Source organism: Parasteatoda tepidariorum, chromosome 6, assembly GCF_982258835.1.
Source record: "Parasteatoda tepidariorum strain Cologne lab strain chromosome 6, Ptep-v5.0, whole genome shotgun sequence".
Taxonomy (NCBI): domain Eukaryota; kingdom Metazoa; phylum Arthropoda; class Arachnida; order Araneae; family Theridiidae; genus Parasteatoda; species Parasteatoda tepidariorum.
The window spans coordinates 113,670,946-113,783,422 of NC_141760.1; the positions used below are offsets into that span (position 1 = coordinate 113,670,946).

Consider the following 112,477-nt stretch of genomic DNA (forward strand, 5'->3'; position numbering starts at 1 on the left):
AAAAAAAAATTAAAAATTAATCCGTGACCTGGACCGAACCCCTGACCACCGCGTCTACAAACTTCTTTACCCATAGCGCTAACAACCACACCACGACTCACACGATGCTTCCACGAATATATAGCTTAAAGAACTTCTTTCCGGTTAATTAACAAAATCTATTTTGGCCCATTATGTGCTCTCTAATTAACGTATAAAAATTTTCCTTGGTATGATGTTTTGGTATATAAAACTCTATTTTCTGGCAGAGTTTGAAAATTATAAGTTAATATTAAAGGGAGCTACGGAGTGAGTGGTGTGCGTAGCTCCGGAGACGAAATTTATCCCTTTTTCAGCTATTAATCCCACATTCCCAAAGACAAATAATTATTTCTCTCTATATAACTCTTTATTCACGTTGAAATATCGAAAAATGAAATATAAAAAAAGCTAAATGAAATGAAAAGAAAAAAAAATTAAAAAGTAAACCGTGACCCTGACCGAACCCCTGACCACCGCATCTGCAAACTTCTTTACCCATAGCGCTAACAACCACAACAAGACTCACACGATGCTTCCACGAATATATAGCTTAAAGAACTTCCTTCCGGTTAATTAACAAAATCTATTTTGGCCCATTATGAGCTCTCTAATTGGTGTATAAAAATTTTCCTTGGTATGATGTTTTGGTATATAAAACTCTATATTCTGGCAGAGTTTGAAAATTATAAGTTAATATTAAAGGGAGTTACGGAGTGAGTGGTGTGCGTAGCTCCGGAGACGAAATTTATCCCTTTTTCAGCTATTAATCCCACTTTCCCAAAGAAAAATAATTATTTTTATCTATATAACACTTTATTCACGCTGAAATATCGAAAAATAATTTTTAAAAAATAAAATAAGGTAAATAGAAAAAAAAATTAAAAATTAATCCGTGACCTGGTCCGAACCCCTGACCACCACGTCTACAAACTTCTTTACCCATAGCGCTGACAACCACACCACGACTCACACGATGCTTCCACGAATATATAGCTTAAAGAACTTCCTTCCTGTTAATTAACAAAATCTATTTTGGCCCATTATGTGCTCTCTAATTAACGTATGAAAATTTTCCTTGGTATGATGTTTTGGTATATAAAACTCTATTTTCTGGCAGAGTTTGAAAATTATAAGTTAATATTAAAGGGAGCTACGGAGTGAGTGGTGTGCGTAGCTCCGGAGACGAAATTTATCCCTTTTTCAGCTATTAATCCCACATTCCCAAAGAAAAATAATTATTTCTCTCTATATAACACTTTATTCTCGTTGAAATATCGAAAAATAAATTTTAAAAAATAAAATAAGGTAAATAGAAAAAAAAATTAAAAATTAATCCGTGACCTGGACCGAACCCCTGACCACCACGTCTACAAACTTCTTTACTCATAGCGCTAACAACCACACCACGACTCACACGATGCTTCCACGAATATATAGCTTAAAGAACTTCCTTCCGGTTAATTAACAAAATCTATTTTGGCCCATTATGTGCTCTCTAATTAGTGTATAAAACTTTTCCTTGGTATGATGTTTTGGTATACAAAACTCTATTTTCTTGCAGAGTTTGAAAATTATAAGTGAATATTAAAGGGAGTTACGGAGTGAGTGGTGTCCGTAGCTCCGGAGATGAAATTTATCCCTTTTTCAGCTATTAATCCCATTTTCCCAAAGAAAAATAATTATTTTTCTCTATATAACACTTTATTCACGTTGAAATATCGAAAAATAAATTTTGAAAAATAAAATAAGGTAAATAGAAAAAAAAATTAAAAATTAATCCGTGACCTGGACCGAACCCCTGACCACCGCGTCTACAAACTTCTTTACCCATAGCGCTAACAACCACACCACGACTCACACGATGCTTCCACGAATATATAGCTTAAAGAACTTCCTTCCGGTTAATTTACAAAATCTATTTTGGCCATTATGTGCTCTCTAATTAACGTATAAAAATTTTCCTTGGTATGATGTTTTGGTATATAAAACTCTATTTTCTGGCAGAGTTGGAAAATTATAAGTTAATATTAAAGGGAGCTACGGAGTGAGTGGTGTGCGTAGCTCCGGAGACGAAATTTATCCCTTTTTCAGCTATTAATCCCACATTCCCAAAGAAAAATAATTATTTCTCTCTATATAACACTTTATTCACGTTGAAATATCGAAAAATGAAATATAAAAAAAGTTAAATGAAATGAAAAGAAAAAAAAATTAAAAAGTAAACCGTGACCCTGACCGAACCCCTGACCACCGCATCTGCAAACTTCTTTACCCATAGCGCTAACAACCACACCAAGACTCACACGATGCTTCCACGAATATATAGCTTAAAGAACTTCCTTCCGGTTAATTAACAAAATCTATTTTGGCCCATTATGAGCTCTCTAATTGGTGTATAAAAATTTTCCTTGGTATGATGTTTTGGTATATAAAACTCTATTTTCTGGCAGAGTTTGAAAATTATAAGTTAATATTAAAGGGAGTTACGCAGTGAGTGGTGTGCGTAGCTCCGGAGACGAAATTTATCCCTTTTTCAGCTATTAATCCCACATTCCCAAAGAAAAATAATTATTTCTCTCTATATAACACTTTATTCACGTTGAAATATCGAAAAATGAAATATAAAAAAAGTTAAATGAAATGAAAAGAAAAAAAAATTAAAAAGTAAACCGTGACCCTGACCGAACCCCTGACCATCGCATCTACAAACTTCTTTACCCATAGCGCTAACAACCACACCACGACTCACACGATGCTTCCACGAATATATAGCTTAAAGAACTTCCTTCCGGTTAATTAACAAAATCTATTTTGGCCCATTATGTGCTCTCTAATTAACGTATAAAAATTTTCCTTGGTATGATGTTTTGGTATATAAAACTCTATTTTCTGGCAGAGTTTGAAAATTATAAGTTAATATTAAAGGGAGCTACGGAGTGAGTGGAGTGCGTAGCTCCGGAGACGAAATTTATCCCTTTTTCAGCTATTAATCCCACATTCCCAAAGAAAAATAATTATTTCTCTCTATATAACACTTTATTCACGTTGAAATATCGAAAAATGAAATATAAAAAAAGTTAAATGAAATGAAAAGAAAAAAAAATTAAAAAGTAAACCGTGACCCTGACCGAACCCCTGACCATCGCATCTACAAACTTCTTTACCCATAGCGCTAACAACCACACCAAGACTCACACGATGCTTCCACGAATATATAGCTTAAAGAACTTCCTTCCGGTTAATTAACAAAATCTATTTTGGCCCATTATGTGCTCTCTAATTAGTGTATAAAAATTCCCTTTGGTAGGATTGCTTGGTATATAAATCTCTTATTTCCCGCAGAGTTTGAAAATTATAAGTTGCGAAATGTGTTCCGTGTTTGAAATCAAGTGTCTTTCTTGGTGAAAGAACGCATAATGGAATAAAAAATAAAATAAAATAAAATGACGTCAGAAAGTTTCAAATTTCAAGTCCGTCTAACTCCCTTTAATATTAAGCTATAATTTTCAAACTCGGACGGACAGTTGGCCTCTATGAGCCAAACCACACTGCAAAGGAAAATTTTTATAGACCTTTAAGGGGGGCTGCAAACGCCCCTTAAGTCTTTTCCTTAGCTCACCGGGAGAAGGTACTTGAAGCTATGTAGTAGCCCGATCTTCGTATAAACGTGGTTCAACGGCTAAAACTGCGTGCTAGTGACTTACGCCTTAAGCGATGGGGTGCAGGTTCGAACCCCATCTGAGGATAATTTTTTATATTTTGTTTTTCTTACATTATATTATTTATTTATTGTGTTTTTCGATATATTAAAAAATCCTATACAAAAAAATTATTTTTTTTATTCGGGAAATTTCAAATAATGCTTAGAAACTCGAAATTTCCTGGAAAATTAGTTTATTTTTATTATATATTTTTTTAACTCCTTTTACAATATTTTCACTATAGTTTAGCATGCGAAATGTGTTCTGTGTTTAAAATCAAGTATCTTTCTTAGTGAAAGATCGCATAATGGAATAAAAAATAAAGAGCAAGGAACTAACGCTTCACCGTTATAAATTTTGAACATTTTATGCCAGTGATATGAACGAAAAAGAACTAGAGCTATAATTAGAACATTTCAAGCATGATTTGGCCTAGTAGAATAAGTTAGATAAATTTGGAATAGATGCATAAAATAGTAAAAAACAACATTCTCGGAGACACGTTTCCATACATTGACGTTTGTCATATTTTTTTCAATATATTGCCTTAACGCTAGTTTCTTGTACAAAATGAATAAATAATGAAAATGTGACCAAGCTTACGCTTTATCGTTCTCATTTATCTGCTATATAACTAAAGTTTTTCTGGAGAGTATGCATAGCGCTATCGAAAGACGGAGCTCCAAAACTAGCACAGCAGTACGTTGTAGTTCTGGGAGGTAATGTCCCAATAGTTTCGTCAAGAGAGCAGTCCAAAGTTTAGAACAATTAATGTTAATATTTTACTTTTTGTGTACTTCACGATATCTCGAAAACTTATAGAAAGAATTTCAAACATTTTTGCTCTTATCTATAAAATTCGTTTATCCAAAAGAAAATTCTATGCAAAATATAACTTATAGTAAATGGTTATTATTTTATTTAATAAAAGTCGAAAAATTGAACTGCAAGGTAGAAATTTTTTTCAAAATTTAACTTTTCACTAATTGACTGATTTCACTGAAATTTTGCTATTTAAAATTGCATTCTTTAAAATGATGTAAAAAATTATCCACTATACAATTTTAAGACTTATATTAAAAAAAACAAAACAATGATCATTTACTAAAAGGTATATTTTGAGTGGAATTAAATTTAAAAAAACGAATTTTACAATTGTGAACAAAAATCTTTCAATTCGTTTAAAAAGTACTGAACAAAAAAACAAAAAAAATTAACATGAAGGGATCCAAATTTTGGAATTCTCTTCTGTCCAAACTATTGGAACCGTACTTCCAGAGTTCCGGCTGCCCCCAATATCTTGGGGGTCAGACATATGCATCACTAAAAAAAAAAATAGTTGGTTTACTCAGAGAAAGTGCATTTTTGTGTCTGATTTCGTAAAATATTGTTACTGTAAGACTGTCTTTTTTGTGTTAAAATGGCATTTATATTCTATTCCTTTACTATTTGATTAATCAAAAGCGGCCAAATACTGTCTTTGGAGATTCTTGACCTCATTTCATTCGTTTCTTTTTGCCTACTATGGCAGGTATCACAACTTTTTTTTAATTATAATTAATTTAAGACAGAAATTAAGATTTGTATACCATTGAATTTGTAATTTTTGTTGAGAAGAATATAATTACATGTAGAGAATTGGCATTTTATGTTTAAATTTCATATTGGTTCAAAATCAAAGTCACTGATCCTAACCAATTTCAAGCATTGATTTGAAATAAATACTGTACTAAAATTTGGATATATGTCCAATTTTATTGTGTTTTAATCGATTTTATTAACACACTGTGTTTTTAATCGAATTTATTAACACAGAAACTGTTCGTGTTGAACAGTTTCTGTGTTAATAAATTAATGCAATTAATTCAAATATGGTGTTTATGTTTTTTAAAGTGTTGACCAAGCTGTAATTGGTCTTGTACCAGGAAGGTTCTGGGTTCGAATCCCGCTTAGTGCATAGGTGTAATCTATCTGTCCTTTTAAGGGTGACATTGATCCATCTTAATGGGACCCACAAAACAGAAATAAACAATAGTGCCTGTCACGTGCCATAGGTTGCCAAAAGTGGTGGGCATTGAAATATTTTTGAAAAATATTAATCTTTGGAATGTCTTGCACATCATTCATACAAAGTCATCTTAAAGACTAACAGTTAAAATTGAGTCAGCTACTTTTTAAAAAAAATCTTTCTTGCGTTTCAAATTTTATAAATTAGAATGTCTTTAAAGATTAACAGAATATTGTATTTTAAGTTTATACGATTGTATAATATTTTTATGCTCAATTGACTGAATTAAATGATAAATTTTATATTATGCCTTTTGAGGTAACAATATGTCTTTTTAAATCTGTTCTGGCTCTTTCTTTTAGTATCTTGCTTTTTTTTTGATGTGTCACGTCGATGCATTCTTTTATATATATAACGTCGTTGCCGAGAGGAAGGATAAAAACAGGTCTTAGGCTGGGAAAGAGGGCGCAATATTTAATTTTTAGAGAGAGAAAAATCATCAAAGTGACACAAAATCCTTGCGTTCTTCGATAAAAGTTAGTTTCCCAAAACTGTGGCTTTTCTTCAAGTGCTAGCTTCTATTGTTCAATACTTATCAGTGTTTCAATCAAATGACTTCTACTAACGTACTATTGGACATATTTTCTAAATTTAAGAAGTTTTTAATTAAATACAGTAGCATTAAATTCTAAATTGAAATTTATTTAAACTGAAACAGTTGCAGTGAAATAGTAGTAAGCTTGTATATAAAGTGAACTAAGTACCTTGGATAGATATTCTATAAAATAGCAGCTTTCCCTTAAAATATATCTTCAAGAAATGATAAAAAAATGAGATACATTTTCTTTTGATAATTTTTATTTTTACCTTTTTATTTATTTCTTAGTTGTAAGTAAGAGTACAGCATATATGTAAAAAGTACAAAATAGGACACAAAAAAAATATAATAATAATGGATCAGAAAATTTGAAGTATGTCTTTTTTTTTTTCGTTCTTATACAATAGACAAAGAGTATTGGTAGCCAGCTTGACTCTATGATGCTGCAATCACATAAGGTTTATGACAGCTACTAGTGACAACATCCTGAGAAAAGGAGCAGCTAAAAGTCTTGTCTGCTTATTCAGCTGTAAAATAGAAGCATTTTTCTTGTTAAAAAAATTGAAACAATGTTACCTTAAAGTTCTGCAGTGGGTCAGAATCTAATCTAAGACATAAATTATATTAATATCTGACAACTATGCCAAATAAGAAAGAGCTTAATTATTTTTTATGAATTTAAAAAATTTACAATTATATCTAATACATATAACAAAATTAATGACTAAATTTTGACTTGTTATGGCACAGAGATATTCTTCAAAGCGAATGAAAATCTGCATAAATCATAGTAGAAACATGAAGTCCTGGTAAACATATCTCACAGAAAAGCTTTAAGCAGACAATGCTGTGAGATTATTCTCCGGGACAAATGTAAATCATCAGTAGAACAAACGGCAATGTGAATACTAATAAAATTTTTTTATTAAAAACAAAATATATTAAATATTTAAAGAATAATTCCTTATATAATCCAGGCAAAAGCTAGAAGAGAACAAGTTGCTTCAAATTAGTATTGCACTCAAGATACCTTGTGAAAATTTCAATCAATGGCTAAGTATATAACTAAAAGCACAGCTTTTTAAATTGTAAATCTAAAAAGGATTGAATACATTACTTCGAATCAACTTGAGTAACAGAGTGAAAGAGGGACATTTAACACAGAAGTATACATTTTAAGAGAACATTTTTAATTAGCAGAAGAGTGTTATAAGCATGCACACATACAATTACATATATAAGAAAAATACCCATAAATTATTAAACTTCCGACACCTTTAGAGAAATTTCACTACTCGTTATTAAAAAGCATAATAAACATTATTACAAAGCAGTAATGTTAAATATTTTCTTCTCGGCAAAAGACAGACGCAGAACAAGTTGCTTCAATTAGATAACAAGATATCTTGAATTGCAATCAAGATATCTTGTTAAGATTTCAACTGATGGTTGAGTATATAGTTAAAAACACAACTTTTCAAATTGTAAATCTGACCAAAGATTGCATGTATTAGTTTGAATCAACTTGAATTACAGAGTGAAAGAGGATCATTTAACACGGAAGTATACATTTTAAGAGAACATTTTTAATAACCAGGAAAGTGTTATAAGCATACACACATACATTTATATATATATAAAATAAAAAATGCCCACGATTTATTAAACCTGGCTCATCCAACATCCGGGAATACTTGCAACACCTTCAGAGTAGTTTCACTACACTTTTGGGTGGAAGCGCTACTCCAACTCATACTTTGGAATTTGGTGCATTCGTCACTTAAAAAATCAAAACATAAAAAAGGAGTTGAAAAGGGTGTTAATATCTGAAGGCATGTTGACGCAGTTAACAGAACATTGGAGCACACATCCCCAATTAGGCAATCGCTCTCGTGCTTTGCTAGTCGACCAAAAAGCTTTTATTAACAATAAAAAATTGGCCCACTTCCTCCATGCATGTTTAACTTGTCATGAGGTTGAACTAATTCTCTCAACTCAATCTTCCAGCATTCAGGTGTTCACTCAAGTATTATAGTTATAAAGAGTTTTGCAAAAATGAATTTTTGAATCACATAGTTACAGTCTAGTAAAAGAAGTAAAAACTAAAGGAAGATATTTCTCATTGTTACAATTTTAAGTTATGTCTAAGTGTTGATAGGTTACTGGGTTACAAAGTTACATTGAGAGTTAAATTGTTAAAATTAAATAAATTATTGTTACGAGAGGTTTGCTGCTCGGTTTCTTATTTTCAATTCTTTTGCAGGTCTTCAATTTAGTCAGGTTATTTATGTCTGAAAGAGAGGGGTAGTGTCTGATTAATCTTATTTAATATTTCTATTGCAGAATCCATCAGAGTTTAGATATAAATAACAGCATTTACAGAACAAGACAATAACAGGATATTACATCACAACATTTAATAGTTAGTCACAGCACAGATTTTTTAAAATTTATTTTCTTTGCATATGACATAAATGAGCTTACTGCCTACTGTAGAACTTAGTTGCAGAACTGTGGTGAACAATAATTTCGTACAAAATAAGAGGTAAACAGCAGAGCAACAATTTTGTGCTTTTGTATAAACAACTGAAGTTTATTTAAAAATGATAAAAGATTTCGCTTTTGTAAGAAATAATAAGTCTGTGTATAGTTCATTTTGTAATTATACATCTTTAACCTTAGCTGATAATTGTCTTTGCCAGGTTCTGTGAATGTGCCATTTACATAGCAAATGTGAAACCTTTTCAAAAATCGTATTGAATGGATCAGCTGTAAATTTATTATTAGTCATTATACAATTACAATTTAGGTTTGGAATTTTAGATTTAAGAGAAAGAAATACTTAATGGTTTCTGCATCTAAACTGCTAGTAATAAAATGTGCAACTGGATAACTATGTCCAAACTCTGTAACTGAATTTTATCTAAAAATATGATAAATATTTGTGTTATAAATTAAGCTAAAGAGACTTTACTACATCATCAAGTAAAACTTAAATAGAACATTAAACAAGAAAACCATATTTCTTTTAGACTGCTCTTATATCTCACAACTTGCAAACTTAATTCTTTGTTTTGATCTTTTAGAACAGACACATTTACAGACTGATGGCAGAAATAACTAAATTTTTAAAAAATTAACATAAGCAACTAACTTAACTTTCTGATACAAGAACAATGTTAACCTTAAAGGAGAAAAAATAAATCTTCAAAAAATAACTAAAGCATTACACCAATATTAACAAAAATATGGTTCAATAACACAAGCCTGCGAAATTGAAGTTTTTGAAAAATACAAGAGAATTTATTGTTGATTTATATGTTATTTGATGTGCTGATTTCGAAAATGATCTTCATTTTTCCTAATCACATTAGGATTTTTTGTAAAATCAATATTAATGTTTTTACTAAAATCCTATTTGGAAAGGAATTTTCTCAAACAATTTTTCAAGTACTATCCGGTAACTGCTCTCTTCATTCATTTTGATCTATGTAAAATTTAATCTTGTGAAAGAAAATTGATTTTTGAGCTATCAGCTAATTTTTTATAGGTCAAAATGAATAAAAAATACTGTTACCAGACCGCACAAGTCACCTCTGGTCGAGAGAAAAACAATAAGTTCCTTGCGTTTAAACTTTTTATATCAGTTTCTGGAAGAAAATCACCAACATAAAATTTTAATTAATTTTTTTTAATTAAGATAGCTTACGTAAAATTGACGATTGACCAAAAATAGCAAATATTGTGTATGTGTACATGAAAGTTTGAAACAAATACAAAACAAGCAAAAAACTTATTGGTAATTTAAAGGTAACGTAAAAAAGAGAAAAGTTTCTATTTAAGGATATACTCGTTTTCCTCTGAAACTTATTTTTGATGATCTTCTTTTATGCTAAATCTCAGATCTATCTCGAGCTATCATTCAACAGTAGTCGGCGAGCATGTTCTTGTCCCATCTTCCTTGATATTTACGCTCCATATATCTGATATCTTGATGGAACCTTTCTTCTTCTTCTTCGCTGACTGCTCCTAAATTATCAGGTAAAAAGTTCAGATGTGAGCAAAGGAAATGCATTTTTACACTCATGAAGCTACCCAAAGTTTTAAATTTGTCCAGCATTTTCATTACAATTTCCTAATAATCAGGATCCTTGTAATTACCCAGAAATTTACTGACGACATCTTTGGAAGCAACCCAAGTTTCTTTTTCCGTTGCTGCCGTGTCTCAAATTCTTTATCCTTCATGAGATTGCGGATATCTGGACCAACAAAGATTCCTTCGTTCAACTTGGCTTGGGATAAACCTGAAAACTTTTCGAACGGGTATTTGAAACAATCGCCATCTTTTGGAACAGCCTTGACGAACTGCTTCATTACACCTAATTTTATATGTAGCGGAAGTAACAATACTTTTTTCGAATCAACTTAGCTGTTTCGAATAACGTTCTTGGTGCCTGGGTCAAGATTTTGTCTTTTCAGTCATTCTTTTTTTTACCCAATGTTGAGTCTTGTTACGGCTGTCCCATTCACAAATGAAACATGGGAACTTTGTAAATCCACCTTGTTGACCAAGAAGCATGGAGATAACTTTCAAATCACAGGAGATGGTCCAACTGTGATCGATGTATTTTAGTTTGTCCAGGACGAATGCCAGGTTTTCATAGCATTCTTTTAAATATGCTGAGTGTCCAACCGGTACAGATGCATACTGGCTCCCATGATGAAGAACAGCTTTGAGGCTTCTTTTAGATGAATCTATAAACAGCCTCCACTCATCTTTTTCGTAGATGACATTAAATTTGCTCATCAATCCAGGAACATCAGAACAATATACAAAGTTCTCCTCTTCATCAAAGTACTTAATAAATTCCTTTTCACGATTCCTGTACCAATAAAATGATGTTCCTTTGGCCAATAAGTTTTTTTTTCTTTCTGTCTGGAGCCTAACAATTCATCTGCCTCTTTCAAAAGGCCAAGATCTCTGCTCAGATAATTAAGTTCAACCTGAGAGAAGGGCTGAGGTGAACCGGCTACAGGTGGCTTATATTCAATATCGGAGTCTTGAACTTCTGGATGTTCCAAGTCTGAAGAGATGATTGGCAATTCAGTTGGAGGCGCAGGCTCACCAGGTCCATAAGGAAAGAGGCATATAGCCGATTTAATACTATCAGGATAAGATATTAGCCTTTGATTTTTCTGGTTATACCCACGAACATGGCAGGAACAAAAATAACAATCATCAAAGTGGTTTTTGGGCTCCCTCCATGTCACATGAATTCCAAATGAAACTCTGCATACAAACTTTATAGAGAGCCCACGATTTGTCCTGGTCTCCTAATTTCATGCCAAAATATGCCCATTAGTTGTCTTACATTGTCTGTAATGCTCCTCAAGCAATTTTTAACAACACTATACTCGCCGCATACATAACAAAAGCCACCTGGGAAAGTTTTACAATGTCTCGAACTCGAAGTCATGTTTCACGAATCACACAGAAAAAAAGCAGATGTTAAAGTCACTCCCTATTACGTTTGCTAGTGTTTCTGAGAGGTCAGCGAACCTAGATAAAAATTCTCGCGACGCTATTGGTAGAGAGAGATTGTGACAGATAAAAATATGCAAGATAAGTTAATTACGAATTTGTAATTAAGAAATGCGATATTATATATTACAAATTTAAATCCCTTCCGAAAGAAAATTCTGTCTACGGCTTGATATATAATATTTTAAAATATATGAACGAATGATGAAAGCACAAAATTATTGACGAAAGATCCGATACTTCTTATCTTGCTGTTGAAAATTTCTTAAATTATATATTTTTTGCAATAAAACACAAATTTCAAGTGAGAAAAAATACAAACAGCATGCTTCTTTAAGACAAGGTGTGGGGTTTTGTAGGGTTGCTTTGCTTTTGATTCTCTAGAATCTCGCCAAAAAACATTTACACTGGTGTCTGTATACTGATCAGTGTGGCTTTTGACCAGAGAATAAGAGGTCTTCATAGGGAACCCCCCCAAACCTTAAGCTTTCGCTATCCATATCGAGCAGAGAAGAAATTTATAACTTATGTGTTGCGATAGCATAAAATGTGTCATTCGGAAAATATTTAATATAAAAATAAGCAACTTCATTTACCAATTAAAGAGCAAAATAGTTTTTTTTAAACTAGAATTATTTCATTTTAAAAAGTTTTATTTTAAATTCAATTTTTTAATAGCAAATTAGACTAAAATAAACATTAAAATTTTCTCCCTTTCAATTTTGCTTTATAGTTAAATTTATCATATAATTTAATTCAAGACTTACATAGCACTCTAATTAAAGCGGAAAATAGTACAAGAGTCATAGCATAGTTTAAAAAAAGTTATCAATTTTTTCTGCTACTAAATCAATTTAATATTCAAATCAAAAGACATATAAAAAATTATTCCTTTCCCAGTAACTATTGAATAATAAAAGAAACATAACTTGCAGTGGCAACACAAAATAATAAACACACATTTAATCATTTTCAATGCTGATTTGGAAAAAATGTTTCCTATGCAGAGTTCTTGCAACAAATTTTTTGGGGGAGTTAAGAACTATAAGTATGTGTAAAATGTTATAAATCTCTGGAGTTAGTGGAAGAACCCTGTTTGAAATATAAAAAGAACGTTAAGAGTACCGAAATTTCGACTTTTATCGAGTTCAAATATTAGTATAGTTTCCAATTTATAGTTCAAGATGCAAATCTCAATATTTCAGAAAAGGCATAATTGTTTAGATGAAATAAAATTATTTTGTAATTAGGACTTATTAGGGGAGATCTTTAAATCATGAACAAGTGAAAAATAAAGCGGTATTTCTTGCTGCCTATAAATAACAATTTTCATACTACAAAAGAAAATCATTTTCATACCTCCCTTTTAATTAGTAGAACTCTTTTAAAATTAGTCAAGTAGAATTCTGATAATAATAATTAATGCTAATAATAAATTTTTCAAAAACACGCCTTAGTAGATAAATTACACATCATGCACATATTTCACTAATAAACTGATTTTTAGATTGTGACATGATTTATACCTTAACTGCAGCAAATGATTTGCCTACAGTTCATCAGCCTCCACAGTCCAACTTTTGGAATGATTCTAAATGTGCATCTTACACTCACAAATAATAGTTTTTCGTCATAGATTATTTGTAAGCATCCTTTTGTTCTTCTACTGGGAGGCTCCGTTACCTGTTCGTTTTGCTCATCAGCCCCAGTAGTTGCTTGTCATTCATGATTGTAGATTAAAAGAGGAGAAGTGTTTAGGTCCCCCTTTCTTTTATAAAATTACTATTGTATTGCCATTAGTTGTATTTTGAAGATTACTTAGTTTAGCAAATAAAAACAAGGAAAAAATCGGTTCTCGCAGAGAGTTATTACACAATAAAGATGCAGTTTCTGCCCGTGCACAATTTTTTCTTCTTCTCATAACCAGAAGCAGTGGACATAAACCGTTCTTTCCCCTTGTTCTTAAAAGTTGATTACAAATCATTTTGTTTGTAAAATATATAACTATTATAATTTTTGCGTAAGCATATTTTATTTTAAGAATCCTAACAAAAATTAGATGATAGCCGATTTGAAAATAATCAAATGTACTTGATAAATAATTAAATTAAGAACAAAATGTGCGAGACAATAGCAATTAAAACAAGAAATAATTTTTCTTGTTAATAATATATAATGATGATCTTATATGATATACCCGATCATACTCGAAACTGTTTTTATCTCTCTTTTTTCCAAATATTTTTTAAAACGTCTATATAAATGTTAAGATTTATATTTGGCAATATTTATTAATTTTTTCTTCTTTTTTTGTAAATTTTTGTGTTAAGGGAAGTTTGAAGTTATGAAAATTGCGTTAAAGATAAATTTTTCTACATTCCAATGGATGAATTTTCAATGGAAAAATATTTATTATATAGGGAAAAAATCTTTAAGTGAAAAAAATAAATAAAAAAAACTCTGTATTAAACTTGGTCCTTTCAGCATGCCAAATTTCAACTTAGTTGCATTCCTGCAGCTTGCAGAGTAACTTTGGTCTATTTTCCCATCAAGTTTAGAAGTTACAGTTATTCTCAAATTAACTATCGAATGTTAATTTTTTTCTTCCATTGTAATCCCTATATAGTTTTCTATACACCTTAATAATTTAAAGTTCTAAGTGAACAGAAATGCAAAATGAATAGCAAACGTTAAACTCCCAAAACAATCCTTTTCAAGTTTCTGATATAGAAAAAAATTTATTAAAAATTTTTTTGATAAAGAGAAAAAGCAAGTATCAAGTTCGGTGAGCACAGCAGCCTTTTTTTTCTTTCTTTTTCCAAGTTCATATGAAATTTTCAGGATTGGTCAGAGAGCAACTTAATCGATTAGATCAACTTCAACACTATAGTCTCAAGTAAAAATCTGTAAGAGTCAAAATAAAAAAATCAGGTTAACATAAGCATTAATAAAAAAGCAACACACAAAGATCAAATCAGGCTATAATTTTTGATCTTCTTATACTTGTAGTTGATTGTTTCCCAAGATGAATTTCTTTCGCTTTCTTTTCATCAGGGAGTGATTTTAATATTTTTACATGAAATTACCTTAAAGTGTTTTTATATTCCTGTATGGTTAATTTATACATAATTACTGTCCTTTGTCTTAGCATTATTTCTTATGTAGATATGAATACTGAAGAAGGAAAAGAATTTAGTGACTTCCTAGGAAACATATTTAGGTTAACTCTTAAACAATTACTGTAAAACAAATAACATTGTTATTGATGAGAATGTTTGCAAGCTTTAATGATGCATTTTTATTGGAGTTTTCATTGACAAGTCTGGTAAATCATAGATTGTTCAAAAAACTTGATTGAAAATATTATTTTAAATTATTTATATAAAAACAGATACAAATTTTACCCACTGCCTCCTCGTTACCCAGACAGGTCAACGATAAAATTATAAAAATTTAAATATTTTTAGGAATGAATGCTCTAAAATTAGTAATTTGTAGTTTAAACACTTTTGTATGTGGTAAGAACTAGAACTCTTTTTCTGCACATCTAAAAATGTTAATTTTTTTATGTATCAATATGAATTAATCAGTATGTATTATTATAATGTAATGTCAAAATGAGAATCATAAGAATCAATGCAATTTTAGGAATAAAATTTTTTTTTATGTATATTAGTGTGTCCATCATGATATTTAAATACTGATTACTAGAAGAAGTACATACGTTTGTTTTAGAATAAGAATTTGAAATTTTTTTTAATAGGGATGAGCTGTTGATGGGGTGCAGCTCTAGATCCCCTTTCTGTAGGGTAAAAAGGAAAATTAATGATGTCCGGCTATGCGTTTTTCATACCTCCTTGTTGGTGGTAGTTCTTGAGAAGCCTTGGGCTTTATCGGCACTTTGTTTCATATTCTTATAATTTACTTTGCATGAAACTCCCCATTTCATTTTTTACTTCTTTGCTAATGATGCTGATCATTATTATTATTTAACATTTTAATGAAATTACTTTTTTTTAAATCGCTTGAGATTAGATATCCATTAAACTACTTATTTTCCTTAAAAAAAGTAAATAGATGAAAAAATAAAAACTCTAACAACACAAAATTCTCATATTTTGTAGTTTACTCATAAAACAGTTTTAACGTAAGTAATACAGAGTAAAAATCTTTTACAGCTCAAAATGCAATTAAAAAAAATATCAAACAAAAGTGTGTCTACCGGAAATGGAAAATTACAGAACTAAATAAAAAAAATAAGTACATTAATAAACTCTAAATTTAAAAAAAATAAATTTAGATTTACTATTAAGATCTTATTTTTGATAAGTAAGACAACTTTACTTGATGAGGAGGACTTCAAAATGGAAAGAGCTTCACTTTCATGCTTTAAGTAAACCATTTATAGGTATGTACTGTTCAAATTAGTACCTTTCTAGCTTATTATTTTTTGCGGTTAATAAAAGGACATAACGATCGAGGCCACACAACATCATTTTCCGCTCTTTTCTTTATCTTCCAGCTCTTTATTTAAACAGTCTAAAGTTTGTAAATTATTTAAATCATGGCGAACAACTATTTGAGTCCTTCACAACTATTGAGATAATAGTACGTTTAGTACGCTATGATACAAATTAATCAAGTTTCTTCAAATGCTTCAAATATAAACAGATATATTATATAAAGCTACAATACTTGTATATTTTGAAAATAAAATGTTATGCGTTCTGTGAAAAGTGAAAAATATTGCAGCTTAAGGAAGTATATTATAAAGAAAAAAAAATCAATGATGAATGAATGATAAGCAATTACGGGAGTTGGTGAGCGGAGTAAGTAAAGGGTAAAGCCTGCTAGTTTTTATTTTTTATTTTTGTATAAGTGGAATTATTTTTTAACAAAAAATAGACAGGTAATTTTTAACTATGCATTTAATAAAATATTTAAAGTTTCAAATGATAAAGAATAAATAACTTTTTTTACAAGTTATAGTTATTCGAATAATAACAAAATAAAAACTGATGTTACTTCAAAAATATTCTATGCATGTTTTAAAACTGTGTGAAAACTAATAATGGATTTCTAAAATCAATGTTGTTGCTTAAACGTAAATAAAATAAAGTTTTAAAGTTAAAGTTACGATTTTTATGTTAAAGAATTTAAAAATCGTGAATTTTAACGCCATAGAAAGTATAAATCTGCATAGCTAAATAGAATATTATCTGTAAGAAAGTTAAAAGAACATCATTATCCTTATGAAGATAGTTAAAAGAAGTAAGTATTTAGTGGAAAAGTAAAGTAACTTCAAATTCTTGTTTAAAGTATCCAAGGCAATGAATTTGTTGCAGTTGGCTATTTAGGATTTTAAATCTTTGTAATAATTAGCTTTCAACCAAAAATATAATTATTATTTAGTGATGTAAGTGAATGATATAAAATAACAGTCTTCATGCATTCATTCATAAAAAAACATAATATTTTTTTTTTATCGAGGGAAGTAATTTATAAAGACTTTTGGACGAATATATATATATTTTTTTATTAATTTATAATTTTGTAATACTAATATTATATTTTGCACAGCCAGTTTGCTAATGTAAATAAATTTGCCCAATTAAAGATACTTAATTATTTATAAAAAATATTTCATAAAAAGAGAACGTGTTTTTTATATACTAAAACTGTTGAAAAGCTGATGAAAAACAAAAAAATGGTTTATTTACTTAAATGTGTTTAATTATAGCAGCTTTACTGTTCATTATAAAGAAACGATATTCAATTTACTGCTCCGCGAATCAAAACATATATGTTAGCATTATTTCCCAGTTTATATGTATAAAAAATTTGCTTATGAAAAGTATTGAAATGAATTTTGATTTCAATAATTTTTTAATTTTGTAAGCTTGCTTATCACTAATAGTTAATAAAAGGTTTCAGTGCATATTAGTTTTTTATTATGAGGACCAGAAATAGTTTTTAATAATTCAAAATAGATATTGATTACTATTTGAAATCACCAGATAAGTATGCTTGAAGTCCTTGAAGTAAAAAGAATGTGGGAAAGACATGGGAAAGAAACACATTTTGTCCCCTACCCCCAATTCTAAGAAACATTCTTTTCAAGTACGGAAAATCAGCCCAGTAGGTGGTCCTTGATTGTACAGATTCTTTTGGCGAGAAAGTTTTTAAAAAAAGGAGATAAATACTCCTTTCTTTAAAACTTTCTCGCCAAATGAATCTTTGCTTAGTCTCTAGTCCCCAAAGGGGTCTACTTTCTTCTTTGCAAAAATAGAGAACTAAACACTTTAAAAGAGCAAGTAAGTAAAATGTTTTTTCTCTTCAGCTCATGCATTTATTTTATTAATTACATACTTTTTATAATTAGTTTTATTCGTTTTAATTGTATTTGTTAAGTTTTTAGAAATTATTTTTTATAACAATAATTTTTTAGGTGGCTTTTTTATTTCATGCTCTCCTGTACGCTGCTAGTTCAGTTTTAAAATGAATTAGAAGATTTTTTTCATAAATAAAAGTTCAATTAACTCTATCTAATAAAAGAAGAATTTATAATTTCTTAGTCATTAATAACAAATGTTTCTTTCACTTTTCAGAAGCATTGCTTAATTTAATAATTTGCTTAATTTCGGTAGCCATTTTTTTTCTTTGAAGGACTGTAAAAAAATATTATTTGAATAATCTAAACCGCGGGTGTCAATTATTGTTGTTATTTACTTTTGATTAGATATGAGAAGTAATTTTAAATAATTTTTAATCCACCAAAAAATAAACAAATAAAACAAATATTTATAAACAATTTATTTGTTTTGATACTCAATATAATATATTTTGTTTACTAAATAAATGAATAACAAAATGACATATTAAATAGAAGGACCTTATTTCTAATTTTTATTTTGTTGTTTTTATCTTTTTTTTTTGCATTTAATGAATTGCTGTAAAGGTATAAGAACATTTCAAATCTTTATATTAAGTTTAATTTTACAATTAAATTTGTTATAAAATTAATTTACTTCAAAATTAAGGTTCAATTTTTTTGAATTGAAATTAGAATATTATTTCATGGTTACTATTTTAATTGACCATTTTGAGTTTTTATCTGTTTTTATATAGTTGTTAATTCTAAAATATACCTGTTCAGCCTTCCCCTTTAAAAATTTTGTTTTTAAGAAACTTATATTTGACATATTTTCAACAATAAAGTAACTTTAATTAATTGTTTAATTAAAATTAAATTTGTGATGATAACTGTGTAGATGGAATATATAATCCAGAAATTGTTGGAAACTTTCCTCAAAAATTCAGGAAATTTTATTTCTAAAATTGAGTGGGAGTCCTGAATAACAAAAGCTTTATTTAGAATTTATCTACTTATTTTAATTCTGATTGGCTCCCATGTCTTATTTTTTTCATACATATCTTATTCTTTTTCTAAATTAGAATCAAAAAAATTGTAAGAGAAAATTTTTCACTTTAAAAACAACTTCATTATTTTAGAAAAATACTTAACTTATTATTATTTTGTAATTTTATTATAATATTATTAAATATTTAGTAGTTCACATATTTTATCCAACTTCAAAAAACGATGCATAATAAGTTAAAATTTCAAGTCTAATTATTCACTTTAGATTTAGACCTGTCCTCTAAATTTTCCCCTACAATTCATGACTAAATTTTATAGTCTTTTCCAATGATAATTATTTTTAATCAAAATCATCAGTAGTTTATGCTAAAATACAATATGCATTGAGCTTAAAAAAAAGGTGGTTGTTAAACATTCAATTTATTGTCAGTTACTAAAAATAAAAATATTTGCCATAATTTTAATACATGATCTTTCTCCTTCATTTAAATCAAAATTAATTTCATTTAAGTAAAAAAATTGTTTTTAACAAAAATTATAAAATATAAGAAACAGTTTCGATTTTGTTGATTTTTAATTGTTTTTAAGACGATCATATTCTAATTAATTCCTTTTCTTTTAAGGAAAGACAGGATGAAAGATCCAAGAAATGCCAATCCAGTAGTCAACAGAAAAGAAGGTAAGAACATATAGTGAAACATTATTTTGTCTCAGTGACATGAATTTTATCCCATATTTTGTGAAATAGGGTTACCCGGGGTAATTCACGATCACTGTGCATCTGGGGAAAACAATGATTACCTAAGTTTCATTTAAAAAAATATAAATATATTTTTTTACTTTGAGACATGGACAAGAATGCTTGTACACTTTCCTAAAGTATAACTACATTTACTTAATAATAGTTTTTTGTTTAATCTAACAAAATAAGTATCTTTTAAACTGCTTTCTGTATTTTCCATTTCAAAGATGGGTTTCAAAATGTGCACATTTCTGCAAAGATCCTCCTCCTTCTCTTAATAATAAATATTTTGAGTTACTTTCTTTTTCTTTGATATAAAAATAGTGTAAGCTTTTGTTTAATTGTTTCACATCTACTGTAAACATTATAATTGATTATAGGAAACTAGCAAACCTTGCCCTTTACAGATGGGGTAATTATTGATCAAATGCGGTAATTCCTGATCATTGTCACTTCTTCTTATAAATAGTATAAAAAATTGCTAATAAATAGCTAATTGACTTTTCTTAAATAACAGTTCATATTTATTAAGTGGGCAACTATAAAATATATTTTAACTGTAATCACAAAATTTGTTTTTAACTGTATACAAGACAAATGAGTTCAGATTTTCACCATTTCTGATTTGTCTTAACTTGCTTCTATCTTATATTTTATGTGTGTGCATTGATAGAATAATTTTTAAGTTTATAAATTAGCCTAATATAAATAAGAAAATAATATAATTAGCCTAAATATAATATAAATATGACATATATAATATAATTAGCATAAAAAGGATACTATGCTTCTAGAAAGCAAAATTAGTGAATTTCTTTTAATGATTGAAAATAAAATTTTCAGTCTGTGAGCTGTTGACAAACCTTACTTAACTTTATACTTAAGATACAGAGGTGAACGTTAATTGTAGTAAACCCAAAAATTGGGTCGGCTGTACAATGACGGTTATATAAATATGTATATACTCTTCATTTTAATTATTTAATTAGGGGCGTGAACAACTCGCTCTCTAGCCGTGAGCCAATCACTACACACCTAACATGTCACGATAATTTTTAGAAGAACAAAACAATTAATTTGGTCTAATTTTCAGTAATACACATTTTAATAGCAAGCGTGAAAAGAGAAAATTTCCTCTGATCCTAACTATGCTTAAAAGGAGTCTTATAAATCTACATAGAAAAACAGTTACCATTACTACAGCTTCGGCTACACTAGTCAAAACATCAGGCCCCGTGAATGGTAAAGTATCTTTTGTTCAGTCAGGGCAAACAGTTGGTCTTTTAAAGCATTTGTCAGGTCCGACATTTTTCAGCAACTGAATAAAAGAAGCACCCCTAAAAAGAACAAAATTAAAAATGTGCAGATAAAAAGCTAAATATTTAGTAAGCCTAGAAGATAAAAATAAATAACTAATAAAGTATGCAATTAAAATTATAATTGTTTTTACGATATTAAATTGAAGACATGTCAAATAATATTCTAAGTGAAATTTATTGAGTTAGGGAATTTAAGTACTTGGGTTCAGTTGTCACTGAAAGCAATTATATTATGCCAGAGATTAAGCAAAGACTAAATGCTAGAAATCGCAGTTATTTTGCACTTAAGAGATTGCTAACATCAAAAGTAATAACGAGGCTTCAGGTTTATAAAACTATAATCAGACCAACCTTTATCTATGGATCAGAGACATGGACTCCAACCCAGAAACAAGAAAAAATGCTGATTACCGGGGAAAGAAACATTCTTAGAACTATTTTTGGACCGGTCAAAGAGGGTGATCTGTGGAGAAGGCGATACAATTATGAAATTGCAAGACCATTTAAAGAAAAAGGTATAATAAATTACGTAAAAGCAAAGAGAAGTCAATGGCTAGGACACCTTGAAAGAATGGAGGAAAACAGAGGCATTAAAAAAATATTCAAGGGGCAGTGCCAGAGGAAAAGAGGAAGACCGGCCAAGAGATGGTTATGAGGTAGAAAAAGACCTTAAGACTCTAAAAGTCCAAAACTGGAAATGAAGAGCTAAAGACAGGCGACTTTGGAGGAAAATTGTTAGTGAGACCATGGTCAAACATGGACTGTAATGCCAGGGAGTTAGTTAGAAATTTACTGCAAAAGATCTTTTACTTATTTACTTTTTCTCCTTTTATTATTTTAATTGATTTCTTTCGAAAAATCAATAAATGTAGGAATATCAGTGGATAAATATACTAAGATATAGTCCGAGTGCTTCTGGAGTGGAAAAAAGCTCTAATTAAATTCAGAAAAAACTATTTTTTTCTCATAAATTTTTTTTTTGTTTTTAAAGGAAAAAACTAGGACACTTACGAAGATGATTGTTTAATCAAATGTGCTTTCTTTACAAATATGTTCTCTAGTGAAAAAAAAATTAAAGCTTTTGGTTTGAAATAAAGGTGATGCACTTTTTTTTCCCACTTTAAATTAATACTTCTTTTTTTAAAAAAAACTTTTCTTTTACACAGATAAGTTGTTTTTTTTACATACATTTAAAATAAATATATATTTTTTTAAAATTTAAAATATCAAAAGAGATTACACTTAACAAATTTAATATATTAGGAGGCTTTGCTTTATTTGTGGACGAAATATATAACAACTAAAATTGGGAATAGTACTTATAACTATCTATTAAGTTTTCTTTTTCTTTTTAAAAATTTTACGATAAATATTGAGATTTATAACTTATTAAATGGTAAGATTATGTTAGTCCAAGTATTTTTGGAGTGAAAAAGTTATAATTGAATTCAGAAAAAAACTTTCTTTTAAATATATCAGGGGTCTGTCTAGGTTTTTCTGAAAGGTACCTATTTTGTGAAAATTTAGACATAATTTGTGAAAAATTAAAAATTATATTACAAAATCAATACAAAAACATGGTAAAAATATAGATTTATCGTTTCTTAAAGGATACAAAAATAAAATTTTAAGAAAAAGTATTTTGTGAAACTACCGTTTTTCCTAAAGTTGAATTTGTGAAACTACCGTTTCACCTAAAATTGAATTTGTGAAGGTACCGCTAAACGGTAGTAAATTCGGCCTGGACAGACCCCTGTATATATATATATATATATATATATATATATATATATATATATATATATATATATATATATATATATATATATATTCTCAATTTTTCGAATGATAAAAATAACTGAGACACTTACGAGGTTGATTGTTTAATTAAAGATGACATAAAATGTGCTTTCTTTACAAATATGCTCTCCAGAAAAACAACGAAAGCTTTGGGTTTGAAATAAAGCTTTCTTCCCCTGTTAAATTAATACTTCTTTGAAAAAAACTTTTCCTTTAAAAAAAAAACTTTTCATTTACTAAAAATAAGTTTATTTTATTTTACATACATTTAAAATAAACTTTTTTTATATTTAAAATACCTAGAGAGATTACACTTAACAAATTTAATATACTGGGAATCTCCGCTTTCCAACCCTCATAATTGATTTTTATTTCTTAAACATCAATATTTTCCACAAAAACACAGAATATTTCGCTAACATGTAAATAAATGAGAAGTAATTTTACTTGTCCTATAACTAAAATAGGAAACTCTGTATTGAATTTTATTTTTAAAAAATGTCACTATAAATGTTAAGATTTATAATGGGCAACACACAATCTCTTTTTTTCTTTTGCTACTTCAGATTGATTTGACTCTTGCAAGAATTTTTAAATAAATTTTTTTTACAATAATGGATAAGTAGTCGATATTTAAAGAAAAATAAGCTGAAAAAAAACGGACTTAAGTTTGCAATAGCTTTTGAACAAATGCGAATTTTCAAAAAGGCTGAGAATAAATCAAAGTATAAAATGGTACAACTAGCTAATTAAATTTTACCTCTGTAGTTACGTTTTACAGATAGTAGATTAACGAACATGTGTTTTTCTTCTTCTTATTTTTTACTACAAGTTTAACAGTTAATAATTCTTAAACTAACAATCGAATCATATATACCTAATTCTTTAGAACATTTTGCGTACTATTCTTCACAACTTCGTAATTTTAAGTTTCTAAGTCTTATAGATGTTAGGCAACACAGTATAATTTAAGGTAAATCAACAACAAAAACATGGGGAGAAGTAGAGAAAGAATTTGCAAAAAAGGCACTTAAAATTGCAATGCCTTTTAATCAAATTGGAATTTTAGAAAAAAAAAAACTCTGTGTTAAGTTCATATACAAATGTGGCCCTTTTAGCATGCCAAATTTCAACTCAGTAGTTGAATTCTTAAGGACTGTAGAGGGGCCTGTATGGTATTTTTTACAACAAGTTTAACAGATAATAATTCTTGAACAAATAATAGAATGTTAATTTTTTTATAGCATGCCTTAGTAATTTAAGTTTCTAAGTGTTATAGTTTTTGGGCAGCAAAGCAAAATGCAACATTAAATTAAAAACACAAAATAGCGGCGTTGGAGTAGGTGGTAGCTCTTACGATAATTTTTTTTTGTACGTAGAGATGATTACCTGAATATTGATCAAACATATTTCAATGAGACACCTAAACTAAATTCTATTTGCACTTACGTAAGTGGCAGCTGTGTATCTCCTGGTTGGGCAAGCGTTGACCCCCAATTTTTTTTTACTCGGCATGGACCCTTTGCAGGTTGTCATCGAATCCTGGGGGTCGATATAGACCACTTTGGGAATCACTGGTTTAAATTATTAAATATTGTTCAAACTATTGCTAAGAATTTTAAGACATACAATTAAAAGAAAAATGTTTTCAATACCAATTTATCATTATGGATTTTAAGCTTAGTTACGTTTATATTCAACATATTTTAAAAATCTACAGAAAACTAATAAAGACCGATTAAGGATTGCCACTCAAATCTGAACAAAAAATTCCCTGTTACATATTATAAACAATATATTAAGAGGGAATACACAATCACTATGCTCATGTATGATCTATATTAGGATAACTATACAGATTTTAATTGCAGGAAAAACTCAGAAATAAGGAACAGTTCAACAAACTACTTAAAAAAAAAATGCTACAGTAAATGAAATAGCGTAGCGGAATAACGGTTGCTAATCGGTCACAGGGTGATAAAATATAACACTAAAAAATTGTCAGTCAGTAGACACCAAATTGCTCTTCTCTTCTACAATGCACCCCATGTGCGTTTTGTTATAATATTTTAAAATAAACATGGGATTATTTTTTGTATTTTGTAAAATTCCAAAAATTACTTTATTTCATACTTAATTTTTTTTTAAAGTTTTTAAAAATGAATTTTGTAATGTTGTTCATATTTTGAGAATGCTTAAACAGGGTTCCCACTAAATTTCAGAAAAAAAATTCCCTAGTAAATTCAAATGAAAATTGAGCCCTACGTTCATCAGAAAACTTTGATTCTTTTATTTATAATGTGAAATATTAGATTTTCTGTGTAAAAGATTATTATTAAAGGAACAAAGGGAACATTTCAGTTTGACTAAAATTTTAAACTTTTACAAAAAATAATTGTAATAGATGTTAGAATTATTTAACTTGAATCTCAATAACTGATTACTGTTACTGACAATTTTAATACTGGTTATTTTCTAGGCATTATATAGGAATATTCCAGGTCTTTGTAAAAAAAATTGCCTGATAATTCCAGGTTTTCCCTGGTCTCCTTGACCCATTTGAACACAGTTTAAAAGAAATGCCTTACTTTCTCATAAGTTTTTCCAATCATATTAAATTTTTAATTTTTAAAAATGCATTACTGTTAAAGATGTTACAGTTGGCCATTAGATGGTATCAGAAATTTCTGAATTTTAGTACATCCAACATGAAGAAGAGAGTAAGTAACAGAGGTGATTGTGACATGAAGTAAAAGACCCTGAAAATTTTCTGTGCACAAAAGTGACATCTAGATATTAATTTATATGCCATACATGTTTCATATTTAACATAATAATCTTTTAACTGACATTAATAATTAAATGAAATACTAATGGAAAATATCACACCTTTATAGTAACTAATTCAAGAAAAAAAATTACTTCTCAGTGGAATTGCGATATTGGAATTTAAAAATGTTCAATATGAATCAAGCTATTGGATTTTAAAACTGTGGAAATACTACTTGCAATATTGAATTTTTATATTGTGCAAATACGAACCATGATGCATGTAATTTTTAGATTTTGTTAACATGAATCGCACTGCGTAGTTTTCAAATCACCTTTAAATACAAAAATAGATGTTTGATATGGGTCAATATGAGCCATGATATTGGGTTTCAAAAACTCATGAATATGAATCTTGACATTGGACTTAAAAAACTTGTGAATACGAATCGTGACATTAAATTTTTAACTCATGTGAATACGAATTGCAATATTAGGTTCTGAAATCACGTGAAATAAGATTGTGATGCATGATTTTTAAATTGTGAAAATACGAATAACATAACTTTTAAATTAGATTGAGGGGGAGGAACCCTCTCATATTAATTTGAAGACAACTATGACAAAAATCAAACAACATTTATTACTAACTGAAATGTAACAAGATAAAAACAGAAACGTAAAATTAAGTATGAGTGCGCACAGAGCAAAGTTCGAAGCTTCTTAAATACTGAAGAAGGGTACAAGGTTGCCGATCCAGCGTATGTCATCCAGTTGATTCCCTTGGTGACTACGACTGCACAATTGCAGTCATTGGCAGAAAGCCAATGACTAGTTTGCTTTAGCTAGAATTTTAAATTGATAAAATTTAAAAAAAAAATAATAAAAATTCTTAAATCACAGAAGAGTTTAAAAGATAATTCCCTCTAGAAATGATGTTTTTTCTTTCATTTTTGAAAGAACACCATAATTTTTAAAGAACATGATAAAATAATTTTATATTCTAATAAAATATTCCTGAGTGGTGATTTTGTTAGAAATTCAGATATTTGGAACAGGATGAAATTGGGTAGAGGGGACTGCATTTTAAAAATTAGATTTTTTGGAAGTGGTGCAAGTGGCAAAACATGGTTTTGGAGCAGCGAAACAAAGATTTGGAGCATATTTAATAAAAGGAATTAAAATAATAACTTAATAACAAGAGTTTTTAATTTTGTTCATTAATAACATATCTTAATTTTTATCACTTTTTTGAAGGTCCCTGCATAAACAAATTAAGTTTCTTTTTGGTATCTTCCAATGCTGTTAAATATTCTGTTATCCGCGACTTAGCCTCAGATAAGAGGATCTGTCCACTTTCTATAATCGACATGTCTTTATTAACTCATCTTTAATATTTTTTTCAGCTGTGGCTAAGAGATCTTGAGAAGCCTTCAATTTTTTTAGCAAATCAATTTCAGCAGCTTTTAATCTGCTTTCCTCAGTTTCAGTGTTTTCACATTCTATTCGCTTTCTTTTTTCTCAACCTCTAATCAAGCAGAATAATTTTTCAATTCTGCACTGGTTCCTTTAATCATATCTTTGTCAACTTTAAAGTTATTTAAATTCCCAGCTGATATGTGAAAACTTGTCTCAAACTATTAACACTATGGAAATTTAAACTTGCCCTATTGTCAAGTAGCTTTTTATTCACACATATGAACAAAACTAAAACCTCTTTCAACATCGTCATTCCCATGTGGTATGCACAAAAGAGCTTTAAAAAGCTTTGTTATAAGAGGATATTTGATATTTTCCAAATTATCTTTCTTCACAAAATATTCCAAGTACACACAAAAACACATCAAATCACAAGTCACAAAATAGTTCCAAAACACATCAATTGGTGCATATTCATTTGAGTCAGAAGAATAACCTTCTGGTTCTCCACGTAACAGTAACAAAGATGCCTAATCTGGATTTATAATGAATGGAGTTACTGTTGCTAGATATCTTATTGACTTAATAGAAGTGTCTTCCATTCTCATTACAGGATGCAACACTTTAAGATGGTACAGTAACCTATTTTTAAGAGGCAATGCCTTTAATAACTTTTCTACACATGCCATAGACCTGGCACCTAAATACATTGAATTTTTTCCTGAAGAAGATAAGGATGTCATCTTATTTGTGATATCTAGTCCAACATGTATTAAATTTGAATTTTGGCAAATTTCTGCGTTTTCTACATCCAAAGATTTTAGTCCTTCCCATTCAAACTAAGAAAAGCAAAACTCTTTAAAAAAACGCCCTAACAATTCTTAAACAAGAGACACCATTTCATCATACAGCAAGTGAATCAATGGTGTCTCAGCTTGGAAAAAAACGAAACAGACATACGTCACAGCCCGTTCAAAGGGTGGTATACGTCCATTTATTAATCCACCGATCATAATTCTGATTTGAACCAGAGATCAATCTAACTCCAATTCAGTTCCTTCAGAAGTTTGATTTGTTAAGGAAACATGGGGGATTTTGTGACCCGACAGAAATAACATGCACTAGTCACCATTTACTAAACGGGGAGGACCAAACTCACGACGACTTAAACATAATCCCAGCGCTCTACCAGCCACGCTATCCTGGATTTTGAAGAACTCTTTCGTTTTAGGATGTTACAAGATTACTAAATAAGATTTTAATGACGAAGAAAATTATTATTTTTTTTTATGTTCTCCACTTGCGGCAATGCGAAAAACAGATATACAGTGATAAAGGTTTCTTTTGAGATTAAAAACTATTTTTTTATTAGAATTAAATCCTAAATTATTGTTTTTGACGGCAATTTTATTTAGGCGCATTTTTTAGATGTTTTTTATAGATTTTTTCTATCATCGCTTTTTTCTAAAAATTTCAGCTTTTAAGTATTGCTATAAGGATGAAGAACTATTTTTTCTTTTTATCTTTTTCTATGATTTTTTTTAATCGAGTTTAATATGTTTTTCATTTTTGAATAATGAAACTCAGAACAATTTTATTTTACACTAGATCAGTATTTCAGGGGAACTGAATTTCGTTATCAAAGATTCATTTCCAAATCAAGTTAAATTCAAATCAAATTTTAATTTATGGTTAATAATATATTAAAATTAATTTAATGAAATATTTCACTATGTTAATCCCAATAATATTAGTTTTGTTTAGCATCTAATATATTTTACGATTCTAAATTATTACAAATTTCATCTTTCATTACTACTGGTTTAAAAGATTACCCTAAATACTATAAAATAAAAACGTAATTTATACTATGCTTTAATTTTAAATGAAATTACTTAATAGGTACAGAAATTTTTTCCTACATTTTAGAAATGAATCGTGCAGTGTACATGAGATTTTGATAGATGCTTTACATAAATAATGTGGATGACTATTTTAATAGTATTGAAAAAGAGGCCCCTAAATTTCACACGTCATTTGAATTATAGTTTACTCTTGGTCTTATATTGGTTTTAGTCAGAACTTTCATTATATTTTAATTTACTCTATAATTTATATTCTATGGTTTACTGAGAGGGGCATTTTCTTTAACATTTAATTTTTTGGTTAGCAAAATTTCCACATTACGCTTTCCACTTTTAACTTTAAACTTTACTTTACTAGCTGTTTTCTTTACTTTACATTTAGCTTTACATTACAGCTGTTTTCTTTAGTTAGAATTTTCGTCTGTGACAGAATTTTTCTGTAACAATGAGAAAGATTAAAAAAATAATTGTCTGTTAACAAATTTGCCATGTTAAAACAATTAGAAATGAAATTATCTGGTCCTTTTAGCTCAGCTAAAATTTTACATTTCAGAATGTTTAAACTTTAATACAAACAATATTGTTACCGTATTAAATTTTCATGTTTAAATTATTGCAAAACAATGAATAAATCATTTTTATTTAAATTCCTTAAATATAGACTGATGTGTATGTTTTTATATATCATTTATATTAATTTGTAAATGATTAAAAAATAAACAATAATATCGTCTATTCAAAAGGGTGTTTATGGTGAACGAAGAGCAAAGCTGGAAAGTTGGTTCAATTTTATTACGGAAGTTTAAAAAAAATTCTAAAATTTTCTGTTGGCTTCATATAACCTTTTGCGATGTATTAAAATTACAAGCACTGAATTTTAAATACATTTTCGTATCAAAATATGCCTGAATGTTTACTCTAACTAAAAAGTATACTTGAAAATTTATATTTTCAGTTAGTATTCTGGGAGACTAGAATGTCTTAGCAGCTGCTTTTTCCTTAAACCTATTGAGTTGCTGACTGATATCAATGGATACAAAAATATGCCACTTAAGACATTTAAAAGTCACATTTTGCTAACTTTTTTTATTTTTATTAAATTATTTTTTCAAAAAAAAAATTCCTATTAGATATAATCTAAGGCTGTAAAAATTTATTTAAACAATAAAAAAAAATAAATATGTGACAACATTTAGTGACTTTTAAAGAACGATAAGTAAAAATATTTATGAGGAAGGGCAACATATATTACAACATCGAAATATGTGAATTATAATAGAATTCTCCTTTTACATGATTTTTTCAACCATGAATTGATGGATTCTGAATTCCCAGAGTATTTTTTTACATAGACATAATTTATATTAAACAATTTTTAAAATAAGCACTTGTTCATTTAACACTTTTCGCCAATTTTTTGGTAGACTTGCCACATAGCGAGTAGTTATTTTCTAATAAAAAGAGTTCTATTTGGAGTAAAAGAGTTCTATTTTTGGAAATAAAAGAGTTCTATTTTAAAAATTGAAATATGTTATAAAAGGTTAAAATGAAACAGAAAAAAATAGCATTAATGAAACAATTGTAACAATTTGTCGACAAACATTGCTGTTAGTGATTGTAAAAAAAATGAGTGATTAGTAGGTTTGCTGAGAAAAAATAATTCACAAATTTCTGTGAATGGTAGTAAAAAAGCTTCCAGAAAAAGAATGCAATATAAAATCTATTATTATCAAATTATAACCAACTAATTTTTGGAGAATTTTATGAAGTTAAAAAAACAAAAACATTTTGAATCATTTCATCAAAATGGAAAACAATTACCACCAAAGAAGCATCGGAGCAAACTTGAGCCTTAAATGGATTCAGCCCATGGACAGAATTTAAAAACAGAAGCAAATATCCTGTTATTATATAGCTTATGCATTTTATCTATTATAAATTTTTATATCGTGAAATAACTGAAATATAAATGTTTTTATTATATCATTTTATTTTTCAAATGGTGTGACAAGAGGGAATTAAACAAATATTGATTTGAATTTTGCTTATACCTGTTAAGCAAAATTAGGAAAAAAATACACATTCTTCTATGGAAGCCAGAAAGCGAAGTAAATAATTAATTGATTGGCTAGCATCATTTTATTAACTGAGTACATATAATGTACAGATAATTTTCAATTGATGACATTTTTAAAAATGCATGCATTAGCCAAAGATTTGAAGGTAAATAGGCAGCTCTACCGTTAATCTACTCAGGACATAAAGTGTATAGAAAATTAGGAGGCATCATATTACGTCTAGCTTATACTGGTATATAAATTTGATGTTTTTTTCTACTGAACCTAGGAAGAGAAACACTGATGTTTGATAGTTTTAATTTTAAAAAAAGTAAGATTTTTTTTCAAATTCAACTTACCCCTTGTTGAACAGCAGCCTGGACTTTAGCATCTTTCCCTGATGTATCTACAGATGATTTTGAAGTTGATTCAGAAGAATTAGACAATTCTTGAACTGTAACCTAAAATAAATAAAATTGAACAGTAAAAATATTAGCAAATTTAAAAAATCTACAAAAATCCCCATACTTTGTGGAATAAGGAAAAAAATAACCAGCAACATACTCAAAAACATTTGTTTAAGCATATATGTATAGCATTTATTGATTTGCGTTCATGAAAATATTTTAGCTTTAAACTATAAATTCATGCTTTTTTTAGAGAAAAAACATTTTAACATACATAGTCTAATAAATATAAAGTCTGGTTCTGGAAATTTTTAATATCATTAATGTCGAAAGCATTGCTCACAGATACAGCAGATAAATTTCTTAGTATTTTTGCATTTTTCTTGAAATATAGGGAAACAAATGTTATAATTCAATCATCACAGACTTAAATATAAGTGGAAGAGCTAAATTTTCGTTTGAGTTTAACAAATGTGCTCAGCAAGGTGAATCCCTATTATTTATGCTTTTCAATATCACCTTACTTTTGTGAATCACATCATTCGACAACTAGGCAATATATTCACAAAGTCAACAAAAGTCTGTGCCCATGCACACAATATAGGAATTAATGCAAGAAAAAAAAGTAGATTAATAGAACAAATAAAAGAAATTACAGGAAAAGCAAATGAAATAGGTCAAACCAAAATAAAGATCATGATAAAGACAAAGACAGAAGAGCAAACACAAATACAAGGTCTAAAAATTGATAAAATTTTTTAGGGTATCCTTTACTTATCGCGGTCACGAAATGAACAATAAATGTGAAATTCCACGGACACAAAATGGAAATATTTGCAAATAATGATTACTAAAACGGAAATTAATTTTGAGAATATGTATAATATGTAAAACCCTAATAAGACCAATAGTAACATATGGGTCTGAAACCTAGGAAAACAATATGAAAACAATATGAAAATATAGTAGGAAATTTTGAACATAGTATAATTAGAAGAATTTTTGAAGCATTAGTTAAAGTAACGCATGGAGAAAGACATGCAACCACAAAATGGAAAAATTAAAAAGGAAAAACATCATATGATTTATCAAAGCTGGAAGATTATAGTGGATAAGACATGCCTTAGAAAATCATTAAAGGAAAGGAGGAAGATCAAAGTTAAGATTGCTGGATCAGGTTGAGGAAGAACCAGAAAAAAATATTAAACTGGAGAAACATGGAACTTTATTGTAGAGAAAGCTCACAGGACTTTTGAGTTGGAAAAGAAGAAGTATAATTCTGATAATCTGACATGACCCTAAGAGTTTCAACCAATCATATAAGAGGAAATCACTTGAGATCTTAATGTTTTTTTAAAATCCATATAACATTTCTTAATTAGTAATAGTACTCATCATATGATGTATACATCACATGAATGTAAATTATATTTCCTTCTGAATTCAACAAAAATGCATTATCACATAATTTAATTGTGATTCATAAAGTATGATTAGGATAAGTACAAAAGCAAACCATGATGATCAACTGTAAATATCTATGCAGCGTAACAAAAGTAACAACTTTATTAAATCATTCACATAGATTTGAAATTTTTTTTTTAAAAAAGCACTGTCGTTGTTCATTTACGTCACACTAGAGCTGCACAATGGGCTATCGGCGACGGTCTGGGAAGCATCCCTGAGGATGATCCGAAGACATGCCATCACAATTTTGATCCTCTGCAGAGGGGATTGCACCCTCGCTTCGGTAGCCTGACGACCTGCACGCGAAGTTGAGCACTTTACGGTAGCACAGTTTAACGAGGACCAATACCGCACACCCTCGGTCCCTACGCAGACTGATCCAAGTGGTCACCCACCCGCACACTGATTGCAGCCAGTGATGCTTGACTTCGGTGATCTGATGGGAACCGTGTCTTAACGATCAGTCAACTGCGGGACTAAAAAGAACTGTCAGATTTGTTATTTTATATACATCTTTGAATTACCATGCTCTATTTTTTTACATGATATAAACTGTCATACAAACATGATATAAACTGTCATTTTATGATTGCAATAATGTATTCACTTGTAATAACTTAATTCAGAGTATAAATTATAGTCTTTTAGAAAGTTTATCTAAAAGGCAAGTAAGATAATCCATGGATTTTGATTTTCCAATATATCTGCAGTCTTTTGTGGATGTTAAATAATCAGAATTTGAACTATTATTTAGCTATTAGACAAGAAATTCGTAAAAATATTCGTCAATATCAACACAATAAATGAGTAAGAGACATTTAAATTTAAAAGACAATAATTGAATAACCTCTCACTTTTACAACATCTAATTCTCCTGAGAAATTTTGAGCTGTTGTTCGCAGATTAGATTGTTGATCTTTGAGCTCTTTCACATTGCTTTCTAGAGCTGTCATTTTACTTTCAAACTTAGCAACACTCTAAGAATAAAATTAAATGATTATTTACAGTACTTTTCTAAAAACAGAAATTACTGTATTTTTCACATAAATGATAGTACGTTTTTTTAAAAAATAAACAAATACATCAATTAAAAATTTTATTCAATAAGTTCCAGTATTACCTTTCTTAAAATAGATTGAAAAATACTTTAAACTAGGGGTGCGCTATCTCTTGATCTGCAGACCAAGACAATATCAAAAATAAAAATTTTTTTTTTAGAAAAAAACATCCCAGAATTTTGAATTGCACATTTAATTTTTTTCTCTTTTTTTAATGAAAAGGAAACTAAAAAACTATCAGTTTTGCATTTTTTGAATTTTAATTTATAATTTTATGTCCAATGTTTAAAATAATTTAATTTTATTGAGTTAACTGATAAAAAAAAATTTAGTATCTAGTATATTGATGTTTTTGTATGAAAAATACTATAATTGCTAATATCTGTCTAAATACTTGGACAAGCAAATTGGTCAACCTGCTGTCCAAGTGGCCCTTCTCTTAAAAAGATTGTGCATCCCTACTTTAAACACTTTTAGGTTTTTTAGGTATTTTAGGTGTGAAACTATCTTCCGTAGTCTTACCACCAAACATTTTTTACAGTTTCCCGTACGAATGATTTTGCTTTCAAAAAAAGATGTCTATAAATTCTAATATAAGGTATAGTGTTTTCTAAACTAATTTTTAGGATCTCCGTCAAACACTTCGGAGGTAAATTAATGAGGTCGGAAAATCATTGATAGAAATAGAAATGTTACTTAGTGATTTAGTTTCATCACACTAGTAATGATCTTTGTGCTTCAATTATAACAATTCTAATTTCAAGTTGCAGAATTAAAATTTTTAGATCATTCTAAATGAATAAAAATATCATTTCATCAGATACTGTACATTAAATGGTTATTTTCAAAGAGAGATGACCCATCTTGAGTACTCATGGTACAATAAAACTATGAAGAAGCAACACCAACAGAAATCACGCTGGAACCCAATAGTTTTTAAAAATTGAGTTATCATAAGCAGCAGAAATGAGTTGTATTTTTGAGAATAGATAAGCTTATTTAATTTTGTATAATTATTATTATTTCAAATGATAATATTCCTCTGCATACTATTTGTTTTTGTAAGTTTATTCCAAAGTAAAATACTTAGAGGGAAAATTCAGGAATGTTACAATATATTTTAACAGTAGAATGAAATGAAATTGTTTTAGTACATTAACAGGCACAATTTTTTTTCATATTAACTCAAAAAGTACATGACATATACATTCAAACTATACCAATTAGTAAAATAATTTTTCATAGAATTAATATAATTATTTTTTTTTGTTGGTGAGTCAAAATTTTAGTAGCGGTAACACCCAAACTTTGATATCATAATTTTTACATTTCTTGTTGTTTCTTAAAAAGTATATATTATACAAAACAATAGCCCAAAGCGATTTCTTTCTATTTAATTTATTTTACAAGATATTAACAATTAAATTTTAAAGCTCTTTTTAATTAAAAAATAAATATCTAAGGATAGAATGAATGGATTTTAAAAAAATGTACCTCATTTTACGCGGAAATAATTGAAGTTTTTGATAAAATAATTATAATACAACAAATGCTTAAAAAATGTAATTTTTATTGCAAAATTAAGTTGTAAAATGAAAAACAAAAATGTTGTTAATGTCGTACAAAGTTCAAACAAAACCCATTTTAAAGTAAATTTTATTCTGAACAAAATGGCTTTTCAAAAAAAAATGGATCGCAATTCCATAAAAAGTTATAGATTTTTTCGCGAAGCGCTGCACCGCGGCTCGCTCTGTTGTCAGCGTTGTTTATACTCGAATTGTAACGAGCGTTTGTTAAGGTAATTCGAAATGCTGATCTACGTGATAATAATTATCAAATAAGGTAAGTTTCAATTGTTATTTAACTTAGGATAATAATAAATATTGTTCAATTATAAATATTGTTTTTTTAAACATAAAATTACATTTCTAAAAAATACATTAATTCTAAGAATTTGATTTGTATATTTAGCACGAAATTTAATTATAAACTTACAGATAAAATCAAGAAATGGTGAACTATTGCTGCAACCCGCTGAACAAATTAAATCATCGAAGGATCTAGAAAAATGTTAAGCTCGTGACAAAAAATTGGAGTTCGGTATTTTCAAATTTAATAAATCAATTCATATGTGATTCTTGTCGTCGGACAATTTTTCAGAAAAATATACCCGTAATAGTTATTAATGAATAAAGTAATTCTATTCGTAAATTTGTAAATAATTTAAAATATTAATTTCAAATTAGATAATTCTAATAATTAAAATGTTTTGTTAATTTTAGAAAATAACGAAAATGTGGTATTGAATTGTTCTGATGAAGAGTGTGATTTTGACGAAAGATCCAAGCGTTTGTTTTAAGAATATTGAAAATTTCGAAACTCTCAAATGTAAAATATATTCTTCTAGTTCCAAGTTTGAACTCAAAAAATTATGTAAATAAATTATAAATAACTAATTATTCATAATATTATTCACCTAAAATTGTAAATTATGTATTTATTATTTAATATAATGCTTGCTATTTTGTGAAACTTTAGTTGAGGTTTTTAAATTCCCTCCAAATTAACTGATACAGCGCAATTGAGCGATCAGCGGAGTGGAGTGGCAGAGCGTGCCGCAGTGCAGCGCTTCGCGAAAAAAGCTGTAACTTTTTATGGAATTGCGATCCATTTTTTTTTGAAAAGCCATGTTGTTCAGAATAAAATTTACTTTAAAATGGGTTTTGTTTGAACTTTGTACGACATTAACAACATTTTTGTTTTTCATTTTACAACTTAATTTTGCAATAAAAATTACATTTTTTAAGCATTTGTTGTATTATAATTATTTTATCAAAAACTTCAATTATTTCCGCGTAAAATGATATAAAGTTTTTAAAAATCCATTCATTCTGTCCTTAGATATTTATTTTTTAATTAAAAAGAGCTTTAAAATTTAATTGTTAATATCTTGTAAAATAAATTAAATAAAAAAAAATCGTTTTGGGCTATATTGTTTTGTATAATATATACTTTTTAAAAAACAACGAAAAATGTAAAAATTACGATATCAAATTTTGGGTGTTACCGCTACTAAAATTCTGACTCTGGTACGAAAAGAAAGACCTAAATGGACATAAAATAGAAATACTTGACTCAGAGACTTAGCTATTGGTCACAGAAGTATATTTTTTATCAATAGAACTATTTAATAAGGCATTAAAACTGAATTCTCAATGTATTTATTTCAAATATCAATTAATTCATCAAACATTGTGAGAAGATTTTAAATTAATTTAAGAAGAGAGTATTGAAAACAGTATAAAATGGTTTTGAACTGTTTTCTGTAAATGAGGTTCGCTTCATTGTGTATAAGTAATACTTATTTAAATCAAGCCTGTACAAAAATTCTATTTCATATCAATTTTAGTGAATTTTCTAAAAAATACAAAAACTGGGACCAGGAGAAGCTGGCAATAAGCACTTACATTCATCGAAGTAAAAAGTATGCATATAAATCTTAATCTAAAAGTCATTTCTTTAAACCATTATGCATAATTACTTAAACTATTAACACTCAACATACTGCAGCACAGGCCATATTATCACACTGGTAACCTGTTCAGAGATAAAAGAATTATTTTCGCCATCAGTGGATATTTGATCGCCCAAAAGTTTTTTTTTAAAAATTTCTTCGACAAATACGGAGAAATTTGGGAATATAGGAGTAAACAGAAGATAGTCGTAAAATACAGGAGTCTTCTTTACAGGTAAACATATAAATAATGACCTTAAAACATATTCCTCCAAAATATAAAGGGCTCCCACCTAAAACCAGAAAAAAAATTTCCCTGACTTGTCCAGACATTTCAAGTAAATTTCAATGAAATCCAGACCATGTTTTATCTATAATAGGGGGTGCACAACCAGAGGAATCTGAACGAAATAAAAAATATTAATTCCAATTTTTTTTTCCTTTAAAAAAATTTGGAAATTTTACATTTATATATTCAAGTTAAAACATCTTTCGATGTTTTAACACATTATTACGAATAGTGAGTAAAGATTCGCTAATTTAGATTACGATTTTTGACGTGGTTTATTTGCGCCAGTATTATAGCATGTCAAGTTATTTTTCAATTGTTGTTTTGGCAATTATTGGTACAATTGCTACAAGGTTTTTAAAGTCCCGATATATTTCATATGCTATAGCGACGTCTTAATTTCGAATCCCACATTTAAGTACATCACTTTTTGACACGCTTTATTTACGTCGATTTTATTTTAAATATGAAAGGATTTTGATAGATTTGTTTGGTAGTTTTTACTCTGTGATTTAAGAAAATTCTTATATTTTTAATACTAGTCAGAGAGCAGGCAAGTTTTGAATCGCGCATTAAAATAATTACTTTTTACGTGCGCTATTTGCATCGATTTGAACATTAATATAAGAGGTTTTTCGAAAGTGTTTTTTTCTTCTTTTGTGATTTAGAATATCCTGATATTTAAACACAATATTTGCAAATCGCGCAATTCGTTTGCGTTTATTTATTTATTATTTTTTTTTGTAATTTGAAAAGTATTTATGTATCTTATCAAAATCGACACCTTCCTGAAGAGAATTTAAAAAAAAACGAGATGAGTAAATTTACATAAAACACGGTCCCATTTGCAAAAAAATAATTCAAAACATGTGCATATTTTTTTAGCTCCATGAACACGTGGAAGTTTAACAGCACACACTTAAACTATTCTTTTTGCTGTCATAGGCGTTTTAAAAATAATACGTTATGATTCTTCTTGCAATTTAAAAGTCACACATCATAATTCGCATTTACGCAATCTTAAAATCGCATTTCGTTTTAACAATAACGAGATTTGAAAAATCATCCATCGCGATTCGTATCCACGAGATTTAAAATCGCGATTCATGTTCAGTCGTTTAAAAAAATCATACATCGTGAGTCTTCTCGCAATTTAAAAACATCACTATTCGCGCTATTTGAAAACCATGCATAGCGATTTTTATTTGAGCAATTTAAAAATAAATAACACATCGCTATTTGTATTCACGAGATTTAAAAATCAGGAAAGGAAGAACACCGTTTGTGATAGATTCCAAAACTGATGAAGTTATTTACCCTAAGTTTAATACTGCCAACACCAGCTTCTGTCAAAAGGCAGTTTTCCAGCATGAATTTGGCCTGTTAAAAATTACAGAGCAGTTTTCAAACAAAATCATTAAAATTTTTTATTTAATAACTCGAAAAAGCTATCATATGATCAAGTAGATAAAATTATCACAATATTTAAAAACTTTGCAAATTACAGGATAACCATTTCAGATCATTTATGATCATATGCTGGGAAATGATTTCTATATCATTAAATTTTAACTTTAAAAATTTAATCAAAATAAGTTTCAAAAAGTAATGTAAATTTTAATTGATTTTAAATATATATGTGTAAATAGTAAGTGTCATTTTAAAAAAGTATTGGTCATAAGGAATTGAAAGCAAGTATCTTAATAGTTTTTTTTTAATAAGTAAAATAATTCCTTCAAAATAAATGTTTTTTCTTCTTCTTTTTCTTCCCTCTCTCAGCCCCTGCCTCTTATGATTAATTTAAAATAAATGTTTTAAAGTAAAAGTATATTCCCTACTAAATGCTAATTCTTTTTAGCTGAAGGGGTTTCGTGTCAATTTTAATCATTTTTAACCTTTATCTTTCTTTAAATCAAAGTATTTAAATTGCATTTTTTTTAATGACAAAATACTTATTTTTTTAAATTTAATTCTGTGGACAAATTTTTTAATGTTAAAATTTATGTTTAAATGGACTTAAAATTATGTTAAAATGGAAATGGACGTATTATGTAATATGATAAAAATAAAAATGATTTTTCCAAAATTTTTAATTATTTTAATTTATCTAAAAAACAATTTCTGATAAATTGATTCTGATTCTGTTTCCCCCCCCCCCTAAGTAATCAGTTTTGCAGTTTCTCATTTTAAACATTTAAAATTATTCAATTTTATGCAAAGATATTCAATTTTATGCAAAGACAAGGTAAACTGACAAAAAGAATTTAGTCTTGAGAACAATGATGTTTATATAACAATTACTACCAACAATTGCTGCCAACATGTCTGTCTAAATATTTTGGCCTGCGGCCTTTTATTGGTAAATCTGCTGAGCATGTGGCCCTTCACTCAAAAAAGGTTGTGCACCCCTAATCTATACCATGTAATTTGTCATTAGAAAACAGAGTTTTTAATTTGTAAGGCTTATTGCGTTATAAGATTTTTAGAAGGTAAAAAAAAATCTTTAAATGAGCCAGTTTCCCTAAAATAAGAAATTTTTACAACAAATAATTGTAATAGACATTGGAATTATTGAACTTGAATCTCAATCACTGATTACTGTAACTGATAATTCTAAAATTGGTTATTTTTCTAGAATGATACAAGAATTCTCCAGCTTTTTGCCAGAAATTGCAATCTTTCCTGACTATTCCCTGCTTTTTAAAGTTAAAATAAAATTCCCTGGGAATTCCGGGTTTTCCCAGACCCGAGGGAATCTTGATATCATAAATCTGTTTTTAGTAGCGAAGCAGAATACGGATAATGATATGCAGAATTATTCAATATTAATACAAATATTGAAACATTTATTATTTACCATTTCGGAGACCAGTGAAGCATTTGAACAAGGCTTCACTCAATTCTCTCTCTATTAAAAAATCGGAAAGGCTACTGTTTTGGGCATACAATTTAACATTACATTTTGTTTTGTTGTGCAAAAACTAAACAATTTAGAAACTTGAAATTATACAGGTGAACTTATAGGAAAAAATACTATGTGGGCCGCTCTACAGACAGCAGGAATACAACTTCAGAGTTGAAACTAGGAATGTTGAAAAGGCCTCGCTTGTTTATGCACAGCGTTTTTTTTCTTCTTCTTTTTTTTTTAAATTCCAATTTGTTGAAAGTTATTGCACTTTTAAGGGCTTTTTTATCTTCTTTTTTTTTGCTTTAGGTTACATTTTGCTCTGCTGCACAAAACTCTATAATCTACTGTAACAATGTCACTGCCACGGGGGTATTATTTATAAATTTTATCTTAGTTTTTGTTGGTAAGTGTATAAAATTCTTTAAAAGAAAAGATCGATTAATTAAAATAAAATCTAATTTTCCTGATTTAAAAAAAAAAAAAAATTCAGGAAACTCATCCTTATATCTGATATCCTGAGTAGAGACTGATGTCTAGAAGGGATATACAGAACAAAGTTCACATTAGGTTGGAGAGACAAAATTATAAACTATAGGGGAGAGTGGGGTCAATTGTAACAGGGTACGATTGTAACAGAGCAAAAATTTCGAGTGTCCGGTTCTAGATTTGGTTCCTAGGTGGCGCACAAGGTGTATTTAATAAATCTACATGCACACTCCTGCTGGCAACCATTTTTATGTACTTTTGAAAAAGTTACACAACAAAAGATATTTTCACGCGATGTAAGTGCTTTTTTTGGCATTAGAATATTATATTGTAACAAAGTAATTTTGTTTAAACAAAGAAAAATTATTATCCGAATATGTAAGTGGACACCTTAATTAACATTTAAAAAAAATTAGTTTTGTTAATAAACTAGCATTGCTTTTAACAAATGAAGCTGAAATGGCGTCTTGGGGACAATTGTAACAATAAGTAAAGGGACAATTGTAACAGCTGAAAATAAATAAACTTACGTTTACAAATCATTACTTAACTCTTTAAGAACCACCAATAGTTTCCTGTGTCATTTATATTATGTTGCATGTGCATTATTTTATTTGTCACCTTTCACAGCATAAATTAAAATTTTTAACCCCTTAAAGTTACAAGTTTAACCCTTTAGGTCTCTGCTCATTATTATTTTTACTCCTAATATATAACTACTATTTTGATCAATAAAAATACGTATATATCACAACTATGATAATATGTATAATTAACTATGTTTTAGTTGAATTTATGAACTGTTACAATTGACCCCGTAAGAGGGGATAATTGTAACAAGTGCACGACTGTCAAAAATTGTTAATAACTAATATAATAACATTTAAAATAATGTATTTACTTTTTTTTCTAGTAGAGGATAGTCTACTTTACTCGTCTGTCAATTAATACTAATAATATATTGGAAGTAAAAAATGTTACAATTGATCCCACTCTCCCCTATCATGATCGGAAATTAAAACGCTGTATCTATATTAGTAATATAAGTTTATAACAATATTGCTAATATATAGATTCTTTGCACAGATTTGGATAAGTGAGTATTAAAAAAATAAAAATCTGTGACTTCGGGAAAACAATGCAAAAAATTTTAAAATTATTTTCTTATTGTCTGTATGAATATTGAATTTATGTGACAAGTTATGTTTTGAATTATGAGGAAACCAGAGACGAAACTTATTCATTTTGCTCGGCAATGCTTTGAAATTGAATTAATACAAGTATCACGATATTTGATTTCTCGAACGTGTGAATACTAATAGGAACATTCACTTTTTAAATCGCACAAAAAACTAGATCATTTTTTTCACAAATTAATAAAAGGGAAAAGTGCCAAAAAATCATTCTCTTATTATATTTATATGCCACAATATATGAAGAAATAGTTCCCTAAATATTCAAAAAGTCACTATTTTTGAAGAAAAAAAAAGTCTTTAGACACTTTTTTTGCTTAAAAGAGCCGCCATAGTCACCTAGGAACAAAATAGGTGGCAAGTATAGTTTGTCTATGGTAATAACTCCCCCATACAAAGTCTGAGACCATCTGCTGCTATGGAAACAAGAATAGCACATCTGGAACAAGATAGCTTCTTTTCTCTCTAGGGCTAACACAATAGACTGGAGAAAAAGATTCCCCTTCTCCCGCCTACCAGAGCCAAAAACTTGTCTAAACAGTGACCCCCCACCCCTACTTGGGATAGTAATACCACTGTCACCGACACTGGACTAGACGAATTTTCAAGATCAGATAAAAAGATAATACCAAGTTTATCAGATTATATTATTTTTCTTTTATAAGTTAAAGCATACTGTATAAAAAACATTAAATATTTATTAATATGTGTAACTATTATGTGTACAATGGTTACACCTATAGAATTTTTACCAAAGTTTTGGGACACTTTAAGAGTTTAAGACAGTAAAACCAATGTATTCTGTCCAAAATCTTAATCCTGTTGTTCTCAGGGTGTGAAAATATGAGGCAAAATTGTGGCAGAGACTTAGATTAAATATGCAAACATGAAGCTACAGACGGATACATCCGAGCAATACAAAAATCTAGATAGGTCTCCAAAAAATTGAAACTTTAAATATGTAGTAGATCAAAGAATCCTACTCAATTAAAGATCTTTTTACATTTTTTAAGTCATAGTTAAATATTTATGTCATTCACTACTACATCAGATGAAGAAATGTAACGACAATTTAGCTGCTTTAATGAAAGACAGTTAAATTTTTAAGTTTTTCAAATGTGACATGGGATGAGATTAGCCAAAACGCAAAAAAGCTGAATTTCCACGATAGTAAATTTTACGCAAGCGCAACCCTTTAATAATAAATTCCAGACAGTTTAAGGTAATAAATAATGTCTTGACATTCAATTGTGTACTAATCTATTATTATAAAAACGATTACATTGATACTTAACATTTAGTGAAAATAAAATTACCAATTGAAAAAATAAAGCTGGAAATTATATTTTTCCTCAGTTCACATAAGAGACAATATCTACTTGAAAAACTACCTGGTTTTGCAAATTAAAAATACTGAGGATATAAATTAATATTTCATTTCTTTTAATAAATACTGTTATGTGATTTATAGCAAATATATCAGTAATATTACTTTTTAAATTATATTGGAAAAAAAAAACTTTAACAATGGACTGAATCATTATGTTCATATTATAGTGTGATCTAACTACAGCCCTCTGAAACATATCAATAACAGTGAAGTAGAAATATATAGTAACTCCTTAACATACAAAAATTGCTATTTTAGTTTGAAAAATTACATGACAATCAGCAACTGTTTAGATAATTGTTTTTTATTTGATAAGAATTTTGCATTTTATAGCATAAATAACAGCAATTATAAATAAAATTTTGATTAATTAACTCTTTAATTAACTCTTTTTCCCCCAATTTTTTTTTTAATTAAATCCCTTTTTAAGTGATTGCTTTTGTTTGCTTTATCTCTTATGTTTGCTATATTTAGTCGTTAGTCCATCTTCAAACATCTTGTGACAAATCCTATTTTTTCTTCTTTGCAAGCACAGAATAAGTTTTGAATATATTCCCTTCCAGTTTCTCTGATGTTGTAACACTTACATATACTAATAATCGTCGTTACAATCTTACGTTACGTCTTACAAGAATCGCGATAGTTGATCTTAAAATTGCGTGAATATGAATAACAATTATGGATTTTGAAATCACATGAATATGAAACTAGATATACGATTTTGAAAATGAGAAAATACAAACTGGGACATAGAAATTTTAAAATGCGTAAATACAAATCACGATTCATAATTTTTAGATAGCGTAAATACGAATCATGATGCGTAATTTTTAGATTGCATAAATAAGAATTATGAATTTTAAACTTGCGTGAATACGAATCGCTACATAAGTTTTTAAAAAGACGTAAATACGAATCACAATATCGGATTTTTAAATCTCGTAAATAAGAATCGCAACGTACAATATTCAAATCGCTTGAATAAGAATCGCAACACGCAAATATGAAAAGCTATGTTTGATATTAAAATCGTGTGAATAAGAATCAAAATATTAGCAGATTCCTGGCTTGGGACCTTTAAAAGGCTTGTCAGAAGCAGCGTCGTTTGAACTATGAAAATCGGATCTATCTGTAGGGCGGGTAAAAAATTCGGAAAATCTTATCAGCTGCGTGTAAAAGGGGTGAAAATAGGTAAAAATGAGAAAGGATTGGTAGATACGTTAGTTTGAATTTTCTGCTTCTCTTTGAAAATCGGTGAATTTTCTAAAAAAGCGGAATACTTATAAAAAAAAATGAAATTTTTAGAAAATCTGAATTTTTGATAAAAAAAAAAAAAAAAAGCTGAAATTTATGAGATAAAAGTGAAAAAAGCGGAAAAATCTCATCCCTGCATGGTTACAAAAATGACGCTCTGAGTGTTTTTTTGTTTTTTTAACCCCTTATTTCCGAAGCGTCACGAAAAAACATCAACATGCAAACTCCGGATAGGTGTTGTTTCGTGACTCTCCAGGTATATAAGGTGAGGAAGGTAGCTTTGCGGTTGTTGGGGTTCATTGGGGGAGGGGAGAAAATAGGATTGTCAGTTAACATCAATTAGTTCCCTCTCTATGCATTGTTGAAAAGTTTTCTCCTAAGGTTGCTATTCTTAACTTTAAAAATTGCAGGCACGGCTCTTAGAGAAAGCGCCAAACACCAAATTTTATCTTCTAATGCAAACTTCACGGAAAGACACTGTTTTAAATCAACAAATTGACGTATCCTGTGTTATAACGAAATGCTTCACAGCCCTTTTTTATAAAAAATAAATAAATAAATAAGTGTTTTTCAGAATTGATGTTAAAGTATTTACAATTATTTAATCAATAAGAATTTATAATTGTGTCAAATTACAATTAAAACTAAAACATAGCGTTTTTTTATTCTTCGCGGGAATTCCTAAGAGCTGCTATACTTGAATAATTCTTTTCTCTTAGCCACAAGAGTTTGTCATAGTGCAACCGTTAAGCAAACTTCGAATAATTATGGAACATATATTAATTTCTTCGGTTTAATAATTTTTCTTTGCATTAACACTTTAAATTTCAAAACGAAATTATAATATTTTTCATATCACATTATGAAATTTTATTTTTGAAGCAAAAAAAAAAGAACCATTTAATCAACGGCTATGTTCATTTGTGGCAATTTGACTTGTTAAAATAGTGCTAAATATAAGTATATATGAATTAAAAAATTTTTCTTTTAACTGAAATGTAAAATAAACTGTTGCCATATTGGATTTCCATGTCGAGTTTACTGACAAAATAGCCTAAACTGACGAAACTGTACTTCACTCTAACCACATTAAATATTCGCTATTCATAGGAATAAGAAAGTTGTTTAATTAATTCTGTCAAACATTGATTAAAATTTCTTTTACACTTGTTAAAATACATCCATGGTTAAAAAAAATGAATAAATAAAAGAAAGAATAAAAAAAAACACTTTTGTATTAGAAAAAAAAAAGCGTTTGTAATTAGCGCATACAGAAATTTGTTTGATATTTCAACTTAATTACCTAATACAATTGTTATTCTCAAGTCTTTGGAGGTTATGATGCTTGAGCAATTACCTTATACTTAATTTTTCTTATTAAAAAGTGGAATCAAATTTTAATTACATAGTTTTTCGCGGAATTTTTTTTCAAAACAATATATCTAGTACACAGAGGAAATGTAGTGTTTTATACGTACATATACGAATTAATGTGCTTTTGAGCAGGTACACAAGGAAACCTCAGGAACACTTACATAAAACTTTCGAATAGTCTTCGAATGATAAAGATCAATGCTTTATTGTTAAATAATAATACGCCGCATAAATCGATAAAGGAAAAAAAAAAAGATTGAAATTGAAAAAGGACTGATTTGTTGTTTTAGTTACTTTTTTAAATTTAAAAATGTATAACAACATTAAAACTTATATTTTTCATTATGATATGCGTCGTTATGTTACTCGATATTGATCGCGAATAAAGAAACTTAGACATTATCTTTTAATATTTTATGGTGCATAAAAATATTGAAAATACAATACATTAATGTCTACAAATTTATTTCAATGTAAGAAAAGATACGAATTTATTCTAAGGAATTTTCAGTATTTCTACTTTTTTCAATATCTTTTTCGTTTATTTTTGTTCAGAAAATGTTTAGAAATAGACGACCTAACGAATTTTCGAAAATGTTTGAAAGCCTTTCATTTGTCATACAAAAATCAAGTTTTTATCGATCAAAATACTACTTTAATTTCTCATTGATTCTCAACCTCATTGATATCAAACCGTTTTAATGTTATTCAAAATGCTAATGATTAATGTTAATATTTTACTAACTTTAAATATTTTCTTTTTCTTAATTATGCGTAATAATTTTTTTTCTTCATAAAAATCATTCAGTGTTCTATTTCAAATTTATATTACTGTGGTAGTACTCCCTTAGGAATATTTCTTTTTTTCGCGGCAAGGAAAAGACTAATGTTTGTAAGTATTCTGAGTAAGGATTTACACAATACGGTTGTCCACTATTTGCTTTACATAGAAAAATTTCACAAAGCTTTTTGACTCCTCTTCACCACAGGGCATCTAAACTATCCTACTAACCCACAGTTACCAGAGGCAGAAATTCTTTCAATACTTGTCTATTCCTTCTTCATTGTTACTTGTGGAATTACAATAGCTGCGGAAAGGCATTGTAAGGTATTGCACACAGTAAACGTCACCAAAGAAAAATACACAAAATTCAAACACTTCATTTTCTGTTGTTTTTTTTTTTTTAAATTCAAGAAAAAATTATACTATATTTTTTTTTTCTGGTAGAGAGAGATTAACGATCATCGTAAAAAATAAGGAAAAAACACGGAACACCTTGAGAAAAATATATAGATAAAACTGATATTGGAGGAAAAAAAGTTAGAGAAATTCATATTCAAACATTGTCACACCAAAAGGTCGTGCAATTTTCATCAGATTTATAAATATAATATTAACTAAGTACTGTTGGTTTTTCTATGGTGATAAAATTAAAGATATCTAGCCTTTTTTCTATTACACTTTTTCTATTGTATTTAATTAGTTTCTTTTAGTAAATAATGTCTAATAATTCAACTGTTAGTCTCTCTCTCTTTAAACAATAACATGAGTTAATTAAATTTTAATTGTTTTAATTAGGGGAAAATAATATATACTTCAATTTATTAAGTGCAAATTTTTCATGCATTTTCAATTTCATATATACCTTCTCTGATCGACTACGTACCCTAGTTTATGGTGTTTCCCATAGATTTAAGAAAAAAAATAGAAAATTTTTTTATCCACACATAAAAAAAAATATAATTAAGTAAGTAAATAATTAAGCAGAGACATATAAGCTAATACTTAAAAATTAAAAGATTTTAAATATTGTGGGCATTTTTTTTTTTTTTTTTTGCTGGCAGCCAATCTTAAAACAGATGAAACAATATTTAGAATATTTAATGAAGATTTTGAAAACAGAACTTTTAAGGAATTTAAAATACTTGTTCAAAAAAATCTAATTGCGCAGAAATTATAATTTAAAACTTTAAAGATTTCAATGACATAAGAAATTACATTGTATAGTGATATTTAAATTTTAAATCACTTCACAAGATCAACCATTAAATAAATGTAAGCATATTCTTAAAATAAATTTATTTCAATGGTACCATTCAATTTAAATTAATTCAAAACAATTTATTCAAAATCTGATGATTAATATTGGTAGACATAAGAAAACTCTATCATATTTTATGTAATCAAATCTTCTTTTTTTTTCTTAAAGAAAATTCTTAAAAAGAAAACAATAGTTGTTTTGCTGCCTTTTCAGCTTTTTTTTCTCCTTTTTAAATTTTCTTTTTTTTTTCTAATAACGCAATTGGAAACAGTTACCCAAGTTTTTTGTTCTGTTTCGATTTTAGCAATTTTAATAAATTTCAAATTTTGTCAATAAATTAATCATTTGAATACAATTTGAAAAAGACTTTAGTCCTAGTCAGTCATAATTTTCCTTTTATTTTCTTTTGAATAACCTCTTTGTCTATGCATGCTTAAATTAAAAAATAAATAAAAATCAACTGTTTCACGAGGGAGGAAACGAAGGGGACTAAGTCTAGTAATTTTCGTTATGAATGAATATGGTCTGCCTTTTTTCTATGTGTTCTAATTTAGGAGAAAGTGCAATAATTTTTCTTCTTATATGAGGAATGGATGAAAATTCTAAAAAATCGTTTCTATTTCAAAAATATTTTGAAAGTTTGATTGTTCTAGACGACGTATAAAAGTATTTACTGTTAGCCTGCAAGAACGAGTGGGAATAATTTTATGACACCATGCATTCTATAAGTTCGTATTCCTGAAAAACTAGGAAAGAAACCTTTTCATCCCTTTCTTATTCGTAGCTTCCTCTATCTATCTTATTCTGTACTTATCTACCTTTTGTGAGTAATTAAAATGACATTTGGGCATTTTCCTTCATCACCAATAGACGTTTTATCATTTCCCCAAATATCTTCCAGTTTGTTCGACCAATTATTTTATTTTTTGGTGGTTGCTGAGTTCAGTGCATTATTTTTTGCTCCCAACTGAATTTTCTTGAATTTGTATACAATGTTCACGAAAAGTTTTGCCGCAATACTTACAAGAACTGAGCTATCTAATAAACATCCACAATTTGTACCTAAGACGCTACCTATCTGTGAATGAAAATCAAAAACCTTGCTATGTCATTGATTAGAATCACTAACTACGCGTTCAAATATTAAACGATTTTCGCCTGGAATCAACCAAAGTATAAAATAAAAACTTCTAGAAGTTTTCTAGACTAACAATTTGAGCCTTATTTTTTTTTTCCGCCCCAAAACGTATGATTTCTGTCTGTAACTATTGTCTCCAATATAGCAAAATATAAAAAAAAAAATATTATATACAAACATGTCTGCATTAAAACAATCATATCGAGTATAATATAATAATTTATATTCAAATTATCAGTGAAGTAAATATTATGCTTTAAATTTTATTGCGAAAAAAAACAATGGTACACGTTTCAAATAATTTAGCAATAATTATTCAAAGTAAGTCTAAGACTAAAAGGTGATATATTTCTATAAAAAAAATTAAAATTTTTTTTTGCAACGTATAAATGAAATTCATTTTGCGTCAATCAAATTTTGAATCGCACAATACTTTGGCTAGAGTTGAATAGAAAATATGGCTTAACTTGATGTTTCTTTGCGGTTGTAGCAAATTTAATCTTGCACTGATTTTTCTGACATTGCATGTATCTCTTCTTATTTTGTTTTAAGAAATTAGAAATGTTTTTACCTCATTAATTAAATTTAAAAAAAAAAAATTATTCAGTGTGTTTATTTATTATTATTATTTTCTTTCAAGATTTAAGTTATTTTAATGCTATTAACCATGCAACATACTACTATTTCTATTTATTAAAATTATTCACGTTAATATTGAAAAAAAGAACATAAATGAAACATTTTACTTTTAAAAAAACTCAACTATCAACAGGCTTTATTTAAAATGTTAATATAACGGAATGGATATTATCACCTTCCCGCTTCCTGCTCCAATGTGCTGTTTACTTTATTCATTTATTTAATATTTTAAAAAACTGAGTGTGATAAAAAATACTTTTAAAATTTAGAAAAAGCCTTCCAAATTATTAAAATTAATCAGATAGTATCCTTAATTGTATTAATTTCTTTATCCTTTATACTTTTTTTCTATAGAGAAAATTTAAAAACAACTGAATTACTTTAGTTCTGTTTTATATAAACTTTTGTTTCTGCAACAATAAACAATGCTTTGCACCTATGTGACTTATTAAAGCATTCTAACGTAAGAAATAAATAAGAAAAAGATAATTAAATAGATAAATTAATAACATTTGTAAAATTACGACAGTAATTATTTTTTTAAAAAAATTATCTAGGGCGAAATGTTTCTAAAAATATACGAGCAAGAAGGATTCAAATACAGTTTCCGTTTTATTTATTTCTTTTTTTTTTTTTCGGAGAAGGAGGCCAGCACACCTTGATCGAAGAATATAGTGGTGTCAATCGCTATACAAAAGGGAAAGAATTCCCGATGTGTGTTGTGAATGATTGAGCCGGTTGGAAAGGGTACTGAGTTGAGGCGTGTAAGACGAATACCTGCTGCGTAATGAGAATATAATAATATACTATACAAAACACTTCTTGACATAAGATAGTAAAAGCTAAAATTTATTTTACTTTGGCCATTTTTGCTGAAAAGGATTGCAACCAGCAAGAAACATTTTCTTTGAAAAATAACAGTTGGGCTTCATTTAACCATGAAGAAATAACCACATTCTTTAATTTATTGTTGAACGTTTACTCAAACAAATTCCGATTCGACGTCAAAAGTGGTTATTGGGAGAAAAAAAAGAATCTGTAACTAGACTTGTATTTTAAAACTTAGACTAAATAATATACTTTCAAACTACAAAAGAAAATTCTTTTATTTTTATTAAAAAATCAATTTAAGGAATTCTAACAACTTTGAAATTCTCCATTATCAAATATTAATGTCAACAAATTGCTTAATATTACACTTATACCGTTAAAAGTAAATTATGCCTGATAATTATATACAAATTAGCTAAAATGATAGTATTCTATTTTTTCACAGATTTCTTTTCACTGAAAAAAAAAAAAGATACTAAACAGACTAATCCATCTTTCTGATTCTTCAATCATAAACTAACCATATATCTATAATAATACACACAAATAAAATGTGATAACTTGTGGCCACCAGATGCGGGAATAGTTTTTGTTATAATTTAATTTAAAGTTAATGAAGCCGATGACACTATCCGAATGTTCTTGCCTACAAGATAGCGAGCACGTTATGTAAAGGCTTAGTTCTTAAAGATGAAAACGCAGGTCTTGATATCATTCAGTTTTATTACTAATTTATTGAACAATATAAGATGTGCTCTGCATTAAAATGCTGCTCTAAATATTATCACTCAAAATTTAATAATTTTGAGTGATGATTCTATTTAATGAAAAGAAATAATATTTTTGTCTTAAGAGGTCCACTTAGAATATGCATATTATTTCGTATAACTATTGATTTCTATGAAAAATTCAATACACAGGTGATTCCTCAGAATGAAAATAAATATTTTTCAAAATATTGTTGTCAGAAAGGAAAAGATAATTTGGAATATATGGCCTTCATAGATCAGTAAAGAGAAAGATTGAAACTTATACCTTTAATTATTATGCCTTTCTATTACTCTCTCAGAATTTAATTATGGGGATCAAAAAGTATTACTCAAATAGTATAAAATTTGTTTACACTAAGATAATTTGGTTGAAAATAAGTGAAAAATATTATATTTAGCATTTTAATAATTTATGGTTATGAAATAGAGCGTGAAACACCCATATCTTTTTCTGAGTTAGATAAAATCCTCCAAACACAGATCACTTGCAAACATTATATATATATTTTTTTAAAGTTTGCCTTTATTTTCACACACAGTTATTTTGATCTAAAAGAAACAATTTTCTTTAATTTTCAATTTTTACAATTTCTTTAATTTTGAAAATCAATTTCGGATAACTTTTTTACATGTATGAAAATAAAATTTTTGTTCAAATTATTATATTCATATTTCATATTTTAGTATAAATATAATTCTGATAATCTAACAGAGTTTTTTAGAAACTATCATACTGTTTATTACAATTAAAAAATACTGAAATAAGTTATAGATGGTAATTTGAGTGCAAGAAAAAGTATATATAAAAGGAACACCGGTGTCTCATCTTCGTCAAACGGTTAAAAAATAAAATCTAGTATTTTTTAGGGACTGTTCAACTGATCATTTCGAGCCATGGGTATTGTCATTTATAAAACTAAGATAGCTAAATCGTTCAGATTCTGCAAAATATTAATCTTTAAACTTTAATCTTTAAGATTGAGCAAAATTTTATAATTTAATCTTTAAGATTCTGAAAAATTTAATGCAATATACTATTAAAAAACTATTTAATAAAAATCTCCATTTAATAAAAAATAATAGATTATTCAAATTATTTTTAAGTTAAATAAAATTTGAGTAAAGAAGTCTCGAGATTCGATGTCGGAAGTGGTAAAACAGAGAAATTTGTGAGGTATGGGATACATATTATTTAAAGCTAAATTAATTATTCAAGAATTATTTGAAATAATGCAATGTAATAAAAAATTTATTGAAGAGCAATTTTTATCTAAACTTTTTACATTTCATGATTTTGTGAAAAAAATCGAGTAAAAAAAAAACAATAGAAAAGATGTAAAAAGAAAACAAAAAAAGAAGGAAGGAAACTTTTACAATTCTAGTTATTCGTCGCCAAAAAAGTGCTGAACTAACGTTTTGGTAAATGGGGTGTTTTAAACTTATCCAACAATTTGTTGCTGCATGCATTTTTTCCCCACTTGACTGAGTTTCAATGAAGAGAAAGGAGAATCATTTACACCCCTTTTACTTATCTCACTGGGTGGGAACCGTGGTCGAGTTCAAGTGAAAAACCTTCCTTCTGAAAACTGCCGTAACAGGGGAACTCAAAATCTCAGACCCTACCGGAATGAAAGAGTTAAACGAAAATAACACTATGTCGAAATAAATATTACTCAATCTTGGAAATTAAACTAAAGGAAAATGCTATTTGAAAAAGTAATCGTTTTTTGAAGTAGCAAAATAATAAAAATTAAGAAGCGTATAATTATACAGATTATTACAATTGCTAATAAAGTATAACAATTTTGGTTAATTTGCGAGTCATTAAATGAAACATTAGTGATTATAAAATAGCATTAACTGCTCTATAAGTTACGAAATCAGACATAAAAGTATCCTTTTTTTTTGTTGAATTTCTAAAACTCACATTTTGGATTAGCAATAATCTGGGAAATATAAATTCAATAGTTTAAGCAGGAAAGCTAAAAAAAAGTGTGAACCCCTTAATTCATTAACGCCCAAATTTTCTCTACTTAATATATTTTAATGAATCTTTCAAATCTTATTTATTTTGTCTGAATAAGAGTTTAAAACTTAAAATTTAAGCATAATTTGAATTAATTTTAAAATTATTGCATTGAGCTCTTGAAGAAAATTACAAAAATTTAAAAAAACACCTAAAAGGAGAAAAAAGTTCCTAAAATAACGGATATATTGTTTAAAATATGTCTGATATTTCCTAGCAAATGAAATAAAATTCATAGCAAATCAAATAATTCAAAGCAAATCAAATAATTCAGATGTATTTAGTTTATTCCAAAAATAATTGACTTTAAATTAAAAATATTAACTTCCTGGCTTTTTCATTTTCCAGTTTATTTTTCATCTGAGTATACTAGGACAGTCACCAAAATTAAAAAAAGCAAGCCTCTCACAGAGACATAAGTAAGCTTTTCTTCTGTTATCTGTTCAATATTAGATGGCTAAATATATGGCTCATCATTAATTTGGAAGTATTTGAGATGCAACAACATCCTCAAGAATATTCATAGAAAAGATCAGTATAATTAATGTTATTGTGATGTCATAATTAATGTCATGAAATTACTAAAATATTTCTTGTGAACTTCGTTAAAATTTTTTTCTCCTTTTAACTCTGAAATGTAAACTAATTATAATAAAAGGCTAAGAAATAGAAGTTCTATCACTTTTTCTTTTTTATTTGTAGTGACAAGTAGTTCTGGTATGATAACAACAAATGAAAAGGAACAATTCCGGCACTGCTGAAATAGAACACACGAAGAGAAAGATATTTTGTTGCCGTTGAACATAAAAAATTCGAAAATGGTTTCTCCTATCTTCCAAATATATATAAACTTATAAATACAGATTTTATATAAATGATAAATAGGTTTAAGAAGCATTAAATTTTACTCAAAAATGATAATTAGTTGCATATTAGATAAAAATTTTTTTTTATTTAAATCAGTGACATTTAAAAAAAAAATCCAAGTGGCTTAAATTATGATTTTTCCTCTTTCAATGCCTATTCATGTTAAATAATTCCTTGTTAACAATGCTTGATATTTCCGATCTATACTGAAATAAATACAATAATGTTATCTTTTTAACATATTAATAACTTGCACAATCATATATTTTAAATAGGCGCTAAGAAAAGATGTTGGTGCATGCAAAAGTCTAATTCAGACATGTATTCTTTAATCCAACATGCTAAGCAGGACATTATGAAAAAATGTTGAAATTTTTTAAGCACTGGGAGATTCTGAATAACACACAAAAATAATGGGTTAGCGTTATTTTTAAAAAAATATCTATATATGTATGCATATAGACAAATTTATTAAAGAAAATTATTTAGAGTCAGATAATAATAAATAATCCCCTCGAATACGAGAACAAACAGGTATGAAAGTTACAACAATAAATTTAACATGTTAAGCAACATACCGAGCTGGTTCCAAGAGTTCTTTAGCAGTTACACCATCTCTGTACTTTAACTTGATCAATGCCAATTCAGTCATAATGAAAGGTATCAAATACACATCATCTTTAACTCACTTTTCAAACTTACAAAAACAAGTGCTGCCTAATTCTACAGATTGTGAAACATCTTTATTCTATTGCCATTAAATATCTGCAAAATAAAGTTTCAGGGATTGTTAAGCTACTTAATTTTATTTTAATAATTAAAAAGATGATAAATATGTACATTGCACAAAAAAATAAATGGACTACCTTGAATAACTTTTTATCTAATGATTAGTTCAAGAACATAGACTTAAGGGTTTGGGGGGTGACATCAGACACAAAAACGAACTGTCTCTGAATAAACTTTCTGAAAGATTTGAATTTCTGATACTTAAAATACAGGAGTGGCAGCAGCCTAGGAAATATGGTCTCAATAGTTTAGATCCCTTAAGTGTTAATTTTACTTTAGCGTATTTCGCCATATATTGAAAAAATTTTAAGTATATTGAAGAATTTTACTTATAATTAATTATTAACTTAATTTTGCCAAAAATAATTCCATGCAAAAATTAGTTTTAGTGACTACTTACTATTTTTTATTATTTTATTTAGTAGTAAAAAATATACAATGCATGGTATACAATTTTAACATTATTTTGAAGACTGTATTTTTGCCTGGAAAAATAAAAAGTTTGAGCAAAATCGGTCAAATAATTTCTAGAGAAATTAAATTTAAAAAATACATCTTTTACAAAATTTGATTTTTCAGAAACTATTTAAACGATTTCGCTAAAATTTTGCATTTAGAAATTTACAACTGCATTCTTTAAAAATGATCTAAAAACTTAAATACCTTACAATCCAATACTTTTTGGATTATTACTATTAAACAAAAGTAATATATGTATACTAAAAGTTTTATTTTGCATGGAACCTTCATGAAAAAAAAATTTATAATTATAAGTAAAAACTTTTTAATTTGCTTAAAAAGTTCTCAGACTGATGGTGAAATAGGCAAAAGGTAAAATTAACATTAAGGAGTTCAAACTGAGGAAGGATCTCTTGACCAGCCTATAGAGATTATATTTTCCAGAATACCGTTAGATCCTATATTCTGGGGATCTGAAATTCGAAACCATCAACAAAAAAAGTATGTTTATACAGAGAAAATACATTTATGTGTGTGACTTAAAATATCGTCTGCATTAATTAATCAGCATATTTTAGGTCACCCCCTTGAACCATTAGGATTGAGTCCCAAAAGGTGAAGATCCGATCATTAAATCAAAATCTATTCAGAGTGGTCCTTTTTACTTTGTGCACTATACATAAGGTATAAAAGATCAAAAGTCATTTGACAATTAGTGTTAAACTCACAAAGCAAAAGCACCAAAAAAAAAAAAAAAAATAGATCACGATTTTTTTGATTTTTATTAAGCCCAACCAAAATCTTTTTTCAATAAACAAACTAGAGGCTGAGCCTATCTCATCTCTATTTCCAATATATGAATTTTAACCAATAGAATATAATTATTAGAGTGATATGAAGTTTTGTTTTGCACTGACAAACACTTTTGATTCCAAGTGTTTCAATTGAACTATATACAGTGCCTTCTTTAGATTTCATACAGAAGGTAAGTAAATACAATATGAAATTTAATGACCAATATTATAATATGGGATTTATATATAGTACTATTATTTGATTTATTTTTCTGGTTTCTAATGTACAGTACACATAAGATTTAGATATTTCTATTTTGTGTGTATTAGTACACCTAAATTTCTATCTTAAATCTCAATCTCTACCTTTGAAATGCAAAAATTAATAAATAAAGTAAAATTAAATAATTTTTAAATATCATTTTTTTGTACAATTCTAAAAGAAAATAATAAAAAAAAAACACTATTTCAAGAGAACTGTAATGTTTCCTCAACTGGAACTGTTATTAAATCCTTCCCTACTCATACCCCACAAAGGCTTCTTCCCTTTGCTGACTGATGGAAAAATTCTTAGTTTCCAATGTCAAAATAGAGCAAAGCATGGAAAGAAGAGGACATGGAACAAGGCTTCTCATGAAGGACTTATTCAAGCTCACTTTTGAAGGTTGGAATCAGCTCAAGAAAACCAAAGCCAGATATAAATATGATTACTTGGAGCCTGGGATATATGTCAGATGAAGGTTTAAAAAGAAATTAGTATCAAATTTCTTCATCTATTCTTTTTGCATTGTAAATATTTTAATTTTTAAAGTTCAAATAAATATCAATGTGCAAATAAGTTTATATAATCATTTCTATGTCATTGTTCTAAGAACAACTTATGGAGTTATTCTAAAAACATTCTCAACAATTGTTATTCTAAAAACAATTTATGGAGTTATTAATGTACCCTTCCTATAAATGGAGAACCCTTGTAAGCAGACAATTTTTTCCCTTTGGACAATTTTGTCCCAAGAGTGTCCACTTAACCAAGGTTTCCTTATATATCATAAATTAACTATACTTTGAAAAATTGAACAATTGCCAGAAGACAAGTTCACTCCTGGACCAAACATAGGTACAAATATGCCTTCATAGAAGACATTTTAAATGAAATTCGTGTTATATAGAAAGGAATCCACAAAAAATTCTTAAGCTTAGCTCGAGGGCAACTCTAATTCATAATTTGTCTATCACTGAAAATATTTTAAACCAGTAATGTGAACAGCTTTGAACCAGTCATTACCGGGACTAGGATTTGCCAATGGTTTTCCTCTCATTGTCATTTTCTTATTTTTTGTCACTTTACGATATTTAATATTTTTGAGTTTACTAAAAAATTACTGCATGCCAAAAACTTTTTACAATATAAAGTAAAAGTGGTTATTTTTAATAAAAAAAAGAATTTAGAGGAATATAATTTTATATAAATTAATTTATACAAAATTAAGATTGAGACAAGGTACTGACTACTTAGTTTTTTTAGCTGGATTACTAAGGAATGATTTGCTTTTGTTTTGAGAAGTAATAATTTTTACCATTCAACAGAGATTATTTTCTGCAAGTGTCTGAAATTAAGAAATAATAAATTTCTTTAAATGTTTCATGCAATTTTTATAAATTAAAAGCAACTTTATTAAAGAAAAAGTGTTAATATTAAAAAAATTCCAAAATTTCAAATATTGCCTGGTATACAGTTTTTTTTTATAGGATAAAATCAAAAATTAAAATGAAATTAATTTTTAATAATAATGGAAAATGTAGAATAAAATAATTTTTGAAAAAAAGGATACTTATTATTTTTATTTTACAAAAAGTAAACATTTTCAAAGCGTGTAGTTAAAAAAAAAAAATTTAGAAAATAAAATTTGTAACAATTAGATAGAATAGGTATTATTTTCATTTTAAACCAACATACTAGTTTTGGCTCATAAAATTAATTAATAACTAAATTAATTAGTTTTGAAACTCACTAATTTCCATTTCACACATTTATTAAGTTTATCTTACTCTCATATTATCCAAGATGGTAAAAATTAATACTGAGGTAGATTTATAGCTTAGTTTATTTTCAATTAGTATGTCTTCTGTTTTAAATCACTAGAGAAATGGAAAAAATTAGAAATTTTCTCCCCTGCACAAAACTCCTCAGTGATCCAGTAGTTGAAAACAAGAATTTAATTTTTTTCCCATCAAATATTTAAAGATGAATTTTAAATTTTTATATCCTTGTCAGCCTACTGTTTCTGAATTTCTTATTCGCCTCTGTGGATAAATTTATCGTTAATAAACAAAATCAACATATTTTAATAGAGCACACCTTGAAGTTACAGTTTCCAGTACAAGGACAGAAATATGGTATGTCTGCTTTTCAAGAGAATAGTTAGTCAATTAGTAGATTAATTTTCTTGTTATGACAGGAATTCTGCAGAGTGATTATCTTGAAATATCTAATTTTATTTATCAAAAAACCATTAGAAATGTTAGAATTATTATATCAAATATTATAATTCTAACAGTTTATAGTGAAATAATTATGTTCTTACTCTCCCTTTAAAGTCATTAATTTTGAATGAAATAAGCAATAGGAAAATACATTTTGACATACAAATTAAATTACATATAATTTTGAAACTCATATTAACTTAACTCTTAAAGAAAACACAAAGGTTTTAAAGAATTTAAAATTAAAAGAAAGCATCTTCAATTAATAAAATTAAGAAATTTTGCACAGATTAAAATAAAATATATGAGTAGTACGCACTTGACTTTTACTGCCAGTCGAACATGATGAATATCTCCTTCAATTTTTAAAACGTCTTTAAACTGTAAAAGAAAAAATTATTTTAATTATTTAAAGGTTTCACAAATTTTGGGGGAATATTTCTTCCTTAATACTACTTCTTTTGCTAATTACATGAAAAAAACTTTCGAACACAAAGAAGACTACAGATTAAATCTTAAATAATTAATAAATGAATTAATTAAATAAAAAGTTTACTTTAATTTGAATATGATTCTAAAACAATCAGTTGGAAACAAAAGTTTCGAAAGAGTTCTATTTGTTATTATCGAAAAATGTACTTTACATTCTGGCACTGAAAAAATTTGCTATTTTTAACTCTGTCTTCTGCGTGAAAATTCAATCATTAGATCAAAAGTTATTAATGCATTAGCTTTGTGCATTCATTAGAAACCTGATAAAATACATTAAAAAAAATTGCTTATTTAAAAGAAATGCCAGATTCAGCTGCAATCATGACAAAGTCAAAATCTACGCTGTTAAAAATTTGGAGAACTTTACAGATTTGGTTATTAATCTCTGGAACTTAATGAACTGGTAAATTTTAATGAAATTCGTTTTGGATAAGTTGATATCACACAGTCAAACCCCGCTATTGTGAACACGGTTTATAGTGAACTCCCGGATATAGTGAACGAAATATTCGGCTCCGTGTCCTGCTATACCGTATAATGTTATTTTTTGTGGATATAGTGAACCAAAAAAGTGATTAAGTTGGATAAAATGAACTTTTTCTGTCTTCGACTAATTTTTTTCTTCATTTTTTGTAATAATTTTAAAATTTCTACTTCAAAATAAATACATATACCGATTTTTAAAGCCATCTGTAGAGGGGAAGGTAGCGGTAAGCATTTTTTTCTTGTTTGCTTCTTTTATCTTACTTTCCCATCCCTAAACAAATCAAGTAGATGTTTCCTACCCAGGCAGATGATGCACCTGTAAGGTGTCAGTGGAATCAATATGCATTTTCTGTCAGAGGGAAAGAGTAATTATTCATTATTGGTCAAAGGGTTGGACACTAATATGTATTGATAAGACCCTCATTTCAACTCCATTTTGCTCTCAGTTCAGTTAAAAAAAGCCTGCAAACAAGTGTCTCAAATTTAACTATGGCGAACAGTAAACGTAAAATGTTCTTCATTGATAATAAAATGGGCATAATCAGGAAAATTGAAAATGGATGTAATCAAGCTGATATTTGCAGGGAATATAAACTATCCAAATCTACACTTTGTAACATATGGAAAAATAGGCATTTAACAATTTCTGCTCATGAAAAAGAATTAAATGGCAGAAAAAAGTTGAGAAAAGCAGATCCCAAGGATGCTGAAGAAGCATTACTAAAGTGGTTCAGCATTCAAAGAAGCCGCAATCTTCCAGTATCTGGACAAATGTCGAGGTATTTGCTGAGCAATTTTATTAGACTGCTTTAATGTGCTCGAATGGCCAATTCCAAGATCTGAGTGGCCAATTCATCTGGCGAATATCTTCAATTTCGAGAAAATTGTGAGAGCAAACAGCTCTAAGTGAGTGTCTATTGTTGATCAAAGCAATCATAGAGCTTTTAGATTTTACTCATATGCTGCACACTAGCTAATTTGCCGCTCTAAAGAACATAGAAAGATTTATAATTACTTAGTATAATGCCTGCCAAGATTATCAAACTTCCTCTGCTATAGCAGTTGAATTTTTTTAGTTGGTAGGTAGATAGTGAGTGCCTGGTTTGTATAATTCATAATTATATAAGAAAAGAACCAGGAATTTGATGCCTTAAAGTTCAATGTTAACCTTTACAGAATGTAATCGGGTGGCAATTTCATTTTAATGGGACTTGGGCAGCCATCAAGCTTACCTAGTTTAAACTTTAAAAAGAGGGGATATTTGTTGAATCAAATTTCCAGCCAGATATCAACTTAATAGTGTATTAAAATCTGGTCTGTTATAATGGAGATAGGCTACCAAATATGAAAATTCTCTTATTTTTGAAAACACTAGTGTATTTATCTTAAAATTTAAAGAAATGATTAAAGCAATTAACCTTTTAAAATTGACTAAAATGTAAACAAATATCATTTATCTAGCTTGAAAAATTTAGTTAAAAAGAAATTATTCAATGCCTCAAATATTTTCAGCATTTTATATATGCCTCTATATTTTCAAGCAAACCTATGATCCTTTTTGCAACTTTAGTGTTCTTTCCTTTGCTTCAAAAACTAATGAAATGGTACAAAAAAATTACAAAAACAAATTATAATCTGAGCACTACATGAATTTAAAATGAATGTTTCAAAGACATCATGCAAAGAGAAGAACTTACCCCACAAGTAATTTCAGATTTCAATATAAGAATATATAAGGTTTCTAAATTAAATTTAATCTTCCTAATTGTTTAAGATTTTAGAATCTAACAAATAGAAAGCTAAAAATATAAACAAAGAATTCCAATTGAAAGAATAAACTCTAAATGGTGGTAAATTTATGGAAAGATATATTAAAGAGACAAGAATTTTTTTAATTAAAAGAAAAATTTTTTCTTAACAACAAAAGTAATAAAAAAATTTTAAGCATTTAAAAACATATTTATTAACAAATATTTTTTTTAATTGTGTTTTACCAAAAGATTATAGAGATGTTTATGTTAAAAGATAATGGTAAGAACATATTGCATTTATAATTAGATGAGGTTTATTTCTTAGTATGATTAGTTTTCAAATTAAATAGTTGTTTAGCAAAATAGCTGTAATGTTAATCAGGACTTTTTTTTATTCTTATTTATTATTAACTCAAATAAGAATTTAAAAATTCAGAAAGAAATAAGGTCAAGTATTTATTCTGCAACTTTGCAATAAATCTTTAGAATAATAGAAAAAGTGGGTTGGTAGATATATGAGCATTGATGAAACATATTATGTTAAAAAAATTTCATAGTACTTAGGTTCCTCCTTACGAAACTGTTGAATGTATTTAAAATTTGGTTACTTTTAATTTATCAAGAATTTCTGGATTTTTATCTTTAGTGTGATACAAGCAAGAATTTTCTTTTATATTTAATAAATGACAAGACTTTTGTACTAATAATAATGTGCTCTAAGATTCATCTTTCTCAAAATTTCGTTTTGATATTTTCCTCCTTTATTAATTTGTTCCTTGAATTTTTTTCTTATCTTACATACGATGATAAAGGTCACTATTCATTGCAATAATAGATTTGTTACAAAATGTTTTGTATTCGTTTAATTGCATCAAAATGAAAGGATATGATATTAGAAACAATTTCCTTTTAGCACTGACAATAAACAATATTTTAACAATATTTATATTATCAGAATTGTGTTTATTACTTTAAATTTAAATTATTTATCTGAAATTTGAGACAAGTACCAAAATTTTTATTCGCATTATGTTTAAAATATAACAGTAAAATAATGATCATAGCAAAAAAATTATTTGATTGACTTAATGTTTAAATTTTAACTGAAAAACATCTACATTATGGTAAACGAAAAAAATTACATCACTGTAGAAAAGAATCTTGTATAAAGTTTCATCTGAAAGGTCCTGTATAGTCTTTGTAAAAACAAGATTTGTAAATGCTTAATATAGCTTTTTCTATTGCTTATTCATCATTATCCGAAATTTAACTTTAACATCTCTTCAATTTTTGTATTTTCTTCTTTTAAAATGTCCCATTAAAATGTTTACATATTACACCTTTTATTGTAAACCTTTTTACAATGTAACAATGTAATGTGTGTCTTTTTTATTGTAAACCTTTTTTTCCATTCTAATTTCGGAATTAAAAAAAATTCGCCAATGACTGGCTTGATTCAACTAGAATTTTAAATTGACAAAATAAAAAAAATAAATAATAATAAAAATTCTGAAATCACAGAAGTTTAAAAGATAATTTACTCCAGAAATGATGTTTTTTCTTTAATTTTTTGAAAGAACACCATAATTTTTAAAGAACATGATTAAAACATTTTATATTTTAATAAAACATGACTGTGAGTGGAAATTCTTTTACAAATTCAGATATTCAGAACACCATGAAATGTGGGGGAGGGGAACGGATTACACATCAACAGTTAGAGGCCATAGGTTGTGCAACCCTAAGTCAGAACATCATATTCTAAATAAGTTACTGTCAGCACCTTCATTCTTTAAAAGAAAGAAATGCCAACAAATAATAGACTTGATTTGAAAAAACAGATTCTAAAGCAAAAATGTATAAAGGTTTGAAGATATACTAATATCCTACTAAAAGTAGAATGCTTTCTTCTACTCTTAAAATATTTTGTGAACTGAGAATCAATAACACGGATTTGCAAATTTAACAACTAAGACCAACACCTTGACATAAATTTAAATTTAAAATAAAACAGAAACTTTTTTGTGATGCATATTTTTTTAATAAAATGAGGAATGTTTTATTATTATTAAAAGTTTTGAGTTAGAGGTTCTAGAATGATGCCAGAGAACAATACCTAAACAAATCAAACCATAACCATAAACAGAAAATATGAAAGAATATTTAGAAGAAACAAAAAAAAACAAAAAAAAAAACTTTGATTGATGAACTTTTGACTTTTCGGAACTTATGACTTAAATATCTCTTAAAAAAATTAAAAGTTAAATCGAAAGAAAAACTTTCTGAAAATAAAACCCTGAAATGAAATACAAATATTCACTTATTGTTCTGAACAAATAATTCTTTTATTAATATAGTGATAATCAAATATTGTTCTCATTAAGCTTCAAGAACTACAAAAATACCGTTTGAAAAATAATTTTATCCATTAAGAAAAAAAGTTGAACAAATTCATAATAGCAACCATGTTATGTCATATCTACTTACAAAATATATGACTGTAGAAGAAGCAAAATATTTGCATACCAGTAAAACAGTATCCTTCTTTTCAATTAGTAATTTATGAACATGGGTGCAATGTAATATATTTATTATATTGGTACTTTTAGATTGTAAAAATAAATCAATGCTTTAAGCCTTTGGTGTGCTTTTAAATGTTTTATTCTAATTTAGCTAGTATCAATATGTTTTTCAAACATTCAATATCATTCTTTTAACAGAAATAGTCAAAAGAGTTTGTAATTACTTAAGACAAAAAAACTCTTTCATCTACTTTCCAATGCTCATGAACCACAAATAAGATTATATTTCAAAATCCTAAAACAATAATTCAACACTAATGGTTAAGAAAAGATAGTGAATCAAATGCAACTAACAATTTAAATTGTGGTAAAACCATGTTACTCACAATTCTGTTTATAAATTATGATATAAATTAATAGTTATTTTTTTTTAAAAAAAAGAAAGAAACAAAGTGTTTTTACCTCACTCTTTATTTTAAAAAAAATCAGAGCTTTTGCTTGGTATATTTTCATGTTTATCTTATAAGAATTGGTAAAAATAAATGTAAATTTAGTACTAAGGAAATGATACCAACTTCATTTTAAGTAAAAGAAATGGATATAAAATAACAGCAACAGAACTGAAACTCATTACTTAAACGACTGTATATAATACCTGTGGTAAATACTAAAAGCTGAATATGTTAGTTAAGCAAAATGGCAATACTGCTTTTTGTTAGCAAACATTTTCCTTAAGAAACTTGTTTTACTTTATTAATAAGTTTAAAGATGCAAACACTTCATTCTCATAAACATATGTATTATCATAAACTATTTATTTTATAGTTTCAAAACAACTATCTTCATTCAGAAACAATAAAAGACTTACAAAATATAAAGAAATTACAAACAACCTTCCTAAAATACAGAAGTTTGAATTATGTTTGTAAATAACATTTTTGGTAGGAAAAAAAAATTTAACTTTTTTTTACATAATTCCATTAACAATTAGAGAGAAGTCAATTTAACTAGTTACTTTCATAGATAAATTGTTTTACAAAACCTTAAATTAAGTGATTTTAAAATTGATTGGAGGATTTAAATATTATTACCCATTTAAAATAGAAATTCTGTTATTTGCAAATAACTCAAGAGCATCAATTTACATATTTTATTTTTAATTCCATAGCAATATGAGAAAAATTTAACGGCTTTTTGCCTTCCTGCGGAATAATTTAAGTGTAATACTGAAACCTTATATTTTAAATACATTGTATCAGATTAAACTTTTCCTAAAAACTCTCGATTGGTGTATTCTCCCTACAAGCCTGTTGATACAATTTCTTTAATCATTCTGCGGTATATCTCACCCTCTTAACCTTGAACAAAAGGCATTAAATATTTATTTAAAAAAATTAAACACACAACCACAAAAACAGCAATATTACAAAATGATAATTTATTTTTAAAAGAAATAAAAGAAACCAAAAACAAGAAAGAAACAAAAACCTCAAACACCAATCTAGGATTTTATTTGAAAGCCAGGCCTTAAGATATAAGCTAAGACTGAAAAAAATAGAAAGTGAAATGAAAGGGTTTATTTTAATTGCTAGCACCTGATCAGGCCTTAGATTATTCTGACATCAACAGTTTCTTCAAGTAAAAGTGGGACTGGCTCAACTCTTCCTTAATTATTCAGCTATAACATGCTTATTAATAAATAAAGAAGAACCCAAAATATTTACAGCAATTGTAACAATTAGAAAAGGAAAAATCTTAGTTTCAAAATAATAAGTATCCATCTAATTCAAGACTGAAAATTTTGACTGAAAAAATTAACATAGCAATGAAACCACAAACTAAAAGGATCAATTCATGAATAAAAATATGATTCACAAATTTTCTCATTTAAATGAATAATGATAAAATATGGTCATTATGCAAGCAATGCAATTTTAATCAATATTACTTTTTTGAATATAGAGCATCTTCTTCAGATATTTTCACAAACTCATTCTTAGGAGTTTCATATCTTTTTCTTCTGTTGCATCAGCTAAAACAAAATAAACGAATGTTTCAATTTCAGCAAAACTAAGGCCTAATTAAACTTTGACTGTATTATTAAGCAACTTATTTAAAACAAAAGGTCCTTAAAATTAGATTACTAGGATAATAAAATAACTAGTAAAAATTTAATTCACAGTAATTAAAGATAATAGCATTAACAATAACTACACTAGTCAGTGAAAGTAATTTGAAGAGCACATTTATGAAGGACATAAGAGGAAAACAGTAAATTTCAAACTAATTTACTTTCAATAAATATTTTAGTTAAGATATATAAGATATATTTATTTCCCGTTGTGATATAAAGCATTATCATAATTAATGGGTAATGAATAAAAATGTAAAGGTAACATAAGATGTAAAAGTAACTTTCTAATCTGGGAAATATTAACAAATGAAACAAGGTCTGATTTTTGAGGTCAAAAACACGTTAAGAAGCATTATAAACTGTCAAAAACCTGTGGCAAGTTCTTTTTTGTCATTGGGTAAATTTTATTAGATATTAAATCATGCACAATACTTTTATTATATACATGATGATTTACAATATATATCAGTTATAAAAAAATAGTCAAAATTATTAAAATAATTGTTTTTTCTAAAAACATGGTACTCTTAATACTTTAAAATCAACATTAATCAATAAGTGTACAGTGAAAATATTTGACATAGTTACATAGCTATTAGTAGCTGTTTCTTTTAAAAACAAAATCACAAAGACATTTTTTCAAAAATTTAAAATTATAGTACAAAAATAAAACTGTTACACTCAGGATCTTAATATTTATAGAATTTGAAATTAAAAAAAATAGTAAAGAAAGAGTTGAAGCAATATAATAACTGCAAAAAAATCCAAAAGCAAATTTTTTTTTTCTTTTTTTCTGCAGATACTTTTCTTGTTCATTGGAAAGGAAAGAAATACTCCAAATTTTTCTGCTCTCGTTTCGGAATAAAAAATAATAACAAAAGTTCTGCAATCAGAAGTTTAAAAGATCCCTCTAGAAAAGTTTTTTTCTTTCATTTTCTGAAAGAACACCATAATTTTTAAAGAACACGGATAAAAACATTTTATATTGTAATCAAATATGTGAGCGGGGATGTTGTTACAAATTCAGACATTCGGAACACCATGAAATTCGGGGAAGATGATAAATTCCATCTTAAAAATTAGATTTTTTGGTAACTTAAATCACACACAATAGCAACTTAATAGAAAGATAAGAAATTAAAAAACATTTTCCACTGACATTGGTCGTGAACAAGGCGATGATGATTGTTAAGAATCGAAAATTTTGTGATCGATAGCATGATGAGGAAATTTGGACAGCATTGCGCATGCATTCACCTCCTAGACAATCTGGAACCCTTCAATTTTAAGCTGGGTAGGCTTCAAGGTGCCAACAGAGATATGCATCAAAATTATTAAATAGAAACTGTAATACTTAGTATTTTCCTTCCTAAATGATTAAAACAGGGTTGCCACAGAAAAAAATGAACAAAATAGTTGCTTTTAGTAGCCTAAAACATGAAAATAGTTGCCTAAATAAGAACAAAAATTCAGCAAAAATAAGACTAAAATTTTATTAAATGACTTAATTGTCATATACCATGATACATTTAGTCAAGTTGGTGGCAAATACGATAATTTTTATGTCAACGTTAGTGTTCTAGCACTAAATTTTTATATAAAAAAATTTGCATATTTGCAGAAAATTAAATACTTTTATTTACTAGAATTCATTCAAAAAAAACTTTTTCATTACACACACTTTTTCTAAGAAATTTCATATATATATATATATATATATATATATATATATATATATATATATATATATATATATATATATATATATATATATATATATATATATATATATATATATATATATATATATATATTGTGAAAAGTAATTACTCAAATTCAAAATTCATGCACTGTATTAAAAATTGGGATCTTTCAAATCATGCAGAATTTCTCAGCAATAACCGTTCAAAAGGCAATCGAGAAATGAAATAGACTTAGAATCTATGCAAATTGAACGCATTAAAAAGTGATGACTCCAATTTACAATTGAAAACTTTTTATTTTTTAATTATTTATTTAATTTGTTTTAATTTTATTATTTTTATTTTACCTTTCCTAAGAAAAGAAACTCAGTGTCTTCAGAAGATTTTGCGGGCTGCAGGTTTTCAACCCAATTATGCTAAAAACATTGCTAGGAGTACAGAAAAGTCTTCTCATAGTCTCCTTTTCCTGAAAATAGTTGCTTTTTTTAGTCTTTTCAGACAAAAAAAAATTTTTTTTATTCAATTTCTGAATTTTTCTATAAATTACATATAGATTGTTTAAATCAATTATTATATGGTAAAAACCATTTTAATTTTTAACATGTTTTAATTACTAAGAGCTTGTTAAAACTATCAAATAATACAATCACTTGCAAACATAAATTTTTTTTTTTTTTTTTGCTTTCATTGCAATAGAAGAAAATTTATTTATCTGTACTAATCCAATACTTTCAAAATTATATATTTTTGTGGAAAAAAAGTATTTCTGCCTTAATATTTATGTACCTTTATTAACAATGACTATTTCCAAAATAATTAACACTTTAGAGGACTAAACTCTAGTCAATAAGTTATAAGATTTTTCCACATGCCTACTCAAAAAGCTCCGTGAAACATTTCATGAAAAGATGATTTGTTTGTAAAATATTATAGATTTATTTATACTTTTGATTGGTATTAAAAAATATGCTCCAGTCTCTTCAGCAGTTGAACTTTTTATTCAACTTTCTTGAAATGTTAAAATACACAATATACTTACGGAATTATTCATGAGTGCTTTCACTCGCCCTATTAGTGAGGTGTGAATAAGACTTTCTGCTGTATTGTAATCCATACTGAGTAAGAAGTTCAATAATCCAGACAATCCATTTTGTTCTAAAAACCTCATCACAAAGCTGCAAATAAAGTTATCTTTAAAACTAAATGATAATTTAGAAAAAAATTAGTTTTTCTAAGCAATTTAATAAACATAAATCATTATCAGATTATATTAGCATTATTATCAGATTGTATTACCATTATTATGAGATTATTACCATTATTATATATATATATATATATATATATATATATATATATATATATATATATATATATATATATATATATATATATATATATATATATTGTGAAAAGTAATTACTCAAATTCAAAATTCATGCACTGTATTAAAAATTGGGATCTTTCAAATCATGCAGAATTTCTCAGCAATAACCGTTCAAAAGGCAATCGAGAAATGAAATAGACTTAGAATCTATGCAAATTGAACGCATTAAAAAGTGATGACTCCAATTTACAATTGAAAACTTTTTATTTTTTAATTATTTATTTAATTTGTTTTAATTTTATTATTTTTATTTTACCTTTCCTAAGAAAAGAAACTCAGTGTCTTCAGAAGATTTTGCGGGCTGCAGGTTTTCAACCCAATTATGCTAAAAACATTGCTAGGAGTACAGAAAAGTCTTCTCATAGTCTCCTTTTCCTGAAAATAGTTGCTTTTTTTAGTCTTTTCAGACAAAAAAAAATTTTTTTTATTCAATTTCTGAATTTTTCTATAAATTACATATAGATTGTTTAAATCAATTATTATATGGTAAAAACCATTTTAATTTTTAACATGTTTTAATTACTAAGAGCTTGTTAAAACTATCAAATAATACAATCACTTGCAAACATAAATTTTTTTTTTTTTTTTTGCTTTCATTGCAATAGAAGAAAATTTATTTATCTGTACTAATCCAATACTTTCAAAATTATATATTTTTTGTGGAAAAAAAGTATTTCTGCCTTAATATTTATGTACCTTTATTAACAATGACTATTTCCAAAATAATTAACACTTTAGAGGACTAAACTCTAGTCAATAAGTTATAAGATTTTTCCACATGCCTACTCAAAAAGCTCCGTGAAACATTTCATGAAAAGATGATTTGTTTGTAAAATATTATAGATTTATTTATACTTTTGATTGGTATTAAAAAATATGCTCCAGTCTCTTCAGCAGTTGAACTTTTTATTCAACTTTCTTGAAATGTTAAAATACACAATATACTTACGGAATTATTCATGAGTGCTTTCACTCGCCCTATTAGTGAGGTGTGAATAAGACTTTCTGCTGTATTGTAATCCATACTGAGTAAGAAGTTCAATAATCCAGACAATCCATTTTGTTCTAAAAACCTCATCACAAAGCTGCAAATAAAGTTATCTTTAAAACTAAATGATAATTTAGAAAAAAATTAGTTTTTCTAAGCAATTTAATAAACATAAATCATTATCAGATTATATTAGCATTATTATCAGATTGTATTACCATTATTATGAGATTATAAAAGAATATTACAATAGTGAATATTGAAAGAAAAAAGTTAAATTAATGAAAGTTTGAACAATTAAAAGGTAGTTGAAAACAGTATTATCTAATGATCCTTCATAATTCATATTTTTGGAATTCTTGATAAATGCTATAAAAAAATCTGATGAATAACAGTTGATGAAGGCAGGATAAAAAAAAAATACAAGTAGTTTCATTGTTTGATGAAATTTGAAAAATTCTTTTTCAAATTCCATTCTTCTTATAAATTCTCTGTTAACTCAACAAGTTACGTCTTTAATCTTGCATTCTTTGTTAATAATTTGTCAGGTTTTGATTACAATCTTCCTTTCTCCGAACTAAATACTATTACTTTCCAACCACAAAAGCCTAACCCATCTCAACCTCTATTTTTCAATTAATTTCTTATAAGAATTCTATATGTACAAATTTATTAAGGATGGTGGTTGCAAAACAACTTGCTTCATATTATATACATGGACTTTGCCTTACTTACCTTAATTTATCTCAAGTAATCATAATTTTCAGAATTCACACACATTCTGGCTAATCAAGCTTTTACTATGTATTTATTGTATTCACAAAAAACATTTTCATTTGGGAACAAATTATAAATCATAAGAATAAAAAATGTAATGAAATGAATTTAAATCCACGTTGGAGCAATTTAAGAATGTGCTACAACCCATAAATTTTCAAAATTAGAACAAAATTACTAAAGAGGTCTAACACCCTTTTGGGATTTATTGAAGATGCTCTAGTTAATCATTAAAATACTTATTATATTTTACTAATGGTATTATATTGGTCTTTTAGAAACAATTCTGTCAATTGTGGATCCCCACGATTCGCAAATTGTTTCTGAAATGGGAATAGAAAATATAAAAATTCATAATCTTTATGAAATTTGAAATCTTTGAATTTAATTCTTCTACGGCTTGCTTTAGAAGCTCTCTTAATAAAAATGGTCACAGAAGTATTCAAGATACAAATTGTTCTGCAGGACTTCATTTGTTCTGCGCTGTACGTCACAGTTTTAGGCACTTTCTGCTTCTGGGCCATTACATATCACTACAATACTTGTGCAAAAAGGATTTTAACTTTTACCTACAGTTGCATCCTTAATGCAGTTTTTAAGTTGTCTAAAAGTTTTGCACGGGATATTATTTCATCCTCTTCACATGGAAACAATAACTGAAACATACCATAGTAAAATTTTTATTCTGTTAACTGAAGCATAGAAATAAATACTTAAAAAATTAACTATAATGTAAATTTTGTGAATAAAATAAAAACATTTGTTTCAAAACTTACTTCAAAAAGTGTAGGGTGATTCCAATAGAGATGTGTCAAGCATTTTTAAAAATACTTTCTTAAACATGAATTTCAAGTGTAACTAAATCGATGATATGGTTGGTAATGTTTCTGATACAAGTACCAGAAGTTATCTAATTTAAAATTTTACATAAAAAAAAAACATGCTTTTTTTTTAAATTCTTTTTTTAAATAAAACCTGCAATAGGAGAAATACCAAATGAAATAGAGGTAAATGGAATGTACTTAATTCATGTAAACTAAGAAATATGAAAAAACAGTTAATGGAAGATAAACAAGATCAATTTCATTGCCTTGTTTATCTTCTGTTATTGTATAGTAAGGTACTTGTAAATAAACTTTTAAATGTTCAATTTTTGCATTGAAATTTCACTTTTCGAATTTAACATAACTAGGAATAGTTCATGTTTAATAAGCTTTGTATTTCCTAAATAGGGTTGATGTTTGTTGTAAGTACATAACAGATTTTATTATAAACTGTTCAGCATGAAGACAGACTTTATACTTATAGTTTTCAATCAAATCACTAAAATCCAGACAAGTATTTTAACATTTACATACCCTGACGGAATGAGTAGTTCATGTTATGAAGAATAAAAATCATAAACTAAATTTAATATTCACTTTTACATAAACTAATAGCATATAAGGTTTGAGTGATGGGCATCATTCTCAAAAACTTTAGTCATGATTAAATTTATTTGGAGTGATTATTCTATAGCAATTAAAAAAATAATTCAATGTACTAGCAGTAAACTCCTTATTCTTTCTTACAAATAGATCTGTAAGCTACAAATCAAAGAAATTATCTTTCATATGCCTTAAGTACAAATATTACAACAGGTGTCATATTTAAAAAAGTTGAAAAGTCAAACTGTCAAAAGTTAAATTCAAAATAATGGGTAATGCTTAACTAGTCAGAAAATTCTATTTCGTTGCTTGCCTATCCTGCTTGAACAATTCATCACAAAATGCTATAACACTGACAATGATCGTCTCAGTGCTTTGAATTATTATGCCAAATTTCATCGTATTTGGCACACAGACTTAGTCCAAAGATATTCATTTATGTAAATATAATAACAAATTTAAAATAACTTTTATGTATGGAAAAATTAGTACTTACATCTTATTTACTCCTTTAATCACAAAACTAAGGAACTAGTAAAGCTATGAGCCTTTATTACTTAGAATTTGAAGAAAAAAATTATAGAAAGAGTCTATCAAAATAAGTGAGCAGGAAAATATTTAGAGGAAAGCTGTTAATTGTTTCAGAAGATATAGTTTAAAGCAAAATGTCAATATTTTAATTTCAAAGTGAGCTTTTGCAGCTATCTTAAATTTACAGAGTGGTGCAAAACTTAAAACTTTGCTCTCTAGACGGGGAGGTGTTGTTCTAATTTGTACAGGTCAATAGAACTAAAAGTTTAAAACTTAATGCGATTTAATGAGAAAAAAAATACAAATTTAGACTAATAAATATTTAAGCATCTGACACTGCTGTCTGGGCAAGCGAGGTAATGTTTCATAAGTTTCATTTTCATTTAATTTTCAGTTTTATATAAAATATTGATAATTAACATTGTTATGAGTTTTTAATTAAATTTACAGCATTAAGTTTTAATTAAATATTTCTTTAAATTAAACTCTTTGGTGAGTTGTAATAAAAATACAGTGCAATGGACAATATTAAAAATTTAATTAGTTTTTTAAGATAAGTTTTTCTTCAATGTTTGTTTATAGAATTATGGAAGTCTAACGCCTTTTTTAGGGATGCACTTTTTAGGCGGTGTCATGTGATCCGTATATATTTATATCTCATGTTAGTATGTATTTATATCAGTATGTAGGATTTATGCAGTGTTTTCCTTAAACGACTTTAGAAGCCCTGTCTACCCTTTGATCTCTATAAATGCACCCTCTTTACTTGTTCTGTAAAAATAGCCACCATCCCTTAAAAGCACTGCCTATTTATTCATATTCCATTTTAAAGAAAAATAAGTGACAATTACACAATGGTAAAATTTGTATAAGTATCTCTTTTTCCGAATAGGGAATATTAATGATTTTTTTAACGCGATTTTAAAGTTATTTTTTAATTAAATACTTTATTTTTAAAAAATGCACCATTAAATGCTTATTTTCTAATAATTTTCTGTTCGAGTTATAGAAAAAAGCTTTCAAGCTGTTTTTTAAGAAACAGTTTTTTTTTTTTTTGTTTTACAACTAAATATAGATCGGAGTTAGATTGCATAGTATTCATATGCAGAGAAATTTTTGTATGATAAATTTTCTAAAATAAATTACTTAAAATCTGAAAAATATTTTACATTTTAAAAATATATTTCTAAGATGAGAAACCAAAAATATTGGGAATTATGAATCAAACTGTGAACTACAGGATGACTAAACCATAGCCACTTTCAAATAAAAACTAAAATACAATGATTTCAATAATTTATGAAGGAATTTTTCTTCTTAGTTAAGAACTAATGAACTTCTGACCATCTAAGTAAAACTTAATTGTACCTTAAATATAAATAATTTTTTAACACCCAAAAGATCATAGAATTTTCATTAAAATTCAGAAAATTTATGAATTTTAAGTATTTACCTGGGTAAATATCCAGAGTATTATATAATATATTTTAACTCTTTTTGCCTTGTTTTTCTTGTTATTTTATCCGTTTTGTTCTTTTAAATTGGCCTGCCATTGGAAATAAAAAATATAATATAATATCTAAATGTAGGAAAATACAACTTATACGTAACTAATTTTGAATAGAAATTTTACAGTACACAGATCAAGCCTGAAATTACTTAATCATTTAAGCTAGTTGATAAATATTCATTTTATGCACATTAAATATTTATGTTACAATACAAATTTGAAAGCATTAGTTTACAATACAAATGGTGAAATACAAATTTTACAGCATCGTATCTGCTGTAGCATATTTAACAGATATGGGATAATAATATTCTATTAAATTAAGCTAGTTGATAAATATGCATTTTACAGTGCTGACAGCACATGTTAAAAATTCATATTGTAGGCACATGATCAATTGACATGATTTATCAATTGATAAACTTAAAGTTTGGTTTCAGTAGTTATTATAAATTTTGAAACACACAAGAAAGAGAATTATTGGCTTAGGTTATTTTTTAATTACCATTAGATCAGCTGATAGCTTCTTAGATTTTTAACTACCAATGTCCATCAATTCTTTTATGTTTGCAATCTTCAGCTTCTAAAAAAATTTCGAGGATGTTCTAGATAAGAAAGAAAATTTTTTTTTAATTAAGTGCAGGAATAAGCATAGTTATCAACATGAAAAGAAAAACAATATGATGATTTTACAAAAATGTAAATTTCACACCAACTTTCAAACCATATAGATATTTTTTCATGAGCTTCAAACTTTGATAATTAAGTTCACTTTAAAACCAATTTATTGAATGTACCAATTTAACTAGGGAATAATTTTTTTTAATTTAAACTAATTATCTCAAAGAAAAAATTTTTTAGAGAATAAAATTAAAAACTTTGTATAATTTGGGTGTCTTAAAAGTCAAGCAAATATTTGTAAATAAAGCTCTTTTTTATGATGGATGCCCTTTTTTTAGGGGCTCTATACAGTATCTAATGCCCTGCCCTTTTGAAGGTCTAGAATGAGCATCACAGATTTTATATCTTAATACAAAAGTTACAAAACAATGAAATAAAGATAATATTCCAATTAAAAACAGCAATTGGAATTCTGAGAAGTAATGTTTAAACATTAGAATATTTCAGATAAACAAAGCTAAGTATTACACAATACACACAAATTTATCAAAAAAATAAATAAACTGGTTTCTTGAATGTTAAGCACTGTTTTAAACTAGCAAATGAATTATTTCAGTTTTGTTAAGTCTTATTAATGAGTAAATTTCTTAATTACTTCGTTACAGAACTATATAAGATATATTTACTACACCAAATAGGTTTACGCCATTTACAATATCCTACACAATTCAATAATTTTTCTCCAAATAAAACTTCAAAATAAAAGAGAGCTTTTATAATAAATTTTAAACTAAAACTAGCTCAATAATAACAAGTGAACTATTGACCTAAATAAAGCAAAAATTGAAATACTATTTTTGCAGATAATATCGGTTCTGGACGTAATATTTATATAAAAATTACTATAACAAAATACTATAACATGCAACCTATCACTAGTCAACATGCAGAGCAAGTATTAAAAAAGGTTGTGCACCCCGAAATGAGTAGTTTCAAATAACTATTTTTATTTTAGTCGAATTTTTTTAATTTAAAAATTCTCTTTTCGTAATAATATCAACAATTCAAATGCATGGAGTTTAGAGTATCTAAGATCCATGTTCAAATGCTAATAAATAAAAAAAAATTGTTTACATTAAGCCAGTTTCGAAGGATTGTGTGAAAATATTTTTACGCTTATAGCTTACTAGGTAAGCATCTTTAAAAAAAGAGCAGAAATTAGTTGTTGTTGTTGTTGTTGTTCATTTACGTCGCACTAGAGCTGCACAATGGGCTATTGGCGACGGTCTGGGAAACATCCCTGAGGATGATCCGAAGACATTCCATCACAACTTTGATCCTCTGCGGAGGGGATGGCTCCCCCGCTTCGGTAGCCCAACGACCTGCGCGCGAAGTCGAGCACTTTACGGTAGAACAGTTTAACGAGGACCAATACCGCACACCCTCGGCCCCTACGCAGGCTGATCCAAGGGGTCACCCACCCGCACACTGACCGCAGCCAGTGATGCTTGACTTCGGTGATCTGCTGGGAACCGTGTCTTAACGATCAGTCCACAGCGGGACCATCTTTCTTTGCTAAAGAACGCATAATGGAATAATAATAAAAAAAAAATAAAATAAAATAAAATGGCAGGGGGGGGTTCGAATTTCGAAGTCGTCTAACTCCCTTTAATATCAAGTAATAATTTCCGCACTCGGCCCCTAAGTAGGGGCTTATGGTCCAAACATGTTTGCCGAAGAAAATTTTTGTAGATGAATTAGAAGGTGCAGGGGGGCCATCAAAGGTCTATTGCAAAGCTGACCGTGAGAGGACTTTTAAAGCAAAATTGTGGCAGCCGTTTCGGGTTAGAGTGGTATGGTGGTCAAGATACCGGACTAGTAGCTGACGGCAGGGATGAGGGGGCCCAGGTTCGAATCCCAACTACAGCAACTTTTCATGAATATTTCTTTTTTTTTCTTCCACTAATTTTGCTTTACATTATCTTTTAAATGAGATTTTCTATATTTTAGAGGGTCTTAAATATAGAATTTTTTTTTTTTTAAATTGGTAAAATATCGAATAATGGGTAAAAACTGGAAAAATCCCGGAAAATTAATTTATTTCCATTGTTTTAAATTATTTTAACAATATATTCGACAGTTTATCATGCATAAGATCTCCGACAAGTAGAATCGCGCATCTTTCTTTGTTGAAGAACGCATAAAGGAATAATAATGAAAAAAAAAAAAAAATGACGGGGTGGGGTTCGAATTTCGATGTCGTCTAACTCCCATTAATATCAAGTTATAATTTTCAAACTCGGACTCTACGTAGGGGTCAATAGTCCTAACATGTAAGCTGAAGGAAATTTTTATCGGTGAATTAGGGGGTGCAGAGGGGCCCTCAAAGATCTATTGCATAGCTGACCGTGAGAGGACTTTTGAAGCGAAATTGTGGCAGGCTTCTCGTGTTCGAGTGGCATGGTGGTCAAGATACCGGAATAGTAGCTGACGGCTGGGACGAGGGGGCCCAGGTTCGAATCCCAGCTTCAGCAACTTTTCAAAAAGATTTCTTTTTTTTTCTTCCGCTTATTTTGCTTTATATTATTTTTTTATTGAGCTTTTCTATATTTTAGAGGGTCTTAAATACAGAATTTTTTTTTTTTTAAATTGGGAAAATATCGAATAATGGGAAAAAAATGGAAAAATCCCTGAAAATTGATTTATTTCTATGGTTTTACATTATTTTTACAGAATATTCGACAGTTTATCATGCATAAGGTCTCCTACAAGTAGAATCGTGCATCTTTTTTTGTTAAAGAACGCATAATGGAATAATAATGAAAAAAAAATAGTACAAAATGGCGGGGTGGGATTCGAATTTCGAAGTCGTCTAACTCCCTTTAATATCAAGTTATAATTTTCAAAGTCGGACCCTAAGTAGGGGTCAATGATCCTAACATGTTAGCTGAAGGAAATTTTTATAGGTGAATTAGGGGGTGCAGGGGGGCCCTCAAAGTTCTATTGCATAGCTGACCGTCAGAGGACTTTTGAAGCGAAATTGTGGCAGGCTTCTCGTGTTCGAGTGGCATGGTGGTCAAGATAACGGAATAGTAGCTGACGGCTTGCGCGAGGGGGCCCAGGGTCGAATCCCAGCTTGAGCAACTTTTCAAAAACAATTCTTTTTTTTTCTTCCGCTAATTTTGCTTTATATAATTTTTTAAATGAGCTTTTCTATATTTTAGAGGGTCTTAAATATAGAAAATAATTTTTTTAAATAGGGAAAATATCGAACAATGGGTAAAAACTGGAAAAATCGCGGAAAATTGATTTATTTCCATTGTTTCAAATTATTTTTACAATATATTCGACAGTTTATCATGCATAAGATATCCTACAAGTAGAATCGTACATTTTTTTTGTTAAAGAACGCACAAAGGAATAATAATGAAAAAAAATATAAAAAATAAAATAAAATGGCGGGGTGGGGTTAGAATTTCGAAGTCGTCTAACTCCCTTTAATATCAAGTTATAATTTTCAAACTCGGACCCTAAGTAGGGGACAACGGTCCTAAAGTGTTAGGTGAAGGAAATATTTATTGGTGAATTAGGGGGTGCAGGGGGGCTCTCAAAGGTCTATTGCATAGCTGTCCGTGGGAGGACTTTTGAAGCGAAATTGTGGCAGGCTTCTCGTGTTCGAGTGGCATGGAGGTCAAGATACCGGACTAGTAGCTGACGGCAGTGGCGAGGGGAGACAGGTTCAAATCCCAGCTTCAGCAACTTTTCAAAAAAAATTTTTTTTTTCTTCCGCTTATTTTGCTTTATATTATTTTTTAAATGAGCTTTTCTATATTTTAGAGGGTCTTAAATATAGAAAATAATTTTTTTAAATTGAGAAAATATCGAATAATGGGTAAAAACTGGAAAAATCCCGGAAAATTTATTTATTTCCATTGTTTTAAATTATTTTTACAATATATTCGTCATTTTATCATGCATAAGGTTTCCTACAAGTAGAATCGTGCATCTTTTTTTGTTAAAGAACGCATAATGGAATATTAATGAAAAAAAAATAAATAAAAAATAAAATAAAATGGCGGGGAGGGGATCGAATTTCGAAGTCGTCTAACTCCCTTTAATATCAAGTTATAATTTTCAAACCCGGACACTAAGTAGGGGTCATTGGTCCTAACATGTTAGCCGAAGGAAATTTTTATAGGTGAATTAGGGGGTGCATTGGGGCCCTCAAAGGTCTATTGCATAGCTGTCCGTGAGAGGACTTTTAAAGCGAAATTGTGGCAGGCTTATCGAGTTCGAGTGGCATGGTGGTCACGATACCGGACTAGTAGCTGACAGCTGGGGCGAGGGGCCCAGGCTCAAATCCCAGCTTCAGCAACTTTTCAAAAAAAATTCTTTTTTTTTCTTCCGCTTATTTTGCTTTATATTATTTTTTAAAAGAGCTTTTCTATATTTTTGAAGGTCTTAAATATAGAAAATAATTTTTTTTTAATTAGGAAAATATCGAATAATGGGTAAAAATTGGAAAAATCCCGGAAAGTTGATTTATTTCATTGTTTTAAATTATTTTTACAATATATTCGACAGTTTATCATGCATAAGATCTCCTACAAGTAGAATCGTGCATCTTTTTTTGTTAAAGAACGCATAATGGAATAATAATGAAAAAAAATAATTTAAAATGGCGGGGAGGGGTTCGAATTTCGAAGTCGTCTAACTCCTTTTAATATCAAGTTATAATTTTCAAACTCGGAACCTAAGTAGGGGTCAATGGTCCTAACATGCTAGCTGAAGGAAATTTTTATAGGTGAATTAGGGGGTGCATTGGGGCCCTCAAAGGTCTATTGCATAGCTGTCCGTGAGAGGACTTTTGAAGCGAAATTGAGGCAGGCTTCTCGTGTTCGAGTGGCATGGTGGTCAAGATACCGGACTAGTAGCTGACAACTGGGGCGAGGGGGCCCAGGGTCGAATCCCAGCTTCAGCAACTTTTCAAAAAAAATTCTTTTTTTTCTTCCGCTAATTTTGCTTTATATTATTTTTTAAATGAGCTTTTCTATATTTTAGAGGGTCTTAAATATAGAAAATAATTTTTTTAAATGGGAAAATATCGAATAACAGTTAAAAACTGGAAATATCCCAATAAATTGATTTATTTCCATTGTTTCAAAATATTTTTGCAATATATTCGACAGTTTATCATGCATAAGATCTGCTACAAGTAGAATCGTGCATTTTTTTTTGTTAAAGAACGCATAATGGAATAATAATGAAAAAAAATAAAAAATAAAATAAAATGGCGGGGAGGTTTTCGAATTTCGTAATCTTCTAACTCCCTTTAATATCTGGTTATAATTTTCAAACTCGGACCCTAAGTAGGGGTCTATGGTCCTAACATGTTAGCTGAAGGAAATTTTTATAGGTGAATTAGGGGAGCAGGGGGGCATCAAAGGTCTATTGCATAGCTGACCGTGAGAGGACTTTTAAAGAGAAATTGTGGCAGGCTTATCGTTTTCGAGTGGCATGGTGGTCAAGATACCGGAATAGTAGCTGATGGCTGGGACGAGGGGCCACAGGTTCGAATCCCAGCTTCAGCAACTTTTCAAAAAGATTTCTTTTTTTTTCATCCGCTTATTTTGCTTTATATTATTTTTTTATTGAGCTTTTCTATATTTTAGAGGGTCTTTAATACAGAATTTTTTTTTTTTTTAAATTGGGAAAATATCGAATAATGGGAAAAAAATGGAAAAATCCCTGAAAATTGATTTATTTCCATTGTTTTAAATTATTTTTACGATATATTCGACAGTTTATCATGCATAAGATCTCCTACAAGTAGAATCGTTCATCTTTTTTTGTTAAAGAACGCATAATGGAATAATAATGAAAAAAAAATAATATAAAATGGCGGGGAGGGGTTCGAATTTCGAAGTCGTCTAACTCCCTTTAATATCAAGTTATAATTTTCAAACTCGAACCCTAAGTAGGGGTCAATGGTCCTAACATGTTAGCTGAAGGAATTTTTTATAGGTGAATTAGGGGGTGCAGGGGGGCCCTCAAAGTTTTATTGCATAGCTGTCCGTGGGAGGACTTTTGAAGCGAAATTGTGGCAGGCTTCTCGTGTTCGAGTGGCATGGTGGTCAAGATACCGGACTAGTAGCTGACAACTGGGGCGAGGGGGCCCTGGGTCGAATCCCAGCTTCAGCAACTTTTCAAAAAAAATTCTTTTTTTTCATCCGCTAATTTTGCGTTATATTATTTTTTAAATGAGCTTTTCTAATATTTTAGAGGGTCTTAAGTATAGAAAATAATTTTTTTAAATTGGGAAAATATCGAATAACGGTTAAAAACTGGAAATATCCCAATAAATTGATTTATTTCCATTGTTTCAAATTATTTTTACAATATATTCGACAGTTTATTATGCATAAGATATCCTACAAGTAGAATCGTACATTTTTTTTTGGTAAAGAACGCACAAAGGAATAATAATGAAAAAAAATATAAAAAATAAAATAAAATGGCGGGGTGGGGTTAGAATTTCGAAGTCGTCTAACTCCCTTTAATATCAAGTTATAATTTTCAAACTCGGACCCTAAGTAGGGGACAACGGTCCTAAAGTGTTAGGTGAAGGAAATATTTATTGGTGAATTAGGGGGTGCAGGGGGGCTCTCAAAGGTCTATTGCATAGCTGTCCGTGGGAGGACTTTTGAAGCGAAATTGTGGCAGGCTTCTCGTGTTCGAGTGGCATGGAGGTCAAGATACCGGACTAGTAGCTGACGGCAGTGGCGAGGGGAGCCAGGTTCAAATCCCAGCTTCAGCAACTTTTCAAAAAAAATTCTTTTTTTTCATCCGCTTATTTTGCGTTATATTATTTTTTAAATGAGCTTTTCTAATATTTTAGAGGGTCTTAAGTATAGAAAATAATTTTTTTAAATTGGGAAAATATCGAATAACGGTTAAAAACTGGAAATATCCCAATAAATTGATTTATTTCCATTGTTTCAAATTATTTTTACAATATATTCGACAGTTTATTATGCATAAGATATCCTACAAGTAGAATCGTACATTTTTTTTTGGTAAAGAACGCACAAAGGAATAATAATGAAAAAAAATATAAAAAATAAAATAAAATGGCGGGGTGGGGTTAGAATTTCGAAGTCGTCTAACTCCCTTTAATATCAAGTTATAATTTTCAAACTCGGACCCTAAGTAGGGGACAACGGTCCTAAAGTGTTAGGTGAAGGAAATATTTATTGGTGAATTAGGGGGTGCAGGGGGGCTCTCAAAGGTCTATTGCATAGCTGTCCGTGGGAGGACTTTTGAAGCGAAATTGTGGCAGGCTTCTCGTGTTCGAGTGGCATGGAGGTCAAGATACCGGACTAGTAGCTGACGGCAGTGGCGAGGGGAGCCAGGTTCAAATCCCAGCTTCAGCAACTTTTCAAAAAAAAATTTTTTTTTCTTCCGCTTATTTTGCTTTATATTATTTTTTAAATGAGCTTTTCTATATTTTAGAGGGTCTTAAATATAGAAAATAATTTTTTTAAATTGAGAAAATATCGAATAATGGGTAAAAACTGGAAAAATCCCGGAAAATTTATTTATTTCCATTGTTTTAAATTATTTTTACAATATATTCGTCATTTTATCATGCATATGGTTTCCTACAAGTAGAATCGTGCATCTTTTTTTGTTAAAGAATGCATAATGGAATATTAATGAAAAAAAAATAAATAAAAAATAAAATAAAATGGCGGGGAGGGGATCGAATTTCGAAGTCGTCTATCTCCCTTTAATATCAAGTTATAATTTTCAAACCCGGACACTAAGTAGGGGTCATTGGTCCTAACATGTTAGCCGAAGGAAATTTTTATAGGTGAATTAGGGGGTGCATTGGGGCCCTCAAAGGTCTATTGCATAGCTGTCCGTGAGAGGACTTTTGAAGCGAAATTGTGGCAGGCTTATCGAGTTCGAGTGGCATGGTGGTCACGATACCGGACTAGTAGCTGACAGCTGGGGCGAGGGGCCCAGGCTCAAATCCCAGCTTCAGCAACTTTTCAAAAAAAATTCTTTTTTTTTCTTCCGCTTATTTTGCTTTATATTATTTTTTAAAAGAGCTTTTCTATATTTTTGAAGGTCTTAAATATAGAAAAAATTTTTTTTTTAATTAGGAAAATATCGAAAAATGGGTAAAAATTGGAAAAATCCCGGAAAGTTGATTTATTTCCATTGTTTTAAATTATTTTTACAATATATTCGACAGTTTATCATGCATAAGATCTCCTACAAGTAGAATCGTGCATCTTTTTTTGTTAAAGAACGCATAATGGAATAATAATGAAAAAAAATAATATAAAATGGCGGGGAGGGGTTCGAATTTCGAAGTCGTCTATCTCCCTTTAATATCAAGTTATAATTTTCAAACTTGGAACCTAAGTAGGGGTCAATGGTCCTAACATGTTAGCTGAAGGAAATTTTTATAGGTGAATTAGGGGGTGCATTGGGGCCCTCAAAGGTCTATTGCATAGCTGACCGTGAGAGGACTTTTGAAGCGAAATTGAGGCAGGCTTCTCGTGTTCGAGTGGAATGGTGGTCAAGATACCGGACTAGTAGCTGACAACTGGGGCGAGGGGACCCAGGGTCGAATCCCAGCTTCAGCAACTTTTCAAAAAAAATTCTTTTTTTTCTTCCGCTAATTTTGCTTTATATTATTTTTTAAATGAGCTTTTCTATATTTTAGAGGGTCTTAAATATAGAAAATAATTTTTTTAAATTGGGAAAATATCGAATAACGGTTAAAAACTGGAAATATCCCAATAAATTGATTTATTTCCATTGTTTCAAAATATTTTTGCTATATATTCGACAGTTTATCATGCATAAGATCTGCTACAAGTAGAATCGTGCATTTTTTTTTGTTAAAGAACGCATAATGGAATAATAATGAAAAAAAATAAAAAATAAAATAAAATGGCGGGGAGGTTTTCGAATTTCGTAATCTTCTAACTCCCTTTAATATCTGGTTATAATTTTCAAACTCGGACCCTAAGTAGGGGTCTATAGTCCTAACATGTTAGCTGAAGGAAATTTTTATAGGTGAATTAGGGGGGCAGGGGGGCATCAAAGGTCTATTGCATAGCTGACCGTGAGAGGACTTTTAAAGCGAAAATGTGGCAGGCTTATCGTGTTCGAGTGGCAAGGTGGTCAAGATACCGGAATAGTAGCTGACGGCTGGGACGAGGGGGCACAGGTTCGAATCCCAGCTTCAGCAACTTTTCAAAAAGATTTCTTTTTTTTTCTTCCGCTTATTTTGCTTTATATTATTTTTTTATTGAGCTTTTCTATATTTTAGAGGGTCTTTAATACAGAATTTTTTTTTTTTTAAATTGGGAAAATATCGAATAATGGGAAAAAAATGGAAAAATCCCTGAAAATTGATTTATTTCCATTGTTTTAAATTATTTTTACGATATATTCGACAGTTCATCATGCATAAGATCTCCTACAAGTAGAATCGTTCATCTTTTTTTGTTAAAGAACGCATAATGGAATAATAATGAAAAAAAATAATATAAAATGGCGGGGAGGGGTTCGAATTTCGAAGTCGTCTAACTCCCTTTAATATCAAGTTATAATTTTCAAACTCGGACCCTAAGTAGGGGTCAATGGTCCTAACATGTTAGCTGAAGGAATTTTTTATAGGTGAATTAGGGGGTGCAGGGTGGCCCTCAAAGGTCTATTGCATAGCTGTCCGTGGGAGGACTTTTGAAGCGAAATTGTGGCAGGCTTCTCGTGTTCGAGTGGCATGGTGGTCAAGATACCGGACTAGTAGCTGACAACTGGGGCGAGGGGGCCCTGGATCGAATCCAAGCTTCAGCAACTTTTCAAAAAAAATTCTTTTTTTTCTTCCGCTAATTTTGCTTTATATTATTTTTTAAATGAGCTTTTCTATATTTTAGAGGGTCCGAAATATAGAAAATAATTTTTTTAAATTGGGAAAATATCGAATAACGGTTAAAAACTGGAAATATCCCAATAAATTGATTTATTTCCATTGTTTCAAAATATTTTTACAATATATTCGACAGTTTATCATGCATTAGATCTCCTACAAGTAGAATCGTGCATTTTTTTTTGTTAAAGAACGCATAATGGAATAATAATGAAAAAAAAAAAAAAAAGAAATAAAATAAAATGGCGGGGAGGTTTTTGAATTTCGAAGTCTTCTAACTCCCTTTAATATCAGGTTATAATTTTCAAACTCGGACCCTTAGTAGGGGTCAATGGTCCTAACATGTTAGCTGAAGGAAATTTTTATAGGTGAATTAGGGGGGCAGGGGGGCCCTCAAAGGTCTATTGCATAGCTGTCCGTGAGATGACTTTTGAAGCGAAATTGTGGCAGTCTTCTCGTGTTCGAGTGGCGTGGTGGTCAAGACACCGGACTAGTTGCTGACTACTGGGGCAAGGAGCCCAGGTTCGAATCCCAGCTTCAGCATCTTTTCAAAAAAATTTCTTTTAATTCTTCTTCCGCTTATTTTGCTTTATATTATTTTTTAAATGAGCTTTTCTATATTTTTGAGGGTCTTAAGTATAGAAAATAATTTTTTTAAATCGGGAAAATATCGAATAAAGGGTAAAAACTGGAAATATCCCGGAAAATTGATTTATTTCCAATGTTTTAAATTATTTTTACAATATATTCGACAGTTTATCATGCATAAGGTCTCCTATAAGTGGAATCGTGCATCTTATTTTGTTAACGAACGCATAATGGAATATTAATGAAAAAAAATAAAATAAAAAATAAAATAAAATGTCGGGGAGGGGATCGAATTTCGAAGTCGTCGAACTCCCTTTAATATCAAGTTATAATTTTCAAACCCGGACCCTAAGTAGGGGTCAATGGTCCTAACATGTTAGCTGAAGGAAATTTTTATAGGTGAATTAGGGGGTGCAGGGGGCCCTCAAAGTTCTATTGCATAGCTGACCGTGAGAGGACTTTTAAAGCGAAATTGTGGCAGGCTTATCGTGTTCGAGTGGCATGGTGGTCAAGATACCGGAATAGTAGCTGATGGCAGGTACGAGGGGGCCCAGGTTCGAATCCCAGCTTCAGCAACTTTTCAAAAAGATTTCTTTTTTTTTCTTTCGCTTATTTTGCTTTATATTATTTTTTATTGAGCTTTTTTATATTTTAGTGGGTCTTAAATACAGAATTTTTTTTTTTAAATTGGGAAAATATCGAATAATGGGAAAAAAATGGAAAAATCCCTGAAAATTGATTTATTTCTATGGTTTTACATTATTTTTACAGAATATTCGACAGTTTATCATGCATAAGGTCTCCTACAAGTAGAATCGTGCATCTTTTTTTGTTAGAGAACGCATGATGTAATAATAATGAAAAAAAATAGTACAAAATGGCGGGGTGGGATTCGAATTTCGAAGTCGTCTAACTCCCTTTAATATCAAGTTATAATTTTCAAACTCGGACCCTTAGTAGGGGTCAATGGTCCTAACATGTTAGCTGAAGGAATTTTTTATAGGTGAATTAGGGGGTGCAGGGGGGCCCTCAAAGGTCTATTGCATAGCTGTCCGTGGGAGGACTTTTGAAGCGAAATTGTGGCAGGCTTCTCGTGTTCGAGTGGCATGGTGGTCAAGATACCGGACTAGTAGCTGATGGCAGAGGCGAGGTGGCCCAGGTTCCAATCCCAGCTTCAGCAACTTTTCAAAAAGATACCTTTTTTTTCTCTTCCGCTTATTTTGTTTTATATTATTTTTTAAATTAGCTTTTCTATATTTTAGAGGGTCTTAAATTTCGAAAATAATTTTTTTTAAATTGGGAAAATATCGAATAATGGGTAAAAACTGGAAAAATCTCTGAAAATTGATTTATTTCTATTGTTTTAAATTATTTTTGCAATATATTCGACAGTTTATCATGCATAAGGTCTCCTGCAAGTAGAATCGTGCATCTTTTTTTTTAAAGAACGCATAATGGAATAATAATGAAAAATAAAAATAAATAAATAAATAAAAATGGCGGGGAGGGGTTCGAATTTCGAAGTCGTCTAACTCACTTTAATATCAAGTTATAATTTTCAAACCCGGACCCTAAGTAGGGGTCAATGGTCTTAACTTGTTAGTTGAAGGAAATTTTTATAGGTGAAATAGGGGGTGCAGGGGAGCCCTCAAAGGTCTATAGCATAGCTGTCCGTGGGAGTACTTTTAAAGCGAAATTATGGCAGGCTTCTCGTGCTCGAGTGGCATGGTGGTCAAGATATCGGACTAGTAGCTGACGGCAGGGGCGAGGGGGCCCAGGTTCGAATCCCAGCTTCAGCAACTTTAGAAAAAAATTTCTTTTTTTTTCTTCCTTTTTATTTTGCTTTATATAATTTTTTAAATGAGCTTTTCTATATTTTAGAGGGTCTTTAATATAGAAAATAATTTTTTTAAATTGGGAAAATATCGAATAAAGGGTAAAAACTGGAAAAATCCCTGAAAATTGATTTATTTCTATTGTTTTAATTTATTTTTACAATATATTCGACAGTTTATCATGCATAAGATCTCCTACAAGTAGAATCGTTCAACTTTTTTTGTTAAAGAACGCATAATGGAATAATAATGAAAAAAAAATAAAAAAAAAAATAAAATGGCGGAGAGGGGTTCGAATTACGAAGTCTTCTAACTCCCTTTAATATCAAGTTATAATTTTCAAACTCGGCCCCTAAGTAGGGATCAATGGTTTTAACATGTTAGCTGAAGGAAATTTTTATAGGTGAATTAGGGGGTGCAGGGGCGCCCTCAGATGTCTATTACATAGCTGTTCGTGGGAGGACTTTTGAAGCTAAATTGTGGCAGGCTTCTCGTGTTCGAGTGGCATGGTGGACAAGATACCGGACTAGTAACTGACGGCCGGGGCGAGGGGGCCCAGGTTCGAATCCCAGCTTCAGCAACTTTTCAAAAATATTTCTTTTTTTTTCTTCCGCTTATTTTGCTTTATATTATTTTTTAAATATGCTTTTCTTTTTAGATGGTCTTAAATATAGAAAATAATTTTTTTTAAATTGGGAAAATATCCAATAATGGGTAAAAACTGGAAAAATCCCGGAAAATTTATTTATTTCCATTGTTTTAAATTATTTTTACAATATATTCGACAGTTTATCATGCAAAAGATCTCCTACAAGTAGAATCGTTCATCTTTTTTTGTTAAAGAACGCATAATGGAATAATAATGAAAAAAAATATATATATATAAAATGGCGGGGAGGGGTTCGAACTTCGAAGTCGTCTAACTCCCTTTAATATCAAGTTATAATTTTCAAACTCGGACCCTAAGTAGAGGTCAATGGTCCTAACATGTTAGCTGAAGGAATTTTTTATAGGTGAATAAGGGGGTGCAGGGGGGCCCTCAAAGGTCTATTGCATAGCTGTCTGTGGGAGGACTTTTGAAGCGAAATTGTGGCAGGCTTCTCGTGTTCGAGTGGCATGGTGGTCTTGATACCGGACTAGTAGCTGACGGCTGGGGCGAGGTGCCCCAGGTTCAAATCCCAGCTTCAGCAACTTTTCAAAAAGATTTCTTTTTTTTTTTCTTCCGCTTATTTTGTTTTATATTATTTTTTAAATTAGCTTTTCTATATTTTAGAGGGTCTTAAATATAGAATTTTTTTTTTTTAAATTGGAAAAATATCGAATAACGGTTAAAAACTGGAAATATCCCAATAAATTGATTTATTTCCATTGTTTCAAAATATTTTTACAATATATTCGACAGTTTATCATGCATAAGATCTCCTACAAGTAGAATCGTGCATTTTTTTTTGTTAAAGAACGCATAATGGAATAATAATGAAAAGAAAATAAGAAATAAAATAAAATGGCGGGGAGGTTTTCGAATTTCGAAGTCTTCTAACTCCCTTTAATATCAGGTTATAATTTTCAAACTCGGACCCTAAGTAGGGGTCAATGGTCCTAACATGTTAGCTGAAGGAAATTTTTATAGGTGAATTAGGGGGGCAGGGGAGCCCTCAAAGGTCTATTGCATAGCTGTCCGTGAGATGACTTTTGAAGCGAAATTGCGGCAGTCTTCTCGTGTTCGAGTGGCGTGGTGGTCAAGACACCGGACTAGTTGCTGACAACTGGGGCAAGGAGCCCAGGATCGAATCCCAGCTTCAGCAACTTTTCAAAAAAAATTCTTTTAATTCTTCTTCCGCTTATTTTGCTTTATATTATTTTTTAAATGAGCTTTTCTATATTTTTGAGGGTCTTAAGTATAGAAAATAATTTTTTTAAATTTGGAAAATATCGAATAATGGGTAAAAACTGGAAATATCCCGGAAAATTGATTTATTTCCAATGTTTTAAATTATTTTTACAATATATTCGACAGTTTATCATGTATAAGATCTCCTACAAGTAGAATCGGTCATCTTTTTTTGTTAAAGAACGCATAATGGAATAATAATGTAAAAAATAATATAAAATGGCTGGGAGGGGTTCGAATTTCGAAGTCGTCTAACACCCTTTAATATCAAGTTATAATTTTCAAACTCGGACCCTAAGTAGGGGTCAATGGTCCTAACATGTTAGCTGAAGGAATTTTTTATAGGTGAATTAGGGGGTGCAGGGGGCCCCTCAAAGGTCTATTGCATAGCTGTCCGTGGGAGGACTTTTGAAGCGAAATTGAGGCAGGCTTCTCGTGTTCGAGTGGCATGGTGGTCAAGATACCGGACTAGTAGCTGATGGCAGAGGCGAGGTGCCCCAGGTTCCAACCCCAGCTTCAGCAACTTTTCAAAAAGATACCTTTTTTTTTCTTCCGCTTATTTTGTTTTATATTATTTTTTAAATGAGCTTTTCTATATTTTAGAGGGTCTTTAATATAGAAAATAATTTTTTTAAATTGGGAAAATATCGAATAAAGGGTAAAAACTGGAAAAATCCCGGAAAATTGATTTATTTCTATTGTTTTAAATTATTTTTACAATATATTCGACAGTTTATCATGCATAAAGTCTCCTACAAGTTGAATCGTGCATCTTTTTTTGTTAAAGAGCGCATAATGGAATAATAATGAAAAAAAATATATATATAAAATGGCGGGGAGGGGTTCGAATTTCGAAGTCGTCTAACTCCCTTTAATATCAAGTTAAAATTTTCAAACTCGGACCCTAAGTAGAGGTCAATGGTCCTAACATGTTAGCTGAAGGAAATTTTTATAGGTGAATTAGGGGGTGCAGGGGGGCCCTCAAAGTTCTATTGCGCAGCTGTCCGTGGGAGTACTTTTGAAGCGAAATTGTGGCAGGCTTCTCGTGTTCGAGTGGCATGGTGGTCAGGATACCGGACTAGTAGCTGACAACTGGGGCAAGGGACCCAGGTTCGAATCCCAGCTACAGCAAGTTTTCAAAAAAATTTCTTTTTTTTTCTTCCGCTTATTTTGTTTTATATTATTTTTTAAATGAGCTTTTCTATATTTTAGAGGGTCTTAAATATAGAAAATAATTTTTTTAAATTGGGAAAATATCGAATAACGGTTAAAAACTGGAAATATCCCAATAAATTGATTTATTTCCATTGTTTCAAAATATTTTTGCTATATATTCGACAGTTTATTATGCATAAGATCTGCTACAAGTAGAATCGTGCATTTTTTTTTGTTAAAGAACGCATAATGGAATAATAATGAAAAAAAATAAAAAATAAAATAAAATGGCGGGGAGGTTTTCGAATTTCGTAATCTTCTAACTCCCTTTAATATCTGGTTATAATTTTCAAACTCGGACCCTAAGTAGGGGTCTATAGTCCTAACATGTTAGCTGAAGGAAATTTTTATAGGTGAATTAGGGGGGCAGGGGGGCATCAAAGGTCTATTGCATAGCTGACCGTGAGAGGACTTTTAAAGCGAAAATGTGGCAGGCTTATCGTGTTCGAGTGGCAAGGTGGTCAAGATACCGGAATAGTAGCTGACGGCTGGGACGAGGGGGCACAGGTTCGAATCCCAGCTTCAGCAACTTTTCAAAAAGATTTCTTTTTTTTTCTTCCGCTTATTTTGCTTTATATTATTTTTTTATTGAGCTTTTCTATATTTTAGAGGGTCTTTAATACAGAATTTTTTTTTTTTTAAATTGGGAAAATATCGAATAATGGGAAAAAAATGGAAAAATCCCTGAAAAATTATTTATTTCCATTGTTTTAAATTATTTTTACGATATATTCGACAGTTTATCATGCATAAGATCTCCTACAAGTAGAATCGTTCATCTTTTTTTGTTAAAGAACGCATAATGGAATAATAATGAAAAAAAATAATATAAAATGGCGGGGAGGGGTTCGAATTTCGAAGTCGTCTAACTCCCTTTAATATCAAGTTATAATTTTCAAACTCGGACCCTAAGTAGGGGTCAATGGTCCTAACATGTTAGCTGAAGGAATTTTTTATAGGTGAATTAGGGGGTGCAGGGTGGCCCTCAAAGGTCTATTGCATAGCTGTCCGTGGGAGGACTTTTGAAGCGAAATTGTGGCAGGCTTCTCGTGTTCGAGTGGCATGGTGGTCAAGATACCGGACTAGTAGCTGACAACTGGGGCGAGGGGGCCCTGGATCGAATCCAAGCTTCAGCAACTTTTCAAAAAAAATTCTTTTTTTTTCTTCCGCTAATTTTGCTTTATATTATTTTTTAAATGAGCTTTTCTATATTTTAGAGGGTCCGAAATATAGAAAATAATTTTTTTAAATTGGGAAAATATCGAATAACGGTTAAAAACTGGAAATATCCCAATAAATTGATTTATTTCCATTGTTTCAAAATATTTTTACAATATATTCGACAGTTTATCATGCATAAGATCTCCTACAAGTAGAATCGTGCATTTTTTTTTGTTAAAGAACGCATAATGGAATAATAATGAAAAAAAAAAAAAGAAATAAAATAAAATGGCGGGGAGGTTTTCGAATTTCGAAGTCTTCTAACTCCCTTTAATATCAGGTTATAATTTTCAAACTCGGACCCTAAGTAGGGGTCAATGGTCCTAACATGTTAGCTGAAGGAAATTTTTATAGGTGAATTAGGGGGGCAGGGGGGCCCTCAAAGGTCTATTGCATAGCTGTCCGTGAGATGACTTTTGAAGCGAAATTGTGGCAGTCTTCTCGTGTTCGAGTGGCGTGGTGGTCAAGACACCGGACTAGTTGCTGACTACTGGGGCAAGGAGCCCAGGTTCGAATCCCAGCTTCAGCATCTTTTCAAAAAAATTTCTTTTAATTCTTCTTCCGCTTATTTTGCTTTATATTATTTTTTAAATGAGCTTTTCTATATTTTTGAGGGTCTTAAGTATAGAAAATAATTTTTTTAAATCGGGAAAATATCAAATAATGGGTAAAAACTGGAAATATCCCGGAAAATTGATTTATTTCCAATGTTTTAAATTATTTTTACAATATATTCGACAGTTTATCATGCATAAGGTCTCCTATAAGTGGAATCGTGCATCTTATTTTGTTAACGAACGCATAATGGAATATTAATGAAAAAAAATAAAATAAAAAATAAAATAAAATGTCGGGGAGGGGATCGAATTTCGAAGTCGTCGAACTCCCTTTAATATCAAGTTATAATTTTCAAACCCGGACCCTAAGTAGGGGTCAATGGTCCTAACATGTTAGCTGAAGGAAATTTTTATAGGTGAATTAGGGGGTGCAGGGGGCCCTCAAAGTTCTATTGCATAGCTGACCGTGAGAGGACTTTTAAAGCGAAATTGTGGCAGGCTTATCGTGTTCGAGTGGCATGGTGGTCAAGATACCGGAATAGTAGCTGATGGCTGGTACGAGGGGGCCCAGGTTCGAATCCCAGCTTCAGCAACTTTTCAAAAAGATTTCTTTTTTTTTCTTTCGCTTATTTTGCTTTATATTATTTTTTTATTGAGCTTTTTTATATTTTAGTGGGTCTTAAATACAGAATTTTTTTTTTTAAATTGGGAAAATATCGAATAATGGGAAAAAAATGGAAAAATCCCTGAAAATTGATTTATTTCTATGGTTTTACATTATTTTTACAGAATATTCGACAGTTTATCATGCATAAGGTCTCCTACAAGTAGAATCGTGCATCTTTTTTTGTTAGAGAACGCATGATGAAATGAATAATGAAAAAAAATAGTACAAAATGGCGGGGTGGGATTCGAATTTCGAAGTCGTCTAACTCCCTTTAATATCAAGTTATAATTTTCAAACTCGGACCCTTAGTAGGGGTCAATGGTCCTAACATGTTAGCTGAAGGAATTTTTTATAGGTGAATTAGGGGGTGCAGGGGGGCCCTCAAAGGTCTATTGCATAGCTGTCCGTGGGAGGACTTTTGAAGCGAAATTGTGGCAGGCTTCTCGTGTTCGAGTGGCATGGTGGTCAAGATACCGGACTAGTAGCTGATGGCAGAGGCGAGGTGGCTCAGGTTCCAATCCCAGCTTCAGCAACTTTTCAAAAAGATACCTTTTTTTTCTCTTCCGCTTATTTTGTTTTATATTATTTTTTAAATTAGCTTTTCTATATTTTAGAGGGTCTTAAATTTCGAAAATAATTTTTTTTAAATTGGGAAAATATCGAATAATGGGTAAAAACTGGAAAAATCTCTGAAAATTGATTTATTTCTATTGTTTTAAATTATTTTTGCAATATATTCGACAGTTTATCATGCATAAGGTCTCCTGCAAGTAGAATCGTGCATCTTTTTTTTTGAAGAACGCATAATGGAATAATAATGAAAAATAAAAATAAATAAATAAATAAAAATGGCGGGGAGGGGTTCGAATTTCGAAGTCGTCTAACTCCCTTTAATATCAAGTTATAATTTTCAAACCCGGACCCTAAGTAGGGGTCAATGGTCTTAACTTGTTAGTTGAAGGAAATTTTTATAGGTGAAATAGGGGGTGCAGGGGAGCCCTCAAAGGTCTATAGCATAGCTGTCCGTGGGAGTACTTTTAAAGCGAAATTATGGCAGGCTTCTCGTGCTCGAGTGGCATGGTGGTCAAGATATCGGACTAGTAGCTGACGGCAGGGGCGAGGGGGCCCAGGTTCGAATCCCAGCTTCAGCAACTTTAGAAAAAAATTTCTTTTTTTTTCTTCCTTTTTATTTTGCTTTATATAATTTTTTAAATGAGCTTTTCTATATTTTAGAGGGTCTTTAATATAGAAAATAATTTTTTTAAATTGGGAAAATATCGAGTAAAGGGTAAAAACTGGAAAAATCCCTGAAAATTGATTTATTTCTATTGTTTTAATTTATTTTTACAATATATTCGACAGTTTATCATGCATAAGATCTCCTACAAGTAGAATCGTTCAACTTTTTTTGTTAAAGAACGCATAATGGAATAATAATGAAAAAAAAATAAAAAAAAAAAAATAAAATGGCGGAGAGGGGTTCGAATTACGAAGTCTTCTAACTCCCATTAATATCAAGTTATAATTTTCAAACTCGGCCCCTAAGTAGGGATCAATGGTTTTAACATGTTAGCTGAAGGAAATTTTTATAGGTGAATTAGGGGGTGCAGGGGCGCCCTCAGATGTCTATTACATAGCTGTTCGTGGGAGGACTTTTGAAGCTAAATTGTGGCAGGCTTCTCGTGTTCGAGTGGCATGGTGGACAAGATACCGGACTAGTAACTGACGGCCGGGGCGAGGGGGCCCAGGTTCGAATCCCAGCTTCAGCAACTTTTCAAAAATATTTCTTTTTTTTTCTTCCGCTTATTTTGCTTTATATTATTTTTTAAATATGCTTTTCTTTTTAGATGGTCTTAAATATAGAAAATAATTTTTTTTAAATTGGGAAAATATCCAATAATGGGTAAAAACTGGAAAAATCCCGGAAAATTTATTTATTTCCATTGTTTTAAATTATTTTTACAATATATTCGACAGTTTATCATGCAAAAGATCTCCTACAAGTAGAATCGTTCATCTTTTTTTGTTAAAGAACGCATAATGGAATAATAATGAAAAAAAATATATATATATAAAATGGCGGGGAGGGGTTCGAACTTCGAAGTCGTCTAACTCCCTTTAATATCAAGTTATAATTTTCAAACTCGGACCCTAAGTAGAGGTCAATGGTCCTAACATGTTAGCTGAAGGAATTTTTTATAGGTGAATAAGGGGGTGCAGGGGGGCCCTCAAAGGTCTATTGCATAGCTGTCTGTGGGAGGACTTTTGAAGCGAAATTGTGGCAGGCTTCTCGTGTTCGAGTGGCATGGTGGTCTTGATACCGGACTAGTAGCTGACGGCTGAGGCGAGGTGCCCCAGGTTCAAATCCCAGCTTCAGCAACTTTTCAAAAAGATTTCTTTTTTTTTTCTTCCGCTTATTTTGTTTTATATTATTTTTTAAATTAGCTTTTCTATATTTTAGAGGGTCTTAAATATAGAATTTTTTTTTTTAAATTGGAAAAATATCGAATAACGGTTAAAAACTGGAAATATCCCAATAAATTGATTTATTTCCATTGTTTCAAAATATTTTTACAATATATTCGACAGTTTATCATGCATAAGATCTCCTAGAAGTAGAATCGTGCATTTTTTTTTGTTAAAGAACGCTTAATGGAATAATAATGAAAAGAAAATAAGAAATAAAATAAAATGGCGGGGAGGTTTTCGAATTTCGAAGTCTTCTAACTCCCTTTAATATCAGGTTATAATTTTCAAACTCGGACCGTAAGTAGGGGTCAATGGTCCTAACATGTTAGCTGAAGGAAATTTTTATAGGTGAATTAGGGGGGCAGGGGAGCCCTCAAAGGTCTATTGCATAGCTGTCCGTGAGATGACTTTTGAAGCGAAATTGCGGCAGTCTTCTCGTGTTCGAGTGGCGTGGTGGTCAAGACACCGGACTAGTTGCTGACAACTGGGGCAAGGAGCCCAGGTTCGAATCCCAGCTTCAGCAACTTTTCAAAAAAAATTCTTTTAATTCTTCTTCCGCTTATTTTGCTTTATATTATTTTTTAAATGAGCTTTTCTATATTTTTGAGGGTCTTAAGTATAGAAAATAATTTTTTTAAATTTGGAAAATATCGAATAATGGGTAAAAACTGGAAATATCCCGGAAAATTGATTTATTTCCAATGTTTTAAATTATTTTTACAATATATTCGACAGTTTATCATGTATAAGATCTCCTACAAGTAGAATCGGTCATCTTTTTTTGTTAAAGAACGCATAATGGAATAATAATGTAAAAAATAATATAAAATGGCTGGGAGGGGTTCGAATTTCGAAGTCGTCTAACACCCTTTAATATCAAGTTATAATTTTCAAACTCGGACCCTAAGTAGGGGTCAATGGTCCTAACATGTTAGCTGAAGGAATTTTTTATAAGTGAATTAGGGGGTGCAGGGGGCCCCTCAAAGGTCTATTGCATAGCTGTCCGTGGGAGGACTTTTGAAGCGAAATTGAGGCAGGCTTCTCGTGTTCGAGTGGCATGGTGGTCAAGATACCGGACTAGTAGCTGATGGCAGAGGCGAGGTGCCCCAGGTTCCAACCCCAGCTTCAGCAACTTTTCAAAAAGATACCTTTTTTTTTCTTCCGCTTATTTTGTTTTATATTATTTTTTAAATGAGCTTTTCTATATTTTAGAGGGTCTTTAATATAGAAAATAATTTTTTTAAATTGGGAAAATATCGAATAAAGGGTAAAAACTGGAAAAATCCCGGAAAATTGATTTATTTCTATTGTTTTAAATTATTTTTACAATATATTCGACAGTTTATCATGCATAAGGTCTCCTACAAGTTGAATCGTGCATCTTTTTTTGTTAAAGAGCGCATAATGGAATAATAATGAAAAAAAAAATATATATAAAATGGCGGGGAGGGGTTCGAATTTCGAAGTCGTCTAACTCCCTTTAATATCAAGTTAAAATTTTCAAACTCGGACCCTAAGTAGAGGTCAATGGTCCTAACATCTTAGCTGAAGGAAATTTTTATAGGTGAATTAGGGGGTGCAGGGGGACTCTCAAAGCTCTATTGCATAGCTGTCCGTGGGAGTACTTTTGAAGCGAAATTGTGGCAGGCTTCTCGAGTTCGAGTGGCATGGTGGTCAAGATACCGGACTAGTAGCTGACAACTGGGGCAAGGGACCCATGTTCGAATCCCAGCTACAGCAACTTTTCAAAAAAAAATTTTTTTTTTCTTCCGCTTATTTTGCTTTATATTATTTTTTAAATGAGCTTTTCTATGTTTTAGAGGGTCTTAAATGTAGAAAATAATTTTTTTTATATTGGGAAAATATCGAATAATGGGTAAAAACTGGAAAAATCCCGGAAAATTTATTTATTTCCATTGTTTTAAATTTTTTTACAATATATTCGACAGTTTATCATGCATAAGATCTCCTACAAGTAGAATCGTTCATCTTTTTTTGTTAAAGAACGCATAATGGAATAATAATGAAAAAAAAAATAATATTAAATGGCGGGGAGGGGTTCGAATTTCGAAGTCGTCTAACTCCCTTTAATATCAAGTTATAATTTTCAAACTCGGACCCTAAGTAGAGGTCAATGGTCCTAACATGTTAGCTGAAGGAATTTTTTATAGGTGAATTAGGAGGTGCAGGGGGGCATCAAAGGTCTATTGCACAGCTGTCCGTGGGAGGACTTTTGAAGCGAAATTGTGGCAGGCTTCTCGTGTTCGAGTGGCATGGTGGTCTTGATACCGGACTAGTAGCTGACGGCTGAGGCGAGGTGGCCCAGGTTCAAATCCCAGCTTCAGCAAATTTTTAAAAATACATCTTTTTTTTCCGCTTATTTTGTTTTATATTATTTTTTAAATTAGCTTTTCTATATTTTAGAGGGTCTTAAATATAGAAAATAATTTTTTTTAAATTGGGAAAATATCGAATAATGAGTAAAAACTGGAAAAAACCCTGAAAATTGATTTATTTCTATTGTTTTAAATTATTTTTGCAATATATTCGACAGTTTATCATGCATAAGGTCTCCTACAAGTAAAATCGTGCATCTTTTTTTTAAAGAACGCAAAATGGAATAATAATGAAAAAAAAATTTAAAAAAAATAAAATGGCGGGGAGGGGTTTGAATTTCGAAGTCTTCTAACTCCCTTTAATATCAAGTTATAATTTTCAAAGCCGGACCCTAAGTAGGGGTCAATGGTCTTAACTTGTTAGTTGAAGCAAATTTTTATAGGTGAAATAGGGGGTGCAGGGGAGCCCTCAAAGGTCTATAGCATAGCTGTCCGTGGGAGTACTTTTAAAGCGAAATTATGGCAGGCTTCTCGTGCTCGAGTGGCATGGTGGTCAAGATATCGGACTAGTAGCTGACGTCTGGGGTGAGGCGTCCCAGGTTCGAATCCCAGCTTCAGCAACTTTTGAAAAAAATTTCTTTTTTTTTCTTCCTTTTTATTTTGCTTTATATAATTTTTTAAATGAGCTTTTCTATATTTTAGAGGGTTTTTAATGTAGAAAATAATTTTTTTTATATTGGGAAAATATCGAATAATGGGTAAAAACTGGAAAAATCCCGGAAAATTTATTTATTTCCATTGTTTTAAATTATTTTTACAATATATTCGACAGTTTATCACGCATAAGGTCTCCTACAAGTTGAATCGCGCATCTTTTTTTGTTCAAGAACGCATAATGGAATAATAATGAAAAAAAAAATAAATAAAACGGTGGGGAGGGTTTCGAATTTCGAGGTCGTCTAACTCCCTTTAATATCTAGTTATAATTTTCAAACTCGGACCCTAAGTAGGGGTCAATGGTCTTAACATGTTAGTTGAAGGAAATTTTTATAGGTGAATTAGGGGGTGCAGGGGGACCCTCAAAGCTCTATTGCATAGCTGTCCGTGGGAGTACTTTTGAAGCGAAATTGTGGCAGGCTTCTCGAGTTCGAGTGGCATGGTGGTCAAGATACCGGACTAGTAGCTGACAACTGGGGCAAGGGACCCAGGTTCGAATCCCAGCTACAGCAACTTCTCAAAAAAATTTCTTTTTTTTTCTTCCGCTTATTTTGCTTTATATTATTTTTTAAATGAGCTTTTCTATGTTTTAGAGGGTCTTAAATGTAGAAAATAATTTTTTTTATATTGGGAAAATATCGAATAATGGGTAAAAACTGGAAAAATCCCGGAAAATTTATTTATTTCCATTGTTTTAAATTTTTTTTACAATATATTCGACAGTTTATCATGCATAAGATCTCCTACAAGTAGAATCGTTTATCTTTTTTTGTTAAAGAACGCATAATGGAATAATAATGAAAAAAAAAATAATATTAAATGGCGGGGAGGGGTTCGAATTTCGAAGTCGTCTAACTCCCTTTAATATCAAGTTATAATTTTCAAACTCGGCCCCTAAGTAGGGATCAATGGTTTTAACATGTTAGCTGAAGGAAATTTTTATAGGTGAATTAGGGGGTGCAGGGGCGCCCTCAGAGGTCTATTACATAGCTGTCCGTGGGAGGACTTTTGAAGCTAAATTGTGGCAGGCTTCTCGTGTTCGAGTGGCATGGTGGACAAGATACCGGACTAGTAACTGACGGCCGGGGCGAGGGGGCCCAGGTTAGAATCCCAGCTTCAGCAACTTTTCAAAAATATTTCTTTTTTTTTCTTCCGCTTATTTTGCTTTATATTATTTTTTAAATATGCTTTTCTTTTTAGATGGTCTTAAATATAGAAAATAATTTTTTTTAAATTGGGAAAATATCTAATAATGGGTAAAAACTGGAAAAATCCCGGAAAATTTATTTATTTCCATTGTTTTAAATTATTTTTACAATATATTCGACAGTTTATCATGCAAAAGATCTCCTACAAGTAGAATCGTTCATCTTTTTTTGTTAAAGAACGCATAATGGAATAATAATGAAAAAAAAAATATATATAAAATGGCGGGGAGGGGTTCGAATTTCGAAGTCGTCTAACTCCCTTTAATATCAAGTTAAAATTTTCAAACTCGGACCCTAAGTAGAGGTCAATGGTCCTAACATGTTAGCTGAAGGAATTTTTTATAGGTGAATTAGGGGGTGCAGGGGGGCCCTCAAAGGTCTATTGCATAGCTGTCCGTGGGAGGACTTTTGAAGCGAAATTGTGGCAGGCTTCTCGTGTTCGAGTGGCATGGTGGTCGTGATACCGGACTAGTAGCAGACGGCTGAGGCGAGGTGGCCCAGGTTCAATCCAGCTTCAGCAAATTTTCAAAAAGATTTCTTTTTTTTTTCTTCCGCTTATTTTGTTTTATATTATTTTTTAAATTAGCTTTTCTATATTTTAGAGGGTCTTAAATATAGAAAAAAAATTTTTTTTAAATTGGGAAATTATCGAGTAATGGGTAAAAACTGGAAAAATCCATGAAAATTGATTTATTTCTATTGTTTTAAATTATTTTTACAATATATTCGACAGTTTATCATGCATAAGGTCTCCTACAAGTAGAATCGTGCATCTTTTTTTGTTAAAGAACGCATAATGGAATAATAATGAAAAAAAAAATAAATAAATAAATAAAATGGCGGGGAGGGGTTCGAATTTCGAAGTCGTCTAACTCCCTTTAATCTCAAGTTATAATTTTCAAACTCGGATCGTAAGTAGGGATCAATGGTTTTAACATGTTAGCTGAAGGAAATTTTTATACGTGAATTAGGGGGTGCAGGGGACCCTCAGAGGTCTATTACATAGCTGTCCGAGGGAGGTGTTTTGAAGCTAAATTGTGTCAGGCTTCTCGTGTTCGAGTGGCATGGTGGTCAAGATACCGGACTAGTAACTGACGGCTGGGGCGAGGGGGCCCAGGTTAGAATCCCAGCTTCAGCAACTTTTCAAAAATATTTCTTTTTTTTCTTCCGCTTATTTTGCTTTATATTATTTTTTAAATGAGCTTTTCTATATTTTAGAGGGTCTTAAATATAGAAAATAATTTTTTTTAAATTGGGAAAATATCGAATAATGGGTAAGAACTGGAAAAATCCCTGAAAATTGATTTATTTCTATTGTTTTAAATTATTTTTGCAATATATTCGACAGTTTATCACGCATAAGGTCTCCTACAAGTAAAATCGTGCATCTTTTTTTTAAAGAACGCATAAAGGAATAATAATGAAAAAAATTTTTAAAAAAATAAAATGGCGGGGAGGGGTTCGAATTTCGAAGTCTTCTAACTCCCTTTAATATCAAGTTATAATTTTCAAACTCGACCCCTAAGTAGGGATCAATGGTTTTAACATGTTAGCTGAAGGAAATTTTTATAGGTGAATTGGGGGGTGCAGGGGGGCCCTCAGAGGTCTATTACATAGCTGTCCGTGGGAGGACTTTTGAAGCTAAATTGTGGCAGGCTGCTCGTGTTCGAGCGGCACGGTGGTCAAGATACCGGACTAGTAACTGACGGCTGTGGCGAGGTGGCCCAGGTTCGAATCCCAGCTACAGCAACTTTTCAAATAAATTTCTTTTTTTTTTCTTCCGCTTATTTTGCTTTATATTATTTTTTAAATGAGCTTTTCTATATTTTTGAGGGTCTTAAATATAGAAAATTATTTTTTAAATTGGTAAAATATTGAACAATGGGTAAAAATTGATAAAAATCCCGGAAAATTGATTTATTTCCATTGTTTTAAATTATTTTTACAATATATTCGACAGTTTATCATGCATAAGATCTCCTACAAATAGAATCGTTCATCTTTTTTTGTTAAAGAACGCATAATGGAATAATAATGAAAAAAAAAAATAATATAAAATAGCGGGGAGAGGTTCGAATTTCGAAGTCGTTTAACTCCCTTTAATATCAAGTTATAATTTTCAAAATCGGACCCTAAGTAGAGGTCAATGGTCCTAACATGTTAGCTGAAGGAATTTTTTATAGGTGAATTAGGGGGTGCAGGGGGGCCCTCAAAGGTCTATTGCATAGCTGTCCGTGGGAGGACTTTTGAAGCGAAATTGTGGCAGGCTTCTCGTGTTCGAGTGGCATGGTGGTCTTGATACCGGACTAGTAGCTGACGGCTGAGGCGAGGTGGCCCAGGTTTAAATCCCAGCTTCAGCAAATTTTCAAAAATATATCTTTTTTTTCCGCTTATTTTGTTTTATATTATTTTTTAAATTAGCTTTTCTATATTTTAGAGGGTCTTAAATATAGAAAATAATTTTTTTAAATTGGGAAAATATCGAATAATGGGTAAAAACTGGAAAAAACCTTGAAAATTGATTTATTTCTATTGTTTTAAATTATTTTTGCAATATATTCGACAGTTTATCATGCATAAGGTCTCCTACAAGTAAAATCGCGCATCTTTTTTTTTAAAGAACGCAAAATGGAATAATAATGAAAAAAAAATTTTAAAAAAAATAAAATGGCGGGGAGGGGTTCGAATTTCGAAGTCTTCTAACTCCCTTTAATATCAAGTTATAATTTTTAAACTCGGCCCCTAAGTAGGGATCAATGGTTTTAACATGTTAGCTGAAGGAAATTTTTATAGGTGAATTAGGGGGTGCAGGGGCGCCCTCAGAGGTCTATTACATAGCTGTCCGTGGGAGGACTTTTGAAGCTAAATTGTGGCAGGCTTCTCGTGTTCGAGTGGCATGGTGGACAAGATACCGGACTAGTAACTGACGGCTTGGGCGAGGGGGCCCAGGTTCGAATCCCAGCTTCAGCAACTTTTCAAAAATATTTCTTTTTTTTTCTTCCGCTTATTTTGCTTTATATTATTTTTTAAATATGCTTTTCTTTTTAGATGATCTTAAATATAGAAAATAATTTTTTTTAAATTGGGAAAATATCCAATAATGGGTAAAAACTGGAAAAATCCCGGAAAATTTATTTATTTCCATTGTTTTAAATTATTTTTACAATATATTCGACAGTTTATCATGCATAAGATCTCCTACAAGTAGAATCGTTCATCTTTTTTTGTTAAAGAACGCATAATGGAATAATAATGAAAAAAAAATATATAAAATGGCGGGGAGGGGTTCGAATTTCGAAGTCGTCTAACTCCCTTTAATATCAAGTTATAATTTTCAAACTCGGACCCTAAGTAGAGGTCAATGGTCCTAACATGTTTGCTGAAGGAATTTTTTATAGGTGAATTAGGGGGTGCAGGGGGGCCCTCAAAGGTCTATTGCATAGCTGTCCGTGGGAGGACTTTTGAAGCGAAATTGTGGCAGGCTTCTCGTGTTCGAGTGGCATGGTGGTCTTGATACCGGACTAGTAGCTGACGGCTGAGGCGAGGTGGCCCAGGTTCAAATCCCAGCTTCAGCAACTTTTCAAAAAGATTTCTTTTTTTTTCTTCCGCTTATTTTGCTTTATATTATTTTTTAAATTAGCTTTTCTATATTTTAGAGGGTCTTATATATAGAAATTTTTTTTTTTTAAATTGGAAAAATATCGAATAATGGGTAAAAACTGGAAAAAACCCTGAAAATTGATTTATTTCTATTGTTCTAAACTAATTTTGCAATATATTCGACAGTTTATCATGCATAAGGTCTCCTACTAGTAAAATCGTGCATCTTTTTTTTTAAAGAACGCATAATGGAATAATAATGAAAAAAAAAATTTAAAAAAAAATAAAATGGCGGAGAGGGGTTCGAATTACGAAGTCTTCTAACTCCCTTTAATATCAAGTTATAATTTTCAAACTCGGCCCCTAAGTAGGGATCAATGGTTTTAACATGTTAGCTGAAGGAAATTTTTATAGGTGAATTAGGGGGTGCAGGGGCGCCCTCAGAGGTCTATTACATAGCTGTCCGTGGGAGGACTTTTGAAGCTAAATTGTGGCAGGCTTCTCGTGTTCGAGTGGCATGGTGGACAAGATACCGGACTAGTAACTGACGGCCGGGGCGAGGGGGCCCCGGTTCGAATCCCAGCTTCAGCAACTTTTCAAAAATATTTCTTTCTTTTTCTTCCGCTTATTTTGCTTTATATTATTTTTTAAATATGCTTTTCTTTTTAGATGGTCTTAAATATAGAAAATAATTTTTTTTAAATTGGGAAAATATCTAATAATGGGTAAAAACTGGAAAAATCCCGGAAATTTTATTTATTTCCATTGTTTTAAATTATTTTTACAATATATTCGACAGTTTATCATGCAAAAGATCTCCTACAAGTAGAATCGTTCATCTTTTTTTGTTAAAGAACGCATAATGGAATAATAATGAAAAAAAAAATATATATAAAATGGCGGGGAGGGGTTCGAATTTCGAAGTCGTCTAATTCCCTTTAATATCAAGTTAAAATTTTCAAACTCGGACCCTAAGTAGAGGTCAATGGTCCTAACATGTTAGCTGAAGGAATTTTTTATAGGTGAATTAGGGGGTGCAGGGGGGCCCTCAAAGGTCTATTGCATAGCTGTCCGTGGGATGACTTTTGAAGCGAAATTGTGGCAGGCTTCTCGTGTTCGAGTGGCATGGTGGTCGTGATACCGGACTAGTAGCAGACGGCTGAGGCGAGGTGGCCCAGGTTCAAATCCCAGCTTCAGCAAATTTTCAAAAAGATTTCTTTTTTTTTTCTTCCGCTTATTTTGTTTTATATTATTTTTTAAACTAGCTTTTCTATATTTTAGAGGGTCTTAAATATAGAAAATAATTTTTTTTAAATTGGGAAATTATCGAATAATGGGTAAAAACTGGAAAAATCCATGAAAATTGATTTATTTCTATTGTTTTAAATTATTTTTACAATATATTCGACAGTTTATCATGCATAAGGTCTCCTACAAGTAGAATCGTGCATCTTTTTTTGTTAAAGAACGCATAATGGAATAATAATGAAAAAAAAAAAAATAAATAAATAAAATGGCGGGGAGGGGTTCGAATTTCGAAGTCGTCTAACTCCCTTTAATCTCAAGTTATAATTTTCAAACTCGGATCCTAAGTAGGGATCAATGGTTTTAACATGTTAGCTGAAGGAAATTTTTATACGTGAATTAGGGGGTGCAGGGGGCCCTCAGAGGTCTATTACATAGCTGTCCGAGGGAGGACTTTTGAAGCTAAATTGTGTCAGGCTTCTCGTGTTCGAGTGGCATGGTGGTCAAGATACCGGACTAGTAACTGACGGCTGGGGCGAGGGGGCCCTGGTTCGAATCCCAGCTTCAGCATCTTTTCAAAAATATTTCTTTTTTTTCTTCCGCTTATTTTGCTTTATATCATTTTTTAAATGAGCTTTTCTATATTTTAGAGGGTCTTAAATATAGAAAATAATTTTTTTTAAATTGGGAAAATATCGAATAATGGGTAAGAACTGGAAAAATCCCTGAAAATTGATTTATTTCTATTGTTTTAAATTATTTTTGCAATATATTCGACAGTTTATCATGCATAAGGTCTCCTACAAGTAAAATCGCGCATCTTTTTTTTTAAAGAACGCAAAATGGAATAATAATGAAAAAAAAAATTTAAAAAAAATAAAATGGCGGGGAGGGGTTCGAATTTCGAAGTCTTCTAACTCCCTTTAATATCAAGTTATAATTTTTAAACTCGGCCCCTAAGTAGGGATCAATGGTTTTAACATGTTAGCTGAAGGAAATTTTTATAGGTGAATTAGGGGGTGCAGGGGCGCCCTCAGAGGTCTATTACATAGCTGTCCGTGGGAGGACTTTTGAAGCTAAATTGTGGCAGGCTTCTCGTGTTCGAGTGGCATGGTGGACAAGATACCGGACTAGTAACTGACGGCTTGGGCGAGGGGGCCCAGGTTCGAATCCCAGCTTCAGCAACTTTTCAAAAATATTTCTTTTTTTTTCTTCCGCTTATTTTGCTTTATATTATTTTTTAAATATGCTTTTCTTTTTAGATGGTCTTAAATATAGAAAATAATTTTTTTTAAATTGGGAAAATATCCAATAATGGGTAAAAACTGGAAAAATCCCGGAAAATTTATTTATTTCCATTGTTTTAAATTATTTTTACAATATATTCGACAGTTTATCATGCATAAGATCTCCTACAAGTAGAATCGTTCATCTTTTTTTGTTAAAGAACGCATAATGGAATAATAATGAAAAAAAAATATATAAAATGGCGGGGAGGGGTTCGAATTTCGAAGTCGTCTAACTCCCTTTAATATCAAGTTATAATTTTCAAACTCGGACCCTAAGTAGAGGTCAATGGTCCTAACATGTTTGCTGAAGGAATTTTTTATAGGTGAATTAGGGGGTGCAGGGGGGCCCTCAAAGGTCTATTGCATAGCTGTCCGTGGGAGGACTTTTGAAGCGAAATTGTGGCAGGCTTCTCGTGTTCGAGTGGCATGGTGGTCTTGATACCGGACTAGTCGCTGACGGCTGAGGCGAGGTGGCCCAGGTTCAAATCCCAGCTTCAGCAACTTTTCAAAAAGATTTCTTTTTTTTTCTTCCGCTTATTTTGCTTTATATTATTTTTTAAATTAGCTTTTCTATATTTTAGAGGGTCTTATATATAGAAATTTTTTTTTTTAAATTGGAAAAATATCGAATAATGGGTAAAAACTGGAAAAAACCCTGAAAATTGATTTATTTCTATTGTTCTAAACTAATTTTGCAATATATTCGACAGTTTATCATGCATAAGGTCTCCTACTAGTAAAATCGTGCATCTTTTTTTTTAAAGAACGCATAATGGAATAATAATGAAAAAAAAAATTTAAAAAAAAATAAAATGGCGGAGAGGGGTTCGAATTACGAAGTCTTCTAACTCCCTTTAATATCAAGTTATAATTTTCAAACTCGGCCCCTAAGTAGGGATCAATGGTTTTAACATGTTAGCTGAAGGAAATTTTTATAGGTGAATTAGGGGGTGCAGGGGCGCCCTCAGAGGTCTATTACATAGCTGTCCGTGGGAGGACTTTTGAAGCTAAATTGTGGCAGGCTTCTCGTGTTCGAGTGGCATGGTGGACAAGATACCGGACTAGTAACTGACGGCCGGGGCGAGGGGGCCCGGTTCGAATCCCAGCTTCAGCAACTTTTTAAAAATATTTCTTTCTTTTTCTTCCGCTTATTTTGCTTTATATTATTTTTTAAATATGCTTTTCTTTTTAGATGGTCTTAAATATAGAAAATAATTTTTTTTAAATTGGGAAAATATCTAATAATGGGTAAAAACTTTAAAAATCCCAGAAATTTTATTTATTTCCATTGTTTTAAATTATTTTTACAATATATTCGACAGTTTATCATGCAAAAGATCTCCTACAAGTAGAATCGTTCATCTTTTTTTGTTAAAGAACGCATAATGGAATAATAATGAAAAAAAAAATATATATAAAATGGCGGGGAGGGGTTCGAATTTCGAAGTCGTCTAATTCCCTTTAATATCAAGTTAAAATTTTCAAACTCGGACCCTAAGTAGAGGTCAATGGTCCTAACATGTTAGCTGAAGGAATTTTTTATAGGTGAATTAGGGGGTGCAGGGGGGCCCTCAAAGGTCTATTGCATAGCTGTCCGTGGGATGACTTTTGAAGCGAAATTGTGGCAGGCTTCTCGTGTTCGAGTGGCATGGTGGTCGTGATACCGGACTAGTAGCAGACGGCTGAGGCGAGGTGGCCCAGGTTCAAATCCCAGCTTCAGCAAATTTTCAAAAAGATTTCTTTTTTTTTTCTTCCGCTTATTTTGTTTTATATTATTTTTTAAACTAGCTTTTCTATATTTTAGAGGGTCTTAAATATAGAAAATAATTTTTTTTAAATTGGGAAATTATCGAATAATGGGTAAAAACTGGAAAAATCCATGAAAATTGATTTATTTCTATTGTTTTAAATTATTTTTACAATATATTCGACAGTTTATCATGCATAAGGTCTCCTACAAGTAGAATCGTGAATCTTTTTTTGTTAAAGAACGCATAATGGAATAATAATGAAAAAAAAAAAATAAATAAATAAAATGGCGGGGAGGGGTTCGAATTTCGAAGTCGTCTAACTCCCTTTAATCTCAAGTTATAATTTTCAAACTCGGATCCTAAGTAGGGATCAATGGTTTTAACATGTTAGCTGAAGGAAATTTTTATACGTGAATTAGGGGGTGCAGGGGGCCCTCAGAGGTCTATTACATAGCTGTCCGAGGGAGGACTTTTGAAGCTAAATTGTGTCAGGCTTCTCGTGTTCGAGTGGCATGGTGGTCAAGATACCGGACTAGTAACTGACGGCTGGGGCGAGGGGGCCCTGGTTCGAATCCCAGCTTCAGCATCTTTTCAAAAATATTTCTTTTTTTTCTTCCGCTTATTTTGCTTTATATTATTTTTTAAATGAGCTTTTCTATATTTTAGAGGGTCTTAAATATAGAAAATAATTTTTTTTAAATTGGGAAAATATCGAATAATGGGTAAGAACTGGAAAAATCCCTGAAAATTGATTTATTTCTATTGTTTTAAATTATTTTTGCAATATATTCGACAGTTTATCACGCATAAGGTCTCCTACAAGTAAAATCGTGCATCTTTTTTTTAAAGAACGCATAATGGAATAATAATGAAAAAAAATTTTAAAAAAATAAAATGGCGGGGAGGGGTTCGAATTTCGAAGTCTTCTAACTCCCTTTAATATCAAGTTATAATTTTCAAATTTGGCCCCTAAGTAGGGATCAATGGTTTTAACATGTTAGCTGAAGGAAATTTTTATAGGTGAATTAGGGGGTGCAGGGGCGCCCTCAGAGATCTATTACATAGCTGTCCGTGGGAGGACTTTTGAAGCTAAATTGTGGCAGGCTTCTCGTGTTCGAGTGGCATGGTGGACAAGATACCGGACTAGTAACTGACGGCCGGGGCGAGGGGGCCCAGGTTCGAATCCCAGCTTCAGCAACTTTTCAAAAATATTTCTTTTTTTTTCTTCCGCTTATTTTGCTTTATATTATTTTTTAAATATGCTTTTCTTTTTAGATGGTCTTAAATATAGAAAATAATTTTTTTTAAATTGGGAAAATATCTAATAATGGGTAAAAACTGGAAAAATCCCGGAAAATTTATTTATTTCCATTGTTTTAAATTATTTTTACAATATATTCGACAGTTTATCATGCAAAAGATCTCCTACAAGTAGAATCGTTCATCTTTTTTTGTTAAAGAACGCATAATGGAATAATAATGAAAAAAAATATATATATAAAATGGCGGGGAGGGGTTCGAATTTCGAAGTCGTCTAACTCCCTTTAATATCAAGTTAAAATTTTCAAACTCGGACCCTAAGTAGAGGTCAATGGTCCTAACATGTTAGCTGAAGGAATTTTTTATAGGTGAATTAGGGGGTGCAGGGGGGCCCTCAAAGGTCTATTGCATAGCTGTCCGTGGGAGGACTTTTGAAGCGAAATTGTGGCAGGCTTCTCGTGTTCGAGTGGCATGGTGGTCGTGATACCGGGCTAGTAGCAGACGGCTGAGGCGAGGTGGCCCAGGTTCAAATCCCAGCTTCAGCAAATTTTCAAAAAGATTTCTTTTTTTTTTCTTCCGCTTATTTTGTTTTATATTATTTTTTAAATTAGCTTTTCTATATTTTAGAGGGTCTTAAATATAGAAAATAATTTTTTTTCAATTGGGAAATTATCGAATAATGGGTAAAAACTGGAAAAATCCATGAAAATTGATTTATTTCTATTGTTTTAAATTATTTTTACAATATATTCGACAGTTTATCATTCATAAGGTCTCCTACAAGTAGAATCGTGCATCTTTTTTTGTTAAAGAACGCATAATGGAATAATAATAATAAAAAAAAAATAAATAAATAAAATGGCGGGGAGGGGTTCGAATTTCGAAGTCGTCTAACTCCCTTTAATCTCAAGTTATAATTTTCAAACTCGGATCCTAAGTAGGGATCAATGGTTTTAACATGTTAGCTGAAGGAAATTTTTATACGTGAATTAGGGGGTGCAGGGGGCCCTCAGAGGTCTATTACATAGCTGTCCGAGGGAGGACTTTTGAAGCTAAATTGTGTCAGGCTTCTCGTGTTCGAGTGGCATGGTGGTCAAGATACCGGACTAGTAACTGACGGCTGGGGCGAGGGGGCCCAGGTTCGAATCCCAGCTTCAGCAACTTTTCAAAAATATTTCTTTTTTTTCTTCCGCTTATTTTGCTTTATATTATTTTTTAAATGAGCTTTTCTATATTTTAGAGGGTCTTAAATATAGAAAATAATTTTTTTTAAATTGGGAAAATATCGAATAATGGGTAAGAACTGGAAAAATCCCTGAAAATTGATTTATTTCTATTGTTTTAAATTATTTTTGCAATATATTCGACAGTTTATCACGCATAAGGTCTCCTACAAGTAAAATCGTGCATCTTTTTTTTAAAGAACGCATAATGGAATAATAATGAAAAAAAATTTTAAAAAAATAAAATGGCGGGGAGGGGTTCGAATTTCGAAGTCTTCTAACTCCCTTTAATATCAAGTTATAATTTTCAAACTCGGCCCCTAAGTAGGGATCAATGGTTTTAACATGTTAGCTGAAGGAAATTTTTATAGGTGAATTGGGGGGTGCAGGGGGGCCCTCAGAGGTCTATTACATAGCTGTCCGTGGGAGGACTTTTGAAGCTAAATTGTGGCAGGCTGCTCGTGTTCGAGCGGCATGGTGGTCAAGATACCGGACTAGTAACTGACGGCTGGGGCGAGGTGGCCCAGGTTCGAATCCCAGCTACAGGAACTTTTCAAATAAATTTCTTTTTTTTTTCTTCCGCTTATTTTGCTTTATATTATTTTTTAAATGAGCTTTTCTATATTTTTGAGGGTCTTAAATATAGAAAATTATTTTTTAAATTGGTAAAATATTGAACAATGGGTGAAAATTGATAAAAATCCCGGAAAATTGATTTATTTCCATTGTTTTAAATTATTTTTACAATATATTCGACAGTTTATCATGCATAAGATCTCCTACAAATAGAATCGTTCATCTTTTTTTGTTAAAGAACGCATAATGGAATAATAATGAAAAAAAAAATAATATAAAATGGCGGGGAGAGGTTCGAATTTCGAAGTCGTTTAACTCCCTTTAATATCAAGTTATAATTTTCAAAATCGGACCCTAAGTAGAGGTCAATGGTCCTAACATGTTAGCTGAAGGAATTTTTTATAGGTGAATTAGGGGGTGCAGGGGGGCCCTCAAAGGTCTTTTGCATAGCTGTCCGTGGGAGGACTTTTGAAGCGAAATTGTGGCAGGCTTCTCGTGTTCGAGTGGCATGGTGGTCTTGATACCGGACTAGTAGCTGACGGCTGAGGCGAGGTGCCCCAGGTTCAAATCCCAGCTTCAGCAACTTTTCAAAAAGATTTCTTTTTTTTTCTTCCGCTTATTTTGTTTTATATTATTTTTTAAATTAGCTTTTCTATATTTTAGAGGGTCTTAAATATAGAAATTGTTTTTTTTAAATTATAAAAATATCGAATAATGGGTAAAAACTGGAAAAAACCCTGAAAATTGATTTATTTCTATTGTTTTAAATTATTTTTGCAATATATTCGACAGTTTATCATGCATAAGGTCTCCTACTAGTAAAATCGTGAATCTTTTTTTTTAAAGAACGCATAATGGAATAATAATAAAAAAAAAAATTTAAAAAAAAATAAAATGGCGGGGAGGGGTTCGAATTTCGAAGTCTTCTAACTCCCTTTAATATCAAGTTATAATTTTCAAACTCGGCCCCTAAGTAGGGATCAATGGTTTTAACATGTTAGCTGAAGGAAATTTTTATAGGTGAATTAGGGGGTGTAGGGGGGCCCTAAGAGGTCTATTACATAGCTGTCCGTGGGAGGACTTTTGAAGCTAAATTGTGGCAGGCTTCTCGTGTTCGAGTGGCATGGTGGTCAAGATACCGGACTAGTAA

The 112,477-nt window shown here is 29.9% G+C and overlaps 1 protein-coding gene and 1 long non-coding RNA gene across 19 annotated transcripts; one reads left to right on the forward strand and one right to left on the reverse strand.

The window, feature by feature from the left end:
* Positions 1 to 5,917: 5,917 nt before the first annotated feature.
* Positions 5,918 to 77,193, reverse strand: LOC147808298 (disheveled-associated activator of morphogenesis 2-like). 18 transcript variants are annotated; one of them, XM_087166485.1, is made up of 8 exons: positions 69,529 to 69,763; positions 66,601 to 66,684; positions 59,721 to 59,782; positions 55,454 to 55,640; positions 33,951 to 34,073; positions 31,582 to 31,683; positions 21,186 to 21,330; positions 5,918 to 6,855 (listed from the first exon to the last, which is right to left on the reverse strand). In XM_087166485.1, exons 5-7 carry the CDS (start codon positions 34,047 to 34,049, stop codon positions 21,289 to 21,291), a joined length of 243 nt encoding a protein of 80 aa, XP_087022611.1. In that variant the 5' UTR covers positions 34,050 to 34,073; positions 55,454 to 55,640; positions 59,721 to 59,782; positions 66,601 to 66,684; positions 69,529 to 69,763; the 3' UTR covers positions 5,918 to 6,855; positions 21,186 to 21,288. The 18 variants fall into 18 exon arrangements, 16 of the variants coding, with proteins under 16 accessions (XP_087022611.1, XP_087022610.1, XP_087022601.1 ...); XM_087166484.1 differs by lacking the exon at positions 5,918 to 6,855 and adding an exon at positions 14,578 to 14,774; XM_087166475.1 differs by lacking the exons at positions 5,918 to 6,855; positions 21,186 to 21,330; positions 69,529 to 69,763 and adding exons at positions 26,504 to 26,726; positions 75,615 to 75,714; positions 76,865 to 77,193.
* On the forward strand, positions 18,152 to 54,928 carry LOC147808299 (uncharacterized). Its single transcript, XR_015434827.1, has 3 exons — positions 18,152 to 18,184; positions 19,880 to 19,930; positions 54,711 to 54,928. It is a non-coding gene; the product is annotated as an uncharacterized LOC147808299 (long non-coding RNA).
* Positions 77,194 to 112,477: the final 35,284 nt, after the last annotated feature.

Coding starts and splice junctions, on each gene's coding strand:
- LOC147808298 (XM_087166475.1), bottom strand. CDS start 34,049: ATGACAGCTCTAGAAAGCAATGTGAAAGAGCTCAAAGATCAACAATCT. Junction 31,684..33,950: donor GAGAATTAGATGTTGTAAAA/GTGAGAGGTTAT, acceptor TATTTATTTTAG/GTTACAGTTCAAGAATTGTC. Junction 26,727..31,581: donor AGGCTGCTGTTCAACAAGGG/GTAAGTTGAATT, acceptor TTAAAATTCTAG/CTAAAGCAAACTAGTCATTG.